The sequence below is a fragment of the Salmo salar genome, chromosome ssa05, assembly GCF_905237065.1.
Source record: "Salmo salar chromosome ssa05, Ssal_v3.1, whole genome shotgun sequence".
Lineage (NCBI taxonomy): Eukaryota > Metazoa > Chordata > Actinopteri > Salmoniformes > Salmonidae > Salmo > Salmo salar.
This window is the reverse complement of record NC_059446.1, coordinates 73522703-73658217: the sequence shown is the minus strand read 5'-3', so window position 1 is coordinate 73658217 and position 135515 is coordinate 73522703. Positions and strand designations below refer to the sequence as shown.

Sequence of the window (135515 nt, the reverse complement as noted above, 5' to 3'; positions counted from 1 at the left end):
CTTTTGCTTTTTACACACTGTCCTCTTAGCTGTCTTGTAGTCATCTAGCTGTGCCACTTTTACATTTCTTGTCCTTGATCATTTCTGTAATTCTGCTTCGCTCTACACTTTGGTAAATACTTTCTCTATTAACATGAACTATTTCCTAATACTAACATTATAACCTCCTGATTATTTTACCTGACTTGTGAGTTCTATCTTTCTGTTTGCTTTAAGCAAGAACTCATTTCCAATTTCATCTTTTTCTGTTTTCTGTCTTTTATTTTGCTTTCCTATTTTAAAGTTTTCTAAATGTTCTGTCCATCTTCTTTTATTTCTCAGCTGTCATTACTTTCCTTCACTCTACTGTGCTGTCTATTTCTTCTGTTTTTTGTTTCTCTATTACCTCCTCTTTCCCTCTGCTCCTCTCTGTCCCTCTTCAGGTCCTCCTCTTTCCCTCTGCTCCTCTGTCCCTCTTCAGGTCCTCCTCTTTCCCTCTGCTCCTCTCTGTCCCTCTTCAGGTCCTCCTCTTTCCCTCTGCTCCTCTCTGTCCCTCTTCAGGTCCTCCTCTTTCCCTCTGCTCCTTTCTGTCCCTCTTCAGGTCCTCCTCTTTCCCTCTGCTCCTCTCTGTCCCTCTTCAGGTCCTCCTCTTTCCCTCTGCTCCGCTCTGTCCCTCTTCAGGTCCTCCTCTGCTCCTCTGTCCCTCTTCAGGTCCTCCTCTTTCCCTCTGCTCCACTCTGTCCCTCTTCAGGTCCTCCTCTTTCCCTCTGCTCCTCTCTGTCCCTCTTCAGGTCCTCCTCTTTCCCTCTGCTCCTCTCTGTCCCTCTTCAGGTCCTCCTCTTTCCCTCTGCTCCTCTCTGTCCCTCTTCAGGTCCTCCTCTTTCCCTCTGCTCCTCTCTGTCCCTCTTCAGGTCCTCCTCTTTCCCTCTGCTCCGCTCTGTCCCTCTTCAGGTCCTCCTCTTTCCCTCTGCTCCTCTCTGTCCCTCTTCAGGTCCTCCTCTTTCCCTCTGCTCCTCTTTGTCCCTCTTCAGGTCCTCCTCTTTCCCTTGCTCCCTCTGTCCCTCTTCAGGTCCTCCTCTTTCCCTCTGCTCCTCTTCAGGTCCTCCTCTTTCCCTCTGCTCCTTTCTGTCCCTCTTCAGGTCCTCCTCTTTTCCTCTGCTCCTCTCTGTCCCTCTTCAGGTCCTCCTCTTTCCCTCTGCTCCTCTTCAGGTCCTCCTCTTTCCCTCTGCTCCTCTCTGTCCCTCTTCAGGTCCTCCTCTTTCCCTCTGCTCCGCTCTGTCCCTCTTCAGGTCCTCCTCTTTCCCTCTGCTCCGCTCTGTTCCTCTTTCCCTCTGCTCCTCTCTGTCCCTCTTCAGGTCCTCCTTCCCTCTGCTCCTCTCTGTCCCTCTTCAGGTCCTCCTCTTTCCCTCTGCTCCTCTCTGTCCCTCTTCAGGTCCTCCTCTTTCCCTCTGCTCCGCTCTGTCCCTCTTCAGGTCCTCCTCTTTCCCTCTGCTCCGCTCTGTTCCTCTTTCCCTCTGCTCCTCTGTCCCTCTTTAGATCCTCCTCTGCGCCCCTGTCCCTCTTCTCGTCCTCCTTTCTCTCTGTCCCTCTTTAGGTCCTCCTCTTTCCCTCTGCTCCTCTGACACACTTTAGGTCTTCCTCTGCTCCACTCTGTCCCTCTTTAGGTCCTCCTCTTTCAGCTTTGTGTTGTTATTGATCTGTTATGCTGTTTTTCTTCTCCATTTACCTGTTCTGAATGCTTTCCTGTCTTCTGAGCTCCTGTGAAAAAAATGCTTTCATCTTTCAGTAGTCTATTCAGAATCTTCCCTCTCCTCTCATGCCCCTTGCTTTCATGTCTCTGAAGTCAGCTCTTTTCTCTTGTACCTGCTTTCAAGTCTGTCACCTTTTATTCCTGTGTGCTTTTCTCTTCCTAGAACTTATTTTCCTTCATTATGAACTTACACATCTGAAGAGATGTGATTTCCTCTCCACCTATCTGTAGTTCTCTAGAAGACATGCTAATGAGGATATCTATTGCTATTCTGTGGCTTTAGTGCTTGTTTACCCTATAGCTATCAGCCTACTCAATTTCCTCTTCATTATTTTGCATGCCTTTTCCAACTGCTCTCTGGTCATACTGTGAGCTATTTTTTACTCCGGCCATTCTTTTGACATTTAATATTGTTCCTTGAATTTAAGTTCAGTGCCAATCCCTAGAAACAGTGCAATCATGTTGATCAGTGACATGAAAGCCAGAATTTCGATGTCAATCTATCAACTCACTGAACTGTCCCTGTAATATGATTGATTGTCCATTGCTGTCTGTTTGGATTTTAAGAGTAAAATAAATGCCTTTAACAATGTTCAGTTTGATATTGTATCAAACCCAGAAGACTACTCAATCTTGAGCAGCAATTTTTACATTAAGTAGAAGTGCAACATGTCATTTCTATAACTCAAGACAAAATACTTATTTCTAAACTTATTTTATTAGGTTCTTAAAGAAAAAAATACATATGTACACAGTATTTACAAAACGGGAGTATTTCATTTCAAATACAATCCAGGGAGGGTTGAGACTGGGGAGGAGGGATATTTTGCAAGTATATTCTTTAGTTTCAGCTAGCTGCAACAAACCACCTGAGCAGCATAGAAGCAATACTTACTGAGAATGGATAGTTACTCAGCAACAATAGTCACTAGCAAACAGATACTCAACATGAAGAGGGTGGAGAAAGGAGATATTCTGATAGAAGGGAAGAGGGAGGGGACACATGCAGGTAAGGAGAGTGAGGAGAGAAAAGGAGCAACAGAACAAATCCACTAAAGAATGAAAAATGAACCGATGCATCAGGCTGAAGTAAGAAAAGGGAATTGTTCAAGTGCAGTCTAATAGGACATATGGAGGCAGGAGTTACACAGCGATGAAGTTCAAGAGAGGAAAAAAAACAAACCCACAGGTGTCAGAAGGAACAGTTGAGAGAGTAAGAAGGAGCAGCACATTTTAAAAAGGAGAAGCATAGTTAGTTAAATGGAAATGTACAGTTAAACTTATTGAACTAAAGCATCAATGTGAGAGGTTCTGTAATGTTAAACACATCAGACCAGGAGATAGCACGCTACATGAACTTGACCTCACTGTTGAAGAGGTGTCTGAAATCAACAGAGACAGAAAAGCATCCTGTTTAGGAAAGGTACAGAGCAAGACAGAGAAACATTCTGATATGGGAGCCAACTACTACCGGACTACTCAAAACTGACAGGAATGTGGCCAAATATAAGCAGATAAGAAAAAAAATATCTAGAATCGAATAGAGTATTTTCCTTGATATAATGAAAATTGTATGCTGTATGTCCAGATCCATTTCAAATCTCAAATTATTTTACATGCTAGAGATACTTAATGTGTTTCCAGGTTAAAATAACTCCCATTGTATTACGACAAATACCAAATGCGGGCAAATGAATTTACAGGTAGACCACATGAGGCAGCTGACAAAATACATCAACAGGTTACAGAGACGCCAAATATTCACTGACCAAAAAAGGTTGCCTTACCAAATATTGATCTGTACTTCAGAAGTTGACATAATGACAAAGCAATTTCTAGGGAACACCCTGGTTATGAAAAACAAGAACGCATGCAAATGTTTCTGGACAAACAGTATACATTAACACATCTAATGGTTTAGAGGTATAGGCCTTCCTAACTATAGACAGAACTTGCAACAGTGTTCCAAAATAGTTTCTGGCAAACTAGAGTGGAAAAAAATCTGACATTGAATGTTTTCTTGATTCAAGTTAAGAATAGTCAAATAAAATACATTCAAAAGACTTGATTAAAACAACTGAAGTCAGCCTCCCATGTATAAGACACCGCAACATTTCAGGTCATATTGACAAAATGGCTTGAACTTGAGTTGGCAGTATCAAGTCTTGCATTTCTCACACTTTTCCCTCTCTCCAGCTTGCTTCTGGAGGCTGGGAGGAGGTGCTCTCTTTTCACATTCCTTTTGCTCCTGTAATGCAGTACTGCAAGAAGAAAAATAAGAGAAAAGGACTGGTGAAGGGAGTGGGGAAAAGTAAAGAGGGACAGAGGATAGGAAGATGAGGAGAGAAGGGACAAGTTGAGTCATGAGTACAACTGTTGAAATTAATGACCGAAGCGAGCACGTATCACACAAAATAGTGCCAGTCAAATGAAACAAAGGGATCTATAAATGGGTAGACGGGTTGCTGAGAAGACTGATTACTCATCCAGACATTCATATTGAAACTGATCCTGCAGTCATTTTATATATATATATATAAAAAAATTCCTCTCTCTCACAGGCTCTCTCAATCCAATCATTAATATTAAAAACGTTACCATATTGATATGCTACCATATCAAAACACTGACTCACACCAGCCAAACCACTGATAATCTGAAACAGGTCTGGGTTTGCTCTTTGACAAACTACTTCCAAGGAAATTGACAAATGGGAGACTTGAGCAACAAACACACAGTTTGTTTCTTGGCTGATGGGAGTGCAGTGCCTTCAACCAAACCTTTCTCTTGCCATCAGGATGTTGTGTGGTGGTTTTAGTACATTACTTATCTCTAAGGCAGTGATATTCAAACTTTTTCAGCAGGGACAACATTTTTTCCACCAGAATTTCTGAGGTCCAATTTCTTTGTGCCGGGAAGAATTTCCAAACCTACTGACACCCTTTAAAAAAGTGTTTACCTTCAATTCATTACATGTTCATCTCATCGAAATGAAAATAAACCAATAAATACATTCACTCAATAAAAATAGATTTTTCAAATGATCCTTTTCAAAAACGTTTCTTATATTGTCCCATACAATATGACCTATGAATGTTTTTGCATTTTGGCGACCCCACTGCAGTTCCCTCATGGGTTGCGATGCTGACTTTGAATACCACTGCTTTAAGGTGTTCATGAGTACAGATAGCCAGAAAGGTTGAGATGAGACAGAAATGCATTAAATAAAATCTAAAAACAAAAATGGGTTTACAGAAGATGAGCATTTAAAAAAAATGATTAAGAAATGAAAGTGGTCAACCAAGTGTGCATATCTAAGGGAAATTTGGCAAGAAAAATATTTGGTTTATACAGCAAATATCCCATTTTCAATCCCTGTAAAAGCCCAAAATATAAACCTTCTGTCCTGCACACTTATTGAATAAGCGGTCAAAAATATAGGGTAGAAATCAAGCAAGTGTTTGCACTACAAAAAGCAGTCACTATCAATTCCCCATTTAAATCCACAGCAATATCAAAAACAGGCAATGTATTCCAATTTATCCAACTTTTTAGATTTGTAATTACAATTTACATATTCACATCAATTGTCTTAAAGAATAAATGTTTTATTACCCATATCTAAAATTCTTCAGCTTCTCATTCACCTTATACGTTTCTGTCAAAATTACACGTGCCCTGGTAAACATAAAACATATCAAAATGACCAATGAATAGTTACTGAGAAGAAAAAAGGTCAACTGAATCCACAACAATGTACATTAGATACTGACAGATCTACTCTATAGATGAGCACACAGGACATTTGTTACAGACTTCTGTTCATCCTGAAAGTAGGTCCTATCTTGTATATAACCTCGTTATTGTGTTACCAAATCCCTTTTTATTTATATCATTTTTCTTACTTTTTAACTCTGCATTGTTGGGAAAGGGCTCGCAGGTAAGCATTTCAGTCTCAACCTGTTGTATTCAGCGCATGTGACAAATACATTTCATATCTCCGCAATGGCACTGAACTCACTAAAATACCTCAAGCTTTGATGTGAATCAAGTTAATACTCTTCAAGGTCATGCCTGAAAACAAGGGGTATATACGCTGATATTAGATCAACTGATAATGGTGTCCCATTTCTAGGTTCTATTTATGCATTGCCAATTATGTTGATTTACAATTAACTCTCCACACTAGTCTCCTCGCATCAGATCTTATCAAGAGTATACACAGGGATGTAGCCTAATGTATAACTGCTGGATAGGACCCCAAAATAACTACTCTACAATCCTTCACTCTCACCTGCCTTTATTGAAAACCAAAATGTCTGCAATGGGGTTTTAAAAATATCACATGGTGATTTCTTAGCATTAAATAAATAAGCAGATTATTTGATTACAGACAAACATTTGATAAGCAGAGTCCTGTATGCTTTAGCTGTCAACATAAATGTCCTAAACTAATGTTTTGTGGTAGAATGTGTCAATTTTCAATTGAGGAGACAGTTACACATTCAGGTTTAAAAGATATCTGCACCTGCATAATTTGACAGTTTGGCTTCATCATTGTCTTGCAAATGAGGGGTGTTCCCCAAGGGTTAATACTGGTACCCTTAATTTTATATCACAATTTCAGATACTATCATCACGTGGATGGAATTTAAGCAATTACCATAGACTTGATATCATACACCTTAACCCAAACCAATGGTTAGGGTTTGTGAATGAGCCAATAGTGAATACCAGGTGATCTTTGCCGTGCTGTCATCCACCTCCTTCCAGCACACCAAGAGTCCTTTTTCTTACCAGCCATACATACATACTCAGCCTTACTGAACGGAGTGTGGAGCATACAAACCCAGACGTTGCCGCCATCTGCACAGACAGCGATCTCATCTCCATCTGTTGTATGGCGGAACTGATCCAGCCACCATATTTGAAGGTGAAGACTTTGCCACCATCTTGATAGAGCTGACTTCGTCCTGTGTGGTGGGAGTGCTTGACGACTGCTATTCCATGCTGCTGAGGGGGCTGTTGATCGGGTAACTCAGGAAACACCACAGGCTCGCCCAGAGCCTCAACTTGGTTATTTGGTATTCTTAAGGGGTGGGAGACTGCCTCCTTGTCTGCTCTCAGGGGATAGATGGACTATAGGTGGATATCCTGCCTCCTGGACACATACCGAGGGATTGCAGAGGCCATTCTTGGTAAAGATTAGGGGACTGTATCCACCATCACACTTTATAAGTCAATGCCTACCAGAAGGGACTAGACGCCAGGCTTGGAGATCTTCTATATTAGAGAGCAGATATAACTGGGATGTAAACTTTGTGGTCAAACTTTGGTGAACTCTGGGTGACGACTGTTGAAGGGTGAAGCAGGGGACTGCGGGTAGGGGACAACTGTGGGGTAAGGATGGCTGTGGCCAACCTGGGCAAGGAGCCAATCAGAACCTTTAGATTTCTCAGTCAATACCTTTCAGGGGTGCCAAGTGTGCAGGGCTAGGCAGGAACAGGAAGTGGGGGTAACTTTCCCCACCTGATCGCCAATCGTAGACAGCTTGGGGGAAGGGGGGGGGCAAGACATACAAACCACCATCTCCTCCTCTCCCGGATTGGACGCTGGATCACGAAGGCTTCCTGAAAGCAGCAAAGGGCTAGCACAGTCTCTAGAGCTGAACACCTGAACAGACAAACCTCTTCTCTGGTTGTTGGTTTGGTTTTGGAGTGGATGAGCAGCCTGTTGAATGAGGGCTTGATGGATGACTTTAGCTCATTTCGTTTTCATCTCTCTTGGGTTCTCAAGGCTTGTCTTCGCATGAGTTTGAGGCTGTTGACTTGAGGGAAGGAAAAACATAACAGAACACTGTTAGCTTAAAACTTCTGAGAGCGATAGTGGATGGGAGACCTTGAGGCTATGCTCTTCCCTGATCTGTGAGTTGGCGCTTGATCTTCGGGTCTTAAACTGAACTAATGCCTAACATCTGTTCGTCATTAAAATGTTCTAAGTCGAAGGTATAATTAATATCTTGAGCTGATCAGAGATGTGTGGGGCTAAGTTATTCTAAATGTATTTGATGTGCAGCATGTATGCAGATAATCTCCCCCACTCTTGTCATACAGTCCATATCTGTGAGCACAGTGTATCTGTGGGTGGGATCCTCACTGAATTGCAGCCTTAAGTGATTTAGTGGGTCCTAGTGCATATCTCCCTCTTTCTACAGGACTAAATTGTAGTTTCAGTCTAACCACTAGTCTCCCTCCTGAGGTGTAGTGCAGAAGAACTGTAGGGTACATTCCTGACCCGGTCTATCTCTCAGTATCTCCCTTTAGTGTGCTTTCCCCCCTCCCCGGTAAACCCCCCACCCCCTCAGGAGGCTGCCAGACAGGCTGAGCTGGTTTTGCAGTCTATCTTGCTGGGGTCAGAGGGGAAGAAGGTGACCCCCAGGCCTGTGAGGAAGGCCATGCAAGAGTCTAAACAAAGGAAGCCCAGACTGGACTGCACATACTCCACCGGCAAGTCTGGTCTGAATCTGGGAAAACACAGAGGGGGAGAGGCAATTTAAAGTTGAACCATTTCTATCCTACATACAACTATGTAAAATGATGAATTGTTAGGAACCATGGAGTTTGGATGAAAGGCCTCTGACGTACGTTTTGAATAAGGCCCTGAGAGCGATCATCCTCTCCCTCTCTACAAACTTGTCTATGAGGTAGGATGCCATGCGTGGGGCTCTCCGGTAGAGTTGGAAAAACCGGTGGAAGTTTCCCAGAGCCCAGGCGGCGCGGAGGGAGAGAGCGTGGGACACACACTCATCCGCCCGCAGCGCCGCAGTCAGGTACACCAGCTCAGTCGTGATGTCTGTGTGTGGGGGACAAACACGCAACCAAGAAAATCAGGACATTAAGCTCAATTCTATGCGAGCCAAAATGCAATGCAGAAATATAATGATTGATGAGGAATATCAGGCAGGTGGTAAGTTACCTCCAGAGTTTTTAGTGAAGATATAGTAGAGTAGTCTGTAAGCAGTGAACTCCCCTATGTTCTCTGACGGGTTGTCCTTATACAGGGCCTTCAGCTGCATCTGGCACTGGTTGAACTCTGCGTGGTCACCCTGGTAACAACGCAAACATTTAGAGAAGAATGCACATCTAGTACGAAACCGCACCTTTAAACTCAAATGTGACGCCTGACGTCAAATACGAGGTAGCGAAGGGGACGATGTATGGAGAGGACCGCTCACCTTTTCCAGAGCGATGCGTGCATGGCACTCGTATACTTCCACTGTGAACTCCGTACGAACTCCTTGGACCTGAAATGAGAAGAGACGCCTCCTGTTTTCATATCCTCATACAATAGGACTCAAATACCGAGATAGTGGCTGATCGACAAAACTAAAAAGGACATGTAAACTGACCGTGAGGTCTTGTCGTATGGACTTCATCTGTTCACAGGCGTAGGGGTAGTCCTGGCGGGTCTTCCAGTGAGCCTTCACGGCCAACAGAGACTTCCTCAGCACCTGGCCAGAGACAGGGGGTTAGGAGACGAGCATCACTACATCTGAAGGGAGGCCTCAAATAAGGATCCTCTCATTCCACGTGACAGGCGATACTCACAGATACGGGACGCACGGTGGCAGGGTCGGGGGCACAGGTGAGTCTCAGGTAGATCTTGGTGATCTCTTGGCAGGTGCCCACGATGGGGCAGTCGTCCCAGCTCAGGTCCTCCTTGGGCAGCTCCAGGTTGTTGATGGACAGCACCAGGGGCTCTGAGCGCATCTTTGTGTTGTGGAAGCGTGCCGCTCGGCTTTGTTTCTTGGCCTCCCGGTGGGGGTCGTGGAAGTCCAGGCCGGCGTTCCCACCTTTCCTCTTCTTGCCCAGGACGGTGGAGTTAGCGTCATCCATGTTTCTGAGAAGAGAAGCCGAAATGTGATCAGCACAATGAGAATCAGGGAAAGGTGAATATTAGTTTGTGGGTGGGTCAAGGCCAATGACTTGAAAGAAGATTTCACCCACAACTAGCTTTTGGTATTTGTTTCATTAGTCCATTGTTGATATAGTCCCAGAATGTTTTGCATGTCAGCAATCGAGTTTTCAAGATGTATCACTTTCAAAATACAGCCAGAATGATGCATTTTGCATCATATGATGCCGAAGTTCGACATAATATGATGCAAAATGCATCATTCCGGCTAGATTTCTGTATTTTGAAAGTTGTATATGTTGAAAACTTGATTGCTGACATGCAAAACATTTTGTCTGGAATTGTTCTTTAGGCCAAAACATGCTTGTTTACCTCCGTCCTCTGTTGCCTCTTCCGCCCCTTCCTCGTCCCCTCTCTCCACCCCCTCTGCCTCGGTCCCTGTCGCCCCCACGACCACGCCCTCCTTTCTGATTGCGCCGGGGAAGCTGGGTTCGGAGGTCACTGGACATGCTGCTGTCCGACTGGGACTCAGAGTCACTGGAAGAGGAGAACGAACAGGACATTACAACAACATAAAACTACACAGCATACTTTCTCTTTTTAGAGTGGCTATCATCATACTATATTAAGGGGAATATTTGACCTATAACAAAGCAGGTTGTGACAAATAATACACCTGGCCAATTATGAAATGTTTTTTTTTTATCACTGGACTAACCCAAAACATACAAACACACTGTCTCTCACCTGCGCCTGTGTCTCTGGCCATTGCGGTCCCTGTGTCGGTTGTGGGAGGGAGAGGGGGAGCGAGAGGAGGAGCCTGAGGAGCTGGATGAGGGGCTTCTCTGGGAGAAGACGTTCCTGTAGTGCCCCAGCCTGGCCCCACCACCCCTGCCACGCGTAGCCCCACCTGTACCCCCACCACAACCCACAGAACTCTCCAGAGTCCTCTGGGTGGGAACAGCCTCCCAGCGAGACTGCTTGGCCTTCAGTCTGGAAGGAGAGAGAGGAGAGAAGGGATTAGGATGACTAGCACCTCTTGATTGGGCTTAGGCAGAAATTAGACATTTTGTCTCCAAAAGGGGATTCAGGCTTTCTAAGTTCCTAGAGGGTGAAACATCAGGCTAAGAATCCAAGACACTGAAACATCAGGCTAAGAATCCAAGACACTGAAACATCAGGCTAAGAATCCAAGACACTGAAACATCAGGCTAAGAAAACAAGACACTGAAACATCAGGCTAAGAAAACAAGACACTGAAACATCAGGCTAAGAATCCAAGACACTGAAACATCAGGCTAAGAATCCAAGACACTGAAACATCAGGCTAAGAATCCAAGACACTGAAACATCAGGCTTTTCCAAGAACAACTGCTCCACTCACTCAGGCAGAGGCTCGCGGTCCCAGTCGATGGTGTAGGCAGACCCATCCTGTAGTCTTTTCTGTAGGACCTCCTTCAGCCCCTTTTCGGTGCGGTCCTTGTCCTCCTCATTCTCACAGGCTGTGAAGCAGCGCTGAACATACTCCTTCATCGCCTGGGGCCAGTCCTGGGGCCTGAGGGAATAATTTTTATAATCAGCATTGCAACAGTAAATCAGAGGGAAAGGAAACTGGTTTGTGAGTATTAGGTCAATTTGAAGTGACTAATTGTTAGTTTGAGAAAGCAGGACATGGTACTTCTGAAATCTATTGGATGCAGATTTTAAACCCCTGTCATCTTCTGATCATGAGTAGAGCTACTTCATTCTTCCCCAGTAGGTATTAAGGATAGAACAGACAGATATATTGGTGTCATTAGTAGCTGTCTCCTCACCGTGTCTGGGCACCGCCAGGTGCAGAAGGAGCAGCAGCTGGGGAGGAAGGAGTAGCAGCCAATCCGGTGGGTTGTTCCCCAGGAGGGAAACTCTGATTGGTCATGACGTAGGGTCGCTTGGGAATGTTGAACTTCATCGCACCTGCTCCAGGTGCCTCTGTGGAAGACAATAAAGAAGGCATTGAAACAAAGACAATAACACCAAGTGATGGGAAACAAACAAAGATAAGCTGACAGAAAAAAACATGCTTGAGATACCCTCACACAACTCAATACCCTCACACACTTACGTTTCATGCGGTGCCAGAGCTGCTGTCCTTGTTGCTGTGGCGGTTGTTGTTGATGGTTCTTGTTTTTGTTGGCCTCTCCTCTCCCAGCTCCTGGTACATACTGACCCTGTCCTTGTTGCTGGTGTTGGTTGTTATTCTGCTGCTGCTGGTACGAGTTCTGAGTCTGGTAGCTCTGCCCATAGCTGGGCCTGCCTTGGTTGTGGTTGTAACCTCTCATCTGATTGGGGTCGTTGTTGGGGTAGGGCATGGGGTTGTTGGGGTTGTAGTTCTGCCCTGGAGGAAGGGGGTACTGGGAGTTGGGAGGGATGGCTGGGGGAGGGGGGGGTGGGGGCTGCTCAGAGCTTGTGGGGCTCTGGGGGGGTGGTTGAGGGGCAGCAGGAGGAGGGGGTTGGGGCTGAGAGGGGTAGCTCGAGGACTGGTCATCCATCACGGGCAGGGATGGAGGCTGGGAAAGTAGGGACAAATAATAGATGGGGGAAAAGAAACTTGTGAAGGAAAGGTAATAAACTAGATTCCAAAACTTCAAACTGAGAATATCTCAATATGAAAGGAGAACTGCAGAGCAAAACGTTCTAACTGCAACAGACTTCAGCTCCAGATATATTCTTAGTGGGAGGATTACATTATGCTGAGCCGCGAGGCACCGGGTAAAGGCCCGTTACGTCATCGGTCGAAAGCGGGGAGGGAGGAGCGTCCTTCTCAAACCGAACAGTAATCTGTGCCCCTTCTCAAACCGAACAGTAATCTGTGCCCCTTCTCAAACCGAACAGTAATCTGTGCCCTTTCTCAAACCGAACAGTAATCTGTGCCCCTTCTCAAACCGAACAGTAATCTGTGCCCCTTCTCAAACCGAACAGTAATCTGTGCCCCTTCTCAAACCGAACAGTAATCTGTGCCCCTTCTCAAATCGAACAGTAATCTGTGCCCCTTCTCAAATCGAACAGTAATCTGTGCCCCTTCTCAAATCGAACAGTAATCTGTGCCCCTTCTCAAATCGAACAGTAATCTGTGCCACTCAGTCATTTTGTCAACAAGGCAGCATGACGCATTGACCAATCAACAGTGTAGGGTTGTACCTGACAGTGTGAGATAATTAGGGACGCTTGTCACGGTAGAAATAGAACATTATTCAAATGCCAGTCATCAATAACATCTTAATTCATACGTTTTATTCCTGGCGCACTTCTGTCCGGAAACAAAGTCATTTTTACACAAACGCCTGGCATTGGGGAATCATTTAGTCAATGATTCATAAACTGCAATAGAGGAAGAGTGAAGTAAACTGAAAACTTGATTGATTTAGTAGCAACAGTAGCAGTTTTCTGATGGTTACCTGTCCAGTTGGAGTGGTGGGAGAGGGGTAAGGTCCTGGAGGTACACCATACTGGCCCTGAGGAGGATAGCCACCACCACCATACTGGAGAATCAGAGGAAAACACACTTCAAATATGGTACTGGCTTGGCTTCAACCAATGGTTTTATGTTGTGTATTCTGTCGGTGTATCATGTGTTAACAGTTCATAGATTTTTTTAGTCGCAAAGTGCCGGTTTTGTAATGTGTTGGCTAAATCTTAACAATTCCAATTCCTTATCTAAATGCTATAGTGCATAAAGCCGGCATCAGTGTCGGGGAAATCATTGCCAAGGACTACATTACAGTTAATCTGAAATGTGGAGGGTGCGGAGGATATGTACACATACGGGGCCCGGCGCCATGGGGTAGTAGTAATTGTAGGGGTAGGTGTATCCAGGATACGGCTGCTGCTGGTTCTGTTGGTACCATTGTTGGTAGTACTGCTGCTGTTGCTGCTGCTGTATGGCTGTGGACTCAGTAACTGCAGGCTGAAACTGACCAGCCTGGAAACACAAACAGACAACTACTAAGTGACGAGAGATTAAATCAGAACGAAAGCCTACTTGTCCATTTGAATCATATTCTGGTAAAAAGCCAGGAAGACCTGGGCCCGCATCCACAAAGCCTCAGAATAGGATCAGTTTTGCCTTTTAGAATCCTAAACAATAAGACTACATACACAGGTTGGGACCTGATCCTAGATCAGCACTCTTACTTTGAGACGCTTTGTGGATACGAGCCCAGATCAGACGGTTGTGTGTCTGTGTCAGGAAGGAAAAAACGGTCCATGCTGTACAGCTCGTCAAGTTAACCTCTCTGGGAAATGTGGCTAGCGTCCCACCCGCGGGACACACTATTCAACAGCCAGTGAAATAGCAGGGCGCCAAATTCAAATCAACAAAAATCTCATAATTAAAATTTCTCAAACATACAACTTTTTTACACCATTTTAACCTCTCTGGGGCACGTAACAGCCAGTTGAATCCTGTGGCGCGATTTTCAAAACCTTTGAAATGCTATTACTTCAATTTCTCAAACATAAGACTATTTTACAGCTATTTAAAGACAAGACTCTCGTTAATCTAACCACACTGTCCGATTTCAAAAAGGCTTTACAACGAAAGCAAAACATTAGATTATGTCAGCAGAGTACCAAGCCAGAAATAATCAGACACCCATTTTTCAAGCTAGCATATAATGTCACAAAAACCCAGACCACAGCTAAATGCAGCACTAATCTTTGATGATCTTCATCAGATGACAACCCTAGGACATTATGTTATACAATACATGCATGTTTTGTTCAATCAAGTTCATATTTATATCAAAAAACAGCTTTTTACATGACGTTCAGAACTAGCATACCCCCCGCAAACTTCCGGCGAATTCACTAACAATTTACTAAATTACTCACGATAAACGTTCACAAAAAGCATAACAATTATTTTAAGAATTATAGATACAGAACTCCCCTATGCACTCGATATGTCCAATTTTAAAATAGCTTTTTGGTGAAAGCACATTTTCCAATATTCTAAGTACATAGCCCAGCCATCACGGGCTAGCTATTTAGACACCCGGCAAGTTTAGCACTCACCAATATCAGATTTACTATTATAAAAGTTTGATTACCTTTTGTAGTCTTCGTCAGAATGCACTCCCAGGACTGCTACTTCAATAACAAATGTTGGTTTGGTCCAAAATAATCCATCGTTATATCCGAATAGCGGCGTTTTGTTCGTGCGTCCCAGACACTATCCGAAATGGTAAATCAGGGTCGCGCGCATGGCGCAATTCGTGACAAAAAAAAATCTAAATATTCCATTACCGTACTTCGAAGCATGTCAATCGCTGTTTGAAATCCATTTTTATGCCATTTTTCTCGTAAAAAAAGCGATAATATTCCGACCAGGAATGTCCATTTAGCTAAACAGAGGAAAGAAAACAAAGCTTTCGGTCGACGCGGGCACGAGCCTGAGTCTCACAGTACTGTAACCAGCCACTACCCAAACGCGCTACTTTGTTTCAGCCAGAGCCTGCAAAGCCACGATTCAGCGTTTTGCCGCCTTCTGAGAACCTATGGCAGCCGTAGGAAGTGTCACGGGACAGCTAAGATCCTCACTCTTCAATAAACAGAGACAAGAAGAACGACACCTTGTCAGACAGGCCACTTCCTGCATGAAATCTTCTCAGGTTTTTGCCTGCCATATGAGTTCTGTTATACTCACAGACACCATTCAAACAGTTTTAGAAACTTTAGGGTGTTTTCTATCCAAAGCCAATTATTATATGCATATTCTAGTTACTGGGCAGGAGTAGTAACCAGATTAAATCGGGTACGTTTTTTTATCCAGCCGTGTCAATACTGCCCCCTAGCCCTAACAGGTTAACTTATTTGGGATAGGTGGCAGTATTTTCACGGCCGGATAAAAAACGTACCCGATTTAATCTGGTTACTACAGATTAGTAACTAGAATATGCATATAATTAGTTGATTTGGATAGAAAACACTAAAGTTTCTAAAACTGTTTGAATGGTGTCTGTGAGTATAACAGAACTCATATGGCAGGCCAAAACCTGAGAAGATTTGTTGTACTTCTGTTGCATCTCTATCGAAAATACAGCATCTGTGCTGTAACGTGACATTTTCTAAGTCTTTCATTGGCTCTCTAAAGCCGCCAGAAAGTGGAATGGGGTGTCTGCCGTCTCTGGGCGAAGAACAGCAACAGAATTTGTAAGTGGTCAGCCTGGGGACAGTGACACTGGAGATGCGCGGTCACAAGACTACTCAATTTTTTTCTTTCAGCCTTTGAATGAATACAACGTTGCCCGGTTGGAATATTATTTTAAACAGCTTTTGACATGCTTTTGACATGCTTTTGACATGCTTCTAAGTACGGCAATGGAATATTCTGACATTTTTTTGTCGCGAAATGCGCTCGCGCGTCACCCTTCGGATAGTGACCTGAACGCACGAACAAAACGGAGCTATTTGAATAGAACTATGGATTATTTGGAACCAAAACAACATTTGTTGTTGAAGTAGAAGTCCTGGGAGTGCATTCTGATGAACAGCAAAGGTAATCCAATTTTTCTAATAGTAATTCTGAGTTTAGTGAGTCCCAAACTTGGTGGGTGTCAAAATAGCTAGCCGTGATGGCCGAGCTATGTACTCCGAATATTGCAAAATTTGCTTTCGCCGAAAAGCTATTTTAAAATCTGACACCGAGATTGCATAAAGGAGTTCTGTATCTATAATTCTTAAAATAATTGTTATGCATTTTGTGAACGTTTATCATGAGTAATTTAGTAAATTCACCGGAAGTTTTCGGTGGGTATGCTAGTTCTGAACATCACATGCTAATGTAAAAAGCTGGTTTTTGATATAAATATGAACTTGATTGAACATAACATGCATGTATTGTATAACATAATGTCCTAGAAGTGTCATCTGATGAAGATCATCAAAGGTTAGTGCTGCATTTAGCTGTGGTTTGGGTTTATGTGACATATATGCTTGCTTGGAAAATGGCTGTGTGATTATTTTTGGCAGGGTACTCTCCTGACATAATCTAATGTTTTGCTTTCGCTGTAAAGCCTTTTTGAAATCGGACAGTGTGGTTAGATTAACGAGAGTTTGTCTTTAAAATTGTGTAAAATAGTCATATGTTTGAGAAATTGAAGTTATAGCATTTATGAGGTATTTGTATTTCGCGCCACACGATTCCACTGGCTGTTGACTAGGTGGGACGCAAACGTCCCACCTTGCCCAGGGAGGTTAATGCAACCGCTATGTCAGATTTCAAAAATAACTTTACAGCGAAAGCACACTTTGCAATAATCTGAGCACAGCGCTCAGAGACGAAACCAAACCCGCCATTTTGTGGAGTCAACAAAACTCAGAAATAACATAAATATTCACTTACCTTTGATGATCTTCGTCGGAATGCACTCCCAGTTCCCCAATAAATGTGCATTTGTTTCGATAAAGTCCATATATGTCCAAATACCTCCTTTTGTTCGCGCGTTCGGTAGAGTACTCCAAATGCACTGTGCTCGCGCAGTTAAGTTCAGACAAAGTCAAAAACATTATATTACAGTTCGTAGAAACATGTCAAACGATGTATAGAATCAATCTTTAGGGTGTTTTTATCATAAATCTTCCATAATATTCCAACCGGACGATTCCTTTGTCTTCAAAAAAGAAAAGAAACACAGCTAACTCTCACGGGAGTGCGCGCCACTGAGCTCATATCATTTTCTCACTCATCTACTTCCAGGAGCTCTAATTCTCTCCCCATTCACAGTAGAAGCATGAAACAACATTCTAGAGACTGTTGACATCTAGTGGAAGCCTTAGGAAGTGCAAAATGAACCCTAAGTCACTGTGTACTTGATAGGGAATCACTTGAAAAACTACAAACCTCAGATTTCCACACTTCCTGGTTGGATTTCTCTCAGGTTTTTGCCTGCCATATGAGTTCTGTTATACTCACAGACACCATTCAAACAGTTTTAGAAACTTCAGAGTGTTTTCTATCCAAATCTACTAATAATATGCATATCCTACCTTCTGGGCCAGAGTAGCAGGCAGTTTAATTTGGGCACGTCATTCATCTGAATTTCCGAATACTGCCCCGTCACTAAAAAGTTACAAGCTTATTTGACTCATCAAATTGCATATTTTTTGACACGCAAAGACCCAAACGGCGTTCAATAGTACGTCATGAAGCTAATAGCAGTGACGCCATTACTGGGTAACTCCGGTAGGGCAACATGTGTACCGGTACTCGACCAGTCGGCGAAAGTCAACATCAGCCACGACAGAGAACAGTTGATTGTCAAGGGCAATGAATTCCATTATCTTGGCGTAAATGGATTTCGCCTTTGAGTTCTCTCTCTGAAATATTCTTACTCTTTCAAATGACTGCTCGACTTGTTGACTGCCCGATCCACACCAGCAGACATTGTGGGCTAGGTTAGGAATGCTGTGTTGCACATGTAGCGCAACATTTTTGAGGCGTCATTATGTCATGTACCTACGTTATATAGGTATGCACATCCGCTTTGACATTGGTTTTGCACATCGGCGATAAACTAGACATCGGGCCGATACCGATGTTGGCATTTTTAGCTAATAACATCCGATTCCGATATATTCAACAATATATCGTGCATCCCTAGTCAAAAGTACTGTCAGAATGATTTGTAATAAACTGTCATAGCCCCAATTTAAAAAGTGAACATTTGCCGTTGATGACATAACTTTTTTTACATGGTTGGGTCGCATTTTTATATATCAAAATGGGGTCGCGGGCCAAAACAGTTTAGGAACCCCTGAATTAGATGAATAGAACTGCCATCTGACAGACATGAAACCCCTTCATAAGCAGAATTTCACTTCATTATCGTAGGTAATGTACCTTGCAGTAAGTGAACAAACGCATCCGAAAAGCAAAAACACAGACACATAAGCAAACACACACCTGTGCTGTGGTCCGGTTGGCCTGAGCGGTCTTGGTGGCGCTCTGGGTCTTGCTGATGGAGGCCAGTGCCTGTCTGGCCTTCTCCCACTCTGGGTTTTCCGAGACTGTCTGGCCCTCTGGACCTGCTGCTGCGCCATACGACCTACAACAGACAGGAGACACGTGACTGTCAGTCATTCAGTACGGAAACCAAACAAATGTCTGATACATTTAACATGACCAGGTTTCAGGTTTGTTAACTTGGAAGATATAAAACTGCACATTTTAGTGGCCTTTTTTGTCCCCAGCACAAGGTGCACCTGTGTAATGATCGTGCTGTTTAATCAGCTTCTTGATATGCCACACCTGTCAGGTGGATGGATTATCTTGGCAAAGGCAAAATGATGACTAACATATGTAATTTTTGCACAACATTTTAGACCAATTAGCTTTATGCGCATATGGAACATTTCTTTAATCTTTTATTTTAGCTCATGAAACCAACACTTTACATGTTGCGTTCATATTTTTGCTCAGTGTATATGAATACATTTTAGTAAGGTAACTTGTTGAATGAGCATCTCAGCTGCTTGAGCATGGCCCCGCCACACACATAAAATTCAAAGCCTGCTATTTCTGTGGCCCCTAAATAAAATAGGATATTCTCATTGGTGGGAAATAAACGTGTCTCTGTTAGCAGAGGGTATGTTGAGCGAAGCTCAAAATAAGAGTGCTTTGACTCCACATGAAGAATAGCAAGAACCCCTGCTAGTACAGAATAAAACAGTCACGCCTGGCCCTGCCTATACTTAAGAGACAGTAACTTTGCTGACAACTAGCTAGACCATTTCCAAATCTTATAGAACTGATTCTATGACAAGTTAGACAATACTGCCCAAGCCTTGAGAGCGTAGCTCAACTGCCCGGTCCGGAATCAACCCATTAGCCCTATTACACCAGTTCTTGATGACCCATCGTAGACATGAAAATCGTGTTGATACTATTAGTTGTTGTGACCCGGCCTGGAAGATAACGTTAACTTAGTGAGAGTCTTGGACGGATGTTACTAGGTTACTGGACTGTGACCCAGTTAGCTAATTACCTTGTCTATCATAACTACGTACTACATAGTTGGTGGTGTTTGGTAGTAGAGAAGGCTAACCGATACGAAGCTGCAGGAAAGTAGGAGTTAGCTAACGTTAATTTACTGGCTAGTTAGCGTTAGCTACGTTAACGGAACGAGGCGAACTCTGCGAATCGCAGACTTTCTGAGAACGTTATTAAATGTCAAATTCTAGCTAGAATACAGGTCCAAAATAAAGTGAGAACATATTCGAAAGCTCGATATGTTTAACTTGATAATTTTAGGTCTTACCAGTTAGCAGTTGGAGCTGTCTGGGTCGTATTCGCCGCCATTTTGCCACCGAGATAACTAGCTAGGTACAGTACCAATCTAATAGAGCGTCGTCGGCCAGAAGACCCTAACGTAAACAAGAACAATTAAATCACAATATACAAGGAGAGTTGGTCCTTCGGTCTTTTAATCTACCATCCACTACTTCTCAACAAGAAAGTCTTTAAATTTAAGAAACAAACACACTATAAAGCAATATCTAAATGTCGAATAATGCCATTTTCTAAAGAACAACCGTAGCTGCAATGGATCTTCAACTGAAAAACAAAATGGCAGTTGCACTAGATATGGAACGTATGCCTCGCCTTCCGTTTCCTTTGCCTCGCCTCCTCCCATTGGAGGAAGATACTTACCTACTTTGTTCCTTGATTTCAAGTTTTGCCTTCTCGTTATTACTATTGCTACAACACTTGCGTAATAAAGTTATTGTTGTTAAACACCGTAAACCCTTGATGTTGCAGAATAATATTGAATAAAAACATTTTTACTCTCCCTGCTGGTGAAAAGCTGTTATAAGTTATATATATATATATATATATTACTTACTTACTTACTTATATATTACTTATAACAGCTTTAAGACTCTTTAAGACATTAAGACTCTTCATCCTCCACCACACAACTGTCAAGCAAGGTGAATGTGATAAGATACATCGACCAGGGATGGGCAACTTTGATGGGGGTGGGGGCCACAAAACATCTGAACTCATCATGAGGGGCCGCAGTAGATCGCTGGTCTTTGTACCCAAATCCATACCCACACGTGCAGTCAGAGCCGGCCATAGCCTTTTGGGGGCCCTAAGTGAGAGTGGGTGGCCCCCCAGTCGGTAATTCGACCATGATTACTACAAATTTAGATAGCTGGCTCGACTAATTTACCAATCTAAAAAATGTTATCTGACATGAGCTAATTGAGTGACTGTGTAGTTACTGACATAACAAGAGAAAAACTGCTGATCCACAACCAAATTTCGAAATTGCACTTTGTGCATTCTACTATTCTAACTCTAAACAGTCGTTCGAGACCTCGACAGAGTTCCTGAATTAAAAATAAATAATTATTATTACGTTTTGGGAAATTGATTCGCGTATAGCCGTGGGAAGTAGGTATGCTGAGGGTGCCCACTGAAAAATCTGAAAGTAAAAAAGTATTAATTAAAAAAAATTCTCACTAAAGTTATACGTTTTAATGTCACATGCACAAGTATGGTAAAACGCCTTTCATGCAAACTCAAAACCCAACAATGCAATAATCAATAACAATGTATTACTATTTTTTTTAAACACACAAGAAATAAGATTACGAAATATGAAATACATAATAAAATAAGTAAGTAAGCATACTATGTACAGGGAATATTTTTAAAAGTCAGTTCCAATAACATATTTACAATGTGCAGGGATACTGGAGTGATGGAGGTAGATATGTAAAAGGGTAAGGGGTCTAGGCACCAGGATATAAGATAAACAGAGTAGCAGCAGTTTGTATGTGAGTGGGTGTGCAAGTGTGTGGAGTCCGTATAAATGTCTGTGCATATTATGTGTGAGCAAGCAAATGATGGAGTGAGTATTTGTGAGTGTGTTGGAGTGACAGTGTGTGTTAGTGTGTAGTGTCCTGTGAATGTGCATAGAGACAATAAAGTCAATAAAGTTACAAGGTTAACTCAGATAGTCCATGAAGCAAGTTTGTTAGCTATTTATCAATCATATTGCTTGGGGATAGAAGCTGTTCAAGAGCCTGTTGGTGTCAGACTTGATGCACCGGTACCACTTGTACTGTGGCAGCAGAGAAAATAGTCTATGGCTTGAGTGGTTGGAGTCTAAAAGTAGTGCACTGGGCCTTTAGCCCACTGGGCCTTTCCTAGTCCTGGATACATGGGCCTACAAAAGGGGGCTGCCAGTTGCCCATCCCTGGTCTAAACTCTGGTCTACATACAGCCAGTTCCATTTGAATATTTGACTTGGGTCACAGCAACATTGTTCACAGAGGGCGAATTATACTGTGACATTCAGGGGTCTCTATTTTTTTCATGGGACCTCGTGTGCACACCCAAAAAAATGTATGGGCCTAATAGTAAAGACATGATATTTAACTGTCTGTTTTTTTATTTAGCATGAACACAACCAGTCATAATGTTTTCATCTTTATTGTCAAACAAATCACTTAAAAAAGTAGGCTACCTGCGCATGTTCATCTACTCAAGCATCGAAACAATGCATTGTGCACTCACGCAATTTGATGAATCTGTTACAAAACACCAAAAAGTGTAATGACATTCAGTGACTGTCGTTGGGTCTATGCTCTTGTAGCCTGAATTAATATTTTTTTTATAAAAAGAAAAGTTGGGACACCTGAAAAGGGTCTGAGATACGGGACTGTCCGGAGATGACAACCCGTACTGGGCACAGATGTTAATTTTATTGAATAGTTTGAGTTATGGCCTTGTCTCAGAGGAGTGTGCCTCAGAGCCAGATGCTGATAATGGGTTGGTTGCCCTATGAAAAAAACAATCTGATAAGTTTTAAGGATGTTTTTCAAAAACCTCCAAATAGCCTATAATTTACATTCTCAGAACGTTAATAAAAAATATTTAAATCTCACCTTTCTGGTTAAAATAGCTGTAAATTGCTGAGGTGTAGTCACTTTTGAGGACACAAGCTCAAGTACACAATACAAATATGATAAAAATATTACATGTTTTATGTGATGTATTTCCTATTCAACAAAACTGTATGAAGAAGGCTTAAAATAACTCATATGCTTTCTAAATACAGCATAATCAAGTTATAAACCTACTAACTCTAAGATTCCACCTTCCTTGTAACTGTGAAATGCATATTTGTATGTTTAGTGTTAGAGAAAATGTGCATATTTGCTGAAGGTCTCTCTTGATGAAAACGTCTGCCCCCATCGTTGCGAATGTCTCACAGAGCTCTAGCTTAGCTTCCCAAACTCGTTAGGAACTCGCCTTTCATTTCATATTAATCTTGTCCTCTGTAATCGATGAACAGCATTCTTACATAAGTATTCTTCTTGTCCAGATGGGTTAGGGCAGTGTGCAGTGTGATTGCATCGTCTGTGGACCTATTGGGGCGGTAAGCAAATTGGAGTGGGTCTAGGGTGTCAGGTAGGGTGGAGGTGATATGATCCTCGACTAGTCTCTCAAAGCACTTCATGATGAAGGAAGTGAGTGTTACGGGGCGATAGTCGTTTAGCTCATTTACCTTAGCTTTCTTGGGAACAGGAACAATGGTGTCCCTCTTAAAGCATGTGGGAACAGCAGACTGGAATAGGGATTGATTGAATATGTCTGTAAACACACCAGCCAGCTAGTCTGCACATGCTCTGAGGACGCAGCCTTGCGAGGGTTAACACGTTTAAATGTTTTACTCACATTGGCTGCGGTGAAGGAGAGCCCACATGTTTTGGTAGCGGGCTGTGTCACCGGCACTGTATTGTCCTCAAAGCGAGCAAAGAAGTTGTTTAATTTGCCTGGGAGCAAGATGTCGATGTTGTAATAAAGATAATCTAACGTTTTACCTAATGATATATAAGGAGGGCATTTGCACAACATGTTTCACAACAGCACACAACAAAATTCCAGAGACATATTGAGCAACCAACTGATACCAATCACGACCACACCCAGAGGACAGATGGCTGACTTAAGAACTCACACAAAAATGTCAAGACATGAAAGCGCCCTAGCCACACGAACTGACCACTGGTGTAAAAAACAACATTCCATGAATATCGCAACCACCCAGACACGAATTACCAGAAATACACACACACACACACACTTAGGTGTGTTGGACTCCGAGGACAAAGGACACTGCCAAGGGCCAATGGGAAGTGGACACCACCTGGAGAGTGGACCGTCCCTCCACTCATCGACCAGTCAGGAGAGCGGACCTACTAGACTCAACGTCAACACACTGTTATTTCATTGTATAAATTGGATGCACACTATGTTTCGGGGCTCTCTTCTGCTAGTTCCCTATGAGCTAAACGAAGGAGTCCGTGCACGCTTTGCCAAATATCTTTGTCTCATAATAAACTGCCTTACTATAAACTGAATCCACCCGGTCCAGCGTCTTGACTTGGTCTCCTTCTCAAGTAACTGATCATCAACAAAATCTTAATAGCGATGAGCCATACATGAACAATGTAAGGACAGACATAGAAAAATGATGACTGATGCGTAACCTACACTGTTTTATCAGACACATTGATACTATGTTGTAGTGTCTTAAATGCATTGACTCATGAACCATAATAGTTGATTTACAGTGATAGTAGAAAATAGAATCGGGTGGAATCAAGCACTATAAAAGATTAATAGCGTCCTCTTGTGGCATTGAACTGAACAGCAGACACGATTAAAAAAAAAGTTTATATGCGCCACTAATCCCATGGCTTTCATTTTAAACATTATTGGGTTAATGGCTAGGTCATGTCACCCGAGACAGAAGTCCAACTTCTGTCAGATAAGAGCAAATAATTATATATTTTTTATTACTGAGCAAATTCTGATTTCCCAACTGGCTCTATTGTATTTATGAGGTTATGTTTGGCAAACAGAATAGAGCACGGGAGAGGTGAGTAATATGGCGTAATAAACACACATACATTTGTACCTAATTTCCCCTTTTCCTCCTTCCCCCTGCTGTTCCCTCTATTGCCTGCCCTGCACCTCGACTGCAGCAGGATGTATGTCTTTTCATAGACTCACAACCCTAAGCACAGTGTCTTTGCAAAACACACGCACGCACCCATACACACACGCACACAAATGGTGAGCAAAGGAGGATATCTTACTATTGTATGATTTGTGTGTGACACAGAGAGACAGAGATAGAGAGCAAGGACTTAGATGCAGCATCCTATATTAATATTTAAATAAAGTTAAATAAATGTTAAATAATTTTTTTTAAAACATTCCCATAGGCACTCATCAGTGTGACCACAAACACCTCCACTGGTTCCTGATAGTCTACTGGTTCATCCAGGGGTTGTATTTGGGACTTGATGGGTAGTAAAATACACTTTACTTTTCCCTGATTGAATTCTATTCCCACGGTGTGCCATTCAATTGAACCTTTGGACACATCCTCCCACAGCTATGTAAACCTTGGGTGACGATATCCCACAAAACAATGAGTCACTTCCATGCCTCACCATTCTGTGATTCCCTGAAGTATGAGATGGCGCTGAATGGGGAGGAAGCTCAGAGATAGTTTCTCCTGTCCCACAGCAAACGGAAGGTCTTCCTACAGCAGCGGGCAGCATTCTGATTACATAGATCCAGGATTTCCTCAAAGTCCCCTTTCAAGAAGGATAATAGCGGGACTGACCCAAATTAGCGAAGAGGAACTGAGTGCAGTCTCTAGGACAAAGTATGTTGTGCTGCTCAGTGGTTGAGTATGACGACTGACTTGCCTGACAGCATTCCCGAAAAGGGAGGCATTGAAGCCATTTTTTTACACCCATAGTAATTACATAAGTTTCTATCAACCTCTGAGTTGGTGTCAGAGACCTCTCATTAATGTAGTCTAATTATTTGCATTTTATTTATTTAACTAGGAAAGTCAGTTAAGAACAAATTCTTATTTACAATCACGGCCCACCCCGGACGACGCTATGGGACACCCAATCACGGCCGGGTGTGATGCAGCCTGGATTCGAACCAGGTTACTGTAGTGGCGTCTCTTGCACTGATATGCAGTGCCTTAGACGTCTGCGCCACTCGGGAGCCCCTTATGCTTGTAACAAAAACCTTGTATCAAAAACATTAGTTATTGATTGTTTGATCATGTGTTCACTTGATTTAGACCCTAGACCAGGTCATTCTCCCTCCGTAAAACACTCCCTAATAAAATATCGCGTCACTTCCTTGCCAATCCCTTAGAAAAAGAAATATTAGAAAGGGCTGAACGACGCTGGGAAAGAGCGAGAAGAAGCCAGAAGAGAAGATAAAGAAGAAAAGACCGATGAAAAGAGGGATAGTGAGGCGGGAGGAAGAGAAACACAAGCGTAATCAAAGTAAGTTTTCCATACTTTTTCTGCTTTGGAAACACTCCCCTCAGAAACTTGATCGGCGGAGCGCAAGTTTTGTCCCCTTTCCTCCGCATCGACATCACTCATTATGGCCTTCCATAGACTACTACTGCTTGGCAATCTATATGATACGTTTTAGAGTTCAATTCGCAGACATTCGCTATTTGTTGAAATGGGGTCCCGAGTTATGGCTGGCAGGAAGTTTGACATACTGTAGCCTGCCGCGCCGCATAAAAGCGATCCGTTTTATGAGGAGTTGTTGATTTTGCTTTGATGAGGCATATCACTTGCAAGTACAAGGGGACTAATTAACTTTCACCCGCTTACTGTTTCATCCTCTGATGAAAGTTATTGGTAAATGGTAAACAAATAACAGTCATGTCAGACTGCTTTTTAAATGTTGGCTACCTTATTGTTTTTAAAAGCTCAGTAACACCAGTTTGAGCCCATTTTCAATATAGTTTTCAATTCAATGCAATAGTGGATCATTGTAATTGCTTTTAGTATTGCCCTAGATAGTGTTTGTCTATGGCTTTAAAGTCTCCTACCCCGAGGGAAGGAATCCAGGCAGAAGTATGTTTCACTTGCAAGTCCCAGCATGGCCTTGGCATAAATATCAATGCCAAACGACTCGTTGGTTTCTCACACTCTTGCACAACAGTGATGTTTTCATGTAGGCCTGTCATGACAGGTCACTGTATATAAGACCATAGAAGTCTGCCCTATACAGTGACACAAATCCAGGGAAATGGCCCCTCAGTGACAGCTTGGCTCTGGGCCCCTCATATTCACTTTCTCTCTGTTATCTATGTTGACAGTCTAGAATGGACTTCTCTGTTCACTGTAGGTTTATATACTGGCACAATACCTTTTTGTGAAGGTATTTTATTTCTGTTATGTGTCTTCTAAATAGGTTTATTGAGTTGATATTTGTCTCACACTGACTGAACTTGGCTCAGAGTCCGCATAAATAGATTACGTCAAAGTAAGAACATCAAGGTAGGTCGTTAGTAGTTTCATTTATTCTGCCAGTGTGTTTTCTGATGCATAGAATATCATGTTTCTGCTTGACGTGTTGTCTCATCCAACTGGTTTTATTTTCTCCCGTCTCTGGCCTCTTTCTTTATTTCTGTCACTCTTTCATTTTTTTCCCACCCTCTCTTCTCTACACCACTTTTTCCTCTCCCTCTGAACCCTATCTTCTCTCTCTCTCTTGCCTCCTTTCTCCATAATTCTTTCTCCCTCTCTCAGCTGTCATGCCACTCCACAAGTCGTCCCACAAGGCACCTCGCCTGGACCCCACCATGATCTCAGCTCCGCTGGGGGACTTCCGCCACACCATGCACATCGGGAGGGGCGGAGATGCTTTCGGTGACACCTCCTTCCTGGCTACTGTCGGCCCCAGCCCTGACCCTGGGTCTCCGGGTGCCACGGCAACAAACGACTCAATGGCGCCCGTTGATTCCGAGACGCCACTTAACCACACTGATGATGTCACGGATGGCTTCGGAAGCCCACTGAACAGTGAGCTTCAGCATTCCGAGTCGGTGTCGTCTTTCACACTCGATATGGATTTCGACCTGGGCCCATCCATCATGGGTGATGTGCTGGGGGTGATGGATGGACTGGGGCTGGACTCAGACTGGACTAGGACTCGCGCTAATGAGGAAGACGTCTCCAGTCCAAGCAAAAGTCTTGTCGTTGAAGTGGAGAATTTTAAAATGGCGGCGGAGGATCAGTCTGTCAGCATAAGGAACGAGCTGAATGAGAAGAAGCTTTTAGGGATCGAGGGAGATGAGGTGGGAGATGGAAGGATAATAGAGGGGACTGGAGGGATCAAGGCCAAAGGCCAGAGACCGAAGGTGAGATTCAGCGACAAACGAGAGGAGATAATTCGCCAAGCGTCGGAGGAGGAAGGTCAGGGGTTAGATGTTGAGGAAGAGTATGTAAGTCCCACCGAGGAAGATCGAGAGAGAGGGAACAACGTCATCAGCGTGCCAATCGCGGGAATAGAGGTACAGCCCACCAATCACAAGGCGGATTCACCTTCCAGTCCCGCCTCCTCACACAGCTCAGAGTATGAGGGTGTCACCCCATTGGACAGGAGGAGGGTTGACAACTGTCACTCAGAGACTGATTCCGAGGAGGAGGAGGAGGAGGAAGGGGGAGACAATGGACGGGGCTACACATTTGAAGATGAGTTTGATGATGAAATCGGCCTATAAGAGTGCTACGGGGTGTTTTACGTCAATCAATCAGAGGATAAAATGGTTCCTAATTGGTTGTGAACTATGTACAGTTTACTTCCTCTGTGCATTGTTCTGCAAATTATCATTCAAAAGGGAGGTTTAACCAAAGCTAAGTATTTCAGAACAACAACTGGATATTTGAAGAGTCTCTGTTGAAATGTTTTTGGGACCAAATTGCTCCTTTTCATCCTGTCATAGACATGCAGTTAGTCAACAGTTACTACAGGAATCCGTTTCATTGAATCAATCTTATAAGCTCCAATTGATGGACAGAAAACATTTGACCTTTTGAAATAGCCACCTAGTATTCACATCAGATTTGAAATGCTACATTTTTAACAGACACTGTACTTCAATTTATTATGTCTCAATTCAAAATACACAAAGAATAGCCTAGTATTGTTTTAGGCCAAGCAGTTTCAGTGAATAAATAGCCTAGTTTGCAGCACTTTAATTCATTTCAAGAAACTGGAAGCTTTACTGTTAAATCAGTGCTCAGTAAAAGATAATGACAGTTTTCTTTTTAATGAAAATGATTAAGGCAAAATGAAATGTTTTAACTACCATGTTTTAGTTTTTACCAGGTCAAAGGTGTTTCTTAAGAGAAAGTGCATATGATACAGAAAGACTAGTATCTTATGCTGAAGGTGCCTTAAAGGGAGTGGTATTGTTCATATCCCTGTGCTTTAACTCACTATAGCCATGTCTTCCTTCTTTAAGTTGTATTTTCATATCATGTATTGCTCAGAGCAAATTGCTTTGTTGTCCGTTTTGCATTGCGTCTTAATGCCCTTTAGAAACAAACTAAATTAATCAGCCTTTTTAGGACAAATATAGAATTCTTTGCCACCTGTTTCTCCACCTAATTCATGGAAAGTGTTTTTTTTCTGAGTGATTTTATTGTTAAATGCCACTGGGTTGTTCCACGAAATGAGTCCTTTTTAGGTAATGTAACTTGGTTAAATTATTTTTATATATTTCACCTAATTTTAACATTCTGTAATGATGAGCACATTTTCATGTTAATAAAACATGTTTTCCCATCTCAAGAGGTTAAATAAATAAAAATAATTTAACTGCCAAATAAAGTAACAGGGTTGACAGAAACAGGGTTAATGATTTCATCTTAAATCAGCCATAGATCCCCTTGTGACAGGAGGAATGGAAGCTTGTTGCCTGCAACAGGGAGGGGCAATTGAATGCAAGGTTCACAACATTTTATGAAATTAAGCATTATTAGCCTGTAGCAATGGGTAGCAGGGTTGACGAGTTAAATCTCGACCCACTCAGTTTTCCACCACAACACCAGAAAATGGCCTAAAAGAGTAGAACCAGCTCACCTGCGTTTACACTATGATTTGACTATTAGTTTATTTTTGAAAAAAATATTTAAAAAGGAATAGTTTCATGATATTAAGATGGGTTCGGTTCACGTAATAGGGTTGGCCTTAAAATGAGGGACTTTTATTTTTTCTTAATTTTTTTCATGTTTACCTTAATGAATCACTAATCTCATGAAATAAAAAAAATATCTTCAGAAATGACTGTCAAAGCAACAGAATAATTAGCGTTTTACAATTTTGGGGAGAAGTGGATTAAAATCTTCTGAGAAGTCAGTGCACAGAGGGACATGTCAATGCTGAATTTTATTCATAAAAAAAAAAAATCTGATTTATATAATTTTCCATGTGGTCTACTTAATTTAATATAACAGGCTTTTAAAATCTAATATTGGTGCACAATTTCTACTTAAAATATCAAAGGATGCAAAAGCAACTCATTTCATGGAACAACCCTACTCTGTTTATGGATACCTAATTTTAAGAATTTCCTCTTATTTAGAGCTTTAATATCTATGGTGTTTTCATGAAATAAATCTATCATTCCTATTTTTTTTTAACTGTGAACTGTTCACATTCCAATATTTAATTTCTCAAGTCAGAATTTTTCTGACCTAAATTACATCCAATGTAGGCCTATTTTTATTTTAATGCATTTATCCTGTGTAGTCAAATTACAAAAGTTCTTAGTATTGTTTTTAACAACCACTGACAATCTCTGAAATTGATGTGCTTCATCTCATGTTTTGAATTTCAGTTGCAAAGCATGTATGACCTTATATTTAATGCTTCTTTTGGACCAACATTGTACATTGTTGGGTTAAATGCGGAAGACACATTTCAGTTGAATGCATTCAGGTGTACAACTGACTAGGTATCCCCTTTCCCCTTACAAGTAATGCTGAAGGGAGGAGGGGAGGGGGTCTGGAAAGAAATGCCTCTGGACATGTTCTTTATCTCCTGATGGATCCTTTTGGATATGCTGGTTACTTCAATAAACATATTTCCTTACATTGTAATGTTTCAGCAAAGTGTTTCCTTGTCAGTGTACTCATTAACTTATGTGGAAAGATGGCAGGAATATGAATGCGAGAATACACTGTACTATGTCTGTATTTGGACAGGAATGCCAGCCTTTAAAATGTGACTATATTCTCCAGAATTTTGGATATGAGATAATGTTTCATATGAGGTGACAGGACAGAATGTCACCTTTTTATTTGAGGGTATTTTACTGTTTAGAAATGAAAGCACTTTATCGATCTAGTTCCTCCCCCCCATTTGAAGATGTCAAGCATTTGGACAAATGTCGCTTCTAGTCTGCCAAAGTAATCAAAAGTTTAATATTTGGTCCCAAATTCCTAGCACATATTGACTACATCAAAATTGTGACCACAAACTCATTGGATGCATTTGCAGTTTGTTTTTGTTTTGCCCAATAGAAACTGAATGATGACTTGAGTAATTTTCTAAGTGAGTAGATACAATGTTTCTGAACACTTCTAAATCAATCCTGATAATACCATGATTAAAAAAAATCATTCATGAATAATGAGTGAGACAGTTAGGCTCCAACAAAGCATGCAAACCTGTCACCATTACCAATAATGGGGGAGATGAGCATTTTTTGGGGGGTATGCTCTTTATCCCTCTAACTTTCTCACTCATCATTCACAAATCATTTATGATTATCTATAATCATGTTAGCATTCTTATTCATGTAGGTGTTCACAAACACCTATTCTTACGATAAAAGTGTCTCAAATGACAGTACATTATTCACCATTCACTTCCTGTTGAACAAACATCGTCCGAAACACAACCAAAACAAGCTGTAAATAGACCCCTTTCTGTGTTTACAAATATTGCCGCACGAGGGCGCTGTGCAAGTTGGTGGCAGAAAAAGGGGGAGTTCTTATAGAACACCAGCAACAACAAAAAAAGCCTATTTACATGTAGTTTATGAGTGACTTTCACACTACTTTTGGATTATGATTGGATTATAAGGCTCGTATGCATGTCCTGCTTAATATAATGTTTGTGTCATCATCGCAAATCAACTGCATTATATTTCAACCAGCTTTTGAACAGCCTATATCAACGAGCGTTAGCATTCTAGCTAACAACTGCTGCATCCAAAATGAGTTATTTTGCAAAGATCCCAACCCAAATATAATCTTAACGACTGTTCAAGCAAGAATCAAAACATAATTGTAAGCGTATGAGAACCCCAAAAAGTTATTTTGTTTAGAAGTAATAAAAACGTAAATCTAGGGTATGTTGAATGGGCAGATGGCAATTGCTTTCTTACTGCCGCCAAGAGTAGCTCGCATCTGTGCATGATGTCAGTGTGTCATGTACTGGAAAAGGGTCTATGCATCCAAGACGTTTGTAGTTCTGATCTGGCGGACTCACTAAACGCAAATGCTTTGTTTGTAAATTATGTCTGTTGAGTGTTGGAGTGTGCCCCTGGCTATCAGTAAATACAAAAATTAAATGGTACCATCTGTTTTGCTTAATATAAGAAATTAGAAATGATTTATACTTTTATTTTTTATTCTTAAGTACATTTTAGCAATTACATTTACTTTTGATACTTAAGTATATTTAAAACCAAATACTTTTAGACTTTTACTCAAGTAGTATTTTACTGGGTGACTCACTTTTACTTGAGTCATTTTCTATTAAGGCATCTTTACTTTTACTCAAGTATGATTTTTGGGTACTTTTTCCACAACTGCTAATAGGCCGTTTTGAGTATGCCAAAAAATATACAATTTTATAGTATGTGACATTTCAAAAATCGAGTATACTTTAAATGCGCAGATGTCATACTCATTTCGGCTTTGACAACAGCTGATAATTAATTGGGATGTGCTACCGAAATTAGTCAATAATGCGAAACCATGCAGTCCAGCATGACGCATTCTCAGTATGCGAAAATAGAACGTTTTATATTATGTGAATTTTCTTAAATCGTGTATGGTTTAAATGCCAGGATGTTATGCTAATTTTGGCTCTTCATATAGTAGAATTCGATGCACACTTTTCCACAATGCATTGGAAGAGGTGGGCTGCGACTGATAAGCCCCTAGTTCTCTTCCAACAAAACTAGGCTATTATTTATTGGGAAGATGCCTAATAGCAAGCTTCTGCGGCAACCTGGGCTTAGAACATTTTATATTATTCTGTATGTAAATCCGGGACACTCCATTTAGTATATGTTACGTCTGGTATGGTTACATATGACAGATGGTTACTCAAGTCAAAAACAAAAGGAGGATGGTCGTGTGGATGGGTCAGCGTATAACGTGAACGTCTAGAAACTTTTCAGCTACATTGCAACTACTTAGCATGTTAGCTAACCCTTCCGTTAACCCGAACGCCCAGCCTAGCTAATGTTAGCCACCTAGCTTGAATTCGTAACACATCATACGTTTAGCAAATTCGTAAGTTATGAAATGAGTAATGGACATCCAAAAATTAATACATACAATACGTGTTCAAATGCCGTTTTTGTTCATACAATGATCACGAGTATCGCATCGTAGACTAGTCTTTTTTCTCCTTAAAAACTACGTGGATTTATATGTTTTCTAATTGAAAAGTGTTTCTTGTTCTTTTTGCCTTCGTCAGAGCTTTTAAATACTAAACCATATTTTGATTTGTGAATGTGTAGGCACCAGGGACTTGGGATGTGGCCGTGTTATTGATGTCATATTAATCAGGTCTTTTGATTTGAACATATGGATTGTTTTAGTTTTGTAGGCGTGGCTATCTATTTAATTAATGGATCAAGCCTCAGCCTTCATTCTGATCTCGTTCCCAATGATCAGTACTTTAGTTTATTATGCTGCTGTCCAGCAGTTCTGAATTTGCATGCACCCGACTGTCCACGTTTTACGTGCAATAGCCCTTTGATTTGAACATTTTAAACGTTTGTGTGTACTACTAGGCTGTTTGATTTCATTATTATATGTTACAGCACTTTGTTGGAATGGAACCAAATTAGTTTGTCTTCAGTCCTTAAATAGGATAGATGAGCTATATGGTCTAGTATGGTGTAGGTCAAATGTGATAGTCTTCCTATAACCAGCCTGAGTGGGCCTATAACTCCATTCCAATTCAGAGTTTAGAGAAATGAATCGAATTGGAAATGAACTATTATCAGGCTGGTTAATGTAATGCATGTCTGTTGAATTTGGAAAAAATCCACCCACACTCTACCCCGCCCCACCTACTCAGCCAATTAGGAGCCGCTACTGAGTTCCAGCTGTGGCATACCGCATACTTTTTACTAAACGGTACATGCAAAATAGAATGCAACGGTGAGTGAATAGCATGGAGTTTAAGTATGTAGTATGCTAGTATGGGTATTTGGACAAGACCCTGTGTACATATACAGCGCTGGAAAAAATGTAGAGACCAATGCAAAATTATCAGTGTCACTATTTATAGGTATGTGTTTTGGTAAAATTAACATTTTTGTTGTATTCTATAAACTACTGACAACATTTCTCCCAAATTCCAAATAAAAATATTGTCATTTACAGCATTTATTTGCATAAAATGACAACTGGTCAAAATAACAAAAAAGATGCAGTGTTGTCAGACCTCGAGTAATGCAAAGAAAATAAGTTCATATTCATTTTTAAACAACACAATACTAATGTTTTAACTTAGGAAGAGTTCAGAAATCAATATTTGGTGGAATAACCCTGATTATCAATCACCGCTTTCATGCGTCTTGGCATGCTCTCCACCAGTCTTTCACATTGATGTTGGGGGACTTTATGCCACTCCTGGCGCAAAAATTCAAGCAGCTCGGCTTTGATGGCTTGTGACCATCCATCTTCCTCTTGATCACATTCCAGAGGTTTTCAATGGGGTTCAGGTCTGGAGATTGGGCTGGCCATGACAGGGTCTTGATCTGGTGGTCCTCCATCCACACCTTGATTGACCTGGCTGTGTGGCATAGAGCATTGTCCTGCTGGAAAAACTATTCCTCAGAGTTGGGGAACATTGTCAGAGCAGAAGGAAGCAAGTTCTTTCAGGACAACCTGGTACGTGGCTTGATTCGTGCGTTCTTTACAAAGACAAATCTGCCCGATTCCAGCCTTGCTGAAGCACCCCCAGATCATCTCAGATCCTCCACCAAATCTCACTGTGGGTGCGAGACCTGGAGAGGCCTACAAGCCAGTGTTTCGCACCCACTGTAAAATTTGGTGGAGGATCGGTGATGCGAGGATTGGTTTCTGAGGTTTGGAATTTCCAGCAGGACAATGCTCCATGCCACACAGCCAGGTCAATCAAGGTGTGGATGGAGGACCACCAGATCAAGAATGTGATCAAGAGGAAGATGGATGGTCACAAGCCAACCTGCTTGAATTTTTGCGCCAGGAGTGGCATAAAGTCCCCCAACATCAATGTGAAAGACTGGTGGAGAGCATGCCAAGACGCATGAAAGCTATGATTGAAAATCAAGATTATTCCACCAAATATTCCTAAATTGAAACATTAGTATGGTGTTTAAAAATGAATACGAACTTGTTTTCTTTGCATTTTTCGAGGTCTTACAACAACTGCATATTTTTTGTTATTTTGACCAGTTGTCATTTTCTGCAAATAAATGCTCTAAATGAAAGTTTTATTTGGAATTTGGGAGAAATGTTGTCAGTAGATTATAGAATAAAACAAAAATGTTCATTTTACCCAAACACATAGCTATAAATAGTAAAACCAGTGACACTGATAATTTTGCAGTGGTCTTTTAATTTTTTCCACAGCTGTATATAAAAATACCCTCAAATAAAATGTAACACTGTACTAAACCCTTTGATCTAAAAGCAAAATGTAATTTTAGCATCACTCTACAAATACAGACATAGGGTGGTGTACATTAATGGAAATGAATAGCTCATGATCTCATTCCTTCATGTCAACCAACAGGCATTTTGTTGGGTTGAGAAAAAATATACACCAAAACAGTAATTTGGTAAAGTGTTTTATTTGGAACATGTTGGTACACATGCTACTTGTGAAGGCCAGAAGGAATAACATACATGCACAGTACGTGGTAAATGCATGCCAACAGAGCAGTGAGGGGACTGATAAGTAAAAACACAGGCACACACACACACTTAGACCCTCTCTCTCACACACACACACACACACACACAACTATACAGAGATGGTCCTGAACACGTTGAAGCCTGACAGAGCAGTAGAGACCATCACTCCAGGTATCTGCGGGTGCCAGTGGATTTCCTTGACCTCTGTCTGACCCTGGTGCAGGAACAGCAGCTGGGGGGGCAGGTCCTTCACCCCCTCCGCCCTCGCACCCACATCACATGACTCTACCGATAGGTCCCATTGGCTGACCACGTCATCCGCTCCAGAAGCGGCGAACACGCTGGAGTCCACAGGGTTCCATTCTACTGATGTCACTGGCGCGCTGTGCTGCTTGAAGTTAGCCACCGGCCGGCCCGACTGAAAGCACAGGTAGATAATATTACGATTTAGAATCATCTCTCCTCACTTCTGTTGTGAGGACTCTGGTTTAGAATAACTGCATAACCATCTCTAAGATCTGCCTTGTCAAACACACACTGACCCCAGACCAGTCCTATGGGCGACCTCCCAAGTATAGGGTTCTGAAGCGCAATACGAGTCAGACCATGTAACCACTGTTGATTTGGTGCTCCTCCAGCACATCAGAGTATTATCAAATCTCTAAACCTCGAAGCTAAAAAAAGAGGGCCAGTGTGTGGGAGCCAACTTTTCCTCTACATTCCACCTACATCTTGAAATGCCATCATACAGGATAGGACAGGATTACCATGGGTGTAGAGGAGAAGGGGGAGACAAGAGGAATTATCACACTACGCATCACCAGGGGAAAACTACCTGCCCTCCAGGACACCTACAGCACCCGATGTCACAGGAAGGCCAAAAAGATAATCAAGGACAACAACCTCCCGAGCCACTGCCTGTTCACCCCGCTAACATCCAGAAGGGCAGGTCAGTACAGGTGCATCAAAGCTGGGACGGAAAGACTGAAAAACAGCTTCCATCTCATGGCCATCAGACTGTTAAACAGCCATCACTAACAATGAGTGGCTGCTGCCAACATACTGACTCAAATCTCTAGCAACTTTAATAATTAAATTGGATGTAATAAATGTGTCACTAGTCTCTTTAAACAATGCCACTTTATATAATGTTTACATACCCTACATTACTCATCTCATATGTATATACTGTACTCTATACCATCTACTGCATCTTGCCTATGCCGTTCGGCCATCGCTCATCCATATATTTATATGTACATATTCTTACTCATTCCTTTACACTTGTGTGTGCATAAGGTAGTTGTGAAATTGTTAGATATTACTGCACGGTCAAAACTAGAAGCACAAGCATTTCGCTACACTCGCATTAACATCTGCTAACCATGTGTATGTGACCAATAAAATTTGATTTGATTATTGTCCAGTGCACAGAAAACACAGGTAGAGATTGATGGCAATGTGTGATTGTTCAGCAGTAGTGGCGTGCAGTGAGGATTAATCTGTTAGAGTGTTGGGACTGCAGCCATTTTAAACCCAAACAAACCAACCCAGATGGCGCAATAATGATGCAAAGATGGCATTTACGGTATTTGCATTGCTTCCATTCCTTTTTATGGGTTTAATATTTTCCAGAAAATCTTAAAGAAATGACCTTTATGAAAATTGCAACCATCCTGGTATTGCTGTTCAACCCAGAAATGCCATTTGAAGTTGCAGATAATGTAGATGAAAAAGCTGTGAACATTTGCAAATACTGTGCCAAATCATATGTGAAGAATGCAACAAAGATGCAGAATCATCTGGCCAAGTGCATAAAGTTCCATCAGCGCTCACAACTATTCGAGGTGAAAATGATGAATCAGACACCTTACCGATAGCAACAGTTCATGGTCCTCCTGGAATCATTTGTTGTTTTGACTCAATGGAGGAACGTAGTCAGAGAAATGCTGATGAATGTCTTGATCGAGCTGTGTATGCAACTGGTTCCCCTCTGATGCTCACAGGCAATGTGTCTTAATGAGATTTCTGATGTTCTTTGCCCAGCATACACCCCTCCAACCAGACATACTTTATCTACTCATTTGCTGGATGCAGAGCTCAACAGAGTTCAAGTGAAGGTCAAGCAAATCATCGAGAAAGCAGACTGTATTGCAATCATCTCTGATGGGTGGTGAATGTTCGTGGGCAAGGAATAATTAACTACATCATCTCCACCCCTCAATCAGTATTCTAAAAGAGCACAGACACGGGACAATAGACACACCGGTCTCTACATTGCAGATGAGCTGAAGGCAGTCATTAATGACCTTGGACCACAGAAAGTATTTGCACTGGTGACAGAATGCTGTGAACACGAAGGCTGCTTGGTCTAAAGTGGAGGAGTCCTAACCTCACATCACACCCATTGGCTGTGCTGCTCATGCATTGAATCTGCTGCTCAAGGACATCATGGCACTGAAAACAATAGATACGCTCAACAAGAGAGCCAAGGAAATGGTTAGGTATATGATGGGTCAAGTTATAGCTGAAATCTACCTCACCAAGCAAAGTGAGAAGAATATGAGCACCACATTGAAGCTGCCCAGCAACACCCATTGGGGGTGGTGTTGTCATCATGTTAGACAGTCTCCTGGAGGGGAAGGAGTCTCTCCAAGAAATGGACATATCACAGCCTGCCGACATGGACAGCCCCATCAAGAGGGTCCTGCTGGATTATGTATTTTGGGAGAGGGTGGTAACAGCTTGAAACTCCTGAAACCTATAGCAGTAGCCATGGCACGGATTGAGGGAGACAATGCCATCCTGACTGATGTTCAGACTCTGCTCGCAGATGTAAGAGAAGAAATCCATACTGCCCTGCACACTTCACCGTTGCTCCAAGCAGAGGAAACTGCAGTTCTGAAATACACCAAAAAGCGTGAAGACTTCTGTCTGAAGCCCATACTCGCCTCAGCGTACATGTTGGACCCTAAAGTATGCTGGCAATAGCATCCTGTCTGGTGCAGAGATCAACAAGGCCTAAGGTGTCTCGTCACCTTGGCTTGGCTTGGATGAGGGCAAGGTTCTTGGCAGTCTGGCGAAGTACACTTCCAAGCAAGGGCTTTGGGATAGAGATGCAATATGGCAGTCGTGCCAACATATCTCATCAGCCACCTGGTGGAAGGGACTTTGTGGATCTGAGGCTATTTCCCCTGTTGCCTCCATCATGCTCCATATCCCACCAACATCAGCCGCCTCAGAGCGCAACTGATCCTTGTTTGGGAACACACACACCAAAGCACGCAACAGGCCGACCAATACAAGGGTTGAAAAATTGGTGGCCATCCGGGCAAATCTGAGGTTTTTGAGCCTGACAACGAGCCATCCTCAACAAGGTCAGAAAGTGACAGTGAAGATGAGGCCTCAGAGTCTGATGTTCAAGAGGTGAACATTGATGAGGTCCAGGGAGAAGACATGGAAGCCTGAGAGCAAGACAACCAAAGATTTTGTTTCTAGAATATAATTTTACAGATGTATGTTGAAAACATTTTTGGTTGCAATGGATCATTGAGGATCATTCAATATTCGTTTTCTTTTGTTGTTCAGTCAACTCATTTAATTAAAAGTTCAATTCATAACTAACACATTTTTTAAATTTCTATTGGAAGTATTTAATAATTTGCAATTATGTCTACTTATGATAAGGTAAAAGGTATACGTTTCTGTCTCCATATATGGAAAATGCACTACTGTTCAAAAGTTTGGGGTCACTTAGAAATGTCCTTGTTCTTTTAAAGAAAAGCAATTTTTTTTGTCCATTAAAATAATATTCAATTGATCAGAAATACAGTGTAGACATTGTTAATGTTGTAAATGACTATTGTAGCTGGAAATGTTGTAACTGACTACTGTAGCTGGAAACAGATGATTTTTATGGAATATCTACATAGGCGTACTGAGGCCAATATTCAGCTTCAGTGAAGAGGCAACTGACTCCGGGATGCTGGCCTTCTAGGCAGAGTCCCTCTGTCCAGTGTCTGTTCTTTTGCCCATCTTAATCTTTTCTTTTTATTGGCCAGTCTGAGATATGGATTTTTATTTGCAACTCTGCCTAGAAGGCCAGCATCAACAAGGAAATTTCTAAGTGACCCTAAACTTTTGAACGGTAGTGTATATCCAATGCAAAAAACATCTACATTTAAATGGTATTAATATTAATTTCTGTTAATTCCCATGGAAAATTTCCACCTCTGAATATTCCCTAAAATGTGCAACCCTAGTGGTGACTATTTAAACAGTCTGATGGCCTAGAGAAAGCAGCTATTTATCAGTCTCTCAGTCCCAGCTTTAATACACCTGTACGCTCTCTGCCTTTAAATGCTAAATAACAAATGTTTTCAAGTGCAACTTTTGCAATGATGGTTTTGGGAAACAGCTCTGAGATTTAATGATGCTCCTACGAAGGTTCTAACGATGAACTTAGCCTTCAGTTTCCCAAAATAAACTTGCCCTGGTTGGTACCATAGGATCAGCTGACCCTTCCTAAATCCCAACCTTAGACTAATGTCTAGGTCTAGGGGCAAATTAACCCTACTGCAGTTCTTACCTGGAACTGCCTCAAGTCCCAAACTTTCAGAAGTCCGTCGTCCCCGCCGGACAGGAGGAATGGTTCAGTCCTGTTCCAACTGATGACGTTGACGTCTGAGGAGTGTGCCTCCTTGGCACAGAGCATGGAGTTGGGCGGGGCTCTGGTGTCCCAGACCCGGATGGACTGATCCACAGAGCAGGATGCAAAAACCTTGGGGGTAGGATGAAAGAGAGGGAGGAGGAAGAAAAGAGGGAGGAAGAAAAAGAGGACAATGAGACAGAAAGTTGCAGTTTTAGCTTTAATTATGCAACTGACCTCATTTCATGTCTGCTTCTTCTGACATTAAAAAAAAGTCTACAGTTTCTTTACATCTATTGATATTGTCACTCAGCCTAGCATCCCACTGCTTCTCCCATCATACCGTGGCTTCTGTGGGTGACCACTGCAGGTCCTCCACGGACTTGGTGTGAGAACTGAAAGGCCGTTGGTCGATCTGCCAGGAAGTCCCTCCCTCCCGTGGTTCCCACACGTGGATGTTCTTTTTGCAGTCGCCACTGACCAGCCGACCTTTTAGACAAAACATACTAATAAATGAGCTTATTATTCTACTCATGTATTCACATTTATTTAGGGACAGTTTCCCAGAACCACATTAAGCCTAGTCATGTACAAAAAAATCTAATTTATCTTCAAGGTAATTAGGTTGAGCCAGTCATTCTCATTAATTTGGGATGGAAGCCAACATAATAGACGTCCCCTTATACATAGAACAGTATCTACACAGCGGATGGTGAGGAATATGCTCTCTGCTTCAGAGGTACCAAAACATCAGACGTGGCAACGGACCGACTCACCGGGTACTTTGGGTGACCAATCAATGGCAAAGCCCTCAGTCATGTGACCCGAGAAACTGAAGAGGGGCGTGGCTTCCTTCTGCTGTTTGACAAAGGTTGACATGGCAGCTGAACTGTGGACTGCTTCCATCTGGGATCGGAGGTCAAATATCTCCACCTGACCTTTCTCTGACCAGACAGCAGCCAATGACTGATCTCCACGATGGGTCACCTGGTGGGAAAATAGACAACGTTAATGTTGAGCCTTTCAAACCACAGTATACTGCTGCCTCACATCACACACAGTCCAATCAGGGTGCATGTACAGAAGAACAAACTGTGGGTGCAAGAGATATTCAGATACTCTCAGACAATGAGAACAGTTAAACTCACTCGGACTCTGTTGATCCCTCCGTAGTGAGGCATCATGGCCAACTCCATCTGTGGCTTCTTATCTTCATCATCATCCTCTTCATCACTCTCTCCATCACTGCTCTCGTCCCCCTCCTTCACTTTCTCTGTAGTACCATGGAGGTTGTGCATGCGTATGAGAAGCAGTCTTAGAGGAAGGAGGAGAAACGGTATGGTAGGATAAGTCAATGAGGCCTGGGCAATGAAGGACTACCAATAGCAGGGTGTGCATAAAGTATATTCAATGTGAGTATTTGGGGATCCCTTCACATCAGCCTCAGGAAGGCAGTCTGAGGGTATGCTGAGTGTCATTGTTATGGATCGGTGGGTGTGACAGCTACCTGTTGCTGAGGGCAGCGTCCGCCTGTGTGCCTGCACAGAGCAGCATAGAGAGGGGATACTGTTCCCTGCCGTCTCCATTCGCATCTCTCAACACGTCGAAGCTCAGGCAAGGAGCACCTGGGGCGGGGGTATATGGTGACAAAGCAAAACAATCAGCAAATGCCCATCTAGAGCAATCTGGTGAATTACAAACGAATGCTATAACGTTAGCTAACAAGCCATCCAATACATTTGAAATAACAGTTCGTGACATTGTAAGTTTAAAACGTTCAAACAACGTTCAAATATTTTTTTTTGATGGGCAATAAAATAACTATGAGCTAGTTAACTGTTGGACCAACCTGTCTGACACTCGTGGTACATGCGGTAAGCTGACCGGTCCATCTCGAGCTCCTCTCCGGGTTGGAGAGGCTGTTTTCCGGGGACATAAACTTGAGTTCCCTGTTCTCCATCCTTTCCCTCTTCTTCCATTTCGTCTTCGTCGCTGCCACCCCCTTCCATTTCCTCCATCTCTCCATCTTCGTTCGGAAGCGTGTCTTCTCCGGGCGCCGACATTTTGAGAGGGGCCAGGCTTTGCTTACTTCCGGTGGATTGATCACGTGGTTTGTCTCTCGCTCGCTCTTTCTCGCTCATTTACGATAATTCAGCTGATGTGCCTCCTCTATTCCTGACCTCTTTGGCAGACAGTCTGGAATTTTGCCTTACCCTTGCTACTGCCAGTAAAGTCCACTAATTCTAAAAGCATCTAACCATGGAAGGAATTACTGTAATCTTATGGATAAACAAAAACTATTACAAAACGTAAAGTGAACAAGATTTGAAAATAGCTGACTGTGGCCACCCATTCATGGGAGGTGGGTTTTTGAGCACCACCTTTAGCTAAAATATTTGTTCCCCTGTTTCGCATGTTATTTTGGCATTAATACGTGTCGCATATCACTTTGCAAACAATGTAAAAAAAAATATTGGGTTAATAAAGCCGAATACAAACATTTTCTCTTTTTTGCTTTCTTGAGTAAGGCAGATCAGAGATGCAGGTGTTTCAGCATAGCTCAGTGCTTTGTGTGGTGGAGGGACAACCAGCGAAAAATACAGAGCGTGGGAGTTGGTAATCTTCTCTAGTTGTGCCATGATTTGCTCAGTGTTCTGTCACTCATGGTGACACTACATCACGCAAAATCTACAGGGAGAGCTAGAAAGTTCAAGCCCCTTGGGTGCTGCCATAAATTTACATTAAAAGTGCCCATCCAAGAAGGCTCAAGGTCATTGGCCACATATAAAATGACGTCAAATCACGTTATATCTACCGTAGCTTTGATTGGACTGATCATACTTTAAAAATCAACATCATACTTTAAAAATCTTAGCTAGCAAGCTAGACAAGCAGTCATCATCATGAATTAAGTTGACAATCTACTGGCAAATCCTTTTCAATTCTTGTCATATGAAGAGAAATTATAGAAAAAACGTATCGGTGCTCATCGGCCATTGGACATAAACATTACACAGAAAGTTAGAAATCGCAAATTCAACAATGAGTGGTTTGGAAGGAATCAGTGGCTAACTGCAAGTGTTGCAAAGCAATCACTAGCCTTCTATTCGGTGGAGAGGGTGTGTGGTCCAAGTCTGGGTTTAAGACAGGGGCGAAAATCTGATATAAACTTTGGAGGGGACAATTACATGAAATTTTCTCAAGAGCAATTCCTGGGGGGGACACCAAAAGTAGTGCTGTAACACATAGCCTACATTGTAATATGGTAAATGTATATTGAGGAACCAAAGAAATAAGGTGTTTGCCGTACTCCTAACTACCGGTACCCAAAACTACACAACTAATCACAACAGCAATACCATTGCCTTTAACAAATCTTAGTTCAGTCACCAGTTTAAGTTGGGAGTGGGGGTATCCATGGCATTTTCCAATTATGTTCCTATTTTACAAGTCAAAAAAATTGAGAACCTTTCATAATGTTGCCAAACAAAGACTCAACAAACTTACCTGAGACTCCCTGTCTCTGCCAGTCTGTCCCTGCATATCTGTCCCCAACTCTGATGTCTGTGTGCCATCTGTTGCCTGCTCTGCCCAATGACATCATTGTGAAACATTTCCATTAGAATTTCATTTCTTTCTTATGAACATTTTATCAACTAGTCTTTGAGATATTAGGCTACTAGGGTTCTTACTATGCGTTTTGGTGTATAGATAAATACTCTGATGTCCGTCTTTTATTTTTCTGCCATTTTTCTACCTGGCTGGCTGGCTACACACACAATGTGTAGGTTATTTACAGTAGGAGATGGGCTTCTATCATCTTCAATCATTCTATTTGGGCTTCGATCTAAAAGGTAGCTAGCAAATGTGAAATGGATTAAAATGACAAGAGTTGACAGCTGTATGAGTTCACCATTTACACAACATATGCTGCAACCTTTTGTAATTTTAATCGTTTGTTTCATATTGGCTGGCTTCCAACAATAGCTGAATTTGCAAAGCTAGCGAGCACCAATTCAGTTTCAGTGGTGTTTGCTATAATCTTTGCTACCCGGGTTAAATAAAGGTGAAATAAAATAAATACATAAAAGTTCACTTGCGACAATTTAGCTTTTGCAACGAGACCATTAAATATATTTAAGACAATGGTAGAAGAGAGTGTAGTTCTGTTCAGTTTGGATTTCAGTTTATCGCTAACCTTATCACAGGGACTTTGAAGCACTAACTTACATCATCTGCATGCTGACTCCATCTTTGACGACGCCACATAAATGGAATATGTACTAGCTAGCTTAATAGTTAATATTTGCGCGCTAGCTCTGCATATTCAGCTAGTGTGTGTGCGCGATTGACTGGATTAACCTCACGTCGGTTACGTGCATTGAGTGCCTTTCAGACAGTAGATACGAACTCTCTGTTACCGAGCAAGCTAAGAAACTGGCAGTGGATCAAACCATTGTGAGGCAAAGGGTGGGGGGGTTGCAATCTTTTGAAACTTAAAAATGCGCTATTAAGTGTCTATAATCAGCACAATTGCTTTCATTGCGTATTATTAATATGATTTAACATAGTTATGTTTCAGTGATATATTGGGGGGGACAAATCATATTTTTCCCAGGATGGGGGGGTCGTGTCCCCCCCGTCCCCCCCAGGATTTCCGCCCCTGGTTTAAGAGTCTCTTTTCCAAGCTTAAACGGATAAACATTCACACGCAGCACAATAGGCCAGAAAAGGCTGAATACATTGTCCATGCTGTCAATCCAGAATGACTTCTGCCACGTTCAAAACAACTGGAAACTCGGAACTGGGAAATCTCAGACTTTAGTGAGTTCAAGGCAACTGAGAACTCTGAAAAAAAACAAGCTCCGACTGGGAAAATACGTTTTGAACGGTCATCCAACTCGGAATTCCAAGTCGGGAGCTCCGACCTAAAGATCACTGACGTCATGATTCAACCTTGTTTTTTTCCGAGTTCCCATTTGTCTTGAAAGCACCATAAATCCAGAGAATGCCAGACAAAATTTGCCCACAAGAAGGACCCCCGTGCCACCTTCCTGTTCAAGTGAGCACAGCATAACAGTGAGTCCAGAAATGTATTTTATGCTGCTGCATAAATAATGTAATATGCCAGGGAGATATGTATACTGTAGCTAAGAAAGTAATACTAAGTGTATGTTGCGTAGACAGCTGTTAGCAGCCCATGTGCCTCACACTAATAACTTGGTCCCTTTCCCCCTCATAACTTAGCCTACTGTTCTGACTTGGTGGTGCAAATGTAGCGTATAGCCTGTTTTAGACAGATGTAATCATTTAATATTTGAAGAGCTTTCATTGTCTGCTTATACAGTACGCCCCCTTTATTTATCTTACGGTTCTGACTTGGTGTACTGGGAGAATACCTTAAGAACGGCCCATGTTCTGAATTCTTTGGCTCTACATTTCAAAAGTGCTGAACAAATAGTTATATTGATTACATCCATCTTAGCTCGCTCATTAATGTCTTAATCGAAATTACGATTGCCTCTTATCCGCTTATCGTTCCCTTATGCCATAGTTTGTACATCTCAATTGTCAGTAGAAAACACATTTGTTTAAACAAGTCAGCCATATCAGCTGTTTTTAAAAAGGCAGTAAATTAGGCTGAATTAACTGTTTCGCTGCCAGACAAGGCACAGCTAATAGCCAGGTGTAAAGGTCGTAAGGATTCACTCCATGGTGCTGAAAGGAAGGCTCTGCTATTGGGACAGCTTTATGTAGGCCCTAACAGTTTTTGTGGCACCGTTTGTTACCGTTATAGTGGAATGAATGTATTGTTAGTGTTGTCTTGTGTTGTGGCTTTGCTGGCATCAAAAACATTTTTGGGGAGTTTGCCCAACCAAGATTTACATGCTAAAATCGCCACTGAGCCTACTGTCCAAACTCCAGCTACTTGCATTGCTGAGCCTGAGCATTATCATTGCAATTTCAGTCATGCAATATCAATACTATACCACATATCATCATGTTTACTTCTGGTGTAATGGTGATGGGTATTTACCATAGAGAATGATTGAGGCTTCTAGTGGCCAAAAGGTCGTATTAACACAGGCTGCGCCATAGAGCTCGCCAGCTTGTAGTCCTCAAAAACAGAAATGAGTTACCTCAGGTTCCTTGAGCCATTTCTATTGGGAAAATGAATGGGGAAAGGATAAGGTTTTGTAATAAATGCCGAAAATAAGGTTAACACAAGCTTTGAAGATCACAGATCTTATACTTTTTGTTCTATGAGATAATATCAGTCAGTTAACATGACCTTTATGAATTATGAAGCCTTTTATGTGCTTTAAGTGCATTTCTGATTACATAAATGCTTCAAAATTCACAAAAAGTGCCGTTAGCTGATGAAGATTACCTCATAGAACAAAACGTATCAAATCTCCTAAGCCTGTATTTACCACAGACGTTATTTTTCGGAAATGTGTATTTTTGCTGTCTTATGTTATTTCCCAACACCCGGGGCAATGAAGCAGTTAATTAAAACAGAAAGAAAAACTAAAAGCTCTCTCTCTGTCCTCTCTGTGGTTGTCCTCTCCTCATAATAGGACAGCAAACATTATCTGTGTGCATCTGTTTGTTTGACTCTCACTGTCTGTTTTGATGTTGTGCAACATCCTCTCTGTCTCTCTCGCTCTCTCAACTGTGTCTCTCTCTCAACTGTGTCTCTCTCTCAACTGTGTCTCTCTCTCTCAACTGTGTCTGCAGAGGTTTATCATAGTTTCTCAGAAAGGCTGATGCTCATTCTGTTGCCTCTACATTTACAAAAGGAAGTGAGACATGCCTTGGGGGTATTGTTGTTGGTCTCCATGCCTTGCTTTTTAAAGTTTGTGTGCAAAGAAAGCACCTGGCTGAATTTAATGGGAGTTCTGTCTTAAGCAGGAAAAAAGGGGCTCCTTCTTTTTGTAGTAAAGATTTTGCAAGTGTTCTGTCTAAAGTGTGTGTGTGCATGTCTGGGTGGATCAGGGTGTGTGCATGCATGGGCATGAGCGATTTGTGTTTGTGTGAGAAGATATAATTGAGTTGTGAAGCTACATTCCATCCAAAGTGCATTCCCAACAGCTCCTTTCTTCAGCTCTGCAGATGCAACTGAAGCTCTGCAGCTGCAACTGTTCAGTCAGTGTGTTACTCACAGGGATCAGCCAGGAAGCTGAGCAGAGAATGACACTGTCACACCCTGATCTGTTTCACCTGTCTTTGTGCTTGTCTCCAACCCCCTCTGGGTGTCGCCATCTTCCCCATTATCCCGTTGCATTTATACATTTATATATGTTCTCCGTTTGTCTGTTGCCAGTTCATCTTGTCTCGTCAAGCCTATCAGCGTTTTGTCAATGTTGCGGCTGCACTCTGGATGTGGGTTGAGGCCAATCTACCACCATGTCAGGGTCCATCTGAATATTCCCTGCAGTGATGACGTATCCTAGGAAGGAGATGGTGGAGCGATGGAACTCACATTTCTCCGCCTTCACGAAAAGCTGGTTCTCCAGGAGACGCTGGAGGACATTTCGGACATGGAGGACGTGCTCTTGAGCTGACCGGGAATAAATGAGGATGTCGTCGAGGTAGACAAACAAAAATCGGTTCACATGTCTCGGAGCACATCACGGACCAGGATCTGGAACACTGCGTGAGAGTTGGTCAGTCCAAATGGCATCACCGTCTACTTATAGTGACCGCTAGCCATGTTAAAGGCAGTCTTCCACTCATCTCCTTCCCGTAGCTGAACCAGATGGTAGGCGTTCCGAAGGTCCAACTTGGAGACGATGATCGCCCCCTGGAGAGGCTCGAAAGCTGAGGAGATGAGTGGTAGCAGGTAACGGTTTTTAACCATAATGTCATTGAGACCCCGGTAGTCGAAACTCGGACACAGGATCTTGTCCTTATTCTCCACAAAGAAGAACCCTGTACCGGCGGTGGAGGAAGATGGACGCATAATCCCTGCAGTGAGAGAGTCCTCAATATACCCCTCCATTGCCTTGGTCTCCGGACCCGAAAGGGAATAAAGTCGCCCTCGAGGCGGTGCCCGGGAGAAGGTTGATGCGGTGGAAGAGATGTGGCTTGGGCAGTGTTGAAAACCTCCCGTAAGTCCTGGTAGTCTGTGGGAACGGCAGAGAGATCAAAGGTTTTTCCCAAGCCATGAGGGAGATGTCCCGGGGCAGCCTGTGCCGACTTCAAACAAAATACATGGAAAAGCAGGCTCCAACCCATAATGGACCCAGTCAATAAGGGGATTGTGCCTCAGGAGACATGAAAACAACACCAAAACCATGGGTACATGAGGAGACTCCAGGAGCAGAAACTGCATGGATTTACTGTGGTTGCTTGACACTCGCAGGTGGATAGGAACCATACTGTGGTTTACTCTGCTAATAGAGCGCCCATCCAGCGCTCTGACATCCATCAGAATGGAAAGGGGTTGAGTGGAGATACCCAGCTCAGACACCAGGGTAGTGTCCATAAAGCTCTCGTCGGCCCCAGAGTCAATGAGCTCCTGGATGGATTTGGACTGGCCTCCCCAAAACAGGGTAGCATAGAGGGGATTAGTAAGGGTATTGGAAGCTCCCCGTACGGCTCACCAGTGTACTCGTACCTACTGATGAGCCTGGTCTTTTAATGAGCAGGTAGATAAGAAATGTCCCGTAGCTCCACAATACAGATTCTTGGTGTTTAGTCTACTTAAGCGCTCAGCAGGAGACAATCTAGCCCTGCCTATTTGCATGGGCTCCGGAGGAGTCGAGTCGGCAGCCCTCTGTGATTCCCGAGAGAACTCGAGTGACATTGGATTCACTTGGAAATGTAGACTTTGGGGATTTCCGGGAGTCCTCGGAGGCGAGGTGGAAATCGAGGGCGACAGGGAGAGGGGTGGGCCTGGAAACAGGAGACAGTGGGCTGTGAGACATAGGTTTAATCCTAGACACATGAAAGGTGGGATGTATACAGAGGGTACGGGTTCAACAGAAGAAGAACAGCAGAGGGGCTAAGGATCTTGGAGATGGGGAAAGGGCTGATAAAACGGGGGGACAGTTTGCAGGTCTCTACCCGGAGGAGCAGATCCCGAGTGGACAGCAATACCCTCTACCTGAGATGATAACAGGGAGCCGGGGTCCGGTGGCAGTCTGCCTGTCGTCGATACCTGGAGGTGGTCTTGAGAAGAGCCGACCGGGCTCTCTTCCAGTTATGGCGACAGTTGCGGACGAACATCTGGGCCGAGGGTATGCTGACCTCTTCCTCTTGCTCCGGGAAGAGCGGGGGCTGATATCCCAGGGAGCACTCAAAAGTCGAGAGACTAGTGGCTGAGCAAGGGAGGGTGTTGCGGGCGCACTCTGCCCACACAAGATGCTGGCTCCAGGTGGTGGGATTGGCGGAGACCAGGCACCGAAGAGTCATCTGCAGGTCCTGATTGGCTCGCTCCAACTGCCCATTAGACTGGGGGTGGAACCCGGAGGACAAGCTGGCCAGTAACCCAATGAGTGTGCAGAACGCCTTCCAGAACTGGGACGAGAACTGAGGACCCGGTTGTAGAGAACATGTCCACCGGAAGTCCATGGATCCGGAAGACGTGCTTTACCATGAGCTGGGCTGTCTTCTTGGCTGAGGGTAGCTTGGGGAGAGGGAGACCAGTGATGAAGAACAGGGATATATGTGACCAGGGACGTGAGGAACGGGAAGTGATTGAAGGAGACCAGTCAGATCTTTCCAAGGAGTCTTATTCTGGGCACACACAGTGCAGGCGGCGATGAACGCGAGACGTTAGGAACCAAGCTGGGCAACCAAAAATGTTGATGTACAAAGGCCACGATCCGACAGGAGCCAGGATGGCAGGCCAGTCGAGAGGAATGAGCCCATTCCAGAACCGAGGAACGAGCAGAGTCCGGCACAAACATCCAGTTAGCCGGGTCCGGGTGGGGTCCGATGGTGTAGCAGTTGGGCAATAGAGGCATGACAGCGCATCCGGCTTCACATTCTTGGACCCTGGGCAGTAGGAGATGGTGACGTTAAATCGTGAATAGCAGGGCCCATTGAGCTTTCCTGGAGTTGAGGCGCTTGGCGGTGCGGAGATACTATGAATGGGTGTTCCACCCCCTCTAACCAGTGCCTCCACTCCTCCAGCGCCATCTTCACCGCCAGAAGTCCCCGGTTGCCCACGTCGTAATTCCTTTCCATGGGGTTGAGACGATGGGAGAGGAAAGGGCAAGGATGCATATTTTGGTCTTGGGGCGAATGCTGGGACAGGACAGCCCCCACAAAAACGTCCGAGGCGTAGACCTCCACCACGAACTGCTGGGACGGATCTGGATGGATTAAGATGGTGGCGGTAGTAAATTGGTGTTTGAGGTCCAAGAACGCATGGTCTGTAGCTGGAGACCACGTAAACGGGACTTTGGGAGAGGTGAGTGCTGACGGGGGAAGCCCGGTTGCTGTAGCCCCGGATGAACCGGCGGTATAAATTGGCGAACCACAGGAAGCGTCGCAGCCGCACTCTGGAGGTGGGTTGCGGCCAATCCACCACCGCTCTCACCTTTTCAGGATCCATCTGGATGTTGCCTGCAGCTATGATGTACCCTGGGAAGGAGATGGTGGAGCGATGGAATTAGCATTTTTCCGCTTTGACGTACAGCTGGTTCTCCAGAAGACGCTGGAGGACTTGTCTGACATAGAGGACATGTTCTTGAGCCGAGTGGGAAAACATGAGGATGTCATCAAGGTAGATGAATACGACCCGGTTCAACATGTCCCGGAGAACGTAATTTACTAGGGCCTGGAACACAGCAGGGTCGTTGGTCAGTCCGAACTGCATCACCAGGTATTCGTAGTGCCTGCTAGCCGTGTTAAAGGCGGTCTTCCACTTCATCCCCTTCCCATATCCGTACCAGATGCCAGGCGTTCCGGAGGTCCAACTTGGAGAAGATGGTAGCCCCCTGGAGAGGCACGAAAGCCGAGGCGATGAGTGGAAGCGGAAAACGTTTATGATGTCATTCAGGCTCTGGTAGTCGATACACAGACGCAGGGTTTTGTCCTTCTTCTCTACAAAGAAGAACCCTGCACCGGCGGGGGAGGCAGAAGGACGGAGTCCTCAATATACGTCTCAGTCACCTTGGTCTCCGGACTTGACAGGGAATAAAGCCGCCCCCGAGGCAGTGTAGCGCCCAGGGAAGCTCAATGGCGCAGTCATTTGGCCGGTGCGGAGGAAGCGCAGTGGCACGGGCCTTGCTGAAAACTTCCCAGTGGTCCTGGTACTCCGCCAGAACGGCGGAGAGGTCCGGGACATTTCCCAAGCCCGCAGGAAGACGTCCAGGGGCAGACAGCGCCGACTTCAGGCAATGCCCATGCAAAACGGGCTCCTACCCAGGATAGAACCAGTAGCCCAGTCGATCAGGGGATTGTGCCTCTGTAGCCAGGAAAACCCCAAAACCACAGGTGCATGATTGGATTCAATGGGCAGGAACTGCATAAACTCACTGTGATTACCCGACACCCTCAGGTTAATGGGACACGTGGTGAAGGTGACTCTGCCAATAGAGCGCCCATCCAATGCTCTGACGTCCATGGGAATGGAGAGGGGTTGTGTGGGCACTCCCAGCTCCAACACCAGGGTAGCGTCCATAAAGCTCTCATCGTCCCCAGAGCCTATGAGCACCCGGAGAGATTTGGACTGGTTACCCCACAACAGGGTAGCATGGAGAGGGGTACGAGCAACGGAAGTTGGGAAACTCCCCGTATGGCTCACCAGCGTACTCGTACTAGTACCTCCTTGATTAGCCTGGTTCTTTAATTGGCAGATAGATTAAAAAAAATGTCCCGTAGCTCCACAATACAGACAGCTCTGGGTGTTAAGTCTGCGTAAGTGCTCAGCAGGAGACAATCTAGCCCTGCCCAGTTACATGGGCTCTGGATGAGACGACTCGACAGCCCTCGTGCCCTCCGAGAGACTTCGTCCGACATCGGATCCACTCGGAAATGTGGGTTTCGGGGATTTCTGGGAGGCGAGGTGGAACCTCGACTCCCTCTCCCTCCTACGTTCCTGTAACCACCCATCGATCCGGATGGTCAAGGCAATGAGGGAGTCGAGGTCCAGGGGCAGCTCCCGGGCTAAGAGCATGTCTTTAATTATCTCCGACAACCCGTGAAGGAACTCGTCGACATCAGCGTTATCATGTACACTATCCTCGAGTGATCTGAGGGAATTGAAGAGGGTTGCAGCTCAAAGATGAGAGAAGACTGGGAGAGAAATGCCCGGCAGGATCCAGAATCTCCAGCGTAGCGTTCAGGAGGAGGTAAGCAAGGTTCTTGGGAAGCCAGGATAGATTGGGGAGAAACGCCACTGGTAGTGGGGTAATTGACAGTGCATGCAGATACAAAAGGATAGCCACAATGTTCAACTCACAAGCAGGAGAAGCCAGACTGGGAAAGGAACAAGTGTTTTTCTGTATGTGTTTGTGAAGAAAGCCCCAGGACCAGCTTGCTTAGGGGACTCTTCTCTAGCTTAATCTCTCTGTAGGTGAAGGCTTTGTGATGGAAGGTTTGGGAATCACTTCCTTTTAGATGGTTGTAGAATTTAACGGCTCTTTTCTGGATTTTGATCATTAGCGGGTAACTGCCTAATTCTGCTCTGCATGCATTATTTAGGGTTTTACGTTCTGCATGCAAAGTCCCATATTGTGAATTCTTGGTTGGTGAGCAGACCCCGACCTAACAACCATGAAGGGCAATGGGTTCTATAACTGATTCAAGTATTTTTAGCTTGATCATAAATGGGTTGTCGAATTGTATGTTCTTTTGATGGCGTAGAAGACCCTTCTTGCCTTGTTTCTCAGATCGTTCACAGCTTTGTGGAAGTTACCTGTGGTGCTGATGTTTAGGCTGAGGTAGGTATAGTTTTTTGTTTGCTCTTGGGCAACAGTGTCTAGATGGAATATGTATTTGTGGTCCTGGCAACTGGACCTTTTTTTAAACACCATTATTTTTGTTTTACTGAAATTTACTTTCAAGGCCCAAGTCTTTCTTTTTTTTAGCCCCTTTTCTCCCCAATTTTGTGGTATCCAATTGGTAGTTAGTCTTTTCCCATCGCTGCAACTCCCGTACGGACTCGGGAGAGGTGAAGATCGAGAGCTGTGCGTCCTCCGAAACACAACCCAGCTTCTTAAACCAGAAGCCAGCCACACCAATGTGTTGGAGGAAACACCATACACCTGGCAACCGTGTCAGCGTGCAATGCGCGCGGCCCGCCACAGGAGTCGCTAGTGCGCAATGGGACAAGAACGTCCCTGCCGACCAAACCTTCCCCTAACCCGGACGACGCTGGGCCAATTGTGCGCCGCCCCATGGGCCTCCCGGTCGCGGCCGGCTGCGACAGAGCTTGGACTCGAACCAGGATCTCTAGTGGCACAGCTTAGACCACTGAGCCACTCGGGAGGCCAGGGCCCAGGTCTGACACGATCTGTGCAGAAGATCTAGGTGCTGCTGTAGGTCCTCCTTGTCTGGGTACAGAAGGGCACCAGATCATCAGCAAATAGTAGATATTTCACTTCAGTTTCTAGGTTGTCCGTTTGACATTTTTAGATTTGATAGGGAAGCTGAAAGGTCAAATATACTGTTTAGGCTTTCTACTGCCAAGTTTACACCTTCACCATTACTCTCTCAACTGTGTCTGCAGAGGTTTATCATAGTTTCTCAGAAAGGCTGATGCTCATTCTGCTGCCTCTGTATTTACAAAAGGATGAGACATGCCTTGGGGGTATTGTTGTCGGTCTCTGAGCCTTGCTTTTTAAAAGTTTGTGTGCATTAAAGAAAGCACCTGGCTGAGTTTAATGGAAGTTCTGTCTAAAACAGCAGGAAAAAAGGGGCCCCTTCTTTTTGTATCAAAGATTTTGCAAGTGTTCTGTCTAAAGTGTGTGTGCATGTGCATGTATTGGCATACATACATATAGCTGATGTGTGTAATTAATGTGAGAGATTTTGCTCAGTTTTAGGCCTACCCAGTAACTGCAGATATAAAAATTATATTGAACTACAACTTACTTTTGACACAAGTCTTCCTGTAGGTGACAGAAAGAAAAAGGATAGCTGTTGAGAATCAGACAGCAGTGCAGCTCTGCAGCAATTGCACAATACTCCCCACACTGGGGATGGTAACAGTCAGCACTCAGGAATCTCTACACAAGACTACATCAGAGAAACTCATAACGGCAGCATGGTTTTTATTTACAAGATGCAGTATTTACAAAAGTTCATCGAAAAAAAAAAACATTCATTGAAGACCAACAAACAAAAAAATATTCACATTCCATTGCATTGTAAACATCATATGAATTTGATCAGAAATATTGGACAATAATTTATGTTCTGTAGCTTGCTCAATATAAAACACTTGTTAGTGTTTAGTTAGCTTGCGTAGAATATGGCTTTTTATACATATGGGTATGTTGTATAGGTACGTAATGGTTTCTTATGGCTATGATAATAGAACTCTGGTGTGCAGACAGTAAATTAAAAGGTTGTTATTCTATACATAATCTTGACTGCAGTTGTACATTCAGTGCAACAATTAAGTGTGCATGTCAGTCACTTGATTGACAAAGCTTACTGCATTAGAACAGCTAGAATGGACAGATTCAAGAAGAAAAAGCCAACCAGTGCTCCAAACCATTTTGTGTGCACCATTGATGACATCCACTTCAGTAATTTTAGCAACCGCTCTACAGTAGTATCCAGGCAGTCCACATAACAGGAGGCTAAATAAGAATTTGTTCTTAATTGACTTGCCTAGTTAAATAAAGGTAAAATAAAAAACAAAGACCCAGAAAGAACTAATAGGAGCCCACCTTTGGATGGTGGGCTCCTATTGGTTGGTGGAGGTGTGTGTAACCTCATCCCTGTTTCCCCTTCATTCTCCCTGTGAACTGATCGTGTGGTTAATAACCTCACTTTTTTACTTTCCAGAGCTGGCCTTTCTTCCTCCCCAGCAGGAGAGGCCAGAGTGGGGAAGGGACAAGTATCCACCGGGGTTGAGCACCCCAGCTCCAGCCATTTGGAGAAAACAGATGAAGTGAAGTTGAGAAGTTTCTCTGGAGAGGAGGAGACAGAGGGAAGAACTGAAGGGTCAGGATCCTCAAATCTCTGTGAGAGAGGGATGTGATAGGGGAGGAGAGGAAAGGGGGATAAGGGAGGAGAGGAGTTGTTATTAAACAAACATACAGTGCAAGCACTGTCATTGATTGATAGCTGTTTCTCTGGGGAGTTAACCTCTGATATACATTGCGTACATTATCGGTGACCTAAACAGACAAACTATGCACTGGTCATAGCATAGTCAAGCCACATGGTCAGGAAAAAAACAGGGATGCAAACTGGTGAGGGCCCAAAAAGGTGACACTTTTTCCCCCCTCCCTGAAACATGCTAAAAAATCCCTGCTAGGGGGAAATGCAGGTTTTAACTAATTAAACAACAAATAATATGATCTACATGATCAGTCTCTGTGTTTAAAATAAAAAGTGGTTAAAGTGAACCTAACATACAGCTAAAAAATGTAAAGCAAGAAATCCAATGTTATTTGTTGCCTAGACTTTACTGCAAATGACACTCAAGTCTTGAGAAAAAAACTATACACTAATATTGCAGGTAGCCATGACAGCCTTTATAATAGAATGCGTGTGACCACACACATCTACATATTGCACTTGGGAAAAAAACATATTTAGTACAAATAGAAACAAACAAACAGGCATTCTATTTTTGCTCCATTATAGCGGCCACTATAGTAGACATAGATAAAGTGCACAAGGCTACATGTGTGCAAAAATAACGTTCACTGAGTAAAAAATAAAATAATCCCCCTTACTCACACAAGTGTTACTGTTAAATTCAACACAACAAAAGCAATATCTTTGGCCTACACTGCATATTATTACATTGTACACTTTCTGCCTGTGGACATCTGTTCTTCAATGTGCCAGCAGACCTGGCATACCCCTTTTTATCCACTGGCGCTGTATTGAAAAAGTGAGAGAGGGAAAGTGTGTGGTGTTCCTTTCACCTCTGTAGTGACATCCAGCTAAAGCCAGGCCCAGCTCCACTTAACTGCTTAACAAGCAACGCCTCATTTTCACCTAACTCTCCCATTCTGAAAATGAACCACATACTGTACTGTAGAGGGAAAATATTAGTTCACAGATAGTAGTTAGTTCGTTAGCTAGTTAACGTTTCAGATCGCCAGGGTCCAGTAAGCAACTAACGCTTTATAACTTGAGGAACGGCAAGGAGTCGTATAACGTTACCAGTTAATACTATAGCGAATTGGTTAGGTTACTAACGTTAGCTCATCTGATGTAGCTGTCTGACTTCATTAGCCAGCTCATTTTCACACCATAAACTCAATTATCTGATCAGTTAAGTTGGCTAATGTTGCTCAACATTTCCCTGGCTAGCTAACGGGTAATTCGATCCAGCTAACGTTAGCAAGATACTTAAAATATTTGTTTCACCACACTTTCTCCCTCACCTCAAACTTTCCAAATACCAATTGTTTTTCGGTTACAGCTCATGAAGTACACTTCATCACCTTCTCACCCCCGTCTCTGTGGTCAGGCTTCTCACCGACCTCTTCGTTATCGTTCAGGGGACGTGCTGCTGTATCAGCCTGTCTTCCACTCTTTCGAGAGCGCGCGCTGTTGTTGTCTTTTCTCTCTTCAGTCGCGTGCTGCATTCTGTTGTTATGTGAACGATTGGCTGAGCCTTGTATACAGTACAGCTAGTATTGCTCCAAACACGCGTCACTCGTTCGCATACAGCCAGCGGTCATCCAAAGCCCCCCACCCCCCCACATTTTCTAATCGGATCTACACGAATCACGTAGGCCACTTATTTTGGATTCAAAACGGCGAATTTCGCAGAAAGGTGACTAGTTTGCATCCCTGGGAAAAAACGTTATTCTCCCCTGTTTTAGCCACTTTCTGTTTGTTTTTTTACTACAACAACAAGGCATCTTTATAGTGTTTTGTTGCGTTTGCCAGGAAATCGTTGTTTTATTTTTACATAACTTAGTTCAAAATGTTTAAGGCTGCTGTGTCCGTTTCTTTTTAGTACATGCTGCTACTTGTTCACCCCCACTGGCAACCTACAGTACACTCTCTCTATCCAAAACAGTTCATATAGACTACTAGAGTCATAGCCTCGGGAAGTAGTTTGGGGAAGAAAGTTTTTCCGGCAATACAGGAGGCTATATTGTTTCGCCAATACAGGACCAATGCACGACTTTGGGGGGGGGGGCTGCTGCACCCTCAGCCCCCATACCTCCCGCGGCTATGACTAGAGTATGTCCACGACATGGTAAAGTTATACCTACCCCTTTTGTCATACCCCTGTCACCCAGAGCTTGTATGAGGTTGGAGATGAATTCGAAGCTATGGTGCTCTGGCCACAGCTGGCTGCGGAGCTGGAGCCAGGAGTCAGAGAGAACAGTCGCAGCTCGGAACACACAACACTGGAGGGATAGCCGAGGCAGAAGTAGGATTTTAGACACAGAGGTTACGCTGATGATTTGAACAGACGGAGCACAACACAGAGCTGATCATCATTGTGCTAATCAGAGGTTATTGATTATCCTCTCAGTAACGCTGACAACAACACAAAGATAGACTAGAGTACTGGAACCAGTAGAGGCTGCTGAGGGAAGGACGGCTCATAATAATGTTTGGAAGGGAGCGAATTGAATGGCGCCAAACACATGGAAAACCAGTGTGTGATACTGTATATTTGATACCATTCCACAAACTCCGCTACAGCCATTACCATGAGCCGGTCCTCCCGCATTGCTCAACAGAGAATCAGAATGAAGGATTTAATGATAGACATAGCAGATACACTAAGTGTGACATGTTTGTATAAAACACGATAATAAATCATTTACTAAAATGGTGTCATTTAATCAATAGATGGTGCCTCACCGGATCAGTGCTGCACAGCAGGTTGACATTGTAGTGGTGGGAAATCCAATAGTTTTTAGGGAACACCTTACGCTTGGAGGAAAAAACAGGTTCAGGAATCACAGTATTCACAAGAGTATCTATGCCAATAGACAAAACATCGAATTGATAAAAAATTTAACCACTAGGAAGTGAATGCATATTTGTTTAAACCACTGGCATTACTCAGGGTGCATGCAGGTACAAAAGGATCGCCACAACGTTCAACTCACAAATCCAGCGTGGTCTGAGTTAATGGTGGTTTGAAGATTATCGACAACCCCCCTCAAAAAGTAATCACATCCGCTACCTTGGAGTGTCAATATTGATAGCAACAGTAAAACTGTGAGAGATCGAAGTAAAGAGGGAGAGAGAGAGAGATGCAGCGGGTTAATGGATGGAAAATGTACGTGTCCTGCCCATGTGATTCCAGCCACATGCTTAATGAGAAACATCATGACTTAATGTTAATTTATTTGGAATGCCTTACAAAATACTTTTAAACTGGAAGAACTTGTCCCGATTGGTATTTTTAAATCACTGATGAATGATCTTGAGACTGATTCCCTGACCTGTCAATGTTTTTAATTTGCTGTTTATGATTTTGTTATATTCTTTGTTAATTTTATGGTTTTTACTAGATTACTTGTAGTTTTTCATGTTGTTTGTCTAATTTTTTGTAATGACTTGGCGCTGCCTATCTTGGCCAGGACGCTCTTGAAAAAGAGATTTTAAATCTCAATGAGCCTTTCCTGGTTAAATAAAGGTTAATAATAATAATAATAAAATATTGCTTTAATTAACAGTTTGAGCAAATGAACTACAAACCCAAATTACAGAACCACTATATAAATTACAGTACAATGATAATGTGGTCAAATTAATTAAACAAATACAAATTCACTAATCAATCAATTAACTTTTGCATACTCTGAATTTATGTCATCACTGAATTCCTCTTACCTGATCGTGACATCCTTTTATCTTCATGAGAAAGGCCACTTCTCCATTTCTGTGGTTGAAAGCATGCAATACGCAGATCAAATAAGTCCTCTGGTCTGACTAGGCAAAGTTTCCTCAGCGGTTCCGTCAAGTGTGTGACACAGAGAGAGAGAGAGAGCTCTGAGTCTTGTTGAGACTCCAGTTTAGTTGACCTCTTTTTTAGAATTCCTCCTTTTGTCTCCCTGGTACTTTCCAAATCTCCACACCCCCTTCTCTCACTCAATCTGCACTGCGCTCTCACTTTGGATTTTCCCACCTCCCAGTTTGCAAGCTGCAGCCTTTCCCTTTCCCTCTCTCTCTCCTTTCCCTTTCCCTGTTGACCCAGTATATTACAGACCTCACTCTCTTCTCACCCTTTAAATGGCTAATGGACAGAGTGAGAGAAACAGACCCGCTATCTCTCTCGCCCTCTGGGCAGTCTGTCTGTGTGAACTCAGACAGAGACTAGCCTGAAAGTGAAAGCGCTTGATATCTGCTCCCTGTAAATCTCTCAGCCCCTCCCACCACCAGTCATTTCACCTCCCTATTGACTGACCAAGCCCCCCTCTCCCACGCAATTCAATTCAATTCCAGGGGCTTTATTGGCATGGGAAACACATGTTTACACTGCCAAAGCAAGTTAAATAGATAAGCAAAAGTCAAATAAACAATACAAAATAAACAGTAAATATTACACTCACAAAAGTTCCTCGCTCTCACCGTCTCTCTCCCTCTCTCTCTGCCACCCCCCCAACCCCAATCCAAACGAGTCCTCATGCCATATGTTTTCAATCCCCCCATGTGTGACTGAGCGTGTGCCTGCCTCCTTGTCTCCAGTGAGCCAGTTAGTAATACTCACCCTGTTGAGTCACCAGAGGAACTCATAAATCAACAATTATCTTGTATTTTTTGGGGGCTAAAAGGATTGCAACACTGACTGACATAAGCTGCAAGTCATTCAAGTGTGCAAAGCCAATAATAATCATGACAGTAAAGCTGATGTTGCTTCTCAAAACAAAATAATAAATTAATAACAAAAAAATTACAGTTGATTTGAAATGGAAAAGTTTAATATCCTACAGTTTGGAGGCTTAGATACTTTCTCACATTTTGATAGCACTTTAATTTATGGTACACTAGTTTATTATTTAATTTAAAGTGCTACTCAGATATTTTTGTTATGACAAACTAGTATTGGGAAAGTGAGTGGGGATCAGAAGTAGATCAATTAGTACATTGTCATGTTCAGGTTTTACGTAGTCATTGTTGTAGTACTACTTCTTGTGTCACTTCCATTTTGAACATGGGCCAAGAGAAACAGTGAATGTTCCAGAGATCCAAAGGGAAAAGGAAGACAGAGTTCTGCAGTCCAACAGACCAACATTTTTCAGCCTCCCAGAGGCACCATCAGTCCTAACTCTTTTCACCTTGGTCCTCTGCATAGGGCTGTAGGATGATCCCTGATCTCAGGTCAGTTTAGCATATTCTTCATTTATGGTTCAGGTTAGGATGTGGTAAGGATAAGATGGTCCTAGATCTGTGTCTAAGAGCTTCAACCCAGAGTGTATATACAGTGCACTCTGTAATTATTGGACCAGTGAAGCATGTTTTCTTTTAGCTCTATACTCCAACACTTTGGATGTGAAATTATACAATGACTATGAGGTTAAAGAGCAGACTGTCAGCTTTAACTTGTGGGTATTTTCCGCAATATCGGGTGAACTGTTTAGAAATTACAGCACTTTTTGTATATAGTCCCCCCATTTTAGGGGACCAAAAGTATTGGGACAAATTCCCTTATATGTGTATTAAAGTAGTCAAAAGTTTAGTATTTGTTCCCATATTCCTAGCATTCAATGATTACATCAAGCTTGTGACTTAACAATCTTGTTGGATGCATTTGTGGTTTGTTTTGGTTGTGTTTCAGATTATTTTGTGTCCAATAGAAACGAATGGCAAATAATAAGAATATTTTGTCTCATTGAGTCACGTCCATTGTAAATAAGAATATAATATGTTTCTAAACACTTCTACATTAATGTGGATGCTACCATGATTACGGATAGTCCTGAATGAATCGTAAATAATGATGATTGAGGAAGTCAGACGCACAAACATCATACACCCCAAAAATGCTAACCTCCCATGTTATTGTAATGGTGAGAGGTTAGCATGTCTTGGGGGTATGGTATTTCTGCATCTGTAACTTTGTTTTATTGTCTACTCTACTATATGATATGACCTAACGTTCCACCAACGGGCTGGCCTACAGTTTACAATACCAAATCAAATATTGACTGGGTCATGTGTAACCAACTGTATTTCTTTGTTCTGTGTTGAAAACACCCTTTAAGTAGGTATGATTCACTGACACATTCTATTTATAAAAGCTCAAATTTCACCCACTCTTTTTAAGAACTATAATAAAACATATTTAACTAGGCAAGTCAGTTAAGAACAAAATCTTATTTACAATGACGGCCTACCCCGGCCAAACCAGGACGACGCTGGGTCAATTGTGCGCCGCCCTATGGGACTCCCAATCATGGCCGGATGTGATACAGCCTGGATTCAAACCAGGGACTGTAGTGATGTATACTGAGATGCAGTGCAAGAGTAGAAGTAGAACTACACACAAAAATGTATGTTATAATATTCCCTAATTTGCTCAATCATTATATACATACACAGTAAAAAAAACAACAGGGCATGAACTTGAACAAAGCCTTGTGCTACTGGATTTTACAAGTCTGCAGACTTCAGCAAAAGCCTTCTGAAAGGGATCAAATAACTGCGAAAACACAAAAAGCTTTGCAGTTATTTAGTTTTAATAATGAGTTACTAGCTCATTAGTGAAGAAGCCCCCTGCTGATGTGGTAGTATACGACACAATGATATGTTGAGGGACTGAGAGCTCGTTATGCAAGGGTTTTTATGTTGCGTGTCACCCGAAGACCTACAACTGTTGTTTTACACCACTTGAGGTCTCTTGGCTGACAGCCACTCATTGTAAAAAAGCATGTGAGTGGGAACTGGCAAAGGATCTCCGTTTTTTTCCCCTCCACTCTTTTTCTTCACCCTTCTTTCTTTGATTTAATGATTCTCCACAAGATGGTGCCAGTTGGGAAAAAGGATGAATGACACACCAATATTTCAGTTTCAGCTCAAGCAGTTATTTTATTTGAATATCTCTGTACAATGTGTTAACAAACTATTGAACATTTTATAATAAGTTAGACATAAAATTGTGGACAGGGTTCCTATAATAATTCCCTTTTTGATTACTAAAAAAAACAGATACATTACGTAAAACGTAATAAGTAATTCGTATCTGAATTAAGTATTAATTTAAAACCGACCCATGGAGTGGCTTATTGTTCTTTATGATGAAGGATGGGTTTTAATCAAGTCAGCACTTGGACACAAACATATCCTTCAGTCAGTCTGTCATTACTCACTCATTCACACTCGTTTTCTTTCCCTTTCTCTCTGTCCGTTCGAAATACAGTAGTAGATACACGCAGAGGGTGCTGGGAGGAGCTATAGGACCGGCTCATTGTAATGGCTGGAAAGGTATAAATGGAACGGTGTCAAACATCAAACATATGGAAATCACGTTTGACTCCGTTCCATTAAATCCATTCCAGCCATTACAATGAGCCCACCCTCCTATACCTCCTCCCACCAGCCTCCTATACTGAGATACAGTATATTTCACTCCAGCTGTATGGTCTCTCCCACTACCTCTCATCTTCTCCTCCACTGCTCTCTCACTGGCTAAGGGGCCTCTCCCCTCCTCTGACAGCGGTCATCAGATGGCTCTTGTAGGTCTTGCTGAGTCCCGTCATCCAGAACTTGAGCAGCCTGACGTTGTCCTCTTCCCCAGGCCCCGTGGCACCCAGCAGGGCCAACACCTTCTGGGTGTCCTCCCTCCCACGCCCATCTACCTTGGAGAACTTAAACAGCACCTTCACTTTACTAAGGAATTGAAGGGATGAGAGAGGGGGGTTAAGGGGAGGATGGGTATGGAGAGAAGTGGGAGGGAGAGGAGTTATTGGAATTTCCCAATGATTCTGGACTACATTAAGCATTCCACATCATCCTGTACTGCACAGCCAATGTAACCAGGCTGGGGCTTTGGGGGGTTTCATAGGGGGACTTGTTTGACTGTTTAATGCCCCACTATCTACAGTTGCATACCTACATACCTCTGTTTAGAAAAAGCCAAAGAAATGAAACTTCAAAGTTTAGGGAAATTCCCTGCTTATCAGAGGGGTTGTTGTTACTCACTTCATCCACTCCTCCTTCAGACACAGCAGACAGTGAGAGACCACATCCACTGACAGGTTCTCATTGGACAACGCCACCTCGATCTTATTCAACAACGTGGGACCTGAGAGAGGGGTGGGGGGAAAGTCAGAGAGGATGGGAGAGAGGGATAGAGAGCAAGGGAGGGGGAGTGATAGGGGTGAAGAGAGACAGGGAGAGAGCACGAGAGATGCAGGTCAATAGATTGAAACTGGAAAGTTAATGGAGGGAAATTTCACACGACTAATTGCACCTCTTTGACCTTTGCCATGATTGTTTACAACTAGAGGCGTCTTGAAGAAGACATGTATAATGTATACCTTCATGTTGATGATGTATATAGTATATTGTCCAGATGGGGTATATCCTCACCTTTATCTGTAGGCTGTGAGTTGGTACTGCTGATGTTGAACTGATAGAGTGAGAGGATGTCTTCCCCACAAGCAGCAGAGTACAGAGAGCCCCTCTCCACACTGACCACATCCACCAACACTGAGAACTCTGGGAAGGGACACAGCAAGATGGACATATTTAATGGGTATTTTAGGATTCGAAACCTTATGAAAACCTTTTACTTGTTAATTGTTCTGTTCGCAATTATAACTAATATCATTATCATACAGTATTTTATTATTAGCATATTACTATCATATGTAATAGTGATTATAAGCAGACCTCCAAATAAAGCAGTAACCACAGTGATGTATTCTGGGTTTGTGTACCTGAGGAGCTGACGTGTGTGGGGATGGGCACGTCAGGGCTGAGGCCCAGGAAGTTACATCGGTATGCTTCCTCATACTGGGCGCTGTACGTCACAGAGCGGACACAGCCCACCGGGAGCAAGGCCTGATGGGATATATACCAAACCATGTGATTAGCGATGAATGCTAGGAGGAATATTGTTTAAAGGGGGATACGATGAGTAAACTTTTGATTGGCTGACCTTCAGCATGGTGAATGCTGAATGGATGAGCCCTGGGTCAGCCCCTCTCAATATGACCTGATTTCCCATGAGCACGTGCCATGCTAGCTGGCGGAAATCAGTGGTCCCGAGCACCTGTGTACCAATCAGATAACAGATATCATCGCAAGGAAACAGCCAGGAAATGCATTCACAAAATAAGAGGATATTGGTTTCCCTCTTTAACCAATTGGTTCTCAAAGTTTTTTTTTTTTTTTAAACCAAGTGATTAACATAATTAAGTATGACGTATGATGTGCTAGAAATGAAAGTGTTCATGATGTGGTAGGGAGAAAGGCACACCAATGTTTACCTGTCTTAAATGTCTCAAGGACCTGAACTTTGGACCAGGATACCCCTCTGCTTTCCCCTCGTTAAACAAGAAGTCTCTGTACAGCTCGCTTTCCGATTGGTGGCACTGGGGTCTAGACCCGCCCCCTTCTGCTCCTTCCCAGCAACTCATTTCCTCCTCTTGCTCTGAGAAGACAACAGGACATTGTTAAAAAGACATACAAAACACCCAATATCGGGACTTATTCCAAGATATATACTGTATAGATACTGTTATTTTATTTAAATTGATTTAGCCAGGATAGTAAACAAAGTAACAATTGCAACTATTTTCCTGATTGGAAGTATTCAAGTGTCATAGCGACTTGCAATATCAGAGCTGAACAGGGGGGAGCATTGGAAACATTTTTGTCCCAAAAATGGTAATCAGAATGGAATGTGTGTGATATGGTTGAGTGAATCACATTGTAGCTCTCTGTCCTCATGGTCTAACCGTGTTAATCACACGTTTACTGTAGATACGGACTCCTGTTCCACTCTGACACACTGGGCAAACACATGACTTCTCATGATAATGCAGTCAGGAACGCTTTACCCTGATATCAGATCACACCCTTTTTATTCACTTCTTTTAACTTGAGCCATATGGGGTAATATGTCTCTCTGACTAGTGTTAACCGTTTGGGATAGGGGGCAGTATTTTCACGTCCGGATAAAAAAACGTACCCGATTTAATCTGGTTACTACTCCTGCCCAGAAACTAGAATATGCATATAATTAGTAGATTTGGATAAACTCTCTAAAGTTTCTAAAACTGTTTGAATGGTGTCTGTGAGTATAACAGAACTCATATGGCAGGCTAAAACCTGAGAAGATTCTATACAGGAAGTGCCCTGTCTGACAATTTGTTCTCCTTCTAGGGCATCTCTATCAAAAATACAGCATCTCTGCTGTAACGTGACATTTTCTAAGGCTTCCATTGGCTCTAGGAAGGCGCCAGAAAGTGGAATGAGAGCTCTCCAGTCTCTGGGCGAAAAACAGCAGGGGTTTTTGTGAGTGGTCCTTCTGAGAACAATGACACTAAGGCGCGCGTGCACGAGACGACTCCATTTTTTTGTTTCAGTGTTTGAATGAACACAACGTCGCCCGGTTGGAATATTATCGCTATTTTACGAGAAAAATAGCATAAAAATGTATTTTAAACAGCGTTTGACATGCTTCGAAGTACGGTAATGGAATATTTTGAATTTTTTTGTCACGAAATGCGCCGGCGCGTCACCCTTCGGATAGTGACTTGAATGCACGAACAAAACGGAGCTATTTGGATATAACTATGGATTATTTGGAACCAAAACAACATTTGTTGTTGAAGTATAAGTCCTGGGAGTGCATTCTGACAAAGAACAGCAAAGGTAATCAAATTTTTCTTATAGTAAATCTGAGTTTGGTGAGGGCCAAACTTGGTGGGTGTCAAATTAGCTAGCCGTGATGGCCGGGCTATGTACTCAGAATATTGCAAAATGTGCTTTCACCGAAAAGCTATTTTAAAATCTGACACCGCGATTGCATAAAGGAGTTCTGTATCTATAATTCTGAAAATAATTGTTATGTTTTTTGTGAACGTTTATCGTGAGTAATTTAGTAAATTCACCGGAAGATTGTGGTGGGTATGCTAGTTCTGAACATCACATGCTAATGTAAAAAGCTGTTTTTTGATATAAATATGAACTTGATTGAACAAAACATGCATGTATTGTATAACATAATGTCCTAGGAGTGTCATCTGATGAAGATCATCAAAGGTTAGTGCTGCATTTAGCTGTGGTTTTGGTTTTTGTGACATATATGCTTGCTTTGAAAATGGCTGTGTGATTATTTTTGGGAGGGTACTCTCCTGACATAATCTAATGTTTTGCTTTCGCTGTAAAGCCTTTTTGAAATCGGACAATGTGGTTAGATAAAGGAGAGTCTTGTCTTTAAAATGGTGTAAAATAGTCATATGTTTGAGAAATTTAAGTTTTTGTAAGGTATTTGGTATTTGTAATTCGCGCCTGTCTGTCTCTCTATGAGCACCCGTCTGTCTCTCTATGAGCACCCGTGCGTACCCGTCTGTCTCTTTATGAGCACCCGTGCGTACCTGTCTGTCTCTCTCTATGAGCACCCGTGCGCACCTGTCTGTCTCTCTCTATGAGCACCTGTGCGCACTTGTCTGTCTCTCTATGAGCACTAGTGTGCACCTGTCTGTCTCTCTATGAGCACTAGTGCGCACCTGTCTGTCTCTCTATGAGCACTAGTGCGCACCTGTTTGTCTCTCTATGAGCACCTGGGCGCACCTGTCTGTCTCTCTATGAGCATTAGTGCACACCTGTCTATCTCTCTATGTGCACTTGTCTGTCTCTCTATGAGCACCAGTGCGTACCTGTCTGTCTCTCTATGAGCACCAGTGTGTCCTCTGTGGGAGCTCCCTCCAGCAGCTTCTCTGTCAGACGACTACCACAGGCCTTCAGTAACCTGCAGGAGAGGAGAAAACACAAGAGAGTGTATCAAACAACTGGGATAGACAGAACACTGCACGACCACCCCTGATGTTGACTGTATGTCTGCTATTGTTTAGATTAACCTTAGTGATCATTAGCGACAGTTAGCTGTCTCACCAGCTGAAGGAGGAGTGCAGGCTGGCCCAGAGGTTGGTGTGCTGTGTGAGGGAGGGCAGGGAGCGGGCCGCGTTACCACTCCTCTGGTGGGGGAAGACAGCAGGAGAGAACACACTGTTCATCCTCACCGCCCTCTGAGGACACACACACTGCTCACTGTCAAACACCTGTAGAGGATAGGGGGAGGGGGGAGAAATAAGAGGGAGAGAAGTCAAACATGGCCCCCCTATTCTGTCTGATAGTAAGAGTTAGTGTTCATGTTTATTTGTCTTATGTTTTATGTTCACATTATGAATAGTAAGTGTGTATATATATATATATATGTCCCATACATTTAACATGGTGTGTTAGTTTGTGTGTGTGTGTGTCCTTACCTTCAGTGCTGTGCTCTGGAGACTCTGTATAGTGAGTCTGAGGTGGCGCAGCAGGAAGGGCCAGGAGTTGATGAGGTAGATCCTGTCCATGGCTACCATGACGATACTGTACCACCGCTGGAAGCCCCGGGCCAGGCTGTCCTTGATGAAGAATGTGTGAGAGAACACAAAACCATGCTGCTCATCCCCAAAGAAGATAGGACCCTCACGACCTGGACACACCTAGAGAGGCAGGGAGGGAGAGAGGCAGATGAGAGGGAGGGTACTGAGGGGAGAACATACATTAGGAACAGAGCAAATGGAATGGCATCAAACACCTGGAAATCATGTTTGATGTATCTGATACCATTCCACTGACTCCGCTCCCGTCATTATCACAAGCCCGTTCTCCCCAATTAAGGTGCCACCAACCTCCTGTGATATCTATCTATCTATCTATCTATCAGGGCTCTCCAACAGGTAGATCACGCAGTAGCTCGCAGCCCACCAATGAGTAGCTCGCCAAACAATTCTGAAAGTACACGCAATTTTCACGTGTTCCACCGCAAACAAATCTCAGAAGTAGACTTAGACACCGCAAGCTCCCAGCTACTATCTAATCAACGCAACATTGACATTATGCCACCCCTGGTAAGCCACAAGGGCCTAAAGTCACATTACCCTAAAGGTGCAGGTGAACATTTGTGTCTCATCTGTGAGATTTTGGTTAAAAGAATGAAATTAAACAATATAATTAGTTCTTACTAGTAATACATTTATTGTTTTACAAACATTAAAAAGCATGTCATCTGTTTTTGAGTGTTTTGTTGGTGTAATTTTAGCAGGGGAAAAATATTTTGTCTGGTAAAAATTCTGAGTGGCTGGTAGATTTTTTAATCTACCTGCCACAGTGGCTGGTGGCCCAAAAAGTAAATGTTATGCCCTGTTGGCTTAAAAAGTAAATGTTATGCCCTGTTGGCTTAAAAAGCCACACCCAATAGCTGCCAATTCGTTTTCCATCAATATTGTACCGGTCTGTCTGTGTGGTGCACACATTTGTTCATCACTCCGTGTGTAGCCAGTTGATGTGATAACCATCTCGTGGGTTGATAGAAACACCTCCCCCAAAACCTTCTTAATTAAATGTTATCTGCAAAGTAGGCTTACCTGGCAGAAGTATATCATGAGTAAGTATATCATTTGTATCTATTATTTGGTTATTTGCAAACTTTGCCATGAAATGAGCAGCAGCAGCGCAGAACCATCGCTAGACCGGCACATTCCACACTCCCTAGATGCACGATTAAAAGGGCCAGAGGTGCAAAGTGCAACTACACTCCAAAATAATTAGTTTTTTGTTTTCTTCCAGACCCCCCCAAAAATTGTCTTCTGCTGTGATTTAGGCATTGACATGGACTCAGCACATCCAATTTCATTGTTTCTCTATGAACAATTGTAATTTTCAGAGTGAAAATTCAAATTGAGAACAGAATTTGGGAATATACAGTTGAAGTCAGAAGTTTACATACACCTTAGCCAAATACATTTAAACTCAGTTTTTCACAATTCCTGACATTTAATCCTAGTAAAAAGTCCCTGTTTTTGGTCAGTTAGGATCACCACTTTATTTTAAGAATGTTAAATGTCAGAATAATAGTAGAGAATGATTTATTTCAGCTTTTATTTCTTTCATCACATTCCCAGTGGGTCAGAAGTTTACATATACTCAATTAGTATTTGGTAGCATTGCCTTTAAATAGATTAACTTGGGTCAAACGTTTTGGGTAGCCTTCCACAAGCTTCCCACAATAAATTGGGTGAATTTTGGCCCATTCCTCCTGACAGAGCTGGTGTAACTGAGTCAGGTTTGTAGGCTTCCTTGCTCACACACGCTTTTTCAGTTCTGCCAACAAATTTTCTATAGGATTGAGGTCAGGGCTTTGTGATGGCCACTCCAATACCTTGACTTTGTTGTCCTTAAACCATTTTGCCACAACTTTGGAAGTATGCTTGGGGTCAGTGTCCATTTGGAAGACCAAACTGCGACCAAGCTTTAACTTCCAGACTGAGGTCTTGAGATGTTGCTTCAATATATCCACATAATTTTCCATCCTCATGATGCCATCTATTATGTGAAGTACACCAGTCCCTCCTGCAGCAAAGCACCCCCACAACATGATGCTGCCACCCCTGTGCTTCACAGTTGGGATGGTGTTCTTCGGCTTGCAAGCCTCCTCCTTATTCCTCAAAACATAACGATGGTCATAATGGCCAAACAGTTCTATTTCTGTTTCATCAGACCAGAGAACATTTCTCCAAAAAGTAGGATCTTTGTCCTCATGTGCAGTTGTAAACCGTAGTCTGGCTTTATGGCGGTTTTGGAGCAGTGGCTTCTTCCTTGCTGAGCGGCCTTTCAGGTTATGTCGATATAGGACTCGTTTTACTGTGGATATAGATACTTTTGTACCAGTTTCCGCCAGCATCCTCACAAGGTCCTTTGCTGTTGTTCCGGGATTGATTTGCACTTTTCGCACCAAAGTATGTTAATCTCTAGGAGACAGAACGCATCTCCTTCCTGAGCGGTATGACGGCTGCATGGGCCCATGGTGTTTATTCATGCGTATTATTGTTTGTACAGATGAACGTGGTACCGTCAGGCGTTTGGAAATTGCTCCCAAGGATGAACCAGACTTGTGGAGGTCTACAATTTGTTTTCTGAGGTCTTGGCTGATTTCCTTTGATTTTCCCATGATGTCAAGCAAAGAGGCACTGAGTTTGGAGGTAGGCCTTGAAATACATCCACAGGCACACCTCCAATTGACTCAAATCATGTCAATTAGCCTATCAGAAGCTTCTAAAGCCATGACACCATTTTCTGGAATTTTCCAAGCTGTTTAAAGGCACAGTCAACTTAGTGTATGTAAACTTCTGACCCACTGGAATTGTGATACAGTGAATTATAAGTGAAATAATCTGTCTGTAAACAATTGTTGGAAAAATTACTTGTGTCATGCACATAGTAGATGTCCTAACCGACTTGCCAAAACTATAGTTTGTTAACAAGAAATTTGTGGAGTGGTTGAAAAACAAATTTGAATGACTTCAACCTAAGTGTATGTAAACTTCCGACTTCAACTGTATATAAAATATTTTATAGGGCCCCCCTTAGAGTTGTTTAACCATTATTTTACCAGGTATATTGACAGAAAACATAGTGTACAATAGAAAGTAGTGCACTAAGGACCCAGGGAAGAGTTGCAGGGGAGAGAAGAAGAATGTGCCTATTTGAAAGCTTGAAAAAAAACTTAGTAGCTTGCGATTAAAAAAAAAAAAAGTAGCTCTCACACTCAAAGGTTGGAGTCCCCTGATATATATTGTCACATACACCGGATAGCTGCAGTGAAATGTCTTGTTTTATAGGGTCAACCATAGTACAGCAACCCTGGACAAAATGAGGGTTAAATGCCTTGCTCAAGGGCACATTGACAGATTCTTTACCTTGTCGGCTTGGGTATTGGAACCAGCAACCTTTTTGTTACTGTCCTAATGCTCTAACCGCTAGGTTACCTGCCACCCTTAACTAAAGGCTTGTGTATTGACAAACAGTCATGAGTCTTAATGCAAGAAAAATGGCAACACGCACGCTCACACATACACACACGAACACACAGGTGGTTACCTCACAGCTGAGGCTGCGTACGCAGGCCTGGCGGACCACACTGAAGAGCTGGGGTTGTCTGGGTTGTTGGTGGCTGAGGAACCGGATGCCTGTCTCACTGTCTACGCTGACGAAGCCAGGGTGAGACGCTGGGAGAGACCGGCAGCCCTGACAAAGAGATGGAGAGAGACAGGGAGTGAATGAGAGAGAGTGAGTGAGTGAGTGAGTGAGTGAGTGAGTGAGTGAGTGAGTGAGTGAGTGAGTGAGGTGAGTGGGGAAGAGAGGGAAAGAAAACGATATGGCCAGAAAGAATAGTTATTAGACAAAACATATTAGTCAATGTCATTTCTATTCTGTCCGTTCAGCCCTTCACTCATCTCACACACATCTCCCTCACCTCACACATGTCTCCTCTCTGTGTAGCTGAGCTGTTTGCCCTCATGGTGAGTCCCTCTCCATCTCTGTCCGACTCCCTGTCCCCGGGTATGGGGGCGCCAGCCTGGGAGGGTGTGGGGGACGGGGGGTGCAGAGCCTCGGTGCAGAACAGGGTTCGGGGGCCATGGAGCTCACAGAAATGACAGAGAGCTACCAGAGCATTCATCTGAAGGGGGAAAGAACAGGGCCGGCCCACCCATTAGGCAGGATAAGGCGGCCGCCTACAGTGGCAGATTGACGAGGGCAGCATTTTCCAAGCTAAATTGACCAAGAAGTACCAACAACACATAAAACAATTTATCTCACCCAGTGGCACATGGGCTATTTAGGTGAATGCCGATGCTGCCATGTGATAAGCAGTGCTCACTTTGTCAAAAATATTTTTCTTGTCCATGCCAAGTATGTCTCTCTAGGGTGCTGTTGGAGAGACGCACCGCTGCGGCGCTTCACCAACATTCTGTCAAAAAATCATCTAACATAAATCATGTAGCCTATAGCCTAAGGTAGAAAGAGTATATGGCCTTTTCTGTAGAATACAGGCTGGAGTAGAGATCAAATTTATGACAATGTCATGAGACAGACAGTTTTCACATCATACACGTTTCTCCGAATCAAATAGTGTAACCTAAACGGCACCCAATCAACAACAACAAAAAGTGCTTTGAATATGGCACGTTAACAAACATATCTTTAAACCTCTTAATGATTAGCACCTTTTTTAAACTTTCGCCTAAAATGACATACCCAAATCTAACTGCCTGTAGCTCAGGCCCTGAAGCAAGGATATGCATATTCTTGGTACCATTTAAAAGGAAACACTTTGAAGTGTAAGGAAATGTGAAAGGAATGTAATAGAATATAACACAATAGATCTGGTAAAAGATAATACAAAGGGGGGAAAAAAGCGTTATTTTGTATTTGTTTTGTACCATCATCTTTGAAATGCAAGAGAAAGGCCATAATGTATTATTCCAGCCCAGGTGCAATTTAGATTTTGGCATCAGTGTATCTGCAACGTGTTAGACTGATCCAATGAACCACTGCATTTCTGTTCAACATTTTGTATCAAGACTGCCCAAATGTGCCTAATTTGTTTATTAATAACTTTCCATGTTCAAAATTGTGCACTCTCCTCAAACAATAGCATGGTATACTTTCACTGTAATAGCTACTGTAAATTGGACAGTGCAGTTAGATTAACAAGAATTTAAGCTTTCTGACAATATCAGATATGTCTATGTCCTGGGAAATTGTCTTGTTACTTACAACTTCATGCTAATCTCATTAGCCTACGTTAGCTCAACCATCCCGTGGAAGGGACACCTATCCCAAAGTTAAAAACAGGACAGGTCCAAGTAAAATGGACAACATGGAATGAACAATCAGGCTACTCAACTGCTGTCTAGTAGGCTTGGGCGGTACACTGTATACTAGGGTAGTTGGAAAAGGCCACTGGATGGTTTTTCAATAGCGTCAGTACCATTGAAACTATTTATTTTAAGTTTTTTAATACATTTAAATATTTGTAGCAACTTTAAGTGAATACCTGCAGTCAACTTGTGCAATACATTAGGAGATAAAGAACATTGCGTTCTTCATTTCACCTACCACATTATTATGAAGCTTACTGTAGTTTCCAGTCACGTGCCACTTGGTGTTTGTTTACAAGCACACAACGACGAGAGACCGGAGCCTTGTGAGTCACTCACTGTTGTGCAGCATGCGCCAGGTGATCCAATTACAGTATGGAATTCACAACTAAATGCTTGCCAGCTAGATATCTTATAACTATTAAGTTAACTGCCTAAAATGTGCTAAATGCTCTGCAGTTATGCATTTGGTTTGCTAATTTAGTAGCTAGTTATCTATCTAGCTAAGTGGTTAGCTTCTTCCAAAATCATAATTTTCTTGGTAACAGCAGAGAATCCCCTCCTGGCTCAAGAGCCTTGCTGGCTAATATTTTTTGTTGTTGTTAGTGCAGCAAAATGTGAAGAGCATTTTTGAGTTACTTGTATAGTTTAGGTCAGAAACTGTACGAAATGTTCGCAATGCGTCATTAGCATTAAGTTAGCATTCTCTATGGGATTTTACATGCACTTGGTAGCATTGCTAACCTTCGTATTTCAGTGTATCAGTGCGGTTTGAAAAAAGCACCCCCTGTGTTCAATGCCGCTATTACCAAATTTCCTGGAATGGCACAAAGTTGGTATTTAAAAAAACTAACATTTTTGTTATTTTGCAGACGCTCCCGAGTGGCGCAGCGGTCTAAGGCACTGCATCTCAGTGCTAGAGGCGTCACTACGGACCTTGGTTCGATTCCAGGCTGTATTACAACCGGCTGTGATTGGGAGTCCCATAGGGCGGTGCACAATTGGCCCAGCGTCATCCGGGTTTGGCCGGGGTAGGCCGTCATTGTAAATAAGAATTTGTTCTTAATCTTTCTGGCGCAGGCATTCCGCTAGTGACCCACCTCGACAACATCCGGTAAAATTGCAGAGCGCCAAATTGAAAATACAGAAATAGTCATAATAAACATTCATAAAAAATACAAGTGTTATATATCGGCTTAAAGATGAACTTAATCCAGCTGCTTTGTCAGATTTCAAAAAGGCTTTATGGCGAAAGAATACCATGCGATTATCTGAGGACAGCGCCCCCCCTTACAAAAGCATACAAACATTTTACAACCAAGTAAAGGAATTACAAAAGTCAGAAATAGCGATAAAATTAATCACTTACCTTTGAAGATCTTCATATGGTTGCAGTCACAAGAGTCCCAGCTACACAATACATGTTCGTTTTGTTCGATAAAGTCCGTCTTTATATCCCAAAAACTCTGTTTTGTTGGCGCGTTTTGTTCTGTAATCCACTGGCTCAAAGGCGGTCAAAACATGCAGACGAATACATCCTAATAGTACTGGTAAAGTTCGTCGAAACATGTCAAACGATGTTTGTAATTAATCCTCAGGTTGTCAATTGTCTAAATAATCGATAATATTTCAACCGGACAATAGCGTCTTCAATAGAAAGGAAAAACAACGAAGGGCGCGCACTCGGTCAGGCGCACAAACCAGCTCTGCATTCTTCCTCAGTCCACAGACAGAAAGGTCTCATTCTTCTTCATTTTTCAGAAAACAAGCCTGAAACAATGTCTAAAGACTGTTGACATCTAGTGGAAGCCATAGGAACTGCAATCTGGGTCCTAACCCATTAGATACTCTTTAGGCATTCAATTGAAAATAACCACATAAAAAAAATCCCACTTCCTGGATGGATTTCCCTCAGGTTTTCACCTGCCGTATCAGTTCTGTTATACTCATAGACATTATTTTAACAGTTCTGGAATCTTTAGAGTGTTTTCTATCCAAATCTACCAATTATATGCATATCCTAGCTTCTGGGCCTGAGTAACAGGCAGTTTACTTTGGGCACGCTTCTCATCCAGACGTCGAAATACTACCCCCAAGCCATAAGAAGTTAACTGACTTGCCTAGTTAAATAATAAAATAAATCTAGAGCAACTTGCAATAGTGAGTGCATATATTTTCATACTGGTCCTCCGTGGGAATCGAACCCACAACCCTGGCGTTGCAAGTGCCATGCTCGACCAACTGAGCCACACGGGACCATACGAAGTTGTGACAACCTGGATACCACACAAGCCTACTTACTGTCTAGGAGTTTCACCCAGTGGACTAAATTGTCATGATAATCAGTGGCTTCGTGTTTGTACCCATACATATTTGATGAGATGATCATAGCAAAAAATAAAATACTTCTGCATTTCCCACTATGTAAACACATTGATTCTCATTGCATATAGGCTCAGGACAACTTCTGATAAAGTTGGGTAGTTGATATTCAGAGCTTAAGGAGCCAACATTATTAGTCACAGGAATCAGGATTAATAAAGCCAATACAATTGCCTGTTTTACAAAAGGTAGGCCTACCACATGGATGGGCATTCTTAAAATGTAATGGGGGCCTAAACTGTAGGCTACACCTCAGTAAGCACGGGCCAATGTCTTTTGAACGTCTTCTTTGGGTGCTGTCCGGACCAGCATCTTTTTTTGTTTGTTGTTTTTGGTGTGGTAAGGACCAGCCTTGATTTCAACATCCATGGACCAAAACAAATCTGAACCAAACATAGACATCTATATTTGGTCCGGCCCAGGCTTGATTTCAACCTCCACGGACATTGGTTCAGATTAGATCCGGTCTGGACCCAAACATTTTACCAGACCAAATCTGTACCATTGAAAGACATCTATGTTTCACAAGTTCGGACAGGTCAGTAAAGAAAAGTAGAGTACAGTACAATACAGCAGAGCACTGTACAGGAAAGTATAGTTCAGTACAGTACAGTATACTGTATTGTACCCTACTTTACTCTAATGTACTCCACCGAAGACGTCTTTTCACTTTTCATTCCTAACTTAAAATAAACCTAACTTCAACGTCTGGAAAATAAATATTTTAGACGGCTTTTTAACGTAATTTGGTTTACTGGGACCATTCTAGTTTGGCGGGGGTATAGGAGGTCGACAATTTGTTTTGCCTGGCCTATTGCGGCAGAACGGCAAGCACCTAGCCCGGGAGAGAACGGCCAACACCTGGCCTGGGAGAGAACGGCCAACACCTGGCCTGGGAGAGATGACTGGTGATCAGAGGTGTGTTATTGTCAATGCTTTTGTCTTTGGATTCAGTGTAAACATTGATGATGTATTACCTTTCTGTGTAATCAAGTTGAATTGCTGGGGAAAGTTTCCTACAACCTTTCTAAATGGAAACCTATAAGTCAAGTACACTTACCTTGATTAAAGCAGCGTGAACAATCACTGCAACAAATTACAGGCGATCAGATTGCATCAAAACATCACAAAAGGACATTACTGACAAGCTAACCCCTAACACAGCACGAACAAATGTCTCGAAAATAGAGCATGATAATTTTTCTTAAAAACATGGGAAATAAGTCGCCAATGCATACGCAAGTTCAAATTTCTAGTTCATTCACACAAGTAGTCTTGTTGCTGTATTAGCCTTTGTTTATACTTTTTCACTGCTCTGGTACGCTCGCTCTCTAGGTTAGTGGTAGTCGTCATGTGACCAGGGGAGTCACGCGCTTGGGATCCAGGAGGACCGCACAGATGACGCACAGTTTTGGTATACTCTCTTCGGTAAGAAATTATAACAAACTATTGTCAATTTATAAACGGCCTAGTATAGAAAATATTACAGTATCAATTGTTTTGAGGATTTGAATGATTATTTAAACTAAGAGAAGAAAGCCTGTTCTCATCACTGAGGTACATAGACCTACATTTCCCACAAGCCCCCTCGGTACAAACATAACAAAGGTCAAAGTGCACATTTACGGTAGCTTCAGACGGAATCTATGATATATCTGTTTATAAGTCAGAGGGTGTACATTCAGGTAACTAACAACAATAATGTATCATAATGCATATATTATACAGTACTACATTATCGTTTTATTAATGTTTAACATTTTGGTGGCATTGTATAACTTGTTATCTTGACTCTTGGGTGTGTTGTAGCTACGTCCTCATTAGGGCAGGCTACCTCTCTCAGTTCTCCTTAGCTTAGGTAGCTACTATAGCTACTTTAGCACAACTTACTTCTAAATATATAGCTACTATATTTACAAAATCAATTATTGCTTAATTGATTGATTTATTAACTGGTTGTGCTTGTATTGCTATGTTAACAGTGAGAAACAAAGTTAACACTTTTGTATAATAATCTTTTACACCCACAGGTTGATTGACTATGGCGTCAGAGGAGACAGGTGTGCCTTTGGACTCAGCTGAGAACCTGGAGGACAGGAGAGCACAGGAGCATAGAGCTACAGAGGGGCCAGAGACAGAGGTCCCAGCCAGTCCCAGCCAAGATGGACCTCAGGTGACGGCAGGTAATGTTTTGTCATTCAGTTGGATTCTGTGTGCACTGCTGGTACGTGTACAGATATGAGATGTAGGCCTAACTAGGGCATATACGCTTCTTTAGAGGCAGAGCAGAAATTACAGTGAAAGAGAATGTTCATATTTTGATAATTACACAACACTGAAGTTTATCTAGGTATGATCAAATTATGAAGGACCGTTTTTAATATCAAGGTACCTAGGAAGTTGGGTGTTCACCAGTTGAGGCTGGTGGGAGGAACTATATGAGGACGGGCTCATTGTAATGGCTTGAATGGAATACATGGAACGGAGTCAAACGTGGTTTTCATATGTGCGATGTGCTTGATATCGTTCCAGCCTTTCCAATGTGACCATCCTCCCATAGCTCCTCCGTAGCTCCTCCCACCAGCCTCCACTGGTGTTCACCCCATCCTCATCTTCTCTAAAGGAAGTCTGGGATTGCCTGAGTAACGATATGTTCCACAGAAATTCCACACTGATTGTATCTTAGCTACACTCGCAATAACATCTGCTAACCATGTGTATGTGACCAATAAAATTTGATTTGATTTGTGTTGTTAGGTTCTAATTCTCAGAGTAAATAACTCAACGGACACCATGAAAGCTTAACCAAGTTTATTTCTTCCCAGAGGATCAATACAGCTGCATTAGACAAAACATGATTCCACCACCACAAGTATATATACTCCAATTTAGGCACTCTTCCTTCTCTCTAATCGGTACATCTTTTATGGTTCGACAGGAAGACGAAGTGATGGGGTAATAAACCATTGTTTCTCCCTTAAGGGGATCTGACCTGACCTCAACCCCCTTGATGCCTAATCCAAAGATCTCCACCCGTATCCCCTATAGCAATCCTGTGACTTCCTCCTGTCCACCCAACACATTCCAAAGCCATCTGACTCCTACAGATAACCATTAACTTCTGATGTAAAAACCAGTCTCTATCACTCCTCAGATACTATACTTCTGAGTATAATAATGTTCCAAGTTTAGCCCAGAATCTAACGGTGTATTCATCAGACAGTATGATCTCTCTGAGATCTGCTTGTATTATTACCTGTTATTACATTTCTATTATCTCTCTATTTTCTTTCTCTCTGCATTGTTGGGAAGGGCCTGTAAGTAAACATTTCACTGTTAGTCTACACCTGTTGTTTACCAAGCACAGGACTAATAACATTTGATTTGATTTGATATTTGTGAGTAAGCAGTGTTTTTCCCACTTTTTACTCCCCCACTCTCTCTGAAAGCTCCTGGTAGAAGTTGTTCTGAAGCACAGATCGAGTATCAGCTCACTCTTGCTAACTTCTAAGGAAAACACAGAACTAACCTAGGTCAGTGTCTAGGGCTGAGTTCTCCCTACTCCTATTTTTGGGAAAGGGAGAAACCAACCAAACTGTCTGTGTACCCCCTCTAGTGTCATTAGGTTGCAAGCCAAGTCAGTCCAGTCCAAATGTTGTCAGTGCCAAGAACGGATGGAATTACATGTGCAATGTTTTATGCACTATCATACTTGTTATGGGAAACCCCTCCTGTAAGGACAAAATATGTGCCTTACGCAACAGTAATACTGTAGATGTGTGTCATATACTGTGTAACATGCATGTTGGGAAATCAGTGACAGCTAATGCGTTGGGAGATTTATGAATGGAAAGACAATAATGCACGTGTCAAACTCGTTCCACGGAGGAACGAGTGTCTGCAGGTATTCAGTCCTCCCTTGTTGATGAATTCAGGTCACAACACCCTGTTGTCTAGGTATTAATTGAAAGGAAAAACCAAAAACCAGCAGACACTAGGTCCTCCATGGAATGAGTCTGACACCCCTGACATAATGAGTCCTGCTTGTCCTAATCAGAAGTTGCACAACAACAGGCTCATTAAATCCTCAACTATGACATCATTCAAGGTGTGGTGGTATGTGATTTAGATTAGATATCACCCCCATCAGTTTTCAGAAATATAATTGTATTAAGAGTTTTCATTGGTAGTTACATAGTTTTATTGGGCCTATGATTTGAAATAATTTCCCTCACATAGGGAAGAGCAGGAAGCCACTGTTGGCATTGAGGTTATCTGAATCATCATACAGCCCCCTGCCTGAGGGGAGACTCATATAGACCACATCCATCTGCAGCTCTAGAGTCACTGCATTTACCACAAATCTACCATTTCCACCAGGACTGTGAGCATAATTTAACATGATTCTCTTGTCATTCTTCTACATGTAAACACCAATGTCTCCTGGGCTAGGGGCATCACTGGCAGTGAATCTGATTTAGTCGACTTTTATCACTTATATCTGCATCAGAGCAGAAACCGAAACAGGACGAGATCAACAATTTCCATCAGAACTCAGTAACGTTAGCTGGCCCAGAATGTACTCTCATGTCCATACATGTAGGTAGTTGTAGCAATTACCTGTAAGTGAGTTGTAGGCCTTTCCGATTTGTTGGGGAAGACTTTACTGTAGACCAGTGGGATGTCAGCATTGAAGGGTCCTATCCTCCCAGAGTCAGTCAAAGCAGCGTAGAATGCCACTTTTGGCCTGTCTGTGAATACAGTTTCATGTATGTTATTTCACATTATATGATATAGTATACACAGTAATCCTACACCTGTGAAGAAAATGTCAATGTGGCGCAGTGACAACATTTGTATGTTTTCTAACCTGCATTCTCCTTCTTCAGCTCCTCCACCTCTCTCACTGACACTCAGTCTGGCCTCCTGGGCTAGAGAGACATTTCAGAGCAAATATGAACTCTCAATGATCTACTGGGGGAAATGAATAATCCTACCTACTGTAAACAAATGATTCATCTGTCGTCATTAAGCTCTTTCAATACTGTACCTGAGTTCTCATTCTCACTGGCTGTCCCTGGCCTGCATGGCTGACAGTTCTGCTGCTTGGCCTGGAATTAGAAAGAACAAAAACAGAGAACATATTTTGAGAGCTGTAGATCCTTAAACTGTTACAATGATAAATAAATACAAATTCTATATTATCTTTTCAGCTCTTTAATATTTCTTTCAGGGACTGCAATAACATACAGAACAATATGCTATTTTGTTCATTGTCTGTTCGATTTAAATATTAGCTAATCCATTTTTTTACCTGCATTGGCTCCACCTTGTTCTTGTAGAAGTGCAGTTCAGTCTTAGTGATACTCAGCTCCACTCTCTGGTTCACCACCTCTTTCTGCAGCTCGTCCACCTGGCTCTCACTAGCTGTCACTCTGGCCCCCATGTTCCTCAGCTCCACTCTCTGTTCCACCACCATGTTCCTCAGCTCCACTCTCTGTTCCACCACCATGTTCCTCAGCTCCACTCTCTGTTCCACCACCATGTTCCTCAGCTCCACTCTCTGTTCCACCACCATGTTCCTCAGCTCCACTCTCTGTTCCACCACCATGTTCCTCAGCTCCACTCTCTGTTCCACCACCAGGTTCCTCAGCTCCTTCAGTTCAGTAAAGACTTGGTCAGGTTCGCTGGTCTGGCAGGTTGCGTGTCTGGGGTCATCATGACCCTGTTGAGTGATGTCATTCTCCCTGACTGCTCCAATCTCTCCATGAGCCCATGAACTAATCTTGTCTACTGGGCTCAGCGACCCCCCCCCTTCTTTACAGTATATACACACTGGTCTTGGTGGACCAATACATGGGAATTTAAAATGTGTTCTCAATGTAAAACTAGGTAAATCCAAGGACACTGATAATACAGAGAACACTGCGAAGGACAAACTACCATACATATATTATATAAGACCATACAGATATTATATGTTGTTTTGTAACTGACTTTGGGTGAGACGGGCTGCTAAATAACTGCCCCCCCCTCTCTCCTCTCTCCTCTCTTTGACATACCAGGCCAGGAGGAGGGAGCAGGTGTCTGTCAGTTCTTCCTGTTGGGAAAGTGTCGTTTTGGAAACAGGTGTCGTCGATCTCACAGTTCTGTAGCTAACACGATCACCACCGACCTGTAAGAAAATTATGTTTATATAACAGAAACTAGGACAGGGCAACATTTCAACTTGATGGTGCCATGATGCCATTGTCACTGTGATGTCTAAACATGCCTTTACATTCATGCAATATTTAACAAACATTAATGAAATAGTCTGATGCATAATGTTTGTGCAGCCCTAGAACAACTGAAAATGCCCAGGGGTTAGGGGCTAATATTTACTCAATGTTCAGTATATTTCAGACTTCTAACCACTTGAACAACTAAATAAGACTGAAAGACAGAAATCTTCAAAGCATATAGCTGCCAGCCCTAAACAGATGGCCTTCAGAATCTCAGAGTCCTCCCTCTCATCACTAATCCCTCTGCCTGGCGACAGTGGAATCTTCAGAAGAAGAAATTGTTTTTCCTCTTGTGAGAAGCAGCATCTGTGGTATTGGCTCTGTCTGCCCTCACAGCAAACAGAGCCTCTGAACGAAGTGGTAATCAAGTCATGTAGCACAGTAGAAATATAATAGATAGGTAGTTAATTCCATAGGATAAGGAAGTGAAGAGGTAGAATAGCAGAGTTAAATGAATGTATCTGTTTAGAAATCTAGATTAACTTTTTAAAATACATCCATCTGAAGGTCACTATCCAATCAGTATGAGGAAGACCTAACAGGTTAGCGCTTACATTGACCAGAGAGTGATGAATACAATCCCTCTTTCTCCTTCCCTCTTTCTCAGCACTCCAACATTAGATGACCCAGAGGCTGTTATAGACCAGGAAAACAGGAAGGAGGGAGAAAAAGAGGGAAAACTCAAGAAGAAAGCTAAAGGGAATAAAACAAACCGGCCAAAAGACACAGAGGGAAAAGGTACAATTTCCCTCCGTTAAATCTAACTGAACATATGAGAACCCACTAAAATACCTGTTTGCTGCAAACTAAGTATAACTAACTAACAAAGTGTTTCTCCCCTCAGGATCAACCAAGAAGCCCCGCATGCGTACAGCCGATGACGTCATCTCTCGGATCCTGTGGGACCCGTCGGTGGAGCCGGCGGACTTTGTGGTGGGGTACGTGGACCGCTTCCTTGGGGTGCTGGAGCGGCCATTCTCTGAGTTCAACTGGGACACCGACCCCTGCGATTGTGACTACTCCTCTGAGCTAGCCCTGCCCAGACACAGGATTCAGTACTTCACCCATAGAGGGCGTAGAGTCTGGGACCGCAACAACAGGACTGACAGGGTGTTTGGATCCACTGGACAGTGTCTGGCGCCCCCCTTTGGGCAGGAGGAGGAGCAAGGGCAGGGTAAGAGAGGGCGAGGAGGAAGCGAGGGCGAGAGAGGGTGGAAGGTTGGGAGAGAGGGCGAGGGATGAAGGTAGGGAGAGAGGGCGAGGGAGGGAGGAAGGTAGAGAGGGAGAGAGAGAGGGAGGGAGGGGAGAAAGGGAGGGAGAGAGGGCGAGGGAGGTAGGGAGAGAGGGCGAGGGAGGTAGGGAGAGAGGACTAGGGAGAGAGGGCGAGGGAGGGAGGGAGAGAGGGCTAGGGAGGGAGGGAGGAAGAGAAGGCGAGGGAGGAGGGTAGGGAGAGGGAGGGAGGGTGAGGAAGGTAGGGAGGGAGGGAGGAAGGAAGGTAGGGGGGCGAGGGAGGGTGGGAGAGGGCGAGGGAGGGAGGAAGGTAGGGAGAGAGAGGGAGGGAGGGGAGAAAGGTAGGGAGAGAGGGCGAGGGAGGGAGGTAGGGAGAGAGCGGGAGGGAGGGAGGAGAAGGTGAGGGAGGAGGGTAGGGAGAGGGAGGGAGGGAGGGTGAAGAAGGTAGGGAGAGAGAGGGAGGTAGGGAGAGAGGGAGGGAGGGAGGGAGGGTGAGGAAGGTAGGGAGAGAGGGCGAGGAATGTAGGGAGAGAGAGAGGGAGGGAGGTAGGCAGGAAGGTAAGGATTTCCACAGCTCTAGAACCTGGATTAACATACTGTTCTACTTCACTTTGTTAGTCTATAACATGTTTTTGTCATAATGTTTGTTTAACCTTCAAAATCTGCTTGTTTATTGGCAGGGGCAGGGACACAAGATGTTGAACAAAAAGACCCAAAAAACGACCACCGTGAATCAAGAGAAGAACAAGATGGAGTCATCACTACAGAGGAGGGAGAAGAGAGTGAAGAGTCCCTGATAAAACAGGATGTTGAAAACAGACACTTGGAGGAAAGAAATCAGAGCAAGACAAGTGTTCAGATGCCTGAGTCGACCAGACCAGGCACAGGAAGTACTCCACTGAACCAACAGGAAGCAGGAAGAGAATCAGAACCCTTGGAAGAGGAAGTTGGGAAGGATTCCGTTTTAGTCGTCATAGCAGACCAGATGTCTCTATCCCAGAGAGAAAGCGAGAGCAGGGGGGAGGAAGGTGAGGAGGAAGAATGGAAAGATTACTGGGATGGAGAGAAAGGCCCAGACCTAGCCCAGTGTCCGTCTGTGCCTGTGGAGCAGAGAACAGAGAGGGGTGGAGGCCGGCCTTCCAAACGTAAGCCCACCCACTTCATCACCTTCCGGGCCAACACTCCCTCCATCCTCTCCTCCTTCCAGCACCTTCAGGAGGAGCTCACCTCCATCCTCCCCTCATCCGCCCCTCATTGGTTGCCCCCCTCCTCCCTCCATGTCACCCTCTGTCTCCTGGTCCTCCCCGGCCCAGCCGAGGTCACTGCCGCTGGGGAGATGCTCCAACGCTTCGCCTACCTGGACCGCAACCCCCCTGTGGCCGTCTCCTTCCCCCTGAAACTGAAGCACTTTGGTGGGAAGGTTCTCTATCTGAGCCCCCAACCTCAGCCCCACCTCCAGCAGCTGAACACTGGCCTACAGGAGGCCTTCAGAGAGCAGGGCTGGCTGCACAGGGACTCCTTCAACCCACGCTACCATCTCACCCTGGCCAAGGTGAAGGACCAGGAGGGGGCGAGGGTGTTTGAGGGGGTGGGGGAGCTGAAGGTGGGTAAGGGGGTGAATTTTGGGCGACTGCCTATAAATAGGCTACACCTGTGTAGCATGGGGATGACTGGGGATGGGTTTTATGAGACACTGTGTTTGGTCAATCTCCGGTGAGATGGAGGTGTGTGTTTGTGTTTGTTTAGGTATGGAGGTGCTATTTTACAAAGCACAGAACCCACATTTCCACACCTCAGTCTCCATAGTTTTACATTTAAAGGTGCAATATGCAGAAATCGCTCCGCCATTTCCTGGTTGCTGAAATTAAAATTGTATGCCTAATTTCAGTTTGTGACAAAACAAGCAATCATTGCTGGTTTTGTGTAGAGAATCATTGTACCATCTAAACCGCTGTGAAATATCTTTTCAATAACCAAAATATTGTATTTTCAGCTTTTTGAAGCTGGTGTACAAAACCGGAAGTAAAAGACACAACAATGAAACTTAATAACGGGAAGCATAGAAATAGCACACAGAACAGATCTACCACTTCTTAGACTTCTTAGATTTCAATGACAATGACAGATCTATAACTCACATTTCTATGTGAATTTGGTCGCTCTTCCTAAAAGTTTCGTATTGCAGCTTGAAAATTACTCCATTGATTAAAATATGAAGTCCCAATGTTCCTGAAGTGCCTCTATCTGCTACGGACCATGATGAAGTAGCTGTAATTGTAATGGCTAATTTACTGTACCATGTTGTTAAGAAGAAAAATGCTATTGCAACCTCTTTGCAATAAGGAATTGAGACCAAAAGCTCAAGAGAAGTTTCAAGTGTTTAATACCAAGAGAATCCCCGTCCATCTTCTGTTCTGGGCCTGACCCTGTTCTCTGATCCTGGGCAGTTTCCTGTTATCTGATTAGGTCAACAACCTTTCTAAATGAGCATACACACAGTTTAATGACCTAAACTCCATTAATACTCACAGTAATCATTCACTACACAGGATACAAACGAACTACAGTTTAACTTGAAACATGTTACATTTTAATAGAATCCATCAATGTCTATAGCTTTCACAGGGAGGGACACCCACATTACATTTAATTTAGCAGACTTTAATACTGATGTAATAATGTCATGTGTTTAATATAATAATGACAGAAATATTATCTTTCCATCAGGGTAACTGCATCTCAACCAATCAATTCTTACTTTGCGGCTACAGAGATGATTTTATAATTGTAATAAGATTAATTTAATATGAATATTTTAATATAATCCAACAGAAACCCACTGATCGCTGCTACATTGATCATGTAAAATGTCTGCTTTTACAAAGAATTATGACCTTTGGATTTGGATTGCCAAGGACATTAAATATTGAACTTGTAATTTTTGTGAATGTCTGAGTGGTGATATTTCTGTGTAACAGCAGGGAGGATAGAGAGAGAGGAGAGGGATAGAGAGCTGGACGAGAGAGCGATGGACAAAGGAGAGAGGGATGGGGAGAGGGATGGATAGAGAGAGAGAGGAGCAGGAGGGATGAGAAAGGAGAGAGAGGGATAGAGAGGAGCGAGAGATGGAGAGGAGAAATAGATGGAGAGGGGGATGGAGAGTGAAGAAGGATGGATGTCGAAGGAGAGAGAGGGACGAAGGGAGGATAAGATGAGGGGCTTGAGAGAGGAGATAGAGGATGGCTGCTACAGTATAGTGCTGGGTCTGAATGAGAGCAATGGAGGCACGGTTAACTCTCTGAGTAACTCTTGCATACGTAATATAATTTTCTGTCTCTCTCCCCCCTTTTCCTCCTAGATACACGCACACTAGTGTGTTCTCTCACTCCCGTACGCTCCCTTGCTCGCATTATCTCTCTGACTCCCTTCCCCCACTCCCTTTCAGTGACATAGAAAAACGAATGCCACCCCTCCCTCTCGCTCTCTCGTTCTCCCCTATCCTCCAATGGCACACAAACACCCTGGTCTCTCATTCCACCCGCTCTCACTTTGTTTTTATTATTTATTGTAATCCCCCTCTTTTTCAGTCAAATCACCCACGGTCAGTCAAATCACCCACAGTCAGTCAAATCACCCACGGTCATGGAAGATCATCTCTCATTCTCTCCATCTCTGCTTTTCTTGGTTGTTGAATCATGGTGTTGATACTATTTTGCAGTCTCCACTCGAAACTGGTTTTGCAACTCCCCTCCCTTTATTCATCGCTCACCCTCCCTCCATCCCTCCCTCTTTCTCTCACGCTCACTCACTGCCCAGTTGACAACCCATCTTTTTTCCTATTCACAATATCTTTGTTGCACCCTCCATCCGGCCCTCCCTCCCTCCCCTTCTCTCTTGCTCTCAGTATCCATCTAAGTGGTGTGCTTATTTGCTTCTGCCTAAATATATGTTGATCTCTACCTCTCCCTCTCTCTTCCTCTCTGCACAACACAGCCAAACACTGCCCTGCCTAACCACACAGGAGATTTCTTCAACAAATATTTTGTGGATTTTTTGTGCAGAAATCTAAAATGTGACTCAAACTCGAATAATTGGACCTTTTCTCGTTTTGTATTTTTGCATTTAGACAATCGTAGATTTTTTTGTGATGATTTGTTGATTTTGGTCAGCTTTTTGTCTCCTAATCTGAGAGTGTAGAGATTGGTATGTTGTGTGTGTGACTGGGTGTTGATGGGGGTTTCAGTTAGAGCTGTGTCTGTATCGCCCAGCAACATCATCATTTGTGTGAGCTGAGAGTGGACGGAGCCCTAATCCCTGTTAACAGATTCATTATCGCTGGGCACAATCGTGTCGCTGCCTTGTTGTGAAGTCGCCTGGCTGAGCGATCTGCTGCCTGCATGGGGTTCCGACATGACGATAAGGGTCCCTCTGGGGTGTCTTCTCAATCCTAATCCCTCTCTCTCCTCCCTCTCTCTCCTCTCTCTCCTCTCTCTCTTGCGCTGAGGGCTTCTCTCTTATCCATCAACACAAGCACCTCTCCACTGTTACCAGACAACCATACAATCACAGGCTGTTTAATATTTCAAAAACAAAAACAGACCTTATTATTTATTGACATTTTACATATTTTTGGGGTTCATGTCCCTAAACCAATATATTTCAGGATGAGTTTTTTTTCCAAGAGGATCCAGCGTTGATGGTTGGCAACGGTATACCTCAGTGAGTGTAGATATTTGACGGAACACCAGAGAAGAGCAAGAGATAGCAGAACACCCTCCCAACGCTACAGTCAAAGGTAAGAAACTGATCACTCATTCACCATGGGTGAATTGTCTGTGTATTCTACAAGATTAATGGGCAGTCAAGTGAAATAGATTCTTCATGCGCTGTTAGACCACTGCAGTTTATGTTCAATGATGGAAAGTGGAGAGAAGCCTGGGTTTTACATCAAATGTTTGGATTTTTATGCAATGTCTGTGCATTGGCTGATGTTGCAAATAGGAAATGATTTATAAAACATTGAGGTTGAACAATGTTAGTTTGATTCACTCTGTTTGGGATTGTTTTGTCAATCTCTCTACTTTATCATAGTTGATAAGATATATTTTATTTATATGAATAAAATATCACATTGTATCTCACTGAATAGTTTGCTTAGCTTCATCTTCAGCAAACCTCTCTCAAATGCTACATTTGACTTTGTGCAAGCTTCTAAATGAGATTGTTAATGTGGGAGCATTTGTCCATCCTCTTGGTACTGCATGTTATACTCTTGTTCACTCCAAAGCTCCATGTTGGATTTATTGATTCTACAAGCAGTGAGTAGCCTGCAGCTGAATGCACTCAATCTTTCATTGATTTGGGGAAATGTGTGTGTATGTGTGTATGGTTTGGTTTAACTATACTTGTATCCAAAATTTGGACAAGTGTGTACATTTTGCTGGTCCACACAAGTAAAAAAGGCTATTTTGGGGTTAGGGTTACAATTAGGATAAGGGTTAGGGTTAAGGTTAGGGTTAAGGTTAAGGGTTAGGGAAAATAAGATTTTGAATTGATTATTTTTTTCTTCGTTACCCACAAGGATAGTAAAACAAACGTGCGTGCGTGCACGTGATCCTGGTGGGACTTTTTTTTACACAAACATGAATTTCAACTGAAACTTAAATATGAATTTTATAAGAAACAATTCAACCTCTAGTAGAGTCTGGAAATGTGTATTTATACACTAATACACTACCGTTCAAAAGTTTGGGCTCACTTAAAAATGTCCTTGTTTTTGAAAGAAATCAAATTTTTGGTCCATTAAAATAACATGAAATTGATCAGAAATACAGTGTAGACATTGTTAATGTTGTAAATGACTATTGTCATTAAATAGTACCCGCAAAACACCAGTCTCAACGTCAACAGTGAAGAGGCGACTCCGGGATGCTGGCCTTCTAGGCAGAGTTCCTCTGTCCAGGTTCTGTGTTCTTTTGCCGTTCTTAAATCTTTTATTTTTATTGGCCAGTCTGAGATATGGCTTATTCTTTCCAACTCTGCCTAGAAGGCCAGCATCCCGGAGTCGCCTCTTCACTGTTGATGTTGAGACTGGTGTTTTGCAGCTACTATTTAATGAAGCTGCCAGTTGAGGACTTGTGAGGCATCGGTTTCTCAAACTTGACACTCTAATGTACTTGTCCTCTTGCTCAGTTGTGCACCGGGGCCTCCCACTACTCTTTCTATTCTGGTTAGAGACAGTTTGCGCTGTTCTGTGAAGGGAGTAGTACACAGTGCTGTATGAGATCTTCAGTTTCTTGGCAATTTCTCGCATGGAATAGCCTTCATTCCTCAGAACAAGAATAGACTGACGAGTTTCAGAAGAAAGGTCTTTGTTTTTGGCCATTTTGAGCATGTAATCGAACCCACAAATGCTGATGCTCCAGATACTCAACTAGTCTAAAGAAGGCCAGTTTTATTGCTTCTTTAATCAGGACAACAGTTTTCAGCTGTGCTAACATAATTAATTGCAGGGTTTTCTAATGATCAATTAGCCTTTTAAAATGATAAACTTGGATTAGCTAACACAACGTGCCATTGGAACACAGAAGTGGTGGTTGCTGATAATGGGCCTCTGTACGCCTATGTAGATATTCCATAAAAAATCTGCCGTTTCCAGCTACAATAGTCATTCACAGCAGTAACAATCTCTACAGTGTATTTCTGACAATTTGATATTATTTTAATGGGCATAAAATGTGCTTTTCTTTCAAAAACAAGGACATTTCTAAGTGACCCCAACTTTTGAACGGTAGTGTAGATACATTACAGTCCGCACACTGAATGGGCCGTTCATGTCCCCACTGACTGATGATAACTGGGCTGTGGTGTGTATCACAGGGCCATAAAATGTCTCATAAACTGCAATCATTAAGAGTGTCCTTAAGTGATCGTTAGGACCATTGGGCCTTAACGTGTGGCATGATGATTTCTTTTGCATGTCATTATTCATACCCAGTGGCCCAGAGGAAAGCTGTTGTTTGTGATGTGTAGTAATGAGAATATGTGGTGCAATACATGATAAAGGAGAAGGTGGCTTTACTGTCCAAAGAGGATTTTCTTCCCAGCTGCACATCTTCAGTCTTCCTCATTAACCGCCTTACGAAAGGGCCTCGTGGAGAAACATATTCTGGAGTCTCCCTCAATACAAATAGCTGAGTGACTGTTTCATAACAGAGCCATTCCCAGGGCTGAGTCGGTCAGCTTGGTTCAGTGCAGTGACAGATAGTTGACGTCTATTCTACTGTATTCTATCCATTTCTCCTCGGCTTTGTTGTTCCTGAGAGTCTCTTGTTGGTTTTGAAGCAGCTAGTGCACAGCACAGAAGGCTGTGGTTTGGGTTTCCTTCTTCCGCCTTCCTCTCCTCTCCCCTTCTCTCCTTGCTCCCCCTATCACATGAGTGCAAACTCCCTGTTATTTTCCTTCAGTTATGCAATGGTAACCAGCATGATAACAAGCTGGCAGGAAGCATCACGTCAACTTGAGCCTGCCTCCCTGCCTCCCTCTGACAACTACTGCTGGACCACTGATCAGCTAAGGCTGCTCCCTACAAGGTGCTCCCTCCCTGGTGCCCCCTCATCCCCTTTCTGGGTTCATGTTAGCACTAGTTCCCATTGTTGACACTACATCTGCTTGTAGACAGACAGACAGACAGACAGACAGACAGACAGACAGACAGACAGACAGACAGACAGACAGACAGACAGACAGACAGACAGACAGACAGACAGACAGACAGACAGACAGATTTATGATAATTGCCAAAAATTGTTAATGTAGACTTTTCCAAGTAACATGAATTGAATTTCAATTCACACTATAGTCTAACCACACAACAACATTCTTATAATTCGCCTAATGTGACAACATCCTCTACCACCCTCACAGCCGAATAATTCAAGACTATAACATGAAAAATCCTGTTTGTTGATATACCATCAGAGTCTGGCCATAACAATGTGAGACTACAACAATAACACCAGTCTGTTGACAGCCTCAGTGTGAGGGGATGGACGGCAGTGTGTGAAACCATTCTGCTCCCACTGTTCAGAAGGGAAACAGAGTGTTGGCATTGATTTTTGTTAGTGACAGTTGGGGGTTTGGAGTCATTAAGGTGAACAGGCTTATTCTAATGAGCTTGGGATTGACTGTCTGGGTTGTCTGTTTAACCCTCTCTGGGACAGGGATGCCCCAAATCCACATGCACACACACCACACACACACACACACATCCCAAACAATGACCCCAACACCTGGACTTATTATGTTCATTGAGACGTCATTGATTTTAAGTGGCTGCTACAGTAAAAAGACTGGATTGATATTTCTAAAATAGATCAGATATGGTCATATGCGATTCTTGATCATATTTAGTATTGTGTAGTGCTTCTATTCAAATGTAGTGTTGTGTGCTCATACAGATGGATCATTAAAAAGGCTGAGAATTCATGTGATACAGTGCTGAATGTTCTAAACATTCAAAGACAGCAAAACCAAGATAGGAGCCTGGTACAGAATCCAATCTAAGAATCCATCCCTGTTAGATGCTATCAAGTACACTATTGTGTCTTTACTCAACGTTCGTCTGTGTCTCACTGTATGTACTGCTCTACTGTACAACTCCCTGTCTCTACTCCTCAGTACAACTCCTGTCAATGGTCTAGTCTGTGCTGGTCTCATTTTATTGGCTCTCTTGAAACCCTCTTGTCTTCAACTGTAAAACCCTGGTATTCTCTTAATCTGCACAATCAGTGTCGTGGCCCCCTTACCATCCCCCTCATCCCCTCTTCATAGCTCTGTGATTGTAATGTAGATTGCGGTGTCTATCTGGGATAACCGGATTTCCCTTTGTATTTACCCTACTTTCTCCCCTTGGCTGGGCTTTAGGACAGGAGGGGAAGCAGTGTCTCTCAGCAGGGTGCGGTGGTGGAGTTTGGCTACGAAGACTGACCTATTCTCCCTTATTGCCCCCCCCCCTCTCCTTCCCTTTGGAGGGTGGTTGTGTGAAGGCTGCTACAGTGCATCATTGTTGTAGACATACTATCTGTCATAGTATCTTCTAATTTCCAGGATGGTTGAGGGGGGTTGAATCTCCCTCTTGTATTGACCCAACTCTGCCTCCATTATATAGTGCTGGTTGTGTGGTGTGGCTGAGATTGCCACTGGACCTCCCACTATCTCCACTACTCTGCTCCCATAGGTAGAGGAGCATGATGAAGTAGGTTGTTAGTAGAGACGACAGGGTAGTTGGTTAAGTTGATGTCCCCTGGATAAGAGAGGAATCACGCACATACAATCCAGCTGCGGGCAGGTCCCATTTCTATTCAGTTAGTTCAGCCAGATGAATTTCACTTCTGTACTTGAATGAATTAGAATGGAATTGACCACGACCATGATCCAAATGTAGCTTAGAAGCTGAGCAAAAATAACTAGCAATGTCTGCTCTTGCTCTGTGGTTTCTGCTCCACAGGGTTTCACCCTGCATACCTCCTCGCTCCAGGTACAAGCCCTTAGGCATAGATCTGATCTAGGATTAGATTACCTTGACTTTCACAATTCCTTACTTTAAGCATTAGGAGAAGACCATGTAAACCTCACCTTTAGATCAGAGTCTAGGACAGGGGTGTCAAACTCATTCCACGGACAGCCTAGTTTCTGCAGGTTTTTGTTATTTCCTTTCAATTAAGACCTAGACAACATGGTGAGGGGAGTTCCTTACTAATTAGTGACCTTAATTCATCAATCAAGTAGAAGGGAGGAGCGAAAACCCACAGACACTCAGAACTCTGTGGAATGAGTTCGATGTGGTCTAGGAGTAGACAATGTAAACCTCACCTTAGATCAGAATATTAGGAGTAGACAATGTAAACCTCACCTTAGATCAGAATATTAGGAGATGACCATGTAAACATCACCTTAGATCAGAGTATAGGAGTAGACAATGTAAACCTCACCTTAGATCAGGGTCTAGGAGAAGACAATGTAAACATCACCTTAGATCAGTCTAGGAAAAGACAATGTAAACATCACCTTAGATCAGTCTAGGAAAAGACAATGTAAACATCACCTTAGATCAGAATCTAGGAGAAGACAATGTAAACCTCACCTTAGACCAGTCTAGGAAAAGACAATGTAAACATCACCTTAGATCAGAGTCTAGGAGAAGACAATGTAAACATCACCTTAGATCAGAGTCTAGGAGAAGACAATGTAAACATCACCTTAGACCAGTCTAGGAAAAGACAATGTAAACATCACCTTAGATCAGAGTCTAGGAGAAGACAATGTAAACATCACCTTAGATCAGAGTCTAGGAGTAGACAATGTAAACATCACCTTAGATCAGAGTCTAGGAGAAGACAGTGTAAACATCACCTTAGATCAGAGTCTAGGAGAAGACAATGTAAACATCACCTTAGATCAGAGTCTAGGAGTAGACAATGTAAACATCACCTTAGATCAGAGTCTAGGAGAAGACAATGTAAACATCACCTTAGATCAGAGTCTAGGAGAAGACAATGTAAACATCACCTTAGATCAGAGTCTAGGAGTAGACAATGTAAACATCACCTTAGATCAGAGTCTAGGAGAAGACAATGTAAACATCACCTTAGATCAGAGTCTAGGAGTAGACAATGTAAACATCACCTTAGATCAGAGTCTAGGAGAAGACAGTGTAAACATCACCTTAGATCAGAGTCTAGGAGAAGACAATGTAAACATCACCTTAGATCAGAGTCTAGGAGAAGACAATGTAAACATCACCTTAGATCAGAGTCTAGGAGAAGACAGTGTAAACATCACCTTAGATCAGAGTCTAGGAGAAGACAATGTAAACATCACCTTAGATCAGAGTCTAGGAGAAGACAATGTAAACATCACCTTAGATCAGAGTCTAGGAGAAGACAATGTAAACATCACCTTAGATCAGAGTCTAGGAGAAACTTCACATTGTCCTGACCCACCTACAGTAGTACACTGATTGATGAAATAGGAAGTTTCAGTGAACATGAGCCAGGTTGACAACTGTTCAACCATTGGCTGGATCTCCCACAGACTGGAGGAGGGGGTGGTTGGTGAGGTGATGTCCCCTAGTTCCCTCCCTCCCTCCCTCCTCAGCAGGGTTGTTCTGAAACATCTTATCTTTCTTCCCTGGCTCGACCACAGTGTGTAAGAAGGAGTGGTAGACAGACAACATTTCAGTTGCAATAGCCATCACCCGGCACCACATACAGCATAAGGCTTTGTTTACTCATAGTATTTATCATTGGTCCGCCACTGGTGTGGAAATGTGGAATATGTCTATCACTTACACACCTTTGATTTTCTAACCCTTCTCTCCTCTTAGTTCCTTTCAACAGGGTGGAGGAGGGGGGGTTAGGCGATTAGAGTATGGCTGCCATGGCGACCGTGCCCAGCTACACCCCTTCGCTATGGGTGAGGATGTGCCACGCCCTTCCCCGGCTGGACCTCACCATGACGATGAGAGACAACCTCTTCATCCCCGACAGCTGGGAGTACCAACAGGTAACAGAAAACGCCCACAGACAATCACATCCATCTCAAACTACAACTGGCCAATCACACAGCACGACTGATTGATTCATATTTATCTCAAGTTATCTCTTGGTTCACACAACAAAATCGACAATAAAAGACGGCTAAGATTCAATGAAAAAGATGTATTGCACTTGGTAAGAATGAGAACCAAGTCTGATACCGCAATGATACAGAACCCCCCCACCCCTCATGTTAAATACTGCATCATAAAGAACCCTCTCTGTTTTGCACAGCGACATCTGCAGAATCCTAGTGGTATTATTAGAACATTTAAACAGCTTATTCATGCTAGTGGTGCAAGTGGCCTAGTTATTGACAGGGAAACGACCCCAGACCACTCAGAAGAATCTTGACCTGGATTTCAACTCGTCAGAAATATTACATCACCTGGCTGTCTCTCCTCAAAACTGTTAGCACTTAATTACACTGTTCTGTTCTCATCTCCAGCACAGTTCAGTTTACATCCCTCAGCTCCACTACAGACGGCATCTTATTTCACATTCATTCTCATCATCGTCATGCAATTCCACATGCAGTTCCACAGTACGGTTTGAGCAGGATTTGGTTTGAGTGTTTTAATCTGGAGACTGTAGTAGTAGCAGCAACATGTTATATTGTCTTTGTGGTAGAAAACACACCATTTTGTTGTGTTGTTGTTCATTTCTAGGTTTCACCATTCCCTTCCAGTGGCTCTATGTCTCTACTCCCTACGTCACACACATTGCATGTTTACAACATGTCTACGGTACCGAGAGAGGGATTCTCAAATGATCCGCCAGTAGAGAAAGACAAAAGAAATGGAAAGTACTTGGAGAGAGAATGAGAGGGAGAGGATGAGTAACGTGAGGAGGTAGGGGGGAACAGAAGACAGGACAGAAAGAGAGAGTAAAAAGGAGAGGATGAGTAACGTGAGTAGGTAGGGGGGAACAGAAGACAGGACAGAAAGAGAGAGTAAAAGGAGAGGATGAGTAACATGAGGAGGTAGTGGGGAACAGAAGACAGGACAGAAAGAGAGAGTAAAAGGAGAGGATGAGTAACATGAGGAGGTAGTGGGGAACAGAAGACAGGACAGAAAGAGAGAGTAAAAGGAGAGGGTGAGTAACATGAGGAGGTAGTGGGGAACAGAAGACAGGACAGAAAGAGAGAGTAAAAGGAGAGGATGAGTAACATGAGGAGGTAGTGGGGAACAGAAGACAGGACAGAAAGAGAGAGTAAAAGGAGAGGGTGAGTAACATGAGGAGGTAGTGGGGAACAGAAGACAGGACAGAAAGAGAGAGTAAAAGGAGAGGATGAGTAACATGAGGAGGTAGTGGGGAACAGAAGACAGGACAGAAAGAGAGAGTAAAAGGAGAGGATGATAAACATGAGGAGGTAGTGGGGAACAGAAGACAGGACAGAAAGAGAGAGTAAAAGGAGAGGATGATAAACATGAGGAGGTAGTGGGGAACAGAAGACAGGACAGAAAGAGAGAGTAAAAGGAGAGGATGAGTAACATGAGGAGGTAGTGGGGAACAGAAGACAGGACAGAAAGAGAGAGAGAGTAAAAGGAGAGGATGAGTAACATGAGGAGGTAGTGGGGAACAGAAGACAGGACAGAAAGAGAGAGTAAAAGGAGAGGATGAGTAACATGAGGAGGTAGTGGGGAACAGAAGACAGGACAGAAAGAGAGAGAGAGTAAAAGGAGAGGATGAGTAACATGAGGAGGTAGTGGGGAACAGAAGACAGGACAGAAAGAGAGAGTAAAAGGAGAGGGTGAGTAACATGAGGAGGTAGTGGGGAACAGAAGACAGGACAGAAAGAGAGAGTAAAAGGAGAGGATGAGTAACATGAGGAGGTAGTGGGGAACAGAAGACAGGACAGAAAGAGAGAGAGAGTAAAAGGAGAGGATGAGTAACATGAGGAGGTAGTGGGGAACAGAAGACAGGACAGAAAGAGAGAGAGAGTAAAAGGAGAGGATGAGTAACATGAGGAGGTAGTGGGGAACAGAAGACAGGACAGAAAGAGAGAGTAAAAAGGAGAGGGTGAGTAATGTGAGGAGGTAGTGGGGAACAGAAGACAGGACAGAAAGAGAGAGTAAAAAGGAGAGGGTGAGTAATGTGAGGAGGTAGTGGGGAACAGAAGACAGGACAGAAAGAGAGAGTAAAAAGGAGAGGATGAGTAACATGAGGAGGTAGTGGGGAACAGAAGACAGGACAGAAAGAGAGAGTAAAAGGAGAGGATGAGTAACATGAGGAGGTAGTGGGGAACAGAAGACAGGACAGAAAGAGAGAGTAAAAAGGAGAGGGTGAGTAACATGAGGAGGTAGTGGGGAACAGAAGACAGGACAGAAAGAGAGAGTAAAAGGAGAGGATGAGTAACATGAGGAGGTAGTGGGGAACAGAAGACAGGACAGAAAGAGAGAGAGAGTAAAAGGAGAGGATGAGTAACATGAGGAGGTAGTGGGGAACAGAAGACAGGACAGAAAGAGAGAGAGAGTAAAAAGGAGAGGGTGAGTAACATGAGGAGGTAGTGGGGAACAGAAGACAGGACAGAAAGAGAGAGTAAAAAGGAGAGGGTGAGTAATGTGAGGAGGTAGTGGGGAACAGAAGACAGGACAGAAATAGAGAGTGAAAAGGGATAGAGAAAGTGAGGGTGGCAGTGAATGTATTTAAGTAGGTCACAGATTATTAATAGAGCTGCAGTGGCTTGGATAGAAAGAAAGAGGGGGGAGGGAGAGAGAGGGAGGGGGAGAGGGGGAATGGAGGAGAAAGAAAGTAGGCGAGGGAGAAGGGGGAACATGGATGGGTGGGGGGGCTATAGAGAGCAGGAGGCAGCGGAGAGAGGGATAAGAGATAAGGTGGAGGAGAGGAAAATGATGGAGGGAGGGAGAGAGTGAGACAGGCAGATGGAGAGGGATAATGTTGTAGATATGTGTTCTAGCTAAATGCACTCTCCAGTAAAGTTGAGAATGATAGATGTTAGTATGTCAGAGTGCAGGCTGATGATGAGATACAGGAGAGATGTGACAGGGCTTAGTAACGTTAATGTTAATATTCACTACAGCTTGCAGCTGAGGTAGTAGCGTGGTGATACAAGGTAGATTTTCACCCTTTATCACGTTCAGTATGTTAAACAGTCAGGAATGATATTATTACATTCAATTACTGGTTAATGAATGCAGTAGGTATGCTCTTCTGAATGGAGTCATGCAGATTAGTGTGTCTGTGTGTGTGTGTGCCTGTGTGTGCGCGTGTGCGTGCGTGTGCTTGTGTGTGTGTGTGTGTGTGTGTGTGTGTGTGTGTGTGTGTGTGTGTGTGAAAAGCCTCCAGATTTTTAGTTGATGTCCCATGAATAACTTTATACACTTTATGTTCTAATCACCTTTCACTTCCACTGCTTGGGTAGGTAGGACTGTACACCATTTGTCACGGTGGAATTATAGGACCAAAGAATGTTGTGGTCCTTTGTAGCTCAGTTGGTAGAGCATGGTGCTTGTAATGCCAAGGTAGTGGGTTCCATTCCAGGACCACCCATACATTAAATGTATGCACGCATGACTATAAGTTGTTTTGAATAAAAGTGTCTGCTAAATGGCATATACAGTAAATTAATATTGCGATTTTCAGTATCACAATATCAACCTGGTATTTAGCTATTTTGCATAAATACACTATAGGGATTCTTGCAGAATATTGAGGTTCCCATGTTGAAGGCTGGGAATACACTGATGTCCTCATGACTAACACGTGCACCTCCCAGCTGCTCTGAATCCCTGTTGTTATTCATAACACAGTATATTGATACATTTACCCAGCCCTAGCTGCTACAGTCTGGACTCAATATTTGACTCTCAAATGGTGTGGAGGAGGCTCATGGGAGTTTCATTCCTTCTATTAGTTAGACAGTGGTGCATGATGTGTCTCTGACATACAGTTCTATCCTGCAGGCAAAAATATGTTGAACCAACATTTTATTAATGTCATCTGTCAACAATTTTAGGTCAATTTTTGTTTTGGGGGGGGTGAAAAATGAAGAAATAAGACCTACACAAATTTGAACCAGATTTCCACCATAAGTCAACAACAGAATTTCAAGGATTGATTTATTCACATGTTGACAATGCAATTAAATATCAACCGAGTATGGACATTGATTTTACGTTATGTCAGGTTTTTGCCCAGAGGGATAATGTTACTTAGCAATGCATTTTCCATTGTGCAATCAAGTACAGTGACAGTGTTACCATAAGAATCAGTCTGTAAAGTGCTGTGTTTAATTTGATTTTCTGACCCCCCCCCACTCTCTCAGACTCTACTGGTCCTCTCTAGTCTCTCGGCCATTGCTCTCGTTCTCTCCCTCCTCGTCATTATCTCCTTCCTTATACACTACTGCTGCTGTCGCCGTGGTGACCGGAGCGAGGGATCTGAGGAAGAGGAGGAGGACGAAGAGGGCAGCACGGGCCACGGATACGGAGGCAAGAAAGGGCGGGGTATCTGCTGCGTCACCTGGGTGTCAGTGGCGGCTGTCACACTGTGCTGGTGAGTAAGAGAGGTTATTGTGACATCACTGCCAGGGTCAATGTGATGTCATTATGAGGGTCATTGTGACCTCTTTATGCGAGCCATTGGGATATTGTGATGTCCTGTCGTCTTTGTGACATCAGTGTCATGAGTGTTGTATTCATGAACTGTGACCAAACCATATGACCATTTGTCACAAGGATAGAGGAAAGGGAATCCTTTTTATAATACAGAAGTACCATCTTCTAACTTTCGTTATTTCCCAATAGTCCAATAACCATGTGTGTGTTTTGATGTAAGTTATTTTCAGAGCACTGTAGAAAGTAGTGTCCAGTCCCTGCTTTACAATGTGTTAGTATTTTGCTCCCGGCAATATCTGACACAGACAGTTGACCTAACTGACCGTGGTCAAGTTGTGGTTTGACCACAGGGACCAGGCGTCTGAGGTTCGGTGTTTGGGCTTGTGACAGCATGTTTGTGGTTTGGAAATTGAATCGTGGTTTCCTATCACCGTGACGATGATGTCATAAGTTCCATCTCAGCGTATTGAATCCTCTCTCCTCTGTTCCCTCTCTGGTGACTATGTTGTCATCCACTGTCATGAGGGCATTTAGTCACATTGTGGCAGGATGTTCATTTTAAGTTTGCATGAGGAGATGGCAGCAGGTATTCAAATCTTACCCTACGAGGTCCGGAGTACTGCTGGTTTTCTGTTCTACCTGATTATTAATTGCACCCACCTGGTGTCCCAGGTCTTAATCAGTCCCTGATTAGAGGAGAAGAATGAAGTGGAACTGGTTTACAGGTCCAGATTAGAATTTGCAGGGTTTACTGAGTCAGATTGGGTTCTCGTATAGTAAACCCACAGTTAAACACCTTCAGCTCTGACACCGCATGATGTTGGATGTCCCCTCCCGTCTCAGCAACATGATGTTGGATGTCCCCTCCCGTCTCAGCAGCATGATGTTGGATGTCCCCTCCCGTCTCAGCAGCGTGATGTTGGATGTCCCCTCCCGTCTCAGCAGCGTGATGTTGGATGTCCCCTCCCGTCTCAGCAGCGTGATGTTGGATGTCCCCTCCCGTCTCAGCAGCATGATGTTGGATGTCCCCTCCCGTCTCAGCAACATGATGTTGGATGTCCCCTCCCGTCTCAGCAGCATGATGTTGGATGTCCCCTCCCGTCTCAGCAGCATGATGTTGGATGTCCCCTCCCGTCTCAGCAACATGATGTTGGATGTCCCCTCCCGTCTCAGCAGCGTGATGTTGGATGTCCCCTCCCGTCTCAGCAACATGATGTTGGATGTCCCCTCCCGTCTCAGCAGCATGATGTTGGATGTCCCCTCCCGTCTCAGCAGCGTGATGTTGGATGTCCCCTCCCGTCTCAGCAGCATGATGTTGGATGTCCCCTCCCGTCTCAGCAACATGATGTTGGATGTCCCCTCCCGTCTCAGCAGCGTGATGTTGGATGTCCCCTCCCGTCTCAGCAGCATGATGTTGGATGTCCCCTCCCGTCTCAGCAGCATGATGTTGGATGTCCCCTCCCGTCTCAGCAGCGTGATGTTGGATGTCCCCTCCCGTCTCAGCAGCGTGATGTTGGATGTCCCCTCCCGTCTCAGCAACATGATGTTGGATGTCCCCTCCCGTCTCAGCAGCGTGATGTTGGATGTCCCCTCCCGTCTCAGCAGCATGATGTTGGATGTCCCCTCCCGTCTCAGCAGCATGATGTTGGATGTCCCCTCCCGTCTCAGCAGCGTGATGTTGGATGTCCCCTCCCGTCTCAGCAGCGTGATGTTGGATGTCCCCTCCCGTCTCAGCAACGTGATGTTGGATGTCCCCTCCCGTCTCAGCAGCGTGATGTTGGATGTCCCCTCCCGTCTCAGCAGCGTGATGTTGGATGTCCCCTCCCGTCTCAGCAGCGTGATGTTGGATGTCCCCTCCCGTCTCAGCAGCGTGATGTTGGATGTCCCCTCCCGTCTCAGCAGCGTGATGTTGGATGTCCCCTCCCGTCTCAGCAACGTGATGTTGGATGTCCCCTCCCGTCTCAGCAGCGTGATGTTGGATGTCCCCTCCCGTCTCAGCAGCATGATGTTGGATGTCCCCGCCCGTCTCAGCAGCATGATGTTGGATGTCCCCTCCCGTCTCAGCAGCATAGCGGTGTCATATGTCACATGTTATCGGATTGCATTGTCAGCCTGAGTTGATGTCACTGCTTTATCAAACAGCACAATGTGTTTGTGTTATGTGGTCCTGTTCCCCCCCTGCGGCCGTGATGATGTCATCTCTCTCTCTCTGATACATGACCTTCTTGCTGTTTAGATGAAAAAGGGAGACATGGTAGTAGACATCTTAGTTTTAGAAATGCATTGTGGGAAAATATCAAATGACACCCTATTCTTCAAGTTGTGCATCAGAGCACATATATGACACACATGATGCTGTCATAGAAAACATTCACGTTTGACTGTATGAAACACAACACTGCTCTTTTCCCGCTTTCTAATCTGGGTCACATACTTTGAGGGAGATTGGGTCATACCATTGCTCTCGGGTGCGAGGGGATTTGGTGAACATCTGGCCTAAGCCTTAATCTGAATATTTGAATAACAGAGATATATATATATGTGATTATTTTTTTATGTTTCTAATATCACGCCGACTGAAGACTGCAGATGCAGACACTGCTAAGACTCTTCCAAGCTATCTTATGTTTTCCTGTGGTTGTTCATTCGATCGTTCATTCATTTCTCACATTTCACATCACTCTCACCAGTTCCATCTTGTGTCAAATTCATTTTATATGTACATACAGTACAAACTGAATTAAACATGAATCTCTCTCCCTCCCTCTCTCCCTCAATCCCTGTTCCCCTTTTTGCAGTGTTGCCATAGGCGTTGGTTTCTATGGCAACAGTGAGGCTAATGATGGGATATATCAGTTGACCTCGTCTCTTCTCACAGCCAATTACACACTGGCTTCCATCGATCTGCTGGTGAGTACTCTGGCTCCTCCCTCCCAGCAAATTTCAGACATGCACAATATCTACCCTGCTGTGTGTGTGTTGTGTGTGTGTGTGTGTGTGGTTGATATATTGGCGGAGAGGGAGAGAAAGTGGGGTGTAAACTTGTCAGGTGTGATATGGATCTGTCTGTCCTCATGCGGTCACTCAGTGGTTTATCTGTCTGTCCTCATGCGGTCACTCAGTGGTTTATCTGTCTGTCCTCACGCGGTCACTCAGTGGTTTATCTGTCTGTCCTCATGCGGTCACTCAGTGGTTTATCTGTCTGTCCTCACGCGGTCACTCAGTGGTTTATCTGTCTGTCCTCATGCGGTCACTCAGTGGTTTATCTGTCTGTCCTCACGCGGTCACTCAGTGGTTTATCTGTCTGTCCCCACGCGGTCACTCAGTGGTTTATCTGTCTGTCCTCACGCGGTCACTCAGTGGTTTATCTGTCTGTCCCCACGCGGTCACTCAGTGGTTTATCTGTCTGTCCCCACGCGGTCACTCAGTGGTTTATATGTCTGTCCCCACGCGGTCACTCAGTGGTTTATATGTCTGTCCCCACGCGGTCACTCAGTGGTTTATATGTCTGTCCCCACGCGGTCACTCAGTGGTTTATCTGTCTGTCCCCACGCGGTCACTCAGTGGTTTATCTGTCTGTCCCCACGCGGTCACTCAGTGGTTTATCTGTCTGTCCTCACTCAGTGGTTTATCTGTCTGTCCCCATGCGGTCACTCAGTGGTTTATATGTCTGTCCCCACGCGGTCACTCAGTGGTTTATCTGTCTGTCCCCACGCGGTCACTCAGTGGTTTATCTGTCTGTCCCCACGCGGTCACTCAGTGGTTTATCTGTCTGTCCTCACTCAGTGGTTTATCTGTCTGTCCCCACGCAGTCACTCAGTGGTTTATATGTCTGTCCCCACGCGGTCACTCAGTGGTTTATATGTCTGTCCCCACGCGGTCACTCAGTGGTTTATATGTCTGTCCCCACGCGGTCACTCAGTGGTTAATATGTCTGTCCCCACGCGGTCACTCAGTGGTTTATATGTCTGTCCCCACGCGGTCACTCAGTGGTTTATATGTCTGTCCCCACGCGGTCACTCAGTGGTTTATATGTCTGTCCCCACGCGGTCACTCAGTGGTTTATATGTCTGTCCCCTCGCGGTCACTCAGTGGTTTATATGTCTGTCCCCACGCGGTCACTCAGTGGTTTATATGTCTGTCCCCGCGCGGTCACTCAGTGGTTTATATGTCTGTCCCCGCGCGGTCACTCAGTGGTTTATATGTCTGTCCCCACGCGGTCACTCAGTGGTTTATATGTCTGTCCCCGCGCGGTCACTCAGTGGTTTATCTGTCTGTCCCCGCGGTCACTCAGTGGTTTATATGTCTGTCCCCGCGCGGTCACTCAGTGGTTTATATGTCTGTCCCCACGCGGTCACTCAGTGGTTTATATGTCTGTCCCCACGCGGTCACTCAGTGGTTTATATGTCTGTCCCCGCGGTCACTCAGTGGTTTATATGTCTGTCCCCACGCGGTCACTCAGTGGTTTACTTGTCTGTCCCCACGCGGTCACTCAGTGGTTTATATGTCTGTCCCCACGCGGTCACTCAGTGGTTTATATGTCTGTCCCCACGCGGTCACTCAGTGGTTTATATGTCTGTCCCCACGCGGTCACTCAGTGGTTTATCTGTCTGTCCCCACGCGGTCACTCAGTGGTTTATATGTCTGTCCCCACGCGGTCACTCAGGGGTTTATATGTCTGTCCCCACGCGGTCACTCAGTGGTTTATATGTCTGTCCCCTCGCGGTCACTCAGTGGTTTATATGTCTGTCCCCACGCGGTCACTCAGTGGTTTATATGTCTGTCCCCGCGCGGTCACTCAGTGGTTTATATGTCTGTCCCCGCGCGGTCACTCAGTGGTTTATATGTCTGTCCCCACGCGGTCACTCAGTGGTTTATATGTCTGTCCCCGCGCGGTCACTCAGTGGTTTATCTGTCTGTCCCCGCGCGGTCACTCAGTGGTTTATATGTCTGTCCCCACGCGGTCACTCAGTGGTTTATATGTCTGTCCCCACGCGGTCACTCAGTGGTTTATATGTCTGTCCCCACGCGGTCACTCAGTGGTTTATATGTCTGTCCCCGCGCGGTCACTCAGTGGTTTATATGTCTGTCCCCACGCGGTCACTCAGTGGTTTACTTGTCTGTCCCCACGCGGTCACTCAGTGGTTTATATGTCTGTCCCCACGCGGTCACTCAGTGGTTTATATGTCTGTCCCCACGCGGTCACTCAGTGGTTTATATGTCTGTCCCCACGCGGTCACTCAGTGGTTTATATGTCTGTCCCCACGCGGTCACTCAGTGGTTTATATGTCTGTCCCCACGCGGTCACTCAGTGGTTTATATGTCTGTCCCCACGCGGTCACTCAGTGGTTTATATGTCTGTCCCCACGCGGTCACTCAGTGGTTTATATGTCTGTCCCCACGCGGTCACTCAGTGGTTTATCTGTCTGTCCCCACGCGGTCACTCAGTGGTTTATATGTCTGTCCCCACGCGGTCACTCAGTGGTTTATATGTCTGTCCCCACGCGGTCACTCAGTGGTTTATCTGTCTGTCCCCACGCGGTCACTCAGTGGTTTATCTGTCTGTCCCCACGCGGTCACTCAGTGGTTTATATGTCTGTCCCCACGCGGTCACTCAGTGGTTTATATGTCTGTCCCCACGCGGTCACTCAGTGGTTTATATGTCTGTCCCCACGCGGTCACTCAGTGGTTTATATGTCTGTCCCCACGCGGTCACTCAGTGGTTTATCTGTCTGTCCCCACGCGGTCACTCAGTGGTTTATATGTCTGTCCCCACGCGGTCACTCAGTGGTTTATATGTCTGTCCCCACGCGGTCACTCAGTGGTTTATATGTCTGTCCCCACGCGGTCACTCAGTGGTTTATATGTTTGTCCCCACGCGGTCACTCAGTGGTTTATATGTCTGTCCCCACGCGGTCACTCAGTGGTTTATATGTCTGTCCCCACGCGGTCACTCAGTGGTTTATATGTCTGTCCCCACGCGGTCACTCAGTGGTTTATATGTCTGTCCCCACGCGGTCACTCAGTGGTTTATATGTCTGTCCCCACGCGGTCACTCAGTGGTTTATATGTCTGTCCCCACGCGGTCACTCAGTGGTTTATATGTCTGTCCCCACGCGGTCACTCAGTGGTTTATATGTCTGTCCCCGCGCGGTCACTCAGTGGTTTATATGTCTGTCCCCACGCGGTCACTCAGTGGTTTATATGTCTGGGTGATGGATGCCCTCTTTCCTCTGTACATGTTTTTCATTGTAATTCAATCTCCACCCACCCCATGTTGTTGATTATACAACTACAAACTCTCTATGATTACTTGACCATGAGATTGATTGTATGACTTATAACCTCCACCTCTCTGTCCTGCACCACCCCTCCCTCTCCGCCTCCCCAGGTTTCAGACACAATCTCTGGGCTACAGCTGTCCATCGCTGGGCCCCTGACCACCATGGAGGAGCTGTTTACAGGCAGTAAGCCCTACTTGGTGTCCACCCGGAACTGTAGGAGACTGTCAGAGAACGTGGTGTTCCTGCTCACCTCTCTGACCATGGCTCGCTCCTCTGACGGGGGTGCCTGGAACAGCAGTAACAATAGCGGAGATCCTCCCATAGCGGCCCTCACCCCTGTGCCCCCCTCCATGGCCCCCACAGTGGCACCAGTCGGAGGGGTCATGCCAAGCCCCTTCTCCCCTGGCTGGGCAGCCAACACACTGATGGTCAACGAGGACTACAGGTGAGAGAAGGGAGTGGGAGTGTCTTCTTCTTCAAGGTTTTAAATTGAGTGTTAAGAACACACATAGGGTGTGCCAGTAAATCACTCCCTTGTGGTTTGCTGAAAGATTGAGTTTTGCGTTCAGCACCATAGAAATGTATTTGGAAGTGTATTCCCTGCATTGTGTGGTTCTATGGTGTCCTATTGCTGAGATGGCTGTTATCTCCTGGGCTGTAGGTGGCTGTCCTACGTGCTGCTGTTGCTGCTGGACCTCCTAGTGTGTCTGTTCATCCTGCTGGGGCTAGCCAAACAGGCCCGCTGGCTCCTCATCCTGTAAACACACACACACACACACACACACACACACACACACACACACACACACACACACACACACACACACACACAGACCGACAGTTAAACCCTGTGTGTTGTATTGCATCGAACAACACTGAGTTTGTAATGCTCTGTGACTCTGTGTCATGTAGGCTGTGTAATATATGATGGTTCCTAGGAGGTGTGTTTGGTGCTTAGCTGACCCCTGTGTGTGTGGTTTTTCTCCTCCCAGGATGACGGTGCTGGCCTGGCTGGCTCTGTTCCTGAGCTGGGGCTCCCTGGGCCTGGAGACTGCCACTGTGGTGGTGAGGACTGATAAAGGGAGGAGAGGTGGAGGGGTGGTGTGTGTTGTTGAGGGGAAGGGAGGGAGTTGATCGTTCATGGCTGGCTAGAGAGTATCTCAGGAATGCCTTAAAGAAGTCCTTGCCAGAGCAGAACGGAATGGCTGTGTACTTCTGTTGGTGTCTGTCTGCATGTGTGTATGTGTTTCTGTATTGCATTCAGTGTGTCTCTGTGCCCATTGTGCTAAACTGTGAAAAGACTAGCCTCTCCTAGGGAACACTGCAGTCATGGCAGGGGACCAAGAAGGAAGGAAAATGGGGCAGAAATTAGTGTGTGTGTGTGTGTGTGTGTGTGTGTGTGTGTGTGTGTGTGTGTGTGTGTGTGTGTGTGTGTGTATGTAAGTAGTACATGTTAATGCATGTTAACTTGTGTGTGGGCGTATGGCTTGGAGGGAGATGGAAGAAGAACACAAGTGCTTTCAGAGAGAGAGAGAGAGAGTGAGTCCCAGAGAGAGAGAGTGAGTCCCAGAGAGAGAGAGTGAGTCCCAGAGAGAGAGAGGGAGTCCCAGAGAGAGAGAGGGAGTCCCAGAGAGAGAGAGGGAGTCCCAGAGAGAGAGAGGGAGTCCCAGAGAGAGAGGGAGTCCCAGAGAGAGGGAGTCCCAGAGAGAGAGAGAGAGGGAGTCCCAGAGAGAGAGAGGGAGTCCCAGAGAGAGAGGGAGTCCCAGAGAGAGAGGGAGTCCCAGAGAGAGGGAGTCCCAGAGAGAGGGAGTCCCAGAGAGAGAGAGAGAGTGAGTCCCAGAGAGAGGGAGAGAGTGAGTCCCGGAGAGAGTGAGTCCCAGAGAGAGGGAGAGAGAGTGAGTCATAGAGAGAGGGAGAGTTGAGAGGGAGAGTCGAGGGAGAGAGAGAGAGAGAGGTAGGGAGGGAGGGAGAACTCCAAAGACTCACCAGAACCCACAGAGAGAAAGAGAGGGGGTTGGAGAAAGTGTTTGTTTAGGGTGGTGTAGAAATGGGACAAGTGGGACAGCCAGTGACAGTAAAAATACCATTTGATTCTATGCTATGACACAATCTTGGCCATTCTATTGATTGATGCCTACCACAACACCACAGACCATAACACATCATTATAGTAAAAGCAACAAATTATTATGTCATTTAAATAAAGGTTAAATAAAAATAAAATAAACATTTGGAAGGAATAGAGAACATAGAGATCTTTACTCAACATTGCTTTGATAAAGCAGCGAGCCAAGAATATAGAACTGTTGACATTTGCTGAGAACTGCCAGGGAGTGTTCTTTCTTGCAACTGTCCCATTCCAAATCCATGTCTTGGAAGTTTGTCAGGAGAGAGGGGCAGTGGGAGGGGAGACATTTGTGTGTGTGTGTGTGCGCACCCTGTGCGCGCCCCTGTGTCTATGAAGGAAGGTTGAAAGGCTAGGACTGGAGGGAGAGGGGTTCAAGCAGACCAGTGTCATGTGGAGCTGGCTGGAGACGTCTCAGAGCCCGTCCAGCGGTCCACACAGAGCCCTTCTGTCCCTGGCCACTGACAGACAAACAATGACCCAGCTGTGGGTCTAAACTGCCCTGGACCGACTCTCTCTCTTTCTGTGTGTGTCTGGGTCTCTCACTCCCTCTCCTGGTCAGCCTGCCCCTTGCTCTGTGTCTGTGTGCCTGCAGCTCTTTTTACATCGTGGCAGTCAGGAGGGAGGAAAAAGGGAGGGATCGATGTAAATGAAAAGAGAGGGGAGAAAAGCAGGATGAGAGAGGGAGAGAGCGAGATGGAAAGAGAAACGCAGAGTAGGTCTATACAGTATGGACAGGGACAGGAGGTCTACAGAGCATAGAGAGGGACAGTGGGTCTACACAGCATGGAGAGGGACAGTTGGTCTACACAGCATGGAGAGGGACGGTAGGTCTATACAGTATGGAGAGGGACAGTAGGTCTATACAACATGGAGAGGGACAGTAGGTCTACACAGCATGGAGAGGGACAGTAGGTCTATTTTTTTTTTTTTTTTTTATTTTTTTTTTATTTTTAAACCTTTATTTAACCAGGAAAGGCTCATTGAGATTTAAAATCTCTTTTTCAAGAGCGTCCTGGCCAAGATAGGCAGCGCCAAGTCATTACAAAAAATTAGACAAACAACATGAAAAACTACAAGTAATCTAGTAAAAACCTATACAGCATGGAGAGGGACAGTAGGTCTATGCAGCATGGAGAGAGACAGTAGGTCTATGCAGCATGGAGAGAGACAGTAGGTCTATGCAGCATGGAGAGGGACAGTAGGTCTATGCAGCATGGAGAGGGACAGTAGGTCTATGCAGCATGGAGAGGGATGGTAGGTCTATGCAGCATGGAGAGAGACAGTAGATCTATGCAGCATGGAGAGGGACAGTAGATCTATATAACATGGAGAGGGACAGTAGGTCTATGCAGCATGGAGAGGGATGGTAGGTCTATGCAGCATGGAGAGAGACAGTAGATCTATGCAGCATGGAGAGGGACAGTAGATCTATATAACATGGAGAGGGACAGTAGGTCTATGCAGCATGGAGAGGGACAGTAGATCTATACAACATGGAGAGGGACAGTAGGTCTATGCAGCATGGAGAGGGACGGTAGGTCTATGCAGCATGGAGAGGGACAGTAGATCTATACAACATGGAGAGGGACAGTAGGTCTATGCAGCATGGAGAGGGACGGTAGGTCTATGCAGCATGGAGAGGGACGGTAGGTCTATGCAGCATGGAGAGAGACAGTAGGTCTATGCAGCATGGAGAGGGACGGTAGGTCTATGCAGCATGGAGAGGGACGGTAGGTCTATGCAGCATGGAGAGAGACAGTAGGTCTATGCAGCATGGAGAGGGACGGTAGGTCTATGCAGCATGGAGAGGGACGGTAGGTCTATACAGCATGGAGAGAGACAGTAGGTCTATGCAGCATGGAGAGGGACAGTAGATCTATATAACATGGAGAGGGACAGTAGATCTATGCAACATGGAGAGAGACAGTAGGTCTATGCAGCATGGAGAGGGACAGTAGATCTATACAACATGGAGAGGGACAGTAGATCTATGCAGCATGGAGAGAGACAGTAGGTCTATGCAGCATGGAGAGGGACAGTAGATCTATACAACATGGAGAGGGACAGTAGATCTATGCAACATGGAGAGAGACAGTAGGTCTATGCAGCATGGAGAGGGACAGTAGATCTATGCTGCATGTGATTCACTCAGTAAGTCAATAGAGCAGGCAGTGGGCCACGCGCTGCAGTCAGATATCTGAGGAGGGAAGTGTGTCATTCAGTCAGTGTGTCTCTGTTAACTTTTCCCTTATGATCTCTCCCTCCATTTCTCTCCCCCTTCACTTCTCTACCTCTCTCTCTCTATCTATGTCTTTCTTTCTATATCCCTCTGTACCTCTCTTCCCCCTCTACCTCTATCTGCATCTCCAGGCTGTCAGTGACTTCTGTACAGATCCCAACACATTTGTGCTCAACTCCACCCACTTCAACTCTGGGACCAGCTCAGGTACAGTAGTGCATCGCTGCACACTAACAAAGAGTCTCTGATCATTTCATTCATATAGCCATTCATTTTGATGCTGAAATGCCCTGACACACTGTATTCATTGCTGATTGATGGTCTGCTGCTGTCCTCTGTCCTATCCAGACGTGTTGGATTATTACCTGACCTGCAGCAGACGTATGAACAGCCCATTCCAGCAGGTAGTAACTGTTCTCTGTAGATGCTGTGTCTCACGTAGTGGTGTTAGGGGATCAGGGTTTCAATAACACATGGACTCTTCTGAGTGCCCTGAAATGAGTGGGCTGGACCAATGTAAATATATGGGGGTTAGTATTATTTCTGGGCAGCTCTGTAATTCCAACCCTGGTGGCACTGATATAGGACAGTAAGTAAACTTGTATTTTCTGATAGGTACTGATCAGGATGTTTATAGATTATACAGTGTTAGCAAAGCAATATTTTCAATGACCTGTTGTCTGCAGCTGCTGACCCAGTCACAGAGGGCCCTTTCCAGCATCCACACACACCTATCCAGCCTGGACCGGAACGCTCTCCCACAGGTCCCCAAGGCAGAGGTACGTCACACTGGGCCAGGGTGCAACCTATGACACAAAATGGCTTCCAAATATATAAAGCACAGTGACATGTTTATGAAACTAAGTGTGATATTATCCTTACCTATTGTCATTGTAGAAGTCACTCAGGGAGGTTCAGCAGATTCTCAATGCCACAGAGGGCAACTTTCACCAGCTAGTGGCTCTACTCAGCTGTCGAGGTCTCAACAAGGTAGGCCTAGTGTTTAACATGGGGTGTAATGGGCTCTGGTGTGTTCTTGCTGTTTTCTCAAGTCTTTTTGCTCTTTCTGTCTCTGTTTCTTAGGATTATATTGACTCTTTGAAAGGCCTGTGCTATGACGGGATGGAGGGATTGCTCTACCTCTCCCTCTACTCTTTCCTTTCGGCTCTGGCCTTCACTGCCATCCTCTGTTCCCTGCCTGGCGCCTGGAGAAGCTTCCCCAGGTGTGTGTGTGTGTGTGTGTGTGTGTGTGTGTGTGTGTGTGTGTGTGTGTGTGTGTGTGTGTGTGTGTGTGTGTGTGTGTGTGTGTGTGAGAGATATGTTATTGATGTCATGATGTTGTTGCTGAAGTTTTCTACATCATAGTTGAACATTTCCTCTGAACATGCTCAGCAGTAAGGTAAGGTTGTACTATATTGAGGTGCATCTCTAGGTGTGGGTTGACGTACTGGATGGATATGTAGTTCACTACTGTACCTCCAGGTCTGTCAGAGCTTCTGTCTGTCTGTAGTAAACAGCTTCCAACTGTGTCACAGCCAGAAACATGAAGGGAAAAACAGATTAAGGGATCAACAAGGGGATTATTTTTTTCTATTTGCGAGTATCGATGTAAAATTAACAGGACGTCTGTATTCCAAAGGACATTGCTGAATGCACCATCCCAAACCCATACATTTAACAGATAAAAAATATATATATACAGTACTGTGCAAAAGCTTTAGGCAGGTGTGAAAAAATGCTGTAAAGTAAGAATGCTTTAAAAAAAATAGACATGTTTAATAGTTTATATTTATCAATTAACAAAATACAAAGTGAGCGAACAGAAGAAAGATCTACATCAAATCAATATTTGGGGTGACCACCCTTTGCCTTCAAAACAGCATCAATTCTTCTAAGTGCACCTGCACACAGTTTTTGAAGGAACTCGGCAGGTAGGGTGGCCCAAACATCTGGAGAACTAACCACAGTTCTGTGGGTTTAGGCAGCCTCAGGTGCTTCTCTCTCTTCATGTAATCCCAGACAGACTCGATGATGTTGAGATCAGGGCTCTGTGGGGGCCGTACCATCACTTCCAGGACTCCCTGTTCTTCTTTACGCTGAAGATAGTTCTTAATGACTTTCACTGTACGTTTGGGGTCGTTGTCATGCTGCAGATTAAATTTGGGGCCAATCAGATGCCTCCCAGATGGTATTGCATGATGGATAAGTATCTGCCTGTACTTCTCAGTATTGAGGAGACCATTAATTCTGACCAAATCCCCAACATTTGCAGAAATGAATTGATGATCATTAGCACCTGTTTGGTATAATTGTTTAATCATACACCTGGCTATATGCTTACAAATCCCTGACTTTGTGCAAGTGTACCTACAAGAATTGATGCTGTTTTGAAGGCAAAGGGGGTCACACCAAATATGGATTTGATTTAGATTTTTCTTCTGTTTGCTCATTTTGCGTTTTGTCTGTTGATAAATATAATCTATTAACATGTCTATTTTTGAAAGCATTCTTACTTTACAGCATTTTTTCACACCTGCCTAAAACCTTTACACAGTACTTTATATTATTATTTTACTTTTGTTTTCTTTTCTTGTACAGTAGAGTAAAAGTACACAGATGTTGTGTCTGTCTTCCACACATGAAGAGTGTGTTCCGTATCTGTTCCATAGGATTTAAAGGTTCATACAAAGTGTTACCAAAACCCCTAATTGTTGTTCTCATGAGTTCTCCTCTCCCCTCTCTCCGACGGGCGACAGTGATTCCGAGGAGTATGAAGACTCAGACAGCGAGAGCGAGGACCCCTTCACTTCCCATCAGGCACGTAGACAGCCGGCCGTGGGGTCTCAGCGAGGGGCCTTGCCCCCCTTCTATAATTACCAGGGGGCCGGGTGGACTCCTCCCTTTTCTAGCGCGCCACCCCTCCCGTGAGTAACACAGACACACAGACACACAGACAGACAGACAGAGTTGCCTCAGAGAGACCCCCCGGGAATAAGAGGAAGTTGCCCCCAGTCACTGATCTAAAGTCAGTCCCAACTGAAGCCAACAAGATTAGGACACTCATATAGGCCTAGTATAGAGTAGTGGAGTGTGCATGAACACACACAGACCTACTGACTAAGTCTGCTATGTTAACGAGCATAAGTAAAGGATAGGCACAAAACAGAGACACACAGAGGTTTTAGATGCACAGCTTGAAAAGACACACATATTTACTTCACCACACCCTGTAATGTTAGCATACATGAACACACGGCAAACGTTTGACATTGGGAATACATTGGATATAGTTCTACCTCACACCCACCCATACATGTACAGTGATGGAGTAGTCAGATTCACTCTGCCTCCATATAGACACATACGGATAACTTCGTCAGGGGAATCAAACACACACACAACATAGACGGACACACAGACAGGTCCACTGTGGACTGCAGGGTAGACAGAGAAACAGACACGCAGACAGGGCTACTGTGGACTGCAGGGTAGGCAGAGAAACAGACACACAGACAGGTCTACTGTGGACTGCAGGGTAGGCAGAGAAACAGACACACAGACAGGTCTACTGTGGACTGCAGGGTAGACAGAGAAACAGACACACAGACAGGTCTGCTGTGGACTGCGGGGTAGGCAGAGAAACAGACACACAGACAGGTCTGCTGTGGACTGCAGGGTAGACAGAGAAACAGACACACAGACAGGTCTACTGTGGACTGCAGGGTAGGCAGAGAAACAGACACACAGACAGGTCTACTGTGGACTGCAGGGTAGGCAGAGAAACAGACACACAGACAGGTCTACTGTGGACTGCAGGGTAGGCAGAGAAACAGACACACAGACAGGTCTACTGTGGACTGCAGGGTAGGCAGAGAAACAGACACACAGACAGGTCTACTGTGGACTGCAGGGTAGGCAGAGAAACAGACACACAGACAGGTCTACTGTGGACTGCAGGGTAGACAGAGAAACAGACACACAGACAGGTCTACTGTGGACTGCAGGGTAGGCAGAGAAACAGACACAACTCCAGAAGTCTGTCTTTCTGTGTGTCTGTCTATCGGTCTGTCGCGCCTTCCAAGACAGACATAGACCGGTCCGATCGATCACTCACAGATCTTGAGTGTGTTTCAAATGACACCCTATTCACCATATAGTGCACTACTTTGGGCCAAGTGTCCAAAAGTAGTGCACTATATGGGGAATAGGGTATCATTTGAGACACGGGCCTTAATACTGCGGAGATATGAGGCTCAGGTTGACCTAGGTAAAACTCCATCACTCCCACCCACCATCCACACTGTGGTGTCCAAGTCTCATGTTATCAAGTCTCTCAAATTACTCTCACCTCTCTCTTTCCGTCTCTGTCCTTTATTATTTCTTTATCACTCTCTCACTCTCTCTCTGTCTTTCTCTTCCTCTCTTTCACTCTTTCTATACTTTGCAAGTCCAGTTAATGCCCTAAGAAGTGTACTTTCCTACGTTATGCCTTAGCATGTAGAACATAACTAAATGCCAAGTCCAGTTGTTGTATTCAGGTGCTGTAAACACTGATCGTCAGTGGCCCTAGCCTAGATCTAATAGTAACAGTATCATGACCAAACTGCCCAGAGTAAAGTAACTCAGATTCCAGGTTCCCAATAACCAATAAGAATGCAGTGGACTCCTGATAAATGCTCTGGTTTGGGGCCGTCTGGAAAGCACGCACTAAAGTGGAGCATGTGGACATCCAGAGCAATTAAAAATGAATGTATTTTGAATTGGGACTGGTGAAGTCTCAAGTTTTAAGTTGCAATGCACGTACACGTTGTACACAAATGTGCACTTCATCATTGTACATGAGTTTGCATTTCCCAAAGTGCACTTATCAGGAGTGGACTGTGTGTATAATGTCTGTGTCCCCCATGCTGAAACCACCAGCTATCCCGCTGCCTACGTAGATGTAGTGCCCTAATAACACTAATGCCACCAGTTATAAGGAGGTCCGTTTCTACATCACCATTTCGCTAATCGCTCTTCCTCCCTTTTTCTTCCTACCCCACCTCGGTTCCCTCCTTTGGTCCACCTCCCTCTTTTCGTCTTTCTCAATGTGTCTCATCCATTTTTCCCCTCTCTCTCACTCATTCTCCACTTCTGCTCCTCTTCCTCCTCTTCTGCCTTCCTCCTTTTCCTTTCGTTTCCTCTCTCTTTCTGTCTCTACACAGGACTCCAAACGTTTCCTCCAATGGCAACCCTGGCTATGAGAGCCTAGCCCTGACTGACAGGCAGTCCCCACCCCCCTCTGTGAGTTCCTTTGTATTCGTGACATCCTAATCTGTGTCATTTGTCATCACTATGCGTGTAAACCGTCCCTCGAGGTGTTATTTGCCTGTACGTTTGTCGTTAGTCGATAATCAACATTCTGGATCTAACTAACTGGTGGTGGTGATGGTAGTGGTGGTGATGGTGGTGGTGGTGGTGGTCTAGGTGGTGATGGTAGTAGTAGTGGTGGTCTAGGTGGTGATGGTAGTAGTAGTAGTGGTGGTCTAGGTGGTGATGGTAGTGGGGATGGTGGTGATGGTCTAGGTGGTGATGGTGGTGGTGGTGGTGGTCTAGGTGGTGATGGTAGTAGTAGTGGTGGTGGGGATGGTGGTGATGGTAGTGGTGGTGATGGTAGTGGTGGTGATGGTGGTGGTGGTCTAGGTGGTGATGGTAGTAGTAGTGGTGGTGGGGATGGTGGTGATGGTAGTGGGGATGGTGGTGATGGTAGTGGTGATGACGGTTGTGATGGTAGTGGGGATGGTAGTGGTGGTTTTGCTGGTGATGGTCAAGGTGGTGATGGTAGTGGGGATGGTGGTGATGGTTGTGATGGTGATGGTAATGGTGATGATGGTAGTGGGAATGGTTGTGGTGGTGGTGGTGGTGATGGTAGTGGGGATGGTTGTGATGGTGGTGGTGGTGTGGCTCCAACCTCACAGGACCCTGTAGGCCAGGAGTGTAGGCATGGGTGGGCCTGGGTGGTGTTGGCCCATCCAAATTTCTGCAGGCCCATCTACCAACTAAATTCTGTCTACGCACCTGCTGTAAACTGGCATTCTTTTTTTATTCAACTAACCTAAAGTATGTGTACTATCGCTTGAATGGGAAAGCTCACTTTCTGCCCCTAACAACTAACTCCATCGGTTGTCACCTCTCTGACTTTGGACATGCTAGAAAGGACGTAAATACAGTGCTTTCTGACCACAAACCTGAGACCTAACCCTAACCATTACCCTACCTTTGTCCTTTCTAGCATTACCATCCCAGTTCTAACTTTTACAACAGTCCCTGGTGCTTGAGGTAGAAGTTGCCTCCATCCACCTCTGATCTGGGATCAGATTACCTGACACCCATTCCTAACCTTAACCATTTGGAGGTAAAGACCCTGGATCAGTGGTTGTGAATAACTTCTACCTCCTCTACCCCTGTTGTTAGGGGAATAATGTGACCATGTGAGTGCTCATCTTCATACATGAGATGATTTTGAAACAAATTTGAATAATGGAGATTTCTTGTTGTTTTCTTGTCTCCCTGCTCTCTGCACACCCTCCTCTGTGGATCTTCAATGGCGGCTCCCCCATATCGAATCAAAATGCTGTTTCTGAAAGTACAGTACTCTCCCAGCATGCTGACTGGTTACGGGGGTAGTCAAACACACCCCAACTCCGCCCATTCAAGGAATCTGTATTCACGATAATTTTGTTATGTTTAAAAAAGTATTGATTTTCTTGGTTTTCTTATGAATGGACACTTTACTGAGATTAAGAAAAAATAACTAATCCCGAAAAATGGAGCTTTAGATGTAAATTAAAGGTGTGTAACGTCAGTACCAAAAAGGTTGAATGGCCTGCTGTAGAACCTCACAGTAAGCTAATGTCAGATAGATACAGTAGGTAGCATGATTATGAAGAGGTCTGAACCAGGTTCACTTGGTCAAAGTCACCCCTTACAATCCCCCTTGTCTGTCCAGTGTCAAGTTGCGCGGCGAGCCAGAATGGTATTGACGTTACGACATTGTAGTTCTATATTTTTTAAATGTAGCATCAATTTATTTTCACGTTTTTATATCTATATCTTGTTGTAGAGAAACACTGACACGTAGAAACAAAACACATTTTTGGTTGAATGAATATGCAGTCTCCTCACTTGGTATTCAACGTGCAATTTTTATTTGATTTACTTTTTATAGGTGAAAACTCTGTATCTCCCTTGTATTACCTTCTGATACTACACATTTCACTGTTGATGACATTATCTAAATCAGGGATGGGCAACTCCTGTCCTTGGGGCTGGAGTGGTAATTAAACTAATTGCATTCTAAACTGAAGATCATGATTAGGTGATTATTGGAGTCAGGTGCAGAAGGGACACCAAGTCCCCAAGGACTGGAGTTGCCCATCCCCTCATGAAACTTTGCTCTTAAAAAGAACATTCAAGAGAGGGCTATAGTACCTCTTTGTAGGCTGAATGGAGAACTACAACTCCCATCCAACCTCGAGACCATTAGAACTACAACTCCCATGCAATGACAGCAGGCACATAGCAATAAAACTCCTGCCACTGGTGCTGCAGTAGCCCTACCGTAAATAGCAATAATAACTATATAGCAGTGGGTTTCTGGGGTCTCTATAGGATGTTATGTACATATGTGATGTCAGATTTCATTGAACACCCTCCTTGCCTACTGACCTTGTTAACCCTTGAATTGCGTTTGTATGGTATAATCAATGCTCCTTTTGAATGGCATCCTTTTTCACTCCAGAGTCTAATATAAATAAAATAATAACAAAGAATAAAGTTTGTCCTTGTTTAAGTCACTCAACTGTGAATGAACTGTACTGCTGAACCTCTGAAAGACAACGAGATATCGTTACATATAAATAACATTTTCTTTATATCCTCTGAGTGTGTGTGTAGTTTGAGCACGTGTAACAGAAAGACAGTGCTCCCATTCACTTGGATATGCATAGTTAGATGTAGACACAGACAGAACACAAACATAGAAGCATTATTTTCACACAGTCAGGTGTCAACATGACATCCAATACCTCTTCTGTACCTCCTCAGTGCATAGAATAAAGACAAACCAGTTCTAACTGGTCTACCTCGACAGTGCAGTGCATAGCTGCGGAAGAAGGACGAGAGAGAAGGAAAAAGATAGATGCAGTTGTAGTGTAGAAATCCAAACAACAGCCAGTAAACTGTTACAAACAAGCCATTTGGGACAGAAATCCCTCGTCATCTTAAATTCTCTTTGGAACTTCGTGTGTGTAAGAGTGCCCACACTCCTCAGCAACCGGTAATGCATTTCCTGAAATAGTTACTTTTTGTTAAGCGCCTCTTGTTTTCTAAAATGTTATTTGTTTTTTCCAGAATAGAGCAAAAGTTTGAGTCCCATGCTGAATGAATGAAGGAATGCCCAGGCCAGAGGAATCACTTCCTGAGGTCAGAGTTCAGCCAGGTTCCGTACTCCTCCACATCCCTCCTCACAACCAGGAGCATCTCTGCCACATCCGGAGACAGAACTTCACTGAGAAATGTACTGAGAGAGAGAGAAGAGGAGTGTGGTGAGAGAGAGAGAACAAATGGGAGAGTGAGAGAGACTGGTTTACAAGAGTGCAAACTGTAACAAACAGACACTGTGGTAAGCCCCATGTGACCACTCCTCTAACAGGATGAGATCGAACTCGGACTAGTAGTCTACCACAGTCAAATTGTGGGCTGCGTTCAAGAGTTCCTGACAGGGTAACTATGTAAAAAAAAAAATTATAGCGAAGGACATTTCTGTTCGCAAACAATTAGCATGACAAGTTTAGCATTTGCATATTTTTGCATTTATCACTATGAGCTGTAAAGTTGGAGATACTGTGTCTTTGATTAGGAGTTGTACAATACATGTCTGCATAGTCGTCATCCCTCCCTTCACTCACCGGAGATCTGCTTCGTTCCCGATGCAGACAGGACTCTTTAGTTTGGAGTCGAGGTTGTAGTAGTGTCCATTAACCTGGCGCACTGCAAGCCAGTGCCGCCGCTTGACGGGGAGGGACACAATTCCGAGAGAGACACGTGACGGAACGTTCAGGATGAACCCCTGGACCTTGTCAACACAGAGACTCTGTACTGTTCTGAGGGAGAAATAGAAAAAAGGGAAGGAGATTTTGGGTTAAAATCAACAGAGCCACAGTGGTGGTGAAGGGTAGGAACAGTGATGAACAGTAGGAGTAGACAGAATCTGTGGCGAAGTTTCCTTATCAGTAGATTTTCTTTGGTCAATAAAACTAGGTATTCATGACCTGTAGCAGTACTTGGTTGGATTTATTACACAGGTGTATTTCATTGCCAATCATCTCTTCCGAATCTGTCTGGCCCTGAGGTATTGAAGTCTGACCTGCGTTTGTCCCACCATACTGCAGCCAACTCTCTGCTCTGTAGGGCAGCCATGATGACGTTGACGTCATAGTTGCCTGTGCCCAGCATCGAGCGGTGAGGGTTCACCACACATTGTGGAGCTAGCCTGGGGAGGAAGGGGAAAGAGGGGAACATGGTAAAAACAGATTCACATGCTCTTGGAACTCATGGAGAAAGTGTGGTGGGTGCTCTTTGGATCACAGGCTAATAGCAGTACTTGATGATTTACATGCAGAGATTGCATATTGAAGAGCCTGTGTGTTCATTGACACAAAGAACCCTGTTTAGCCAAAACACCGCCCCCTAAAGATGACATTACACACTCATCGCCTGACCTAAGTGACCTCACCGCTTGCAGATGTCATCTGCTGTCTCCTTGGTGAACACTTGTTCTTGCAGAACGTTGTTCAGAGCATGAATGGCGCACAACTCCAGTCGCTGCTTCTCATGGAATACCTCTCCTTCGCTCATAATAACCCTGTTGATAGACAAAATACACAAAACATAAGCATGTTGACTGCAGCTGTTCAATACATTGTTGAATATGAACTTTCAACAAAACAGTAAAAAGGAATGAATGAAACACTTTCCAAGGGAACAAAACATTTGCTATCTCCTCTGTAATACTCCAGAAAAAAAACACGTCCATTTGAAGTCCAATAGAATGCTTAATTTCATTCAATTATTAGCTAACTAACTAGATCAGTCTTTACCGTATTGGAAGTTGTCCGCAGTGTAATGGTCAAATAAAGCGGTTTTTCAAAGTCAGTAATAGCTCCTCTGGTGCTCTTATTCCACGACAAACAAAATAATAAAATGTACCTAGCGTAAACGTAAATCTATTATACATAAACTTGTTGATTGTGCGATTTTACGCTCACAAGAACATGCTAGTGAACTCTCTAGTAAGAATGGGGGGAAAACCGGAAGCATGATTGTTGTTGTTCAACTGTCACGCCCCGTAAATTGGAGCGAGCGTAGTTTTTGTCCTCGCTGAATTTCTCTGCAACGCGCATCAGGCTATCCAATCAGTGATTAGTGCGCGCTGAAAGCCAGGAACTATGCGTGGTGCCAGCAAAGATGGCGCGCCTGGAAAAGCCCATAGACTTAGATAGACATCGCATCATTGTATATGTACTATTATGGCGTTTGTGAGAGCAGGGGCAGCGCAATTGAGGGCATCTCCATTTTGAAGTAGTACATTTTCTATGATTTGGTAAACAAACTGAATGTGTGGATACCACTGAGATATAATAAGAACTGAAGACTACATCCAAGATGTCCGCCTGTTGTTTTCAAGGTAATCTACTCACGTTCGCATAGGTTGATTAATTTCATGGACGTCTATATCTGGGATTACCATCGCACAAGGAGCAGCGCAAGCAGTGATGACGTCATCACATCATCCAAAAACAGACTGGACATTTGATTAATATAAAATGTTAATATCTTCGGCTGTGAGTGATGGATTTCAAAGATGATGGTACAAAAAAACTAAAAAACACATGTTTTATTTCTTTGTATTATCTTTCACCAGATCAAATGCGTTATGTTGTCCTACATTAATTTCACATTTACACAGACTTCAAAGTGTTTCCTTTCAAATGGTATCAAGAATATGCATATCCTTGCTTCAAATCCTGAGCTACAGGCAGTTAGATTTGTGTATGTAATTTTAGGCGAAAATTGAAAAAAAAAGTCTGATCCTTAAGATTAAACTGTGGTACAGAAGCAAAACTGGAACCATGGCCTCTTGGTGCATACTGCCACCTGGAGTGCGTTGTTTGAACAGGTATAAAGCTTGCCGATTTACTGCCACCTGCAGTTATGGAATGTTTGTTCACAAGTATAATGCATTGGCTGATCCCTCCTGGTGACCTGGTTGGAATTATGTGATCCTTCCTTAACCCATAGGAAGTCCCACCCAGTGACTACTTCAAAATGGTGAAAGTGCTCAATGGCGCTGCCCATTCTAAAATAGACATTTGGGCACTAGAGTCCTCTATCTATCTCTATGGGAAAAGACAAACATCCCGTCCAAATGAGCGTGCCTTAGTATAAACTGTTTAATGTAAATACTTTATTGTATTTTTACAACATCGCAATTAACAGCCATAAAAATCAAATTTCAGAAAAAGTATTTGCATATGACACAAGCAATCATGTCATTAATCGAAAACCATTTTCTGATTGCAGAGAGGAACACAAGGGAAAATGTCTGTGCTCTGTTTTCCTACAAATAATTCGAAGAAAACATCCAGAACAGAATCCAAAAATAAAAACACGCAGACAATGTAGTGATGAGGCGCTCTCTAGTGGTCACTAGAAATACTGCAGGAAAAAGTCTCAGTGGGGGTGGAAGGCCAAAACTTTCCCTTCCAAAATGATGGATACTAGGAATAATTTAAATGTAATGTTACTTGGAATGTACCTTTTCAAATCTCAGGTGTATCACTGTATCTTGAGGATGGCATTAATAATCACTCATCTACATTCATTTACTTTTAAATAACAGGCAATTTTCTGTCTGGCACATGGTAGGCACTTTCCCACTCTGGCCTTTGTGACCATAGTTCTCAGGATGGTTGGTCAGGGCCAGGGGCTTTCAAATTCAATCTGAGTTTATGTCCCCACAATCACACATTGATGTCAGTAGACTGGGGTTGGCAGGTTGTGATGTTTTCTGTTTTTTGTTTGTACGGAAGCAACACTTACATTAGATTTGCTGTGAGCTGTAAAAGTTTCCCCCATGCAAGTAATACATGTGATAAGAGTCTTACAGGTACAGATATTTAACCCCTTATTATAATGTTGGATGCCAGTGCTTGATGGTTTGGTACCTTAACCATGAGCAAATAAATGTTTTACCTCATGCAACAAGGGGTTACGTACCCGGGTTTTATTGTGCTGCTCACCAAAAGTCATGAAGAGTGAAAAGGTGATTTGTGGAAGATCCTAAAGAATTATGTGGACAGGTTTGAGAAATAGCTACATTTGTTGTAATGCCTTGGAATGGATGGCGTTATGTGTGAACATTAGAATGAAGACCATATTGTTACACAAAGTTGCTGTTGTAACAATTCCCAAGCATATCTAACATTTTGACTAATAGTTCATGCTTCTGATAGCATCGAACGTTCTAAATTCTCTCTGATTTGTTGCATTCTAGCCTGGCTGCCAACTCTGTGTCTCTGCTCAGCTATTACATTCCACTCCTTGCCAAAGCAAATGACAGGAGAGGCAAGGAGTTGAATGTTAGCTAAAAAGACTGGTACCTCGACTAGTTGTATTCAATTCAAATTAAATCAAATCAAATTGTATTTGTCACATGCTTCATAGACAACAGGTGTAGACTCACAGTGAAATGCTTACTTACGGGTCCTTTTCCAACAATACATAGTTAAAGATCAAATAAAATAAATACAAATAAAATTGAAATAGTAACACAAGGAATAAATATGCAGTGAATAACGAGGGAGTACCAGTACCGAGTCAATGTGAAGGGGTACAACGTAATTGAGGTAGCTATGTATTGTACATATAGGTGGGGGTAAAGAGAATAGGCAACAGGATAGATAATAGACAGTAGCAGCAGTGTATGTGGTGAGTGTGAAAGTGTGTGGCCAGTATGCAAATGTGTGTGTTTGGGTGTAAGTGTATGTGAGTGTGCATAGAGTCACTGCAGGGTTGCCATTTGATTAGCTATTTCGCAATATTGTTTACAAGTCTTATTTATTATAACTAGGAAAGTCAGTTAAGAGTAAATTCTTATTTACAATGAGGGCCTAGCTTCCCAAACACTAACGACACTGGGCCAATTGTGCACAGCCCTATGGGACTCCCAATCACGGCCAGTTGTGATACAGCCTGCAAACGAACCAGGCTCTGTAGTGACGCCTCTAGTACTGAGATGCAGTGCCTTAGACCGCTGCACCACTCAGAAACTTCTTTGGTTTGGGGGTAGAAGCTGTTCAGGGTCCTGTTGGTTCCAGACTTGGTACATTGATTTGATCGGTACCACTTGCGCCAGCAGAGAGAACAGTCTTTGATAATTTGTTAAGCCTTCCTCTGACACTGCCGTCTATAGGTATATTGTATGGTAGAGTTGGGTTCACTAGGGTTAGGTTATATTGAAGTTTAGAAAAAAGTTTATATTGTGTGCGGCTGTCTGTCAAGATGAAGGCCTACCCTCTGGGTGGGTATGAGTTTTTCAAACGCACCTATGGCTTGGAAGCATTTTTGACATTCTCGACTTTGGATGGCTGGTGGAAATGTCAAGTATGATGACGACAGACCCCCTACGATATGTGATTGGTCTTGTTGGTTACGAAGTTTGTACACGTGTTGTATGGCTAAAATGCCGATTGGTCAAGACAACACAACACAATTTCATTTGGGAGACGTAGTTGTGTTCCGTGTCAACGAAAATAGTAGCTGGCTAGCTACTCTAGCACTTGGCCACCACATAATTTTGGCTAAAAACACTTTCTTCCAGTAACTCGCTTCCCTTCACTGTATACGTTGTTTACCCCAAAAAGCAGGCTGTTTTTAGCAGAATAACGAACTGGAGTTTACGTGCTATCAGTGTATATGAACTTTTGAGGAGAAGGATTTCAGCTAGCAAGCTGCAGCTGGCTAACGCGTTAGCATAACTTGATCGCTTGCTTGGCCATTCAAGATCTAAGTAGTCGGCGATAACTGCATTTATTCATTTATTTGAGGTGTCGTGGACCACTTTCTCGTCAATCAAGCATACGCTGCAAGCATTTATTAGTTGCTAGCTACCGTTGCTATTTCGACGAGGATCACAGAGTTAGTTAGCCCCAGTCACCTGAATAGTAATATTCTTCGGAAGACATGGTAAGTTAAAATTGTTTACAAACACTTTCATAAATGGATACAATTATTGGTTATTTAGCTAGCTAACAAAGCAAGTCAAATTGTTTGCCAGCTGTTTAGCTAACGTTAACTAGCTAACTACAGTAACGTTACTTAGCCGAGACCTAACTTAGTTAGCTAGTTAAGTTGGGTAGCTAACGTTAGTTGGTTGTTTGCTTGCTATAGTTAACTAACTGGCGTTAGCTGATAACGTTAGCTACGATTTTATTTTGCAGGCTAGTTCAGTGTTGACACTTCTCCCGAACACAATTTAAATGGCAAACTGTCCACCATAAAGATGAATGACTAACTTCTACACGATTGTCAGCAAATTAACTATCATAACGTTAGGACACCCCAAAGTTGGCGTATGTAGCTACCTATGCAAGTTTGCTAGCTACCTAATGATGATTTGGCTGGCTAGCTACCTAATGTTAGCTTATTAGCTAGATATCTTATTTCCTCTCATTTAGCTAAATTGATGAGCTGTAATAAGAACTACAATGTGTTACACGATTTGGCGATTTAATGGTACATTAGCTATTTGACTTGACAATGTGAACTAGTCAGTAATTTTAGCCAGCAATGTTACCATTAGCTAGCTTTCGGCTAACTGTTAATTCGCTAGCTAGCTACAACCTAGCCATTCTGTCTTTGTCAAATAAAGCTAACTTGATGTCCGTTTTGTATGGCTAGAAAATGCTAATACAATATCTTTGACCGGTTTGTACATTTATCAATGAGGTAAACTGCCAGACATTGGCTGAAATCGCAGTTGTCAGTTGTGACACAGCTTATCCACTGCACTCTCATGATGATATTATTACCACCTGGCCTGTACTGTAGCGACTCAACTCCACGATTTACAATGGAGTTGAGCAGCGACTCGTGTGGGCAAACTGGAGGTCCTTAGTCCCATACAATTCCGTTTTTATCAAAAACGTCTGATTATAGCATCCAAAGAATAGCCCGCAATTACACAGAATTGTGGGCTATTCTTTGGGTGTTGAAATCAGTACTTTTTATTAAAATTGATGTTGTGACTAAGGAGCTCCAGTCTGTTCACACTAATCGCAGCTCAACTCCATCATAAATCGTGGAGTTGAGTTTAATCGGCTACAGGCCTAAGGCTTATCAGACAGTAGATGGCTACATTGATTCTGAGCAACCATTTTGGTGACAGCTTTACTGAAATTGTCTCTTACTGAGATTTTCCTGTTATTAATGTGTTTGTGATCATGGAACCCACACATACCATATCTATAGTATTTACCATATTTGCACCTTTCTGTTGGTAGTGGGACAGAATAGTAATGTATGTGTGTGCCCCATTTATAGAACTCCAATGTAGAGAACTTGCCGCCCCAGGTTCTGCGTCTGGTGTACAAAGAGGTGTCTGCACTAGCTGCAGATCCCCCTGAGGGCATCAAGATCTACCCCAGCGAAGAAGACATCACAGAACTCCATACAGCCATCGAGGGACCAGGTAACGCATACCTCTGTGTCATGGGAAATGTTTTGTCTGCCTAGGGAAGCTGTAATGTAGAACATGCTGGGGTTGACATTAAGCTATCAAAGGTGCTTGTCCATTGGGCAAGTACAGGCAAAGGTCATGGTCACTTGCCCAAAAAACGAAAATGGTCTTTTACACGTACAAATGTAAAAAATGTGAACATTGTTTGAATGAGTCAGCACACTTATGCCACTATTCAAACCCCTTTTTGCATAAGTTTCATGGTAAATCTGTAAAGAAGTTCCCTTAAGGCGTCAGCATGCTTCAGTTCGGCTGGCGGGTAGCCGAAGTTGGCTAGGCGAACCAAACGAGTGTGCTCGCATACTCCCTTAAAAGACCTTCGCTTGGAAAAACAAGTAAAAAGCAGAAATAGTATTGTTTGTCCATTTAACGCCATAGCCAGTATACACTTCCTCAACATAGTCAGAATTAATCTAAGATAACTCAAGAAATCTGTCAATAGTTTTGACGTTTTTGACAAGGATGTTTGCAGTATTTCGCAATGAAACATTTTCATGAAAACGAGTCGTCTCTCGTTGAATGACAACCGACTTCACTGAAGAATCCCTACTGTTGGCCAATCACTGACAAAGGGGTGTAGACTTCGGTTACTGACTCTGGCTACCAACTTTGGCTTGCCGCAAGAAAAAATGTGCGCCCGAAGAAAAAAAAAAAAAAAAAAAAAAACGTACCGAAGTCCAAAACTAACAAAAATGGTGCAAAATATTGTCTTAATATATGCACAAACTCTTCCGAACTGTTTCGGCTGGGAAGCATGCAGACGCCTTTACTCTGACAGACTTCTGATGAAAAGGGTTAAAGTATGAAGTAATGATCACACATGTAAAATCCTCCATAGAGGCATGAAATTTAAGTCTCTGGTACTTTTGTGTACTTTTTAGACAATAGTTCTGAAAGTAGCTCTCAGCAGCCAAAAGTGGTACATGGAAATTGCATACTATCGCTCTGCTGAGTATCTTTTTGACTCTCACTCAAATGGTGAGGAGCTGAAGCTCATTGTCTGAAACTAATTGCTAGGGGCTGGCCCACGTGGGGTAAAATGTAGGGGAAATGGTGCAGCACAGCTTCCAGAAAAGTCGCTTTCAAACTCTAGATTTCGTGGCTAATTCAGGTTGGACCTCAACTATGCTCAGATTACACACTGGCTAGCTAACACACTACTAGAGGCAGTTGGCACAAAGGCCTAAACATTTTATTTAGTTGTCCAATCTTCACTGTCTGAACTGGAAAACACATAGGCCTACTTGAGTTGCAAGGTAATTTGTTAAATTATGGACTCCTACCGCCATTTGAGCACTGACATTTGCTACCGAAACGTCTTTCTCATCAATATCACTGCACATTTAGCCTACTCCTGTTTTAACAGGGTGTAATTAGCTTATTGGCTATTTGCCTTCATAAAAACAATGTTTTTGTTACATATGTCCATCTGACCTATTCTAAATGACAGACTAGCAGTTTGCTAATAGACCAGATGCATTTATTTTTTTCAAATCTGCAGCTCGTAGTTGGAACACGTTTCCCTACTTTAATCAACCAGTCCATTTTGAATTTGTGATAAAGCTGTCGTGATTTGGCAAAGAATGTAGCTTGTCTACAGTTTGGTTTGTGTATCCCATCTGTTAGATGCATTTTTCTAAGCAGTAATTTCTATAGTCTTAATGGGAGCTTGGGTGCACAACGCGTTTGTGTAGAGGGAGCGGTCGGATCTGAATGGAGTGAGATGCGTAATGCAGGTGAAAGAGAATGTAGGGAGAACTGTGTGATCACTGTGTGATCGCTTATGCACATGAACAAATGGAACTCGAGTCGACGTGAATGAGCGCTAGTCTTCAGGACAAAAGGCAGATTCCACCTTACCGACTGTTGAGTTTACTTGCCCTGGACAACCGGTAATGTCAACCCCTGCTTGATGTGGTTTATTTATTGTGCTTCAATAGAAGGAACCCCGTTTGCCGGGGGTGTTTTCCGGATGCGCCTGGTCCTGGGGAAGGACTTCCCTGCTGCACCACCGAAAGGCTACTTCCTAACCAAGATCTTCCACCCTAATGTGGGCCACAAGGGAGAGATCTGTGTCAATGTCCTGAAGAGGGACTGGAGGGCAGAGCTGGGACTCAGACATGTATTACTGGTAAGAAATATTTAAGCATCTCTATGGGTGCTTCTTAATAATCCAAAATAGCAATGGGTGAAAGAAAATATTGTATCTGGTTCATTTTATATTCTTAACATTTTGTATAGTCATCTCTGCTTGGTTCATGGAAACCCTTGAAATATACCCTGATGACTCACTGGTGTTCATTCTCTCTCTCCCCTCAGACTATCAAGTGCCTTATGATCCATCCCAACCCTGAGTCGGCTCTCAACGAGGAGGCGGGGCGTCTGCTCCTAGAGGACTATACAGAGTATGCGTCCCGTGCTCGCCTCCTGACTGAGATCCATGCCATGGGGGGGCACGGGGGGACGTCGGGGGTGCCCCAGGACCCCGCCGATGGCCCCCAGCCCAAAAAACACGCAGGGGACCCTACCAAGAGGGCGATGGGGTCAGGGGTTGCCCCCTCTGCTGCTCTGGGTAACGGAGCCAATGGAAGCAGTACTACCTCCAGCAGTAGCAATAGTAATGTTGTAGGGAAGAAGAAAACTGATAAAAAGCGAGCGTTGAGACGACTCTAATGCTGTTTGGAGTCTTCTCTCTCTGTGTGTGTGTGTGTGTGTGTGTGTGTGTGTATATATATACTGAATATTGTTCGTCTTTCCCAGACTCTTTCTATCCCCCTGACTCTGTACTGTCCCTTTTGTACTCATTGCATCTTGTATCCCTGTTCATTCCTTATTGCCATATATTCTCCCAATCCCCTGTGGATAAATCCATTTGCATTCAATTACTTTTTGACAGCACCCCTTTTTCATTTGAATGAAACCTTCCATACGTATTTGTCTGTTGTAGAAGTGCTCAGAAAGTGAGTTTTTGGACCTGAATGCCAAAACATAAAAGATAAATGTGCTCAAAGTTGACCCATTTTGTGTACCCCACCACACAATGAGACATCCATGTCTACATCACTGGAAAAGATAAACGCTTGAGATTTGATATATTTTTAAAGCTTGCTAACAGAGTTGTCAGACTACTTAGTAATTTCTTGGTTGGGTGGGGTATGCAAAATGGGGCATCTTTGAGCACCTTTATCTCCTGAATGTTTTTGGCATTTAGGTCCAAAAAGTCACTTTCTCACCACTTCTTCCATGGGGAAAAAATGTATGGAAAGTTGTTTAAACAAAAGGAATGTTGTGGAAAAAGTGACTGAATTCAAATGGGTTCACCGCTGTGTGTGTTAGTTCTCTCCATGGTTCCTCACTGTCATGATCTGAGAGAGGTTTTATTGTGTTTCATACACAGCACTAATGATTGTGTGTGTCATACAGTAGCTACCTAGCTCAAGACTGTTTGAGCTTCAGTCTGACTGAGCTTCAGTCTGACTCATCTCCCCTATCTGAAATTAGGCTTCTTTCTGTTCAGTGTTCACTAAACAAAATGTCTTAGATATTTTGCAGAAACAGAAAATGCCTCTTTCTTTCCCCACCCCCTTCTTGACATGGCTCCTGTTGCTGAAATGGTACTGTGTACTGCCCAGCTAGCCTCGTGTTGGGAAACTGGTGAGATGTTTTGTCATGTCTGAGTTGAGTTACCTTATACCAAATCAGGTTGTCGGAAGGGAGTCAGGATAGAGGACTTATTAGAAGATTATGCAATGTTTTTGATTCATAGAGTGAAACACAACATGATGAGATGGGGAAGCAACAATCAGCAGTTTTCCTAGAAAATGTTCGTCTAGTAGTGGTCGAAATGAGATGGACACGAAGGGAGCAACATTTGGTCTGATTATTACTTCAAAAAAATTATTTCACCCCTATTGTTTTGTAAATGTTTATCCCCATGTATGACTATTCTGTTTTTGCATTTTTACAAAATTGTCATTGTTTATTCATTGTCCGGTATTTGCCAGAGTGGTTTTAAAGTGACATGCCTATATTCAGATGTCTTGGTGCCTGTATGAAGTAGGTTATTGTCCATACAGGATTAGGTTAGGGTGCAGGATTGTGCATATCATTGATTATTAATTATATCCCATATATAATTATGGATATTTATATGGTCTTAGCGGCACATCTGGTCTTTAGTACTAATTTGCCAATAGTGTACCTGTGAACCTTTTATTGTTAAACGTTTTTCATTTGATTTGTATGGATCAAATACCTGCTCCGGTCGTATGCACTGTCCAGCTCCTATCCTGTTCCCATATGGGCCAGAATTGGGGAAAAAACCAATGTATTTGTCAATAGGGAAGCCTCACCAGATTTGATAGAAAGGACCTCCCCAGTCGATGCGCTCCTCTGGCTGGGTTTCCTGGGCATGTTTTCTCCCTCTGATCTAAATGCATGTTGGCGCCTACATTTCCCAGGGAAACAATCAACAGTTGTCTTTTACTTCGGTGGGAGAAGGTGCCTGGGAAACGGTCATTGTGCAAAACTTAACGGGTGGGTATTTTTGTGTCCATTTTAAGTTATTTAAATTAATAAATTAGAAATATTTGGGAAAATTTTGAGAAATGTATAATTTAGTTATTTCTTCAGTGTTGGTAAGATATTGAACATTATGGTGTGAATAGCATTGCTCTCTGTGGTACAGTAGTATAATGACAGGGAAGGGAGAAATCAGATTTTTAGGGAGCCCCCAATATAGGTTGTCTATCTGGGGCATATTTAATAGTAAAAACAGGATTCATTTCCTCCATCTGTAAAGGTCTGAGAACACAGGATGGGTGAAAAAGCAACAGGGGAGATGAGTTGGAGGGAGCCGCTACACTTGAGCTCCACCCATTGTGTCATGAATTCCATACACACCTGTTTAGTCTAGTGGAATGTGCCCCCAGCAAGCAGGCTGTCAGTTGACATACGTAATGAAGGGTTCCTTCCTCTGGCTTGGCTGCAGTGAGCAGCATGCAGAGCAACCAGCTACCCATCTGGGTGGAAATAGCTGCCTGACATCCTGGTAATTGCCCTCAGACACCTGGGTGTTGGGCTGGAGGTGACGCTAGGAAACCTGTTTAGAAAGGTTTTTCACCTTCTAGTCCCCCTCTGTGGAAAAGTTGATTCAACCGTCTATCGGAGTACTCTACCACCTTGACGATTATGGAGATAGAAAATACGGAGTGGCTGCGGATCCAACTTTTCTGGCCCCATCTTCCCCACAGCTGAAGTTCCCAGAGCTTTTGCTCGTGTGGAATTCTCTACTTTACACACAGTCTTGGCTTTACTCATAAACAACAGGCTACTGTTGCGACTGGCGCTCGTTTAGATAAAGTTAGATCAAAGCTGAAACAATGTCTGCAAAAACACTGATACTGGTCTACATAACAGAACCAAAAATAATAGCGTATGTTACTGTGTAATTTCTTATGAGATTTTTAGGATGATTGTACAAATGGTTACATTTTTCTACAACACAACATCGTGCGCATTAGGCAAAATATTTTATTTTATTTTGAACTAAGCACAGCAAGGCTATGCTACAGTTTGTTAACTCCGTCTGCTTGTTGACACGTTCGCTCACTACATAAAACAACACTAGGGTACTTCCTAACTACACTGTAGAATACTTCCTAACTACACTGTAGGATTCTTCCTAACTACACTGTAGGGTTCTTTGTAACTACACTAACTCAATAAGATCTAAATATGCATATCCCCCTGAAACAGATATGTTTGGTATGCAGATGCTGCATGGATGTTTCACTGGTAATACTTGAATTATCATACAAATGTGAAGGGAGGTTCTTTAGGAGTAGATCAGAGACTGTGTGTAAAGTACAGAATCTTGCACATGCACAAAGGCTTCGGGACCTTTAACTGTCGGGAAGAGAGGTCCAGAAAAGTCTTATCGACAGCCACTGCCTAGAAAATGGGTGTGTTCGGGCGGTAAGCCAAACGAAGCCGACTAGACGAAAGTCTTCGGGTGAAGTCTGGGGAGGTGCATCTGCAACAGCTGAAAGTCGGACACTAGTGGTTTTCCAACCGCAAGGCTCAGATCAACATGGCAGTGTCAACATAGCTGCTGTTTGCAAAAGTTCTTCAGAATAAATGTAAAAGTTTATCACACACTCACAAACTGAAAACATAATGCGTGTACATTTAAATGATTAGAAAGTATCTTATCACTTTCATTTGTAACCCCTGGAGCTTTAGAATCGTGGCAAGTTGGTAATGTCTGGTCACGTTCGAGTGGGTCATTCAAAAACACCCTAACGATTGGTTGACATAGTGCCTCCCACAATACAGGTGATGGCTGCATGGTGCAGGTGATGAGAAGCAACTGCGGCGACTTCTTCAAAAACTGCATGACGTTTGATCACATGATTTTTGTAAGGTTCATGCAGTCGACATGTAGGCGCAAGGCAGACCATTTTTATCACTAATGCAACATACTTTTAAATGGTAGTGACCAACAATGGTCACGATTTGACAAAAGTGATCCACTTGAACGTGCCCAACTTTACATAAATCATGTGAACAAAGGTCATGAAGGTTTGACTGCAGTCGACAGTAAGTTTCTGCAGATGCTCTTCACCAACTTCATCCTGCAACCATCACCTGCATTGTGGGAGGCTCTATTGTCAACCAATCATTACGGGTTTTTTATATGACCCACACCAACGTGACCAAAGACATGACTGAAACAGGAACCAACTTTGCCGCAAGTCATGTATACAGTGGATATGTACAAATTAATGTGATATTTGAGGCTCTCCTTTGCCAATTGATAGTATAATGTACACACATAGTGGCAAGAAAAAGTATGTGACCCCTTTGGAAATGCCTGGATTTCTAAATAAATTGGTCATAAAATTCGATCTGATCTTCATCTAGGTCATAACAATAAACACAGTCTGCTTAAACTAATAACACACAAACAATTATATGTTTTCATGTCTTTATTGAACACACCGTGTAAACATTCACAGTGCAGGGTGGAAAAAGTATGTGAACCCTTGGATTTAATAACTGGTTGACCCTCCTTTGGCAGCAATAACCTCAACCAAATGTTTTCTGTTGTTGCGGATCAGACCTGCACAACGTTCAGGAGGAATTTTGGACCATTCGTCTTTACAAAACTGTTTCATTTTAGCAATATGATGTTTGGTGTGAACCGCTATCGAGGTCATACAGCATTTTCAATCGGGTTGAGGTCAGGACCACTCCAGAAGGTGTATTGTCTTCTGTTGAAGCCATTCTGTTGTTGATTTACTTCAGTGTTTTTGGTCATTGTCCTGTTGCATCACCCACCTTCTGTTGAGCTTCAATTGGCAGACAGATAGCCTAACATTCTCCTGCAAAATGTCTCGATAAACTTGGGAATTCATTTTTCCGTCGATGATAGCAAGCTGTCCAGGCCCTGAGGCAGCAAAGCAGCCCCAAAACATGATGCTCCCTCCACCATACTTTACCGTTGGGATGAGGTTTTGATGTTGGTGTGCTGTGCCTTTTTTCTCCACACACAGTGTTGTGTGTTCCTTCCAAACAACTCAACTGTAGTTTCATCTGTCCACAGAATATTTTGCCAGTAACGCTGTAGAACATCCAGATGCACTTTTGCAAACTTCAGACGTGCAGCAATATTTTTTTCTTCCGTGGTGACCTCCCATGAACACCATTCTTGTTTAGGGTTTTATGTATCGTAGACTCGTCAACAGAGATGTTAGCATGTTCCAGAGATTTCTGTAAGTCTTTAGCTGACACTCTAGGATCCTTCTTAACCTCACTGAGCATTCTGCACTGTGCTCTTGCAGTCATCTTTGCAGGACGGCCACTCCTAGCAACAGTGCTGAACTTTCTCCATTTATAGACAATTTGTCTTACCGTGGACTGATGAACATCAAGGCTTTTAGAGATACTTTTGTAACCCTTTCCAGCTTTATGCAAGTCAACAATTCTGAGATCTCTTTTGTTTGAGGCATGGTTCACATCAGGCAATGCTTCTTGTGAATAGCAAACTCACATTGTGTGTTGTTTTTTATAGGGCAGGGCAGCTCTAACCAACATCTCCAATCTTGTCTCATTGATTGGACTCCAGATTAGTTGATTCCTGACTCCAATTAACTTTTGGAGAAGTCATTAGCCTAGGAGTTCACATACTTTTTCCAACCTACACTGTGAATGTTTAAATGATGTATTCAATATAGACAAGAAAAATACAATAATTTGTGTGTTATTATTTTAAGCACACTGTGTTTTGTCTATTGTGACTAAGAGGAAGATCAGATCAAATGTTATGACTAATTTATGCAGAAATCCAGGTAATTCCAAAGGGTTCACATACTTTTTCTTGCCACTGTATATTTTCAGTGTATGAGTGTGTGATATGGGGGTTGGAGACGTGTTTATTTCGACATTATTAAGAACAACTTTTCTAAGCATTGGCAACACTGCCATGTTACACTGAGCCTTGCTGTAGGAAAACCACATCAGTGTCCAACTTTTGGCTATCGCAGATGCACCTCCCCCAACTTCACTCCTCAACCTTCGTCTACAGTCGGTTGCTTTCGCCTTACCACTCAGACGAACCCAATATCTGACCCTGCTGTATCAGTGGTTGGGGACAATGTCTGTATTCTCTCCCCTTTGCTGGCTTCTGCCAGCCCTTTTTACCCACAACCTAATACTGTTCTCTCTTTCTGGGATTTGCACAGCATGGGTTTTTTCATTTGAGAAAACATTTCAGGCTGTTCATAGAGGTACAGGGCTATTATTGTTTTCTCTTATTATCTGCGAGGTTTAACACCATGAATAAGCCCCATGCTTTACTGTTGGCTGAGAGGCTATAAGAGCTAGTATTGTAATCTGGGAGTATGATGTGCTTTGTCAAAAATAAATTAACATAGTCATTATTCTATGAAATCTAATGAAACACACAAAAAAAATACCTTTATGTGTTATGCACACTACATGGAATTAGGGATTCAAACTTCTCTCACTTCTTTGAAGACATCAGTGTCTTATCACATTTTGAAATTTTAGGCCTATCCGTCATGGTTGACAGATTCACTCACGCGCATCAGTGTTCTGGCTTTGGATTGCGCCTGTCCTCTTCCCCCACCACGTTTTCATCCCTTTCATAATTGCCACCAACATAATCACACAGTTGCTGTGGCAACCGTTGGTGCACCCCTCTCTCTCTCCTTCTCTCTCTCTTGCTCTCTCTTTTAATACCCACATACACAAAAAGATAGTGAGAGAATGTATCAAGGCAGAAAAATATCAAAGGCCCCCATTTTGATGTATTTTTGCGCATTTATCATCTGATGACCAGCAGCATTATGACGACTGGTGGCTGTCAATTTTCATCTTCATTTTTTTCTTCTAACACCTGTGACACTATAGAGCAGCAGGGCTGGACTACCTCATTTTGGGCCCCGGGGCACCTACCTCCAGGGGGTTTTGTCATGAGGCTGAGAGAAAATGTTGCAGTTTTAAAGATAATTTCATGCAATTATACACATTTTGCCATGGGGCAAAGTTAAAAATGTGCTGTTTATAGTTTATCT

At 43.6% G+C, this 135515-nt stretch overlaps 9 protein-coding genes across 21 annotated transcripts; 4 read left to right on the top strand and 5 right to left on the bottom strand.

Moving 5' to 3' along the window:
- Positions 1 to 2428: 2428 nt before the first annotated feature.
- On the bottom strand, positions 2429 to 20266 carry LOC106605761 (leukocyte receptor cluster member 8 homolog). Of its 2 annotated transcripts, XR_001328930.2 has the most exons (16): positions 19942 to 20266; positions 18588 to 18729; positions 13449 to 13604; positions 13081 to 13164; positions 11748 to 12192; positions 11458 to 11614; positions 11028 to 11198; positions 10391 to 10636; positions 10016 to 10180; positions 9337 to 9628; positions 9138 to 9239; positions 8964 to 9032; positions 8705 to 8834; positions 8374 to 8581; positions 5345 to 8252; positions 2429 to 4018 (listed from the first exon to the last, which is right to left on the bottom strand). XR_001328930.2 is itself a non-coding variant. In XM_014201687.2 (15 exons), the coding sequence occupies exons 1-15, from the start codon at positions 19980 to 19982 to the stop codon at positions 8090 to 8092; spliced, it is 2571 nt and encodes an 856-aa protein (XP_014057162.2). In that variant the 5' UTR covers positions 19983 to 20266; the 3' UTR covers positions 2429 to 8089. The 2 variants fall into 2 exon arrangements, 1 of the variants encoding a protein (XP_014057162.2); XM_014201687.2 differs by having other exon boundaries at positions 2429 to 8252.
- Positions 20267 to 25221: 4955 nt separating this feature from the next.
- cdc42ep5 (CDC42 effector protein (Rho GTPase binding) 5) lies at positions 25222 to 30649 on the top strand. The gene is made up of 2 exons (XM_014201688.2): positions 25222 to 26026; positions 27293 to 30649. The coding sequence occupies exons 1-2, from the start codon at positions 25975 to 25977 to the stop codon at positions 28264 to 28266; spliced, it is 1026 nt and encodes a 341-aa protein (XP_014057163.1). The 5' UTR covers positions 25222 to 25974; the 3' UTR covers positions 28267 to 30649.
- A 4972-nt stretch (positions 30650 to 35621) lies between these two features.
- On the bottom strand, positions 35622 to 42463 carry grwd1 (glutamate-rich WD repeat containing 1). Its single transcript, XM_014201689.2, has 7 exons — positions 42199 to 42463; positions 41857 to 41974; positions 41498 to 41663; positions 41126 to 41336; positions 40693 to 40838; positions 40290 to 40481; positions 35622 to 36119 (listed from the first exon to the last, which is right to left on the bottom strand). The coding sequence occupies exons 1-7, from the start codon at positions 42410 to 42412 to the stop codon at positions 35811 to 35813; spliced, it is 1356 nt and encodes a 451-aa protein (XP_014057164.2). The 5' UTR covers positions 42413 to 42463; the 3' UTR covers positions 35622 to 35810.
- Positions 42464 to 54563: 12100 nt separating this feature from the next.
- Positions 54564 to 59828, bottom strand: LOC106605765 (uncharacterized). Of its 3 annotated transcripts, XM_014201692.2 has the most exons (6): positions 59307 to 59813; positions 58577 to 58686; positions 58326 to 58397; positions 57725 to 57862; positions 55238 to 55499; positions 54564 to 55199 (listed from the first exon to the last, which is right to left on the bottom strand). In XM_014201692.2, exons 1-6 carry the CDS (start codon positions 59317 to 59319, stop codon positions 55150 to 55152), a joined length of 645 nt encoding a protein of 214 aa, XP_014057167.1. In that variant the 5' UTR covers positions 59320 to 59813; the 3' UTR covers positions 54564 to 55149. The 3 variants fall into 3 exon arrangements, with proteins under 3 accessions (XP_014057167.1, XP_014057165.1, XP_014057168.1); XM_014201690.2 differs by having other exon boundaries at positions 54564 to 55499; XM_014201693.2 differs by lacking the exon at positions 58577 to 58686 and having other exon boundaries at positions 54564 to 55499; positions 59307 to 59828.
- A 2647-nt stretch (positions 59829 to 62475) lies between these two features.
- flcn (folliculin) lies at positions 62476 to 77097 on the bottom strand. Its single transcript, XM_014201696.2, has 12 exons — positions 76797 to 77097; positions 71947 to 72150; positions 71571 to 71717; positions 67913 to 68134; positions 67539 to 67705; positions 67304 to 67395; positions 64907 to 65070; positions 64576 to 64689; positions 64355 to 64478; positions 64005 to 64133; positions 63615 to 63717; positions 62476 to 63302 (listed from the first exon to the last, which is right to left on the bottom strand). The coding sequence occupies exons 2-12, from the start codon at positions 72148 to 72150 to the stop codon at positions 63095 to 63097; spliced, it is 1674 nt and encodes a 557-aa protein (XP_014057171.2). The 5' UTR covers positions 76797 to 77097; the 3' UTR covers positions 62476 to 63094.
- On the top strand, positions 77070 to 86192 carry leng9 (leukocyte receptor cluster (LRC) member 9). Of its 2 annotated transcripts, none has more exons than XM_014201695.2 (6): positions 77070 to 77164; positions 77767 to 77919; positions 81802 to 81913; positions 82628 to 82758; positions 82865 to 83194; positions 83931 to 86192. In XM_014201695.2, the coding sequence occupies exons 2-6, from the start codon at positions 77778 to 77780 to the stop codon at positions 84965 to 84967; spliced, it is 1752 nt and encodes a 583-aa protein (XP_014057170.1). In that variant the 5' UTR covers positions 77070 to 77164; positions 77767 to 77777; the 3' UTR covers positions 84968 to 86192. The 2 variants fall into 2 exon arrangements, with proteins under 2 accessions (XP_014057170.1, XP_014057169.1); XM_014201694.2 differs by lacking the exon at positions 77070 to 77164 and adding an exon at positions 77326 to 77421.
- Positions 86193 to 87191: 999 nt separating this feature from the next.
- ttyh1 (tweety family member 1) lies at positions 87192 to 117889 on the top strand. 9 transcript variants are annotated; one of them, XM_045718806.1, is made up of 16 exons: positions 87192 to 88045; positions 94637 to 94815; positions 99136 to 99365; positions 102226 to 102337; positions 105819 to 106156; positions 106373 to 106468; positions 106704 to 106776; positions 110210 to 110285; positions 110427 to 110482; positions 110765 to 110857; positions 110976 to 111068; positions 111162 to 111301; positions 112835 to 113002; positions 115283 to 115361; positions 116350 to 116472; positions 116710 to 116849. In XM_045718806.1, the coding sequence occupies exons 2-15, from the start codon at positions 94681 to 94683 to the stop codon at positions 116398 to 116400; spliced, it is 1740 nt and encodes a 579-aa protein (XP_045574762.1). In that variant the 5' UTR covers positions 87192 to 88045; positions 94637 to 94680; the 3' UTR covers positions 116401 to 116472; positions 116710 to 116849. The 9 variants fall into 9 exon arrangements, with proteins under 9 accessions (XP_045574762.1, XP_045574763.1, XP_045574761.1 ...); XM_045718807.1 differs by having other exon boundaries at positions 116705 to 116849; XM_045718805.1 differs by lacking the exon at positions 116350 to 116472 and having other exon boundaries at positions 87193 to 88045; positions 116710 to 117889.
- Positions 117890 to 117968: 79 nt separating this feature from the next.
- Positions 117969 to 120240, bottom strand: josd2 (Josephin domain containing 2). Its single transcript, NM_001141575.2, is given in 5 exon segments — positions 117969 to 118638; positions 119027 to 119221; positions 119485 to 119610; positions 119854 to 119982; positions 120218 to 120240. Coding segments are annotated over 4 exon segments (552 nt in total). The 5' UTR covers positions 119976 to 119982; positions 120218 to 120240; the 3' UTR covers positions 117969 to 118529.
- Positions 120241 to 123876: 3636 nt separating this feature from the next.
- ube2s (ubiquitin-conjugating enzyme E2S) lies at positions 123877 to 129946 on the top strand. Its single transcript, XM_014201698.2, has 4 exons — positions 123877 to 124364; positions 125721 to 125868; positions 127857 to 128047; positions 128236 to 129946. The coding sequence occupies exons 1-4, from the start codon at positions 124362 to 124364 to the stop codon at positions 128587 to 128589; spliced, it is 696 nt and encodes a 231-aa protein (XP_014057173.1). The 5' UTR covers positions 123877 to 124361; the 3' UTR covers positions 128590 to 129946.
- The last annotated feature ends 5569 nt before the right edge of the window (positions 129947 to 135515 follow it).

Excerpts from the sequence above, each read along its gene's own strand:
- LOC106605765 (XM_014201690.2), bottom strand. Across the intron at positions 58,398-58,576 it reads ACTCAGACCACGCTGGATTT|CGTAAGGTGTTCCCTAAAAA; the intron begins GTGAGTTGAACG and ends TTTTCCTCCAAG. Across the intron at positions 55,500-57,724 it reads ACAGGGGTATGACAAAAGGG|AGATTTGAGGATCCTGACCC; the intron begins GTAGGTATAACT and ends CCTCTCTCACAG.
- grwd1 (XM_014201689.2), bottom strand. The coding sequence starts at position 42,412 with ATGTCGGCGCCCGGAGAAGACACGCTTCCGAACGAAGATGGAGAGATG. Across the intron at positions 41,975-42,198 it reads GTACCACGAGTGTCAGACAG|GTGCTCCTTGCCTGAGCTTC; the intron begins GTTGGTCCAACA and ends CCCCCGCCCCAG. Across the intron at positions 41,664-41,856 it reads GACGCTGCCCTCAGCAACAG|ACTGCTTCTCATACGCATGC; the intron begins GTAGCTGTCACA and ends CCTTCCTCTAAG.
- cdc42ep5 (XM_014201688.2), top strand. The coding sequence starts at position 25,975 with ATGAAAAGAGGGATAGTGAGGCGGGAGGAAGAGAAACACAAGCGTAAT. Across the intron at positions 26,027-27,292 it reads GAAACACAAGCGTAATCAAA|CTGTCATGCCACTCCACAAG; the intron begins GTAAGTTTTCCA and ends TCCCTCTCTCAG.
- leng9 (XM_014201695.2), top strand. The coding sequence starts at position 77,778 with ATGGCGTCAGAGGAGACAGGTGTGCCTTTGGACTCAGCTGAGAACCTG. Across the intron at positions 81,914-82,627 it reads AACACGATCACCACCGACCT|CACTCCAACATTAGATGACC; the intron begins GTAAGAAAATTA and ends CCTCTTTCTCAG. Across the intron at positions 83,195-83,930 it reads GGAGGAGGAGCAAGGGCAGG|GGGCAGGGACACAAGATGTT; the intron begins GTAAGAGAGGGC and ends GTTTATTGGCAG.
- ttyh1 (XM_045718805.1), top strand. The coding sequence starts at position 94,681 with ATGGCTGCCATGGCGACCGTGCCCAGCTACACCCCTTCGCTATGGGTG. Across the intron at positions 110,483-110,764 it reads TGAACAGCCCATTCCAGCAG|CTGCTGACCCAGTCACAGAG; the intron begins GTAGTAACTGTT and ends TGTTGTCTGCAG. Across the intron at positions 111,069-111,161 it reads GCTGTCGAGGTCTCAACAAG|GATTATATTGACTCTTTGAA; the intron begins GTAGGCCTAGTG and ends TCTGTTTCTTAG.
- LOC106605761 (XM_014201687.2), bottom strand. The coding sequence starts at position 19,982 with ATGGCGGCGAATACGACCCAGACAGCTCCAACTGCTAACTG. Across the intron at positions 10,637-11,027 it reads GACCGCGAGCCTCTGCCTGA|ACTGAAGGCCAAGCAGTCTC; the intron begins GTGAGTGGAGCA and ends CTCTCCTTCCAG. Across the intron at positions 9,240-9,336 it reads CCACCGTGCGTCCCGTATCT|GTGCTGAGGAAGTCTCTGTT; the intron begins GTGAGTATCGCC and ends GTCTCTGGCCAG.
- flcn (XM_014201696.2), bottom strand. The coding sequence starts at position 72,150 with ATGAATGCTCTGGTAGCTCTCTGTCATTTCTGTGAGCTCCATGGCCCC. Across the intron at positions 67,396-67,538 it reads CTGCACTCCTCCTTCAGCTG|GTTACTGAAGGCCTGTGGTA; the intron begins GTGAGACAGCTA and ends CCTCTCCTGCAG. Across the intron at positions 64,690-64,906 it reads CCTTGAGACATTTAAGACAG|GTGCTCGGGACCACTGATTT; the intron begins GTAAACATTGGT and ends ATTGGTACACAG.
- ube2s (XM_014201698.2), top strand. Across the intron at positions 125,869-127,856 it reads TACAGCCATCGAGGGACCAG|AAGGAACCCCGTTTGCCGGG; the intron begins GTAACGCATACC and ends GTGCTTCAATAG. Across the intron at positions 128,048-128,235 it reads GACTCAGACATGTATTACTG|ACTATCAAGTGCCTTATGAT; the intron begins GTAAGAAATATT and ends CTCTCCCCTCAG.